At 37.9% G+C, this 144,179-nt stretch overlaps 1 non-coding gene and 1 pseudogene across 1 annotated transcript; one reads left to right on the top strand and one right to left on the bottom strand.

The window, feature by feature from the left end:
- The first annotated feature begins 25,082 nt into the window (after positions 1-25,082).
- LOC140803227 (anaphase-promoting complex subunit 8-like) lies at positions 25,083-136,466 on the top strand (annotated as a pseudogene).
- On the bottom strand, positions 73,345-73,455 carry LOC140804109 (small nucleolar RNA R71). Its single transcript, XR_012112068.1, has one exon. It is a non-coding gene; the product is annotated as a small nucleolar RNA R71 (small nucleolar RNA).
- Positions 136,467-144,179: the final 7,713 nt, after the last annotated feature.

The following is a 144,179-nucleotide window of genomic DNA, read 5'->3' as shown; positions in this document are numbered from 1 at the left end:
CCAGTATCTCGAATGGACCAATAAATCTCGGAGACAGCTTACCCTTGAGACCAAATCTCAAAATCCTGCGAAAAGGCGAAACTCGGAGAAACACCTTCTCACCTGGCTGAAAATGAAGAGGTCGACGCTTTGTGTTCGCATAACTAGCCTGTCGATCCTGAGCAGTCTTAATCCGCTTCTTGATTACTGCAACCTTATCTATAGCCTGCTGGACTAACTCCGGTCCCTCTACCTGTCGTTCCCCGACTTCATCCCAGAATAATGGAGTACGACAACGTCGCCCGTACAACGCCTCAAATGGTGCCATACCAATACTACGATGATAGCTGTTGTTGTACGCGAACTCAATCAAAGGCAAATGATCCTGCCAAGCGGGTCCGAAATCCATAACACAGGCTCGCAACATATCCTCAAGCGTACGGATAGTCCTCTCTGATTGACCGTCAGTCTCCGGATGATAAGCAGTACTCAGACTCAGTGTAGTACCCAAAGCTGACTGGAAACTACCCCAAAACCGTGAGGTAAAACGAGGATCTCTGTCACTAACAATACTGACAGGCACTCCATGCAAACGTACAATCTCCTGAATGTACAATCGAGCCATACGATCGAAAGTGAAATCACGATTATACGGCAGAAAATGAGCAGACTTGGTGAGTCGATCCACCACTACCCAGATAGCATCGCTGTTCCTCGAAGATAATGGCAAGTGAGTAATGAAATCCATCGTAATATGCTCCCACTTCCATTCTGGAATAGGTAAGTTCAACAACAATCCTCCCGGTCGACGGTGCTCTGTCTTAACCTGCTGGCAAACTAGACACTTGGAGACAAACTGATACACGCTGCGCTTCATCCCTTTCCACCAAAACCGCATCCTCAAGTCTCTATACATCTTGTTGCTTCCTGGATGAACACTTAACTTGCTTCGATGCGCCTGAGACAATATCTCGTCCCTCAAAGTGTCATCCTCTGGTACTACAACCCGATTAGATAAGCACAGAAGACCATTGGACTGATAATGGAAATTGCTATTACCACCAACTAACCGAGCTAATCTCTGAGTCTTGAGATCAGACATCTGAGCTTCTCGAATCCGAGTGAACAAATTGGGCTCAGATAAAATGGTAGCAACACGAATGCTCTCCATACCTTTCCGATGCTTGAAGTTAAACCCCAACGAGCAACTATCCTGGATGGCACTAGTCATAGCACAAGTCTGAAGTGCAGAGGCTCTCACCTTGCGACTAAGCGCATCAGCTGTGAGATTCGCAGAACCTGGATGGTACTTGATCTCGCAATCATAATCCTTCAGCAAATCCATCCAACGACGTTGCCTCATGTTCAACTCAGCCTGAGTGAACAGATATTTCAGACTCTTATGATCAGTAAAGATTTCAAACTGAACACCGTACAAATAATGACGCCAAATCTTCAGCGCAAACACAATAGCTGCCAATTCCAGATCATGAGTGGGATACTTCTCCTCGTGAGATTTCAGCTGTCTAGAAGCATAAGCAATCACATGACCGTTTTGCGTCAACACACACCCTAAGCCTTGAGTGGAGGCATCGGTGTAAACACTGAAACCATCAGATCCTGACGGTAACGCCAAAACAGGTGCGGAAGTCAGAAGTCGACGAAGCTCTCTGAAACTATCTTCGCACTCGGATGACCACTCAAATGGAACATCCCTCCGAGTAAGTTGCGTCAATGGTCTGGCTATCTGAGAGAAATTCACGATGAAGCGACGATAATACCCTGCCAGACCTAGAAAACTACGGATCTCAGCCACCGTCGTCGGACGTGACCAATTCAGCACTGCTTCAATCTTGCTGGGATCCACAGAAACTCCTTCCTTGGAAATCACATGACCAAGGAATACCACACGATCAATCCAGAACTCGCACTTACTCAGCTTAGCATACAATTGCTTCTCGCGAAGAATCTGCAACACAATCCTCAAGTGTTGGGCATGCTCTTCCACACTGTGGGAATAGATCAAGATATCGTCAATGAAAACCACCACAAACTGATCCAGAAAATCTCGGAAGACTCGGTTCATCAGATCCATGAACACCGCTGGCGCATTCGTCAATCCGAATGGCATAACTAGAAACTCGTAATGACCATAACGAGTACGAAATGCAGTCTTGGAAATATCATCATCTCTGACTCTCATCTGATGATAACCCGATCGCAAGTCGATCTTGGAGTAAACAGAAGTACCCTGAAGCTGATCGAACAAGTCATCAATACGGGGTAAAGGGTACTTGTTTTTGATCGTCACCCGATTCAGCTGGCGATAATCAATGCACAACCGCATCGATCCATCCTTCTTCTTGACAAACAAGACTGGAGCTCCCCAAGGCGAAACACTCGGGCGAATATAACCCTTATCAAGAAGATCCTGCAATTGCTGCTTCAGCTCTCTCATCTCTGACGGAGCAAGACGATAGGGGGCACGAGAAATCGGTGCAGTCCCTGGCATTAAATCTATGCCAAATTCCACCTCTCTAACCGGAGGAAAACCAGGAATCTCATCTGGGAAAACATCAGGAAATTCACAAACCACTGGAATATCCTCTAGACCAACACTACCTGTGGATGAATCAATCGCATAGATGAGGTAGCCTTCCCCGCCCGACTCTAAAGCACGACAGGCTTTCAGAGCAGATACCACTGGCATCGGAGGTCGCGCTCCCTCACCATAGAAAAACCAACTAGAGCTTTCAGTCGTACGAAACTGAACAAGCTTCTGGTAACAATCCACAGTAGCTCGGTAGGTAGTCAATAAGTCTATACCCAAGATACAATCAAAATCTTCCATCTCTAGGATCATAAGATTCGCAGTCAACTCGTTACCCTCAAAATCTAAGGGACAACCCATCACTAGACGCTTCGCTAACACCGAATGACCCATCGGAGTAGAAACAGAAAGAATGACGTCTAGAGAAACATAGGGTAACCTATGACGCTTAACAAATCGTGCAGAAATGAAGGAATGAGAGGCTCCTGTATCAATAAGAACAAAAGCAGGAATACCGCATAAATGAAAAGTACCTGCTATGACTCTCTCCGTCTCATCTGCAGCCTGATCCTGGTTCAGCGCAAAAACCTGACCTTGGGCACGAGGTCGAAGATTCGAACTACCCACTGCCTGACCCTGCCTCCTCTGCTGAACAGTCGTCTGAGATCCAGAACCGGATCCTGCTCCACCTCGCAACTGAGGACAATTCTTCTTAATATGCCCCATCTCTCCGCACTGATAACAAGCTCCTGCGGCTACTCGGCATTGCTCCGATGGATGGTTCTTCCCACAATGCGCACAAGACTCTTTCTTCTTACCAAAGCGGAAAACACCACTAGATCGAGATCCAGATCCAGAAGAAGATGAACCAGATTTCTTGAATGACTGAGATCGAGGCCTCAAAGTATTCGGAGGTCTAGAAGAAGAAAGAATAGCCCTACCACGCTGGAGACTGATCTCTGCCTGGCGACACCGGTTCACTAACCCATCATAAGAAGTAGGATTATCACAGACAGTGACTCGATCAAAGATCTCCTGATTAAGGCCCTGGAGGAAATGATCATACTTGGCCTCAGAACTGCCACTGATATGAGGAGCGAAGGGTAACAACTCAAAGAATTTCTGCTGATACTCATCAACAGACATACTCCCCTGCTTAAGGTTCAGGAGCTCAATCGTCTTGGCCTGGCGAAGGGCTGGAGGAAAGTACAGCTGCATGAACGCTGCACGGAAATCGACCCAAGTCGCTCTACCCTGCGACTGAACTATCGGCGCAGAAGTCGATCGCCACCACCTGCGAGCACGGCCCTCGAGAAGAAAACTAAGGGTCTCCATCTTCTGCTCATCGGTGCACTGGAATGCGCGGAAACAACTCTCCATGCGCTCTAACCAATCCTCCGCATCATCGGGAGTCTCACCGCCAACTAAAGGCTTAGGCCCCATCTGCATGAAACGATGCATATCGAAACGCCTAGGACCATCCCGACGATGACGATGCTCACGATGACGTCTATGATCGTCCTGGTCACCCCATCGACCTACACTCCCCTGACTACTCCCGTCATCAAAATGGTCAGCCATCGCTACAAGATAGAATAGGGAAAATGGTAAAATGGTCAACGGAAATCCCAAAACAGAATCTATATCCCAAAATCATACGCATGCTCTGATACCATAAATGTAGTGACCCGTTCCAGAATCACCTACTAATCAAAAACTAAGCATGCAATTAACCTAATTAATTATAATCAGAGATAACAGCGGAAATATGGCCAACAACAATAGTTATACAACCCAATCGAAATCGAAGTCTAGACTAACTCAAAATGAAATATCCAGTACAACCATATCGAATCAAATGGAAAACACTGAAAACTAAACCAACCAGCTACTCAACGTCCTCCTCCTGCTCCTCCTGAGCCATCCAACCTGAGGCCTGCCCCGTGGGAATGGGGTGTCCAAGAATAAACAAAACCGAGGACGTGAGCGATAAGAACGCCCAGTACAAAAGTATGAGTATACAAACCTATATGAAATGCACATGCTATGATATGATACCAGGGTAGTCAAGAAACAGGAATCACAAAGGATCTCAAAATGCTCAGTCTAGAGGCGCCAAGTGGATAGTGCCGCGCGGTCCAACCTCTGGGTCACTGCATCCACTACAAGACAGACGTGGACCTAAAATGTCCCGGACCACCGAAGCCCTCCCGACCCGTCGGCCACTGTGTACTCTCGGTGTCCATGCGTCCACAAGACAGGGCTGAGCGGCCCCAAGATATAGCTTATCTCGAAAGAGATACAGCTCAACAGTAAAGGCTATCTCGAAGGAGATACGGCTCAACATGATATGCAATATGCATCATAACTCGTGACATAATAGCATGCATCATATGACATATAACAATGCAGCAAATACTCATGCAACACATATATGAATGTATACTCAACCAGGATATCTCGGATAGTACTTTCGTACCTCTATCACAGCAAGCCTAGCCTTACGCAACACCGCTAATCAGGTCTAGAACAAGCCTACGCATCAAAAGCATACTCAATCAATACTACCATGCTCGACTAGCAAAACCAGTACTCCCTAGTACTACCAAAGGTTTAGGGTTTACCTTCGTCCGTCGACAGCCCTTTGATGTCGATTGCCTTGAAACTCAGGCGCCGCTACGCTACTACTCCTGGCAGCTCTTGGCTATCGCTCGACCAACAAATAACCCTAGAAACCTTCCAAATCCTCTCAACTATGAGGCAAAATCATGAATTGGCAAGTCACAAATGAGAAATCCGAGCACTATTTATAGGCCATGTTCGGATCCTCCGAACAACACTTCGGAACGTCCGAACGCTACGTGTCCATTGGCTCTTGACAGCTCATGATCAGATCTTCCGATCATACACTTCGGACCGTCCGAACATGCATGGAAAAATGACGTGTCGATCAACACTTGACACCTATGATCGGATTCACCGAACTACACTTCGGATCGTCCGAACTCTTCGGTGCTTCCGAACCCTCTTCGGTCCGTCCGATCATGACCATAGCCAAAATTACACCTTAAACCTTCTTAATCACCATTACTCCGTTAATTACCCAATTTGGAATTCGGGCTACTACACAAATGAAACATCTTTCCGAGTGAGCTGAGTGAGTGGCTTAGCAATCTGAGAGAAGTTGGCAATGAAACGGCGATAATACCCAGCCAACCCCAGAAAACTGCGGATCTCGGCTACTGTCATCGGACGCGACCAGTTCAATACCGCTTCCACCTTGCTCGGGTCAACTGAAACTCCCTCGCTAGAAATGACATGACCAAGGAATACAACCCTGTCAATCCAAAACTCACATTTACTTAGCTTCGCATAAAGCTGATTCTCGCGAAGTGTCTGTAAAATAATCCTCAAGTGTTGTGCGTGTTCTTGCTGATCATGCGAATAGATTAAGATATCATCTATAAACACCACAACAAACTTATCCAAGAAATCCCGAAATACCCGATTCATCAGATCCATAAAAACTGCTGGTGAATTCGTCACCCCAAAAGGCATAACCAGAAACTCATAATGCCCATACCGGGTCCTGAATGCAGTCTTCGATATATCTCCCTGATGAACTCGAAGCTGATGATAACCAGACCTTAAATCAATCTTGGAATACACAGAGGTACCTTGCAGTTGATCAAATAAATCATCAATCCGTGGCAACGGATACTTATTCTTTATCGTCGCACGATTCAACTGCCGATAATCTATGCAGAGCCGCATAGAACCATCCTTCTTTTTGACAAAAAGAACTGGTGCTCCCCACGGGGACACACTGGGTCGAATATACCCCTTGTCAAGAAGATCCTGCAACTGCTGTTTCAATTCTTGCATCTCCGATGGAGCTAAACGATAAGGAGCTCTAGAGATTGGTGCCGTGCCTGGCACTAAATCAATGCCGAAATCTACTTCCCGAACAGGAGGAAAACCAGGAATCTCCTCGGGAAAAACATCCGGAAAATCGCAAACCACTGGAATGTCACCGACACCGATACTACCTGCGGACGAATCAATAGCATAGATAAGGTAGCCTTCCCCGCCCGACTCTAAAGCACGACAGGCTTTCAGAGCAGAAACCACAGGCATCGGGGGTCGCGCTCCCTCTCCATAGAAAAACCAACTGTCGCCCTCAACTGGACGAAACTGCACAAACTTCTGATAACAGTCCACAGTAGCTCTAAACACAGTCAGCACATCTATTCCCAGAATGCAATCAAAATCCTCCATCGCAAGAATCATCAAATTAGCAGTTAAAACATTACCCTCAAACTCTAGAGGACAACCCAAAACTAGACGTTTAGCTAGCACCGAATGACCCATCGGTGTGGAAACAGATACCACAACGTCCAAAGAAGTGAAAGGTAACGCATGACGCTTAGCAAATCTCGCCGATATGAATGAATGCGATGCACCAGTATCAATGAGAACGTAAGCAGGTAATCCACATAATAAAAACACACCTGCGATAACTCTCTCGTTCTCCTCAGCCGCCTGATCCTGGTTAAGAGCAAAGACCTGCCCTTGAGTACGCGGTCGGAGGTTAGAACCCTGAGTAGACTGTCCCTGCTGTGGCCTCTGATGAACTGAAGCCTGAGAACCAGATCCTGATCCTCCGCCCGTCTGTGGACAATCTCTCTTCATGTGGCCCATCTTACCGCACTTGTAACAAGCACCCGCAACCCTGCGACAACGCTCCGTCGGGTGATCCTTCCCGCAGTGCTGACACGGGCCCCTCTTCTTCCCAAAATGGTGAACTCCTCCAGATCCAGAGGAAGAAGAAGTAGATCCAGCCTTCTTAAATGCTTGGGCGCGGGGACCCAAAGAACTAGTAGGACGAGCAGACTGCATGGCTCGACCTCTCAACAAACTGCCCTCAGCCTGGCGACAACGATTTACAAGGCCCTCATACGATGTCGGATCATCGCAGACAACAACCCGATCATAAATCTCCTGATTGAGGCCCTGAAGAAAATGGTTATACTTGGCCATAGCATTGTCACTGACATGCGGAACATATGGAAGCAACTCAAAGAACTTCTGCTGATACTCATCAACAGACAAACTTCCCTGCTTCAGATTGATCAACTCAATCGCCTTGGTCTGCAGAAGAGCTGGCGGAAAGTAAAGCAACATGAAAGCGGCTCGGAAATCGGCCCAAAGAACTCGACCCTGTCGCTGAACTATCGGTGCAGAGGTAGACCTCCACCACTTGCGCGCACCACCCTCCAGCAAGAAATCAAGGGTATCAATCTGCTGCTCCGCCGAGCACTGAAAAGTCTTGAAGCAGCTCTCCATCCTCTCAAGCCAGTTCTCCGCAACATCCGGAGTCTCACCGCCCGAAAGAGGTTTCGGCCCCATCTGCAAGAACCGATGCATACTAAAACTCCGAGGCTCATCACGACGGTGTTGACGACGTTCTCGATGCTCTCGACAACGTTCCCGATCGTCGCGGTCTCCCCAGCGTCCAACGCTGCCATGACTACTAGCATCGTCGTCAAAACCAGACATCTCTTAGCTACAAAAGTTACCAGAGATTAAACCCAAAAGAACAGTTCTAAATCCCAAAATCTTAATGCATGCTCTGATACCATAAATGTAGTGACCCGTTCCAGAATCACCTACTAATCAGAACTTAAGCATGCAAAATTAACATTTAAAACTGAATCAGGTAAACAGCGGAAAAACAATAATACAACCCAATCGAATCTGTAAGTACAAAATACTTAAACAACCAGATCGAAATAAATTCCAAGAACAAATACCAACAACTACAGGTCAACCTCTGCCAGCTCCTTGTCCACTCCCTCCTGGACCGTCTAACCTGAGACCTGCCCCATCGAATAGGGTGCCCAAAACAGAGATAAACCGAGGACGTGAGCATAAAACGCTCAGTACCGAAAGCATGAGTATACAAGACTATGACATGCATGTATGCAAAATGTACTGGATACCAGGATCTGGGTATAACGAAATACTGCTCAGACAAATGACGTCAAGGTATGTAGCACTCTGCGCCGTCGCACCAGGAGGTGGCTCCCATACCAAATGAACCTGTGGATATACCGGTGACCTGACCACCGTCGGCCAACGGGGTCCAACCATCCACAACAAATGAGGGCTGAGCACCCTCTCAACAGGCTATCTCAAAGATAATCAGGCTCAACATGATTATGCAAATGCCGCATAATAAACCATGCATCATATGACAGATAATAATGCAACATATAAACATGCAACACATAGTAAAGCATACTCAATCCTGCTATCTCGGATAGTACTTTCGTACCTCAAACCAGTAGATCCTAGCAGTCAGCCCTAGAATCAAGCCTACAATCCAAGTGATACCATATCACTAAACCACATCTAAAAGCCTTAACTAGACTAATAGATACTCCCAAATCTCAAAGGGAACCCAAAACTATACCTGCGTCCGTAGTCAGCCCACTGATGCCGCTAGCCCCCAACTAGAGCACAGCTCCGCTACAAAACCAGTAGCTCCCCGCTAGTGCCCGAACCTCGGGAAAAGACTAGAAACCCATCAGAAACGACTAAAACGCTCTGGAACTCTCGGAATTGGCGAGTGAAAAGTGAAGCCTCGCGCTTCTATTTATAGACAACGATCGGACGATCCGATCCACTTCGGACGCTCCGATCCGGTACACTTCGGACGATCCGATCCACTTCGGACGATCCGAACATTGCATGTCTTCCACGTGTCCAGCCACCTGTCTTCGGACGATCCGAACCCTGATCGGACGATCTGAACTCTGACATGACATGACTCGTCTGACTCCGAACAGAACGGTCCATCCGAACCCACTTCGGACGATCCGAACCAACTTCGGACGATCCGAACCCGGTTCGGTCCTTCCGATCCCACCGAAATACAATTAATCCAATAATTAACTCAAATTAGGCATCGGGATACTACAGTGATCGAGCCTACAGATTAGCCCTACCGCCAGATCTTGACAGAGTTCACAATGTGTTTCATGTTTCGATGCTCAGGAAGTATATTGCTAATCCTTCCCATGTTCTTCACCACGAGCCATTGGACTTGACTCCGAATTTGACTTATCAAGAGATTCCGATTCAGATTCTGGATCGCAGAGTTAGAGTTTTGAGAAACAAAGAGATCGACATTGTTAAAGTCCTTTGGAGGAACCATTTGTTCGAAGAGGCTACGTGGGAACCAGAGGATGAGATGAGAGAGAAGTATCCTGAGTTGTTCGTGCAGTGACGTCAATTTCGCGGACGAAATTCCTCTAAGGAGAAGAGATTGTAATAGCCGAGCCCGGTGTACGGTACGGTTTAAGTTTCGTATTTATTTGGGTTATGTGATTAGATGTTTAGAGTTGTGTTTTGGGCCATAGTATTATTGGTTATTATTGTTCTTGAGGTGTTAGTTGTTGTTGGTTGTTCGTTTCAGAGTTTCGGATCGATTTTGGTTGGTTGAATTTTGATCATTGCCGTGACAAGAGTGCACCCGCGCTCTTAGAGGAGTGCCCCCGCGGTGTACTATTCATGATTTTGGAGTTGGGAAGTCGTAGCAGGACCGCACCCGCGGTAGTGCAAGGACCGCACCCGCGGTGATGACCGCACGCGCGGTGGTTGCAGCGCCGCACCCGCGGTGTTTGTTTTCCAGAATTATTGTGTTGTGCCGTGAGCTAGGCGCACCCGCGGTGCTTGTAGCAGCGCACCCACGGTCTAGGTATGGGCGAGAAATTTAGTTACTTTTTGGAGTTGTTGGCCATACCTTATCCTTTTCCTTCCTTCTCATTTCCGATTTTCTCTCCATTTGCAAGGGTTTTCTTCCATTTCATTTGCTTCCTATCTTCGATTCGTGGATTTAGTTCGATTTTCGACTTGAGATCGAGGTTCTCCTTGGTGCTACGAAGCTAAGGTAAGTTTTTGGTTGAGTTCTATCATGGTTTTGGAAGATGAGATGTTATAGGTGGATGTTTTGTTGGTTTAATGGATTATTTGACTTGAGTTTTTGGATATAGAGTTGATGTTGGTGTTATTTATGGATTATTGTTGTAGGTGGTGTACCAAGAGTTATATCAAGGTGTTATTGTGGTTTGTAAGTGGAAATTTCATCCTTTGTGCTCACATGATGTTATATGTATTGTGTTTCAAAGGTTTTAATGTGTTATTCCCTTCATTTGATTCATGTTTATGTATAGATTTCATTGATATGTATATTGGAGGCATTTTATGTCTCATTATTGTTCAAAGGGAATAAAAGAGAAAAGAAAGAGTTTCAAAGTGATTGTTAAAGCCAAGAGAGAGTTTAAATGTTTTTATTGGATTGATAGATACATAGTCAGAGATTGCATGCAATTAGTTGATCAACGACCATAGGCTTATATCCCTCAGAGTTATCGGTTTATATCGATTTGGGATACGAGCACCCCAGAGCAGAGATACTATTGATATCAATCCAACCAGAGTAAAGAGAAATACCATCTTATTGCTATGTTATTGCTATGCTATTGCTATAGTATTCATGATTCAGAGTTGATGGTATTTATGATTTCAAAGCTATGTTTTACAGAGTATATGTTCATTGCTATGTAAGAGTTCCACTTGCTGAGATTTATTCTCATTTCAGTTATTTCATGTGATGCAGATCAGAGTGGTGGCCCGGGACGTTGACTGTGGACAGGGGGTCATATGCATACACCGTTGGAAGGAAGATTTTGGCATGATCATAGGAATGATGTTTTGTATTTTGTTATGTCATTCGAATGATCATGTATTGTTATTGTAAAGATTTTTAAAGAATTGTATTTTGAAACTCCTTCCATATTTTAAAGAAAATTTTAATTTCCGCTGTGTATTTTATTTAAAGAGGTCAGAGGTGTCACATGAAGAATTTTCAAGTTGTTCATCTTTGGTAATTACCGAAATAGAACCTTTTTCTTTTATATTTATTTTTTGTAATCGGTCTATTAGACCTTCCATAAAATCTTCTTCTTTTTTAGAGCTTAAAAGAAATTTTTCTTGCTTAAGATTAGTGGGAGGTTTTATCATCAAGGATTTCGAACTTTCTCCTCTAGATATTTCTTGTTTAGGTTTAGAAAGAATGTCTTCTATTCTAGTGGTTTGATTTCTTAAAGAATGTAAAGTGAGATTAGTAAAATTATTTTGCTGAATTATATGGTCAAAATTACCATGTCCTATTTCAGATTTTATGGGAGTAGCATAAATCTCTTTATTTCTCTTTTTAATTTGTAAAGTAGTAAAAGGGGGATGAATCTCACAAGATTCTTCTCCAGTTTCATGAACATATAATTTATATGTTGATTCAAGAGTATTTATAAAAGACTTATCGGTAAAATTGGGAAATATTTTATTTCTTGCTGGAAAATATAAATTTTCTAACCATTTGAAAAAATCTAAATTTAATTTAGTTTCTTCCACGCATTCTTTATATCTTAAAGAATATAAATCTTGTTGCTTTGGGTTTAAACAACTTAAAAACCATTTTTTTCTTATCTAAATTTTTAACCTTTTCTAAACTTTTTTGAAAATAGGATTATTATAATTAATAACCATAACATTATAACCCATATCAGAAAAAGTAGGAGAATCTGATTTTCTATTATTAACAGAATAACTTCTTTGAAAACGAGAAGTGCTAGATTCAGGAAGATCAACCTTATATTCCGGTTGAGATATATTAACCTTAGTTTTTTGAAGCCCAGATATACTGATTTTTTCAAAATCAGATATAGAAGAAGTAGAATTTCTACTTTCTTCTAGGAGTTTGATTCTTAAATGTCTTTGAGATGAGAATTTTATTTCAACATCACCATCTACATATTGAACTATACTTTCTAGTTTTCTAGATTCTTCTTTAATAGTAGGAGCAATATTCTCCATCTTCCAGATTTTTGGTAAAGTAACTTGATTCCAATTTATTGTTTTGGGAATCATAATATTACTTTTATTAATATCGGTAATAAAGAGAGTAGTTTCACCTCTTTTAGAACTAATTTGATTAGTATTAATTCTAAAATTAGAGACTGTAGAATTCATAACTTTATAACAAATTCTATATAATAGAACAACATTTTCTGTATCATCTATCATATCGAAGCATTCAGTTTTTATATTTATTGTGAGGGCTTTCATGATATTTGGATCAGAAAGAGAAATTAGGAAATTAGGAAAACAACTAAAATGTATTGGTCCTTCACTTAATGAGGACTCTATTATTCCTAATTGCGAATCTTCAAATTTGTTATGCCTTTGATCTCGTACTAAAATTAAGGCAGAAGTATTTGAACCTAATCTGGTAAGAGGTTTTAAACCTACTTGAATCATGCCCGGATGCATAAATTTATAAGATTTCATATGAATATTTATAAGATTTTGAGATAATAAACTGAAAGAATCATATCCTCCTTTAAGGGGAACATCTTCTTCTATAGTTTTAATAATATAGTCAGATTTAAAATTAAATCCTTTAGATCTATATATCTTCGTATTAGAAGATACTGGTAATTTCCAGTTTTGAATATTTTTTTCGAAATTTTCGGAAATAATTAATTCTTTATTTTTAGTATTACTACTTGAAGATTTATTCTTGTTAAAAGAACGTATTATTTTATCCATTCAAGAATTTAGTAGATACGGTTAAGGATTTATTCCTACCTTACCCTTCGGCTTTACAGGATTTATGGTACCCGACTTGTAGAAAATAAAACTTGTGCATCATATTCCTCATGCAAACATAATCAAATATACAAAATATGGTGTGAAAGATGTTTGAAAGAAAGTTAAGGTGTGTCTTTGCGTTTATTACGTACGAAAACGTTTTGGCGATTCGTGGGACATCGGCGGAGAGGATCTTGCTGAATTTTCCTCAGGCTTTTCGTGAGTTGTTTTCTTCAAAATCTCGTGTGTGCGTGTGCAGGGGGAGGGGAAAGTCCTAGTATACTCATGGGGTGAGGGGACGTGAGTTATGAGGGCTTGGGGGAGGGTTTTTGGCTTTAAATATCAATTATGAAACATGGTGTAAGTTTAGGCCTGTTAACATAGTATATTAGTCTCATCAAGCCTATTAGATAATAATTAAAATATTTTATTTAGGAAAGTTTGTGAAATATATAGCCAAGTTCTCAAAAAGTCTCTATTTTTTTCGAAAATTGAGTATCGTTTAAAAATATTTTCCCTAATAAGGCCCCCGGTCTCTGTTCCTCGATCGCATCTCGAATAACCTTTAAAACACAGTTTTATCCACTCTAGTTGAAAATTATATATTTAAATGTAAACAAGCCTACCAAATTTACTACATGTGATTAAAATAAATTAATTAAAATACATAAGAAATTTGATAACTTGCATGGATGTGGTTCACGTGGAGCTTCAAATTTTCGGGACGTTGCAGTAACAATATACGTGGGCAAATGACTTGAAATATGATGTTCGCAAAAATATTTTACCAATAATAATTTCAAGAATATACAATTATTAAAAATAGTTTGTTCAATTTATTATCAAATGCCTCGAATTAACAATGAAACCACTGATTCTCAAAATAATGTGTCATATTATGGGGATGTGATATGTTTCCTACAACAAATATTGTAGATATATATTATGTCAACTAATAATGGTTGATTTTTGGCTTGAGCCAAATTTTATTGTAAAAGTATGGTTGTGGGAAAAATGCATTATATCGAATCTCTGGAAAATATTGAAAATATGTTGGAAATTATATGAAATATCTTGAATAAATAAAGATGAGATTTTTATGAAGCAATTTCTCAATCAATGTTTTCTAACATTGAGGGGAATGAATGTAGAATATAAAAGTATATCAACGAGAATGTATTTTTTCGATCAAACCCTGTGAAATATGAATTGAACCCGAAGTTCAAAGTTTAGTTTTCAAATACATTTTTGATATAATATGTAAATATATGAGATATATTATTTAGCTCGTATATTTGTCCAGTTGAACAATTTCTGTTTTCTCGTCTAAATCGATATAATCTAATTGGTTTTAAATATAAAAACTAATATCCCATTCAAAAGATATTATAAAATAATTATATATCAAAATTAAGGAGGCTAATCGTCATCAAGAGATCATGACATAAATAATAGTAAAACCCCGTAAGAGGTTCAACTATCTGAAAATTATTAAATAAATCGATGTCCAGCAGAACCATCTCTTATTTACTTGCATGTAAATCTAAAATACGTCAGAAATGTGATAGACTAATAAATTCAAAATAAAAGCTATTTTAGATGGTACTATAAAAGGGATTGATAAATCCCCCTCCTCCTAAACACTTCAATCGATCTTATCAGAGCATTACCGATATCAAATTTTGAGAAAATATCATGCAAGATCGGTCAATGACTCAAAGATTTCGAGCAATGCTTGCAACATGGGGAGTGATTCAGACTATAGTTTTTATGACTTGTTTATGAATATTCTCAAGTGGTTTTTCATAACAAGGTTTTAGTGAGACAGTTAGACGAAGGTAAGACATGTCATACTCTTTTTCTTTCACTGAGTTTTTGTCTCATTAGAATTTTTCTAGTAAGTTTTTAACGAGACACATCCATCGTCACGAGAACATACAAGGAGAAGTATATGTTATTGTATTATTTTTCCTTCGCTCAAGTTTTTCTACTGAATTTTATTGTCAATGTTTTAACGAGGCTACACCTGACTCTTCGTGCAGTTTTCAAGCAATCATCTTGCCAAATGAAAAATTCAACAAAGTAGTTGTTATCTATGTTGGATCCCGGTTTTCTACACACCCAAACGCAGCGGAAGTTTAAAAATTTTATTTTATTTTGACAATCAAAATATGTTTGGACGCTCGTATGATTTTCATAATCAAACATACATAGGATGTTAAAGATTATATCTTTGTGAATTAAATCACTTGGTTCCAACTATTCCGGGGTTAGCGGAGATAGCTCTTCGTGAATCCATACGAACGTTCTTCGATCTACTTCGAATTAGGTCCACGACTAGATGGTTTATTCCTCTTCCAATTTGCACTAGAAAATTGGAAGATATTTTACGTTCAGATAAAAAATGAGAGACGGCTCAAACTTTTCTTCAAAAGAAAGTGGCCGAAATTCTTTGATAGGAGAGGGGAGAGCTTTCGAAAATCCTTAGGAGATGGAGGCTAGGGTTTTCAAAAATTATGAATGAATTAAATTAAACTCTAAGCCTAATATACATATATATAAGCTTAGGGCCCATTAACTTAATTAAATACTTAATGGGCTTAATCAATTAATTATTCTAGTCCAACTAGTTTAATTAATTAATTAATCTTTTAAAGTCCAATTAAGATCCTTAATAATATTTATGTTGATCTTGTACTCCTACAAGCTCATTATACATATACCCATTACATTTAATTTAATTCCTTTATAAATTCAACATTTGAATTTAATATTTAAATTATAAATTCAACTCCTTGAATTTATCACCTCCAAAATTTAATATTTAATAAAATCAACTTTTGAGCTTAATAAATTAAATCCTCAAATTTTATAAATTCAACTCCTTGAATTTATTCTCTCCAAATTTCATAAATTCAACTTCTTGAATTTACTATCTTATAAATTCAACTCCTTGAATTTATTTTCTCAAAATTTAATAATCATAAATTCAACTCCTTGAATTTACTATATCATAATATAAATTCAACTCCTTGAATTTATTCTCTCAACGGAAATAAACGATTCAGTGCTTGTGTGACCCTCAATGGTTCAGGGATACAGCTAGCCGTGGGTTCACAACTCTTTGTGATTTAGGACATAATCCTTTATTCGGGCTTACTCTAGTTAGCCCCATTCTTTTCATCAACACCTTGATTAAGAATGTCAGAACTCATTTCTGATTGCACCCATCGGATCATGGTAAGAGCGTCTAGTAGCATCGCCCCATGATCCCCTAGGTATCACTGATAGTGCCTGCAAGAACCAATCGATTATGATTAACGTACAGTACGGTCCCTTCATCTCATATATCCCGATCGAATCTGCAACCATTGGTTCATCGAGGGTTGCATATTAATTCGATAACTATGTGATAACTATAATAGTGGCATCGCGTGTACTATTTGGAGAACTCCTTCTCCAACGTACATCTCGTACTCTGGCCAGAGATTCCATGCACTATTATTTCATTAGATCACATAGGATATCCACACCCGTAGGTGAGCGGTGAATCCCCGACTACAATGCACTGGCTCCTATATGTGTCGCAACTGTACCCAACCTCGCCACCTGATGACTCTCCTGGAGCCGGTAAACTAGTCAAAGCACAGCCCTAGCATATAGAGCCTCAGTGTTGTCCCGGATCGTAAGGACTAATGGTGTACAATCATAACCACGAACTTATCCTCTCGATGAATGATAACCACTTGGAAAGTCCGAGGGAGGGTTGTTCGGTATAATCATCATATGACTACCCATCTGTATGTTTGGACATCTCTATGCCCTTACCAAGAAACGCAGTACACAACATCACAGATGCTAGTCTCGAGCTCAAGCGACCTTTATCCATGTTTTAGGCGGCTGAATTGACTAGGAACGAATTTAGAATATGCAGTGTTTACAAATGAGTTTCAACATCGAATTACGATTCATTTGTATTAAAGCATAATCAAGGACTTTATCTATGCTGCTTGCATGGGTATACAGATAAAGTATAACGAAACCATTAAAAGTTAAATTATATTAAAATAAAGATTGTTTATTTCACTTGAGTCAATAAATTTCCTAGCCAACCGTTGGCTTGCAGGGCATCTACTCTAACAATATCCCACTTGCCCTAGAGCCAACTACCCTTAACTTTAATCTCATTGTTTCGCGATGCTTCTGAAACAATGGTCCTGGCAAGGGCTATGTAAGTGGATCAGCAACATTATCTGCAGAGGGGACTCTTTCGACTGATATGTCTTCTCTTCCCACAATCTCTCGTATGATGTGGAACATCCTCAGTACATGTTTGGATCGCTGATGAGACCTTGGTTCCTTTGCTTGCGCAATGGCACCAGTGTTGTCGAAGTACGACGGGACTGGATCAACTTCATTAGGAATAACGCCCAACACTTGGAAAAAATTCCCCATCCAAACTACCTCTTTGACTGCATCAGATGCAACAATATATTCAGCTTCAATGGTGGAATCCGCAACGGTGTCTTACTTGGAACTTTTCCAAGAGACAGCCGCACCATTAAGCATGAATACAAATTCAGAGGTCGATTTCGAATCATCTACGTCACATTGGAAGCTAGAATCCGTGTAGCCTTCTCATTTCAATTCTTCACCCCATAGACCATAAACAAGTTCTTAGTCCTTCTCAAGTACTTAAGAATATCTTTCACGGCTTTCCAATTTATTGGACCAGGGTTCGCCTGATATCTGCTTGTAACACTCAAAGCGTAAGCAACATCAGGACGTGTCGATATCATACCATATATGATACTACCAATAGCTGACGCATATGGAATACGTGTCATCATCTCTATCTCTTCATCAGTTTTGGGACACATAGCTTTAGATAGATTAATACCATGACACATTGGTAAGTATCCTCTCTTGGACTCTTCCATAGAGAATCTATTTAGAATGATATCGATATAAATCGCTTGGGTTACCCCTAGCATCCTTTTGATCTATCTCTATAGATTTGTATTCTCAATACATAGGATGCTTCACCCATGTCTTTCATGGAGAATTTACTTGCTAACCATACTTTAGTTGATTGCAGTAATCCTACATCATTCCCAATGAGCAGGATATCATCAACATAAAGTACTAGGAATGTCACTGCACTCCCACTAACTTTCTTGTACACACACGGTTCCTTAGGATTCTTAGCAAAACCAAACTCTTTGATAGTGCTATCAAATCTGAGGTTCCACCTCCTTGATGCCTGCTTGAGACCATATATTGATCTCTGAAGTTTGCATACATTATGCTCACTTCCTACTGATGTGTGTCCCTCAGGTTGAGACATATAAATTTCCTCTTTGATGTCTCCATTGAGGAATGCAGTCTTTACTTCCATTTGTCATATCTCATAGTCATACCATGATGCTATGGCTAGTAGTAATCTAATGGACTTAAACATAGCAACTGGTGAAAAAGTTTTCTCATAGACAACTCCTTGCCTTTGGGTATAACTCTTTGTAACCGGTTTTGCTTTGAAGGTCATTACCTTCCCATTCGTCCCAAGTTTTCTTTTGTAGATCCATTTGCACCCTATAGGAACGATTCCCTCAGGTTGATCCACCAATGTCCAGACTCGGTTTGAATATATAGAGTCCATTTCTGACTGCATGGCTTCAAGCCATTTGGTTGAATCAGTATCAGATATTGCTTCCTTAAAGTTCATTAGATCATATCCAACAAAAGACTCATCATGGTCTTATTCATGAAGAAGCGTATATCTAGCAGGTGGTCTAATAACCCTATCAGACCTCCTATGAGCTTGTACTTCAACTACTGGTTGTTGGAGATTAGGTTCAACTACTATAGTTGAGGGAGTATCTTGAATTTCTTCAAGTTCTATCATTTTGCCTTTTTCTATCTAATAGAAATTCTTTTTCCAAAAAGGTGGCATTTCTTGAAACAAACATTTTGCTTCATTGGGATGATAGAAATAATATCCAACAGAATTCTTTGGATATCCTACAAAGTAGCACAAAGTGGATCTACTATCCAATTTGTCTCCCACTGTCTGCTTCACGTAAGCAGGACATCCCCATATTCTTATGTAAGAATATTTGGGAGGTTTTTCATCCATATCTCATATGGTGTTTTATCCACTGCCTTAGTATAAACATTATTCTACAACATTGCCGCAGTTTCAAGCGCAAAGCCCCAAAACAATGTAGGCAATTCAGTGAATCTCATCATTGATCGAACCATGTCCAACAAGGTTCGCTTACAATGTTCAGAAACACCATTCAATTGTGGTATTGCTGGTGGAGTCCACTGTGAGAATCACATTCTCTTTTAGATAACCAAAAAATTCAGCACTCAAGTATTCTCCACTTCGATCAGATCGAAATGCCTTAATACTTCTTTCTAGCTGGTTTTCTACTTCAGATATGAATTCTTTGAACCTTTCAAATGTTTCAGATTTGTGTTTCATCATATAAACATACCAATACCTCGAATGGTCATCAGTAAAGGTAATGAAGTAGGATTGCCCATATTTTGTGCTAACACTTAGCGGGCCACAAATGTCTGTGTGGATCAAATCCAATAGACCATGCGCACGTTCCACGTTTCTATCAAATGGAGTCTTGGTCATTTTTCTTTTCAGACAGGACTCACGGGTAAGTATAGAATTTATGTCTGACAAGTCAAACATGCATTCTCCCACTAGCTTGTGCATCCTTCTTTGAGAAATGTGACCTAGTCTAGCGTGCCATATTTGTGCGGGATTTGGATCATCTAACTTTCTTTTGTTTGTTGTTGAAATCCTTTTTACTTGGACATTCATTCATCATTTCCAGAACATTTCTGGCGCATATAACTTCTTATCTCCGAACTTCTTGCAGTGAAATATGTTCTGACTTATCGGGCTTTGTAGGCCTTTTAAGTGTCTTTCGGAGTTTTCCTCTTATTGGGTTTTTCTTGTGAGGGGCAGAACATTTCTTTCCCTTACATTGCGGACCACTTTTGTTCATGTCAACAAGCCCAACTAGGAAACAACATTTTCCTATTTTATGATGACTTCATAAGTCATAAGCATGTTAAATAGCTCTTCAAGACTATCATCAATTTTATTCAAATTGAAGTTCAACATAAACCCGTCAAATGAGAAAGAGAATGACAACAAATTGATTGTCATGAAGTAACTTGTTAGGAATCACATATTCCAGGCCCACCACTTTCTCATTAAACCCAATCATATATACACCACGCTCATGGACCAAAGCCCCATCTTGCATTCGTGTAGTCATGAGCTTTTAAAAGTGGTGTGCATCACTGTACGAGTTTCATGCACTATGCAACTATTGCATGTGTATTCGAATGTCAGCAGCATTAAACATTTTCTCAAACTGTCCCTACAGTTCATTTGACATAGAAGCGAGCCCATCACACTTTAGCTTGCACAATATGGTCCCACCATCTTGCATGCATTGTCAGTTCAACAAGACTGACATTAGTGTGTATGTCATTTTCTCCGAATTCAGAACAATTTTCCCAACCAGTCTTGAAAATTAGATTCGGTTAGCTTGTTAATAACAAAATTGGATTATGTGACGAAATCGAAAAATATACTGATATGGAAACAGAATAATTGTTGCTGATTATTTTAAAATAATTTTAAGATATAAAATATGGATTTTTATTTTATAAATTACCCTCCCACTATTTTGACATTTCCACCACCCTCTGATGAAAAAGGGAAATCGTATTTCCTTAGTAGGCACGTAGAGTCCAATTAGCCAATTATAATCCCGAATAATATCAGCCAATTATAATTTCTAAAAGGTAGAGTCCAATTGCATCCATATGCAACCTCCGCGTGTTTTGCCTCACGTTTAATAAGGACCCAATAATATGACGCCGTTTATTTTTGCGTGTCAAACCGACCCATCAATATTGAATTGTAGTAGACGGTCGCCATGAGTTCCCCCAATAATATGAGCCGAAGTCATGGGAGTTCCACTCAATTCACATCATATGTCCGGTGGAAGTCACAGCTTTCCGACGTACATGCCTCCCCAATAATATGAGCCAGACAATGTTCGCGGGTAGCGATCAACATGCAACCATGGTTGATGGAAGGCAAGAAAAATTAAAATCTTTTAATTTTTACTTTTCCGGTTGGATATAAATTTTGAATCATATTCAAAATGAGGGATTTTAATTTAAAAATTGTCTCATCATTTTAATTTAAAAATTGCGTGCCACGAGTTTGTATGTTTGCCGGATTCATGCAACTATATTATCTAATAATATACATACATGCATACTACTATATATCACGTATATCATAATATGACATTCAACAATAAATAAGGATGATCGATCGCCAACACTATTAGATCCATGTGAGCCAAACATGGATCCAGGTCCAAAACCTAGGTGAATGCAGGGATGCAAATACAACTTATTACAAAAGCTTCCAATATTTTACATGTCTTCATCTTCATCATCGGGCCCACCATCTTCCAGTCTTGATCTCCCACTATTTTAATAATTACATTTAAATAGCCATGGCACATAAGGGATACATCTTATGGGGGTGGGAACGGGCCATAAACCAGGCCCACTTTAATAATATCAAATATTAAAAATGAATAAAACAGTAAAATATCCTAACATACACCTAACACATTGGTCAAGGCTCTCGATCATCCTTCATGCATTTAATATCAAATATTAACATCAATTTAATTAATTGATAAACCATATATCTAATAATTTATCACTAACCACCACAATTATTAAAGGATTTAATAAATTAAATAAACTCTTTTATTTAATTTCTAATTAAATCAATAATAATTGATTTCTTGTAAAAACTCATTTTTACCATAAATAATTAAAATCATATTCTAATTATTTATTTTACAAGAAAATTATAAATTTTCAAAAAATTAATTTTCCAAAATAAAAATTGAACCCATTTTCAAAAATATCAATTTTACCCAAAATTTTGAAAAATAAGAAAATTGCACTCTAGGCCCAAACAATTCAAGCCCATTATTCAGCGCGCTTCACGAGACGCTCCCGGGCAGCCGCCCGCCCGCTGCCCGAACGTTTCGGGAAGCGGCGGCGGCCCTGTGCGCGCAGAACGCGCACAGGCGCGTCGACGCCGAGCGCCTGCGCTAGCACGGTGCGCGCAGGCGTCCGGCGCCTGCGCGCACGCTGCGCGCTGCCGTGCGCGGCCTTGCGCGCACGGACTGCCCGGAACAGTTCCGGGCAGATTTAATTTTTTTTTTGTTTTCTGGAAAAATAAAATTTTCTTGGTGCTAAATTTTCTGAAAAATTTTCTTGTGTGGTTAGAAATAAATTATTCTTTATGATTTAAAATCATACGATATAGAGAACCTGGCTCTGATACCACTGTTGGATCCCGGTTTTCTACACGCCCAAACGCAGCGGAAGTTTAAAAATTTTATTTTATTTTGACAATCAAAATATGTTTGGACGCTCGTATGATTTTCATAATCAAACATACATAGGATGTTAAAGATTATACCTTTGTGAATTAAATCACTTGGCTTCAACTATTCCGGGGTTAGCGGAGATAGCTCTTCGTGAATCCATACGAACGTTCTTCGATCTACTTCGAATTAGGTCCACGACTAGATGGTTTATTCCTCTTCCAATTTGCACTAGAAAATTGGAAGATATTTTACGTTGAGATAAAAACGAGAGACGGCTCAAACTTTTCTTCAAAAGAAAGTGGCAGAAATTCTTTGATAGGAGAGGGGAGAGTTTTCGAAAATCCTTAGGAGATGGAGGCTAGGGTTTTCAAAAATTATGAATGAATTAAATTAAACTCTAAGCCTAATATACATATATATAAGCTTAGGGCCCATTAACTTAATTAAATACTTAATGGGCTTAATCAATTAATTATTCTAGTCCAACTAGTTTAATTAATTAATTAATCTTTTAAAGTCCAATTAAGATCCTTAATAATATGTATGTTGATCTTGTACTCCTACAAGCTCATTATACATATACCCATTACATTTAATTTAATTCCTTTATAAATTCAACATTTGAATTTAATATTTAAATTATAAATTCAACTCCTTGAATTTATCACCTCCAAAATTTAATATTTAATAAATTCAACTTTTGAGCTTAATAAATTAAATCCTCAAATTTCATAAATTCAACTCCTTGAATTTATTCTCTCCAAATTTCACAAATTCAACTTCTCGAATTTACTATCTTATAAATTCAACTCCTTGAATTTATTTTCTCAAAATTTAATTATCATAAATTCAACTCCTTGAATTTACTATATCATAATATAAATTCAAATCCTTGAATTTATTCTCTCAACGGAAATAAACGATCCAGTGCTTGTGTGACCCTCAATGGTTCAGGGATACAGCTAGTCGTGGGTTCACAACTCTTTGTGATTCAGGACATAATCTTTATTCGGGCTTACCCAAGTTAGCCCCATTCTTTTCATCAACACCTTGACTAAGAATGTCAGAACTCATTTCTGATTGCACCCATCGGATCATGGTAAGAGCGTCTAGTAGCATCGCCCCATGATCTCCTAGGTATCACTGATAGTGCCTGCAAGAACCAGTCGATTATGATTAACGTACAGTACGGTCCCTTCGTCTCATATATCCCGATCGAATCTGCAACCATTGGTTCATCGAGGGTTGCATATTAATTCGATAACTATGTGATAACTATAATAGTGGCATCGCGTGTACTATTTGGAGAACTCCTTCTCCAACGTACATCTCGTACTCTGGCCAGAGATTCCATGCACTATTATTTCATTAGATCACATAGGATATCCACACCCGTAGGTGAGCGGTGAATCCCCGACTACAATGCACTGGCTCCTATATGTGTCGCAACTGTACCCAACCTCGCCACCTGATGACTCTCCTGGAGCCGGTAAACGAGTCAAAGCACAGCCCTAGCATATAGAGCCTCAGTGTTGTCCCGGGTCGTAAGGACTAATGGTGTACAATCATAACCACGAACTTATCCTCTCGATTAATGATAACCACTTGGAAAGTCCGAGGGAGGGTTGTTTGGTATAATCATCATATGACTATCCATCTGTATGTTTGGACATCTCTATGCCCTTACCAAGAAACGCAGTACACAACATCACAGATGCTAGTCTCGAGCTCAAGCGACCTTTATCCATGTTTTAGGCGGCTGAATTGACTAGGAACGAATTTAGAATATGCAGTGTTTACAAATGAATTTCAACATCGAATTACGATTCATTTGTATTAAAGCATAATCAAGGACTTTATCTATGCTGCTTGCATGGGTATACAGATAAAGTATAACGAAACCATTAAAAGTTAAATTATATTAAAATAAAGATTGTTTATTTCACTTGAGTCAATAAATTCCCTAGCCAACCGTTGGCTTGCAGGGCATCTACTCTAACAATCTAGGTTATCATGTAGATATATTTTCTATTAAGATAGATATCTCAATTTTTCTTTCTACATATTTGTATTATATAATTGTATCTTATAAATTTTGATTCTCATTTATGAATAATATAATTCAAAGCCATTATCTGAACTCACTTTTCTCTCATAATTTTTTTGATTGCTTTTATAATATGCACAATTTTGTACATTTGTTCTTATTTGATATTCCTTTTTTTAGCTTTAATTTTTTACTAATTAAAATTTTCGTATTGTTCTTATTTGATATTCATTTTTTAGCTTTATTTTTTTACTAATTGAAATTTTCATATTTGTAAGAGGGTATACACAATTACATTTTAAGTCCTCGTTTGCAAAATAAAGAAAAAAAGAAAAAAGAAAAAATCTAAATTCAATTTACTATTTGAGCTTAAACCACTGCACAAGGCGGCGGCGCCGCGCCGTCGACAGATTCCAACCCATCCCTCCTCCTTTGCGTTCCCTCTCGAGTTCAAATTTCACCATATGAGCTTCACCTTTGAAACCCAGCAACCTTTTATTCGCACGAAAATCCCTCCGAACACACGCAACGAGTGAGAGAGAGATTTGAAGAATTAACAGGACGGGAAGCAAAATCCTCCTGAACAATGTCCTCTAAAGAAACTTGTCGTACCGAGCTTCGCGCCGCCGTCCGCCACCTCAGTGATTGTGGCCTATACACAACTTCCAAATGGTAAATCTAAATAATTTTGTTTTAGGCGCTCGTATGATTTTAACAAAACATACATAGGATGTTAGAATCATTATACCTTTGGTGAATTAATCACTGAACACCAACCGATCCGATATTACAGATCTGGCTCTTGATGAATCTCTACGAACATTCTTCAAGAGACTCCTTTCGTTTCGTCTAATCAGGTCTACGACTGAATTGTATGTTCCTCTTCCAATTTGCAATAGAAAATATGGAAGATATATGCGTATGAGAGAAAATAATTGAGAGACGGCTCAAAAAAAAAACTTTTCCAAAGGAGGTGGCTGTTTTTCTTCTTTTTGGGAGTGGAGGCTCACGTAAATTGTGAGGTGGTGGTGTGTAGGGTTTGACTTTTAATGTGTATTTATAATTAAATGAAACCCTAATTACATAATTAACATTAATGGGCTTAATTTAATTAATTGAGCTAGTCCAACTAGTTTAATTAATTTAATCAAAGTCCATGAAAACTTTAATTATTTAATACGTTGAACATGTACCCCTATAAGCCCATTAAACATATTATCCATCATATTTAATTTATTAATTAATCAACTCAACTTCTGAGCTTAATAAATTAAATACATTATAAATTCAACATTTGAATTTATTATTTAAATTATAAATTCAACTCCTTGAATTTTTATCACCTCCAAAATTTAATATTTATTAAACCCAACTTTTGAGTTTAATAAATTAAATTATCAAATTTTATAAATTCAACTACTTAAATTTATTCTCTCAAAATTTAATTATAATAATTCAACTCCTTGAATTTACTATATTATATAAATTCAACTTCTTGAATTTATTCTCTCAACGGGAACAAACGATCCAGTACTTGTGTGACCCTCAATTGTTCAGGGATACAGCTAGCCGTGGGTTCACAACTCCTTGTGATTCAGAATAACATTTATTCTTATTCGGGCTTACCCTAGTTAGCCCCATTCTTTTTATCAACATTTTGATCAAGAATGTCAGAACACATTTCTGATTGCACCCATCGAATCATGGTAAGAGCGTGTAGTAGCATCGCCCCATGATCCCCTAGGTATCACTGATAGTGCCTGCAAGAACCAGTGGATTATGATTAGCGTACAGTACGATCCCTTCATCTCATATATCTCGATCGAATCTGCAACCATTGGTTCATCGAGGGTTGCATATTAATTCGATAACTATGTGATAACTATAATAGTGGCATCACGTGTACTATTTGGAGAACTCCTTCTCCAACGTACATCTCGTACTCTGGCCAGAGATTCCATGCACTATTATTTCATTAGATCACATAGGATATCCACACCCGTAGGTGAGCGGTGAATCCCCGACTACAATGCACTGGCTCCTATATGTGTCGCAACTGTACCCAACCTCGCCACCTGATGACTCTCCTGGAGCCGGTAAACGAGTCAAAGCACAGCCCTAGCATATAGAGCCTCAGTGTTGTCCCGGGTCGTAAAGGACTAATGGTGTACAATCATAACCACAGACTTATACTTTCGATGAATGATGACCACTTGGAAAGTCCAAGGGAGGGTTGTTCGGTATAATCATCATATGACTACCCATCTGCATGTTTGGACATCTCTATGCCCTTACTAAGAAACGCAGTACACAACATCACAGATGCTAGTCTCGAGCTCAAGCGACCTTTATCCATGTTTTAGGCGGCTGAATCGACTAGGAACGAATTTAGATCATACAATATTTACAAACGAGTTTCAACATCGAATTACGATTCATTTTTATTAAAGTACAATCAAGGTCTTTATCTATGTTTGATAACATGGGTATACGGACAAAGAAATAACAAACCATGAAATAACGAATTATATTAAAATAAAGATTGTTTATTACACTTGAGTCAATAAAATCCCTAGCCAACAGATGGCTTGCAGGACATCTACTCTAACAATCTCCCACTTGCCCTAGAGCCAACTACCCATAAACTTTAATCCCATTGATTCGCGATGCGTCTCAAACAATGGTCCTGGCAAGGGCTTCGTAAGTGGATCGGCAACGTAATCTGCAGAAGGGACTCTTTCGACTGATATGTCTCCCCTTCCCACAATCTCCCGGATGATGTGGAATTTCCTCAGTACATGTTTGGATCGCTGATGAGACCTCGGTTCCTTTGCTTGCGCAATGACACCAGTGTTGTCGCAGTACACCGGGACTTGATCAACTCCATTAGGAATAACGTCCAACTCTTGGACAAAATTCCTCATCCAGACTGCCTCTTTGGCTGCAGCTGATGCAGCAATGTACTCAGCTTCAGTGGTGGAATCCGCAACGGTGTCTTGCTTGGAACCTTTCCAAGAGACAGCAGTACCATTAAATATGAATACAAAACCAGAGGTCGATTTCAAATCATCTACATCACATTGGAAGCTAGAATCAGTGTAGCCTTCCAATTTTAAATCTCCACCCCCATAGACCATGAACAAGTTCTTAGTCCTTCTCAAGTACTTAAGAATGTCTTTCATGGCCTTCCAATGCATTGGACCAGGGTTCACCTGATATCTGCTTGTAACACTCAAAGCATAAGCAATGTCAGGACGTGTCGATATCATACCATACATGATACTACCAATGGCTGACGCATATGGAATTCGTGTCATCATCTCTATCTCTTCATCAGTTTTGGGACACATAGCTTTAGATAGAGTAATACCATGACACATTGGTAAGTATCCTCTCTTGGACTCTTACATAGATAATCGTTTTATAATGGTATCGATATATGTGGCTTGGGTGAGCCCCAACATCTTTTTTGATCTATCTCTATAGATCTGTATTCCCAATACATAGGATGCTTCACCCATGTCCTTCATGGAGAATTTACTGGCTAACCATACTTTAGTTGATTGCAGTAATCCTACATCATTCCCAATGAGCAGGATATCATCAACATAAAGTACTAGGAATGTCACTGCACTCCCACTAACTTTCTTGTACACACACGGTTCCTCATGATTCTTAGCAAAACCAAACTCTTTGATAGTGCTATCAAATCTGAGGTTCCAACTCCTTGATGCCTGCTTGAGACCATATATTGATCTCTGAAGTTTTCATACCTTATGCTCACTTTTTTCTGATGTGTATCCCTCGGGTTGAGACATATAAATTTCTTCTTTGATGTCTCCATTGAGGAAAGCAGTCTTTACATCCATTTGCCATATCTCATAGTCATACCATGCTGCTATGGCTAGTAGTATTCTAATGGACTTAAACATAGCAACTGGTCAAAAAGTTTCCTCATAGTCAACTCTTGCCTTTGAGTATAACCTTTTGCAACTAGTCTTGCTTTGAAGGTCACTACCTTCCCATCCGCCCCAAGCTTTCTTTTGTAGATCTATTTGCATCCTGTGGGAATGATTCCCTCAGGTGGATCCACTAATGTCCAGACTTGGTTTGAATACATAGAGTCCATTTCTGACTGCATGGCTTCAAGCCATTTGGTTGAATCAGTATCAGATAATGCTTCTTTGAAATTCATTGGATCACATCCAACACAAGACTCATCATGGCCTTGTTCATGAAGAAACGTATATCTTGCAGGTGGTCTAATAACCCTATCAGACCTTCTAGAAGATTGTACTTCAACTACTGATTCTTGGGAAATGGGTTCAACTTCTATAGTTGACGGAGTATCTTGAATTTCTTCAAGTTCTATCATCTTGCTTTTTCTATCTAATAGAAATTCTTTTTCCAAAAAGGTGGCATTTCTTGAAACAAACACTTTTGCTTCATTTGGATGATAGAAATAATATCCAACAGAATTCTTTGGATATCCTACAAAGTAGCACAAAGTGGATCTACTATCCAATTTGTCTCCCACGGTCTGCTTCACGTAAGCAGGACATCCCCATATTCTCATGTATGAATATTTGGGAGTTTTTCCCATCCATATCTCATATGGTGTTTTATCCACTGCTTTTGTATGGACATTATTCAACAACATTGCCGCAGTTTCAAGCGGAAAGCCCCAAAACGATATAGGCAATTCAGTGAATCACATCATAGATCGAACCATGTCCATCAAGGTTCGATTTCGACGTTCAGAAACACCATTCAATTGTGGTGTTGCTGGTGGAGTCCACTGTGAGAGAATCCCATTCTCTTTTAGATAACCCAAAAATTCAGCACTTAAGTATTCTCCACTTCGATCAGATTGAAGTGCCTTAATACTTCTTTCTAGCTGATTTTCTACTTCAGATCTGAATTTTTTGAACTTTTCAAATGCTTCAGATTTGTGTTTCATCAAACAAACTTACCCATACCTCGAATGGTTATCAGTAAAGGTAATGAAGTAGGAATGCCCAAATTTTGTGCTAACACTTAGCGGGCCACAAACGTCCGTGTGGATCAAATCCAGTAGACCATGCGTACGTTCCACGTTTCCATTGAATGGAGTTTTAGTCATTTTTCCTTTTATACAGGACTCACAAGTTGGTAGAGAATTTATGTCTGACAAGTCAAACATGCCTTCTCCCACTAGCTTGTGCATCCTTCTTTGACAAATATGACCTAGTCTAGCGTGCCATATTTGTGCGGGATTTGGATCTTCTATTTTTCTTTTGTTTGTTGTTCTTTTTGTATGCGCTTGGACATTGTTTAACGGAATATCTTTCAATTTTAAGTTATAGAAATCGTTTGTTAATTCTCCAGTTCCAATCAAACATTCATTCTTGTATAAATTGCAAACACCTTTAGCAAAAACACAAGAATAACCATCCCTATCAAGCATAGAAATAGAAATAATGTTTTTAACCAATTCAGGAACAAATAAGACTTCTCTCAAAAACAACTTAAAATTATTGTCCAAAATTAAAGTAACATCTCCAATGGCAGTGGCAGCAACTCTTGCTCCATTTCCTAGTCTTAGAAAGGTCTCACCATCTCTAAGCATCCTGCTTCTTCCCATCACCTGCAAATCATTGCATAGATGAGAACCACATCCGGTATCCAATACCCAAGAAGAGGAATTAATAGAAACATTAAATTCAATATAAAACATACCATTGCCAGAACGCTTCTGGGCAAGATACTCCTCGCAATTACGCCTCCAATGTCCAGGCTTTTTGCAGTGGAAACAGACATGCTCTGACTTGTCAGGCTTTGTAGGCCCCGGATTTGCTTTCTTGTATGGCTTTTTTTTGGGCTTGTTCTTCTTTGGAGGGGCAGAACGCTTCTTGCCTTTATTTGGGGCTCCCTTTTTCGTACCATACGAAGAACCCACTAGAAGAACATGCTTTTCCTTTTTAATTGTGGTCTCATAATTAGTAAGCATATTGACCAATTCTTCAAGGGTGGCCTCAAGCTTGTTCATATTAAAATTAACCACAAATCCATCGAACGAGGCAGGCAAAGACAGTAAGAGAATATCAGTCGAGAGCTCACTAGGAATAACCAAGTCGAGTCCCACCAACTTCTCAATGAGCCCAATCATCCTAACACCATGCTCATGGACCAAAGTCCCCTCTCGCAAGCGTGTAGTCATGAGTTCTTTAACAGTCGCATGTCTTTCTGAACGAGTTTGTACATCATACAATTCTTTCAGATGAAGGTGAATGTCAGCAGCATTCACCGCCTCCTCGAACCTCCTCTGAAGTTCATTCGACATAGAAGCCAACATATAGCTCTTAGCTTGGAGATCATGATCCCAATGTTTCTCAAGCTTAGCTAATTCAGTCCTACTGATATCAGGAGCCGCCTCCTTAAGTGGCTTCTTATCAAGCACATATGCAATCCTTTCGGAGTTCAGAACAATCTTTAAGTTTCGAAGCCAGTCATGATAGTTAGGGCCAGTAAATTTGTTTTGATCGAGAATGATTGAAAGCGGGTTACGAGTAGACATCGTAAATATACTGAAAATGAAAACAAATAAAGGTTACTGATAATTTTAAAATAATTCTAAAATATATAATATGGATTTCATTTTATAAATTACCCTCCCACTATTTTGACATTTTCACCACCCTCTGATGAAAAAGGAAAATCGTATTTCCTTAGTAGACACGTAGAGTCCAATTAGCCAATTATAATCCCGAATAATATCAGCCAATTATAATTTCTAAAAGGTAGAGTCCAATTGCATCCCTATGCAACCTCCACGTGTTTTGCCTCACGTTTAATAAGGACCCAATAATATGACGTCGTTTATTTTCACGTGTCAAACCAACCCATCAATTTTGAATTATAGTGGACGGTCGTCATGAGTTCCCCCAATAATATGAGCCGAAGTCATGAGAGTTCCACTCAATTCACATCATATGTCCGATGGAAGTCACAGCTTTCCCGCGTACATGCCTCCCCAATAATATGAGCCAGACATTGTCCGCGGGTAGCGATCAACATGCAACCATGGTTGATGGAAGGCAAGGAAAAATTAAACTCTTTTAATTTTTACTTTTTCGATTTGATATAAATTTTGAATCATATTCAAAATGAGGGATTTTAATTTTAATATTGTCTAATCATTTTAATTTAAAAATCGCGTGCCACGAGTTTGTATGTTTGCCGGATTCATGCAACTATATTATATAATAATATACATACATGCATACTACTATATATCACATATATCATAATATGACATTCAACAATAAATAAGGATGATCGATCGCCAACACTATTAGATCCATGTGAGCCATACATGGATCCTGGTCCAAAACATAGGTGAATGCAGGGATGCAAATGCAACTATTACAAGAGCTTCCGATATTTTAAATGTCTTCGTCTTGATCATCGGGCCAACCATCTTCCAGTCTTGATCTCCCACTATTTCTAATATTACATTTAAATAGCCATGGCACATAAGGGATACATCTCATGGGGCGGGAACGGGCCATAAACCAGGCCCACTTTAATAATATCAAATATTAAAAAAACGAATAAAATAGTAAAATATCCTAACATACACCTAATACATTAGTCAAGGCTCTCGATCATCCTTCATGCATTTAATATCCAATATTAACATCAATTTAATTAAACAATTTAATTAATTGATAAATCATATATCTAATAATTTATCACTAACCACCACAATTATTAAAGGATTTAATAAATTAAATAAACTCTTTTATTTAATTTCCTATTAAATCAATAATAATTGATTTCTTGTAAAAACTCATTTTTACCATAAATAATTAAAATCATATTCTAATTATTTATTTTACAAGAAAATTATAAATTTTCCAAAAATTAATTTTCCAAAATAAAAATCGAACCAATTTTCAAAAATATCAATTTTACCCAAAATTTTGAAAAATCAGAAAATTGCAACATGGGCCCAAACAATTCAAGACCACCAATCAGAACGCTTCCCGAGACGATCCCGGGCAGTCGCCCCCACTGCCCGCCCGCTGCCCGAACGTTTCGGGCAGTGGCGGTATTCCTGCGCGCAGGCGCGCGCGGCGCCGCGCGCGGTGCGTCCGCGGCGCTGCGTAGCGCGCGGCGTGCGGAGCACATCGTGCGCGCCGCCGCGCGCTGGACGCTGCCCTGTGCGCACTTCCCCGTGCGCAGGTCTGCTCGGAACAGTTCCGGGCAGATGCGAATTTTTTTTTTGTTTTTCAAAAAAAAATAATTCTATGGTGAATCAATTTTTCTGAAAATTTTCTTGTGTGGTTAGAAATAAATTATTCAATATAATTTAAATCATACGATTCAAAAAACCTGGCTCTGATACCACTGTTGGATCTGGTTTTCTATACGCCGAAACGCAGCGGAAGTTTTAAAATTTTTATTTTATTTTGAAAAACAAAATAATTTTGCTTTAGGCGCTCGTATGATTTTAACAAAACATACATAGGATATTAGAATCGTTATACCTTTGGTGAATTAGTCACTGGACACCAACCGATCCGATATTACAGATCTGGCTCTTGATGAATCCCTACGAACTTTGTTCAAAAGACTCCTTTCGTTTCGTCTAATCAGGTCCACGACTGAATTGTATGTTCCTCTGCAAATTTGCACTAGAAAATATGGAAGATATTTGCTTAGGAGAGAAAATAATTGAGAGACGGCTCAAAAAAAAAACTTTTCCAAAGGAGGTGGCCGTTTTTCTTCTTTTTGGGAGTGGAGGCTCACGTAAATTGTGAGGTGGTGGTGTGTAGGGTTTGACTTTTAATGTGTATTTATAATTAAATTAAACTCTAATTACATAATTAACATTAATGGGCTTGATTTAATTAATTGAGCTAGTCCAACTAGTTTAATTAATTTAATCAAAGTTCATTAAATCTTTAATTATTTAATATGTTGGACTTGTACCCCTACAAGCTCATTAAACATATTATCCACCATATTTAATTTATTAATTAATCAACTCAACTTTTGAGCTTAATAAATTAAATACATTATAAATTCAACATTTGAATTTATTATTTAAATTATAAATTCAACTCCTTAAATTTTTATCACCTCCAAAATTTAATATTTAATAAACCCAACATTTGAGTTTAATAAATTAAATTCTCAAATTTTATAAATTCAACTACTTGAATTTGTTCTCTCAAAATTTAATTATCATAAATTCAACTCCTTGAATTTACTATATTATATAAATTCAACTTCTTGAATTTATTCTCTCAACGGGAACAAACGATCCAGTATTTGTGTGACCCTCAATGATTCAGGGATACAGCTAGCCGTTGGTTCACAACTCCTTGTGATTCAGAATAACATTTATTCTTATTCAGGCTTACCCTAGTTAGCCCCATTCTTTTTGTCAACGCATTGATCAAGAATGTCAGAACACATTTCTAATTGCACCCATCGAATCATGTAAGAGCGTCTAGTAGCATCGCCCCATGATCCCCTAGGTATCACTGATAGTGCCTGCAAGAACCAGTCGATTATGATTAGCGTACAGTACGGTCCCTCCATCTCATATATCCCGATCGAATCTGCAACCATTGGTTCATCAAGGGTTGCATATTAATTCGATAACTATGTGATAACTATAATAGTGGCATCCCGTGTACTATTTGGAGAACTCCTTCTCCAACGTACATCTCGTACTCTGGCCAGAGATTCCATGCACTATTATTTCATTAGATCACATAGGATAACCACACCCGTAGGTGAGCGGTGAATCCCCGACTACAATGCATTGGATCCTATATGTGTCGTAAATGTACCCAACCTCGCCACCTGATGAATCTCCTGGAGCCGGTAAACGATTCAAAGCACAGCCCTTGCATATAGAGCCTCAGTGTTGTCCCGGGTCGTAAGGACTAATGGTGTACAATCATAACCACGAACTTATCCTCTCGATGAATGATAACCACTTGGAAAGTCCGATGGACGGTTGTTCGGTATAATCATCATATGACTACCCATCTGCATGTTTGGACATCTCCATGCCCTTACCAAGAAACGCAGTACACAACATCACAGATGCTAGTCTCGAGCTCAAACGACCTTTATCCATGTTTTAGGCGGCTGAATCGACTAGGAACGAATTTAGATCATACAGTATTTACAAACGAGTTTCAACATCGAATTACGATTCATTTGTATTAAAGTATAATCAAGGTCTTTATCTATGTTTGATAACATGGTTATACAGATAAAGAAATAACAAACCATGAAATAACGAATTATATTAAAATAAAGATTGTTTATTACACTTGAGTCAATAAAATCCCTAGCCAACAGTTGGCTTGCAGGGCATCTACTCTAACATTAACCACTTCAGAAACTCATCTTTTTACAGTTCAAGGATTTTCCGATCAGTTACAAGACCCTGCATTTTCTTTCTGGTTTTCATGATTCTCGATTCTTCAGGGCAGTAGAGCAATTGATGGGAATAGAACAAGACCCTTTAAAGCACAACCCGTCACATACCAGATTCCAGCGTGGTAGCTCCAGCAACTGTCGTCGGTTCCAGAGCACTAATGCCGGAGATTCCTCGGTCACCCCTTCTGCGGGGTTGCCATATGTTTCCACGCCGACAAAGATGGGGATGGAAGAATTTGATTGTGATCCGATTGACGTTGATATCTATCTGCTGGCAAAATATTATTTTGACTGCAGGGAGTATAGGAGGGCTGCTCATGTGCTACGGGATCAGACTGGGAAGAAAGCAGCATTCTTGCGCTGCTACTCTCTGTATTTGGTTGGTTCCCACACTTACATGTGGGCTGAATTTGTATTTCGATTGTTGGTTTACTTCTTGGCTGATTGAACTTTGGCTGTTGCTGGAAGTAATGGTTCAAAACTTTTGGAAAAATGAGAATTTAAATTCTCCATTATACAATTTGTAAGGTCCAAAATTAAGACGACGTAATCCAACTGCACGCGAATCTAGGAAATAATGAAAAATGAGTAATTAATTGATTTTAATTCCTAATTAATTATGTGACGTACGTGTTTATATGTTAAGTGAGATTTTTATTGTCATCATGCATAAAATTGTATTTTTAAGGAATATTCAAGTGACGATCGAAGAACGGGAACCGAAAGGTATTTGTTGTTTTTAGTATTTTTGAAAACAACGGGTTTTGAGGTGATTTTATACGTCGGGTCGTAAATTTTATCGGTTTTGTCTTTTCAACTAAAATGCGAACTTTTTGGCAACCCGGCTATTTAATTAATAAACTTTTTACCAAAACTTTACTAATATATTTTATTTAATTCTAATTAAAAGACTAATGGGCTTAATTGTGGCTTGATAGGCCGAAAGCCTAGTTAGTAACTTAATTAGAGTTTATATGATATTAAAACACCTAAAACCATAAACCTTGCACACAAAAAAATCGGCCACTTTTATTTTCTGAAAAATATTCTCTCCCAACTCCACCTATCTCATGGCACACACACAACACACTTGGAGGAAATTTTTTTAAAGGATTCAAGGAGTGAGTAGCAAAAATTTATCCCGTTCTTCGTCGTCAACGATTATTCGAGCGTATTATACGCAAAGACACGCCTTAATCTTCCCTTTCTCATCCATCATGCCATATATATATTTTTAAAATTAATTCGTATGAAGCATGAAGCACAGAAACTTTGCTGTTCACGTTTATTTCCATATGCATGATCTCTATATGCTAACTTGTTTGATGCTATGACTCTCGCCTTTACACTAAGGGACTGCCATGATTAGGGGAAGATCGTGTAGGGTTTTTAACATGTTTTTGAGTCCCAAGCACCACCCAACAATCAACTAAAACCAGGAAGAACAACAAGCAAACCGAGTCCAGAAAGTTGCTGTCATGGTTAGGGCGATCGAGTTGCTTGTCCTAAGGGGAGGCTTTTCCTTGGCTGGGGCCAGGGCTCGGCTAGAGTCTCGCATGAGTCAGGGGGAGGGTCCTAGCCAAGCTAGGACTCACAGTCAGGGCTGGGGAGAGTCCTAGCCACCCGAGAGCACAGCCCAACGCTGTGCAGGCTTCGCACCGCTTCAGGGGTCAGGGGCTCGATGCAAAGGGCACAGGCTGGTCTAGGGTGGTTTTCTAGGGTCCTAAGGTGGTGCGCAACACGCTGGTTTGAGGCTAGGGTCGTTGGCTAGGTCCCTAACACAACAAACGAAGAGTCCACACACTTTGAAAGTCTCGGCCAGCATGGGGTCACTTAGGGGGTTGTCGTTTTTGGCTTTGGGTGAGGTTTCCGTGAGTTTCCTAGGTCCAGTAGGGTACTCCAACATGCTTGGCAAGTTCTGGTTCGTTATGGTCCGAGGGTAACTCGATAAAATCAAAAGTTGGATCGGGGTCGAAGTGTAGGTGTCAAATAGTTTTTTTAAAATAAAGAAAAATTGGAAAACGGCTCACGGGGGTCGAGTCGTGGTCCATAAGGGCTAAAATAATATAAAATACTAAATTTAGAATTTAGAAATTTTATATTAAAGTTTGGGATTTTTCGGGATTAAAACACCGTCAAAACAGTTAATTAAAGATAAATGAAAAAGTCTAATATTTAAGCTAAATAAAATTACGGAAAAATTCATGTAAGCTTAAATAATTATTTGGGAGATGTTAGAGTCATGAAATCAAGAAAAAAAGGTCGAAAACGTAAAATGTCCAGTCTAGGGTTAAAACAGTCTTTTTACGCCGGGAAATTAGTAGTGGTAATGGCAGAGCCCTAAATGTTGTTTTTATGGAATTATGATTATTTTTAAATGTTTATGAATTGTTCATGATTAAATTATGATTTTTAAATGTCTAAGGGATTTTTATGATTTAAGAAGACATTTAAAATACATGTTGCATGCTTTGTTTCAAAAATGGAAATGTAAATATTACTCATGATTTTTCTAAGTGATGTGAATGTAAAATGTTGAAGGATGTGAAGTGATTGTGACTAATTCGTTAATGCTGGCGACGTCGTGAGGGTGATGGTCCCAGTGGGAGCCCGACGATCGTGTTTCCATCATTACGAATATGTGGTAACGGTGATAATGGGAATATCGTGAGGTGAAAAGGCCCAGAAAGAACCCATTTATGGGAAAAGGCCCCCGAGGGAACCTCGACGATCGTATTTCTATTCAATCATGATAGGCCAGGGCCCAGTTGACCCGTGAGAGTGTTGCTGGTGTCCCCCGCCGCCCAGTACTGCGATTTCACGTAGATGGATCCATCGATTTTCCTGTCATGTCATGTTAGGAAAGTCACAATTAACGATCTGAATTCAACAAAGGGAAAAAAATGTTCATGATCATGTTTAAGGTTTTATGTCATGTCATGTTGAGGAAAAAGGGAATTCATGTTTGCATTTCATGAAAAGTTATTTTTACTAACAAGTATTTTCACTGTTGTATGTGGTTTTATATATATTATTTGATATAAAGATGATGGCGTGTGTTGAGTCTTTAGACTCACTAGGTGTGATTGATCCAGGTGGTATTGAGGGAGGAGTTGATGAATGATTTGACTGGACTGAAGGCACACACAACCCAAGGACCAGCGCTACTATTTTCTGCATTACGTTTTATGATTACTGATTTAAGTTAAAGATTTTTAAGATTATGTATTTATGCATTTGAGAGATTTTTCGAGACGTTTAGTATGGGCTATTCTTTTCAAATTATTGCTTTTTAGGTTTGGTAAACAGCAGACGATTTCAGTTTTATGACTATTTCACTTGATTTTTAAATACTAGTTGGGTGTTGTTTTATTTTAAAAAGGGAAAAATATTTTATAAAAATATTTTCATGAGTTATATGTCATGGTCGAAAATCGAGTGTTTATAAAAAAAAATTTAGTACTTTTAAAGCAATAAAAAAGACAGGACGTTTCAGTTGGTATCAGAGCAAAGGTCCTGTAAAGGGTTGTGCCACCATCAGCGCCGGGAAGATCAGTCGTCAAGCCTCAATTTGTAAGTTTACATGTTTTATATGATTTAGTAAAATGTTACCTGCATGATGATATGAATATTATGTTTATGATGCATTTTTATTAGCATTTTGAGTATTTATGCTTTGCATGCTTAAATTGATAAAATGAATTAGGACATGTCGTATATTAGGAAACTTAGATTTAATTGCATGTTGGTTACGTTAGAATTTGGAAAACATTCAGATAAAATGCCTCCTAGACGTGTACCCGTTATCGAGAATCAGGAAGAGAACAGTGTTAATCGCCGAGGGAATAGTCAAAGAAATGCACCACCCCCACCACCTCCTCTTTTGGAAACTAAATTCTGGAGTTTGACAAAAACATAAATCAATCGATTAAATCATCTAATACGCGAAAGCAAATTCGGCAGCTGGACTTATCAACTGAAATCAGTTAACACAAACTGATCAGTTGAGAACTGATCAGTTAAAACATTCAGCCGAAAATATTAAAATCTCTCAACTGAAGTTACCTCGGGAAAGATCATATCAGCAACTGAATATGGAAAGTCGCACCTCGATCACTACAACATAGAACAATGTGTTTCGGCTATTGCATTTAAGACGCCGTATCACAATCAATGAAGAGAACATTGCCCAAAGGAATATTGAAGAAGCAATCAACGGATATATAAATTCAAAATTACCGTTGAAAGACAAGTCTATAAATATGACAAAAGAGCAGTTGAAGAACAACAACGATCTATCAATTTCAAACTTGCTATTACTCTGTCAAAATCTCAGTTCACTCTTATTAGACTTATTCGTAGCAATCAAGGCTACAAGTTGAGCAAACTAGCACTCTGTAATATTGATAATTCAACAAGTGCTAAAGTTCAGTTACTTACAGAGATCATTGTATTATACTAAGAGTTTCAGTTTAGGCAATAGATAAGTCCTAATTGAAGTGGGTCTGTACAAGTGTTGTACTCGATCAAAGTCTTTTAGTGAATATCCTATCCTTGAGATAGAAGGGGTGACGTAGGAGTTATTCAAATCTCCGAACATCCAGAAACATATTGTGTTGTCTTTACTGCAGCCTTTCATTTTCAGTTAGATATTCTATCTTTCAATCAGTTTATTTTCCGCAACTGCTTATTCAGTTTAACTGATTGTTATTGACCGACGGGATATTTAGTTCAGTTTGTAATAAAACTGAACTATCTTTTTTCAAAGAACTTTTATATTAATAGAAGTGTTTATTCAATCCCCCCTTCTAAACACTCCTTAGTCAATAACCGATCCTATCAAGTGGTATCAGAGCAAGGCATATCCTATCAAAGACTATCTATACTCAATCTGATCACTATGCCCTCATTCAATAAGATTCCTATGTTCTCCAGAGAAGATTTCGATGATTGGAAAATAAGAATGCAGGCTCATCTAGCTGCACAAGACGATGACATGTGGTACGTTATAACCGACGGACCCATGAAGATTTTGAAAGCAAACACAGCTGTTGCTATTACTGAAGGGGCACCTCACCGAATTGAAAAGCCCAGAGATGAGTGGACTACTGAGGACAAGAGAAAGGCAAATCTAGACAATGTTGCAAAAGACATATTGTATAAGACACTGGACAAAGTAACGTTCAGTAAAATCAAAATGTGCAAAACCGCCAAAGAAATTTGGGAGAAGTTAATTCAACTTTGCGAAGGCAATGAACAAACCAAGGAAAACAAACTTTCAGTTGCTGTGCAGAAGTTCGACAACATCAGAATGAAGATTGGAGAAACAATGCACGAATATGATGAAAGAACCAGCTGTATCATCAACGAACTGAATGCACTTGGAAAAGTGTATATAAATAAAGAAGTAGCGTTGAAAGTAATCAGAGGACTTCCCAAAGAATGGGATGTCAAAACTATGGCAATGAGGGAATCAAAAGATCTGAACAAAGTTGAACTTCATGATTTATTTGCTGACCTCAAAGCATATGAGTTTGAACTTCAAACTCGAGAAGGGGAACCATCTACCCCAGCAGCAACTACTACCTTGACTGCTGTTAGAAGTGAACCAACTGGTTCAGTTGAGAAAGCTGCTGATCAACTGAGCAATGATGCTATGTCACTATTCATTAAGAAATTTGGAAGATTCATGAGGAAAAATCAAGGAAATTTTCAGAAGAATTATCAAATAAACAACTCTAGAGAAGAGTCTAATGTATGTTACAATTGTGGCAAATCTGGTCACTTTATTGCTAACTGTCTCCAGCCGAAAAAGGATAATCAAGTCTCAACTGAAAGAAAGAAGAAAGTGTATGAGCATAAGAAAAGATCTAAGGACGACAAGAAGCCTTACAGAAAGAAACATGAAGTACTCCTAGCTGAAGATAGCAAAGCCAAATGGGCAGAAACTGACAGCGAAGAGTCAGAACCAGAAAGTTCTTACAGTTCTAGTGAGGATGAAGAAGAAGTAAAATGTCTGATGGCTGATAACATAGAAGATCAATCAAACTATCAGCAGGTATTTGATTTTAGTTCAACTGATTTTACAAGAGAAGAACTCATATCAACTCTTCATGACATGGTCAGTGAGTATCAAAAGCTTGCCTTATCATTTGAAAAAATCAGAGCAAAGCAAGATGATCCCAAAGACAATAAGACAAAAACTGATGAATCAGTTGATATGTTGAGTCTGAAAAGGGAGATTGCTGAACTCAGAAATGAAAGAAGCAGGGATCAATTAATGATTCAAAAATTGTTGCTTGAAAATTCAAAGCACAATGAGATTATTCAGGCTTGGAACAAATCATCTAAAGTTTTAACTAATATACAGAATTCTCAGAAATCAGTTGAAGATAAAACTGGTTTAGGATTCTGTAGTAAAGATGATTCGTCTTCCCAAGATACTCAACCAAAACTGAATATGAACAAAGGGAAATATATTCACTTTGTAAAATCAGTTATGGTACAAGAACAAGCAGAGTCGAGTAAACTGATTGTACAGCCATCTCAGAATATGAATAAAGGAAATAGATGTGGGATGGGTATAATCCAAAAAGTAAGACTGACTCATGGAGTCAGCAACTAAAAACTCTTAGCAGAAAATATTCAAATGGCTACTCAAACTACTACAACAGTAAGCCAGTTCAGAAAAGATATCGGTTGAACAATCAGTTGAAAAAGGGCAAAATACATGTTGTATCATCCACACACCATACACCAAGCACAAACAGACAAGGAAGGATCATATGGAATACAGCAACAGGACGGTCAGTTAGACTGATTCAAGTCTGGATTCCTAAAGGACTAATCAACTTGGGACCCAAATAAAAAAAAAAGGGTACCAAAATCTTATTTTGTGTTTAATTGCAGAAAATAGGTACAAGCATTGGATCAATATGGTATTTGGACAGTGGATGTTCACGACATATGACAGGAGATTCAAATTTATTATCTCAACTGGTCAAATACACTGGTCCAAACATCAGTTTTGGGGATAACTCCAAAGGTAAAACTGTGGGTAAGGGTAAGCTTATCCATGGTAACTTCACCATTAATGATGTTTTATTAGTCGAGAATCTCAAGTATAATCTGATAAGTATTAGTCAGTTATGCGATAATGGATTCTCAGTTCAGTTTGACAAACACTCCTGTTCAGTCAAAAACTCAACTGAAGAGATTATTCTAACTGGCAAAAGGTGTGGAAACACTTACAAAGTCAGCTGGAATGATCAACCTTATACACCAGTATGCTTTATTGCATCTAAATCATCTCAAAACTGGTTGTGGCATAAAAGGTTAAATCATTTAAATTTTAAATCCCTTTCCTATCTGAGTAAGCATGAACTTGTAACTGGTTTGCCCAAAATAAATTTTTCAAAAGAAAAACTTTGCTCAGCATGTCAGTATGGAAAACAAGTACGATCTTCTTTCAAAAACAAAGGCTGTAAATCTTCATCCCGATGCTTAGAATTATTGCACATGGATCTCTTTGGTCCAATACCAGTCATGAGCTTAGGGGGAATGAAATACACCTTGGTGGTCGTAGATGACTTTTCAAGATTTACTTGGGTTATATTTCTCAAATCCAAAGACCATATGACTGCACAACTGATTAAACTCTTCAAAAGACTTTTAAATGAAAAATCAGTTGGAATTGATCGAATCAGATCTGATCGAGGAACTGAATTCATCAATCAAACACTTTCAAGCTTTTTAGAAAATACTGTAATCAAGCATGAGCTCTCAGCAGCAAGAACACCTCAGCAAAACGGTGTAGCTGAGAGAAGAAATCGGACTCTTAAAGAAGCTGCTAGAACAATGCTTGCTGATTCTGGTATTTCTCAAAGATTTTGGGCAGAAGCAGTAAACACTGCATGCTATACTCAGAACAGATCGATGATTAATAAGAACCACATGAAAACACCATATGAGATCTGGCATGGAAGAAAAAGCATAATCACTTACTTCGAAATATTTGGCTGTAAATGCTTCATTCATGATAATGGTAAAAATTATTTAAAGGCTTTTGATGCAAGATCTGCAGAAGGAATTTTCCTTGGATATTCATCAGTTAGCATAGCTTACAGAGTATTTAATAAGAAAACCTTAAATGTTGAAGAATCTGCACATGTTGATTTTGATGAAACAACACTAATTGATAAGCCAACTGATCAAGTTGAGCTAGCTGATCAATTTACAGATATCAGTCTGGAAGATGATGACTCAGACGAAAGTCGTAATAATCAAAATATCCTTCATACATCTGAACCTGAGATATTGGATCAACCAGCTGAATTAGAAGCAAATCTTGACAATCATTTAGTGGAGCAAACTAATGTGAATCAGTTAACAACTGAATTAGCTCCAACTGAAACTGAGAACATTCAGTTACCTAACGAAGAATTTGCTGACAGTGTAGCAACAAATGCTGAACTTAGATGGAAGAAATCATACCCTCCAGAACTGGTAATAGGTAACCCATCTGATCCAGTAAGAACAAGAAATCAGATGCTCAATCTATTTACTCATTCTACTTTTGTATCTCAATTAGAACCAACAAAAACTGACGAAGCTTTTGCTGATCCAAATTGGATTAATGCAATGCAAGAAGAGCTAAATCAGTTCGTTCATAACAATGTCTGGAACTTAGTTCCAAGACCAGCTTTTAAAACTGTTATAGGAACAAAATGGGTGTACAGAAACAAACTGAATGAAGATGGTTCAGTTGTGCGCAACAAAGCAAGGCTAGTGGCACAAGGATATAGACAAGAAGAAGGAATTGATTATGATGAAACATATGCACCAGTTGCAAGACTGGAGGCAATCAGAATATTTCTTGCCTATGCATCCTTCAAGAACTTTAAAGTCTATCAAATGGATGTGAAAAGTGCATTCCTAAATGGCCAATTGCAGGAAGAAGTCTACGTTGAACAACCTCCAGGTTTTGTCGATCATAACTATCCTGATCATGTCTATTATTTGAACAAAGCGTTATATGGTCTCAAACAAGCTCCAAGAGCTTGGTATGAAACCCTTTCAAAATTCCTAACTGATCGTGATTTTTCTGTTGGATCAGTTGATAAGACTTTGTTTAAATTTTTGAAAAATGATCATATCTTACTTGTTCAAATTTACGTTGATGACATTATTTTTGGGTCAACTAACCCCAAATTGTGCAAGAAATTTTCCAAGTTGATGCAGGATAAGTTCGAGATGAGCATGATGGGTGAGCTGACATTCTTTCTTGGTTTACAAGTGAAGCAACTGGATTCAGGAACATTTATCAGTCAAACCAAATACCAAGGAAATGCTGAAGAAATTTGGCATGGAATCTTGTTCAGCAGCAAGCACTCCAATGAGCTCATCAGTTAAATTAGACACTGATCAAGGGGGAATATCAGTTGAGACGACACTATACAGAGGTTTAATAGGTTCATTATTGTACCTAACTGCTAGTCGCCCTGATATTATGTTTGCTGTATGCATATGTGCAAGATTTCAAGCTAATCCTAAGCAATCACACTTTTCTGCTGCCAAACGTATCTTGAAATATCTTAAAGGCACGGAAAATGTTGGATTATGGTACTCTAAAGACTCATCTTTCAATTTAGTTGGCTATTCAGATGCAGATTAAGCAGGATGCAAGCTTGATCGGAAAAGTACAAGTGGATCATGTCAGTTTTTTGGAGACAGACTGATCTCTTGGTTTAGTAAAAAGCAAACATCCATAGCAACTTCCACAACTGAAGCAGAATATCTTGCTGCTGGAAGCTGCTGTGCCCAATTACTTTGGATTCAGCAACAATTGAAAGATTATGGTGTTGATGCAAAGGAATCACCAATATTCTGTGACAACACGAGTACAATTGCTATTACATACAATCCAGTTCTTCACTCCAGGACTAAGCATATAGATGTCAGACATCATTTCATCAGAGATCATGCACTGAAGAAGAACATCAGATTAGAATACATCTCAATGGAACAACAAGCAGCAGACATCTTCACAAAACCATTACCAGAGGCTAAGTTTTCTTATTTCCGAAATATTCTTGGTTTAATTGATCTATCTTAAGATATTATTAGTAATATAATTTCACTAACAAAATTAAGTGCAAAAAAAAAAAAAAATAAGAACACAACAAATTGAAAATAATATTTCACTAAGAATACCAACGTTCCCAATGTACAGAAGAAATCATAGATCCAACTGTATCTAGCCATGTCCTAACCCAATCATTTAACTCATAAATTCGAACTCCAGCAAATGCCCTTGACTTTGAGATCTTATCAACAACATGCCACTCCTTCCATAGCATTGCTTCTAAAAGACATTTGTCTTCAACCAAATCATTAACATGCCTAACCTCAAAACGAGCAAGGTATTTCAATGCTCTTGCCTCCTGAGCACGAGTAGGAATGACACCACTATCACTCACCATCTTCAATTCATAAATCTTTTCCCAGGTTGTCAATACCTTTTGAAAAACATATCTTTCCATTTTTCTTTTGATCTCAGTTAAGCGAGGGGCTGACTGATCAGTCACATGAACGTGAGTGCTACTTCATGCATCAGAATCAGACATGTTGAAATACTTTTGAACTAATGTGGAATCACATTTTTATCACTTTCATCTCATTTATAAGAAAAAGGTGTTGAAGAAGTTGAAGAATCACAAGTCAATTAAAGCATCTCTCACATTTACCGAGGACATTTAAGATATCAGTTGATCATTGTCAACTGATAACAGTTTGAATTTTATTAGTTGTTTCATTATCAACTTATGAAAATAAGTTTTTTCAGTTCATTTGTTTACTTATCAAAACTGATGACTGTTAGCATTTCATTAGATCATATAACAAATAATTGTGTGAAGAAATAAAACAAAACGATGCAATAAATATTTTATTCATCCATAAATATTTGAAAGGATTACATTATCATAAGTTTCCTTCACACTAGCTATCCACATATTCATCCAAACAGCTAGTGCTGAGGACGAAGTTTTGCAGAAACTATGTGAAGAAGCAATGCTGTTAAGAGTCTCCAACTCCTTGCGCAGCATCAGCTCATAGAGATGGCCTTTCTTGAAGGCATCCACCTCTGCAGAAATCTTTAAGTGCTCTCGCACTTCTCTCAGTTGGGCCATCCGCCTGAACGAAGTAACCCTTCCTGAGTTATACAGGAGCTCGAGCTCCAGTAATTCTTCCCAGTAGGGAAGACTAGCATAGAAAACTTTGTCTTCCATAGCAGCTTTATGTGCTTCCAGCGAAAAAGGATCAACGTTTGAACTACTTGCTCCTGCCATCTTTGAGTATTTTCTGCTGATGCTTGTGACTAACTTCTCTACTCTTATTTATAGGCCAGGTCAAAGAAGATGAAAGGACACTCCTTTAAAAGACGATTAAAAGCCTTGGGATTTCCTTAATCAAGATTATTTTATTTAATGCATCTATTTATGGGGAATGAAGGTTTAAGAAGTTAACTGAGAAGACAGTTGTTAGTGAATTCTCAACTGAAAGGAATCAGTTTTCCCTAACTGGTCGTTCAGTTGATTATTCAACTAATCTTCTCATCAAAGTTAAATAATTAAACCTATTATATTCCACATCAAATGACATGACTGTCTGCTAATTCATGATGAATTTCCGTTTATAACGTGTACACATTTTTAACCGCTCATTATTTGTAAGGCTCGAGAATTATCGATACTATTGATGTTGGAATTGTATAGATTAGAATGCACAATTATGAGATTTTGAGCAGCAGGGCCGAAGCCACACCGCTCCCGCGGTGCTAAGACTACCGCCCCCGCGGTGTAGTTGACAGAAATTGGTGAATTTGTGCGAACAGACACCGCACCCGCGGTATTAGTGCAACCGCACCCGCGGTGTGAGACCGCACCCGCGGTCATGTAAGGACCGCACCCGCGGTCATTGAATTTCAGGAGATAAAATGTCGCCGTGAGCATAGCGCACCCGCGCTCTTGAGACACCGCACCCGCGGTCTGCATGCGAGATTGCCACCTTTGATTTTCGTAGTGACACATGGCATGGGATATATATACTTTGGATTGACACTTCATTTGCATGTTTTCAGAGTGAGAGAACCGAGAGCTTGCAAGGGGAGTTTCCATTTCCTTCAACCTAGAACTTGTGGTTTTGAATGAGTTTATGCTCCGATTTTAATTCCGAGTAGAGATTATTGTTTCTTACCCCAAGAGCTATCAAAGGATGTAAGTTTCTTACATTTTCAGCATGATTCAGATTTGAGATGTTGGAGAAATTATGATTTGTGTTGTAGATATGTGTTCTTAGTATACCGAGCATCGTATATTTGTTATCAGAATGATTTTCGGATATCGTATGCTTTTGTTCGAAATTCCAACATGTGTTATGTGAAGATTTTACAGATTCTAGCTGATGGATTGATGTTTAGATGAGATTATGAGTTATTGGGATTGATTATGATATTGTTATGTTGAGATTGAGTTACCGGTATCAAAGACATACGCCGTTATGCCGTCAATTGTTACCGAGATGGAGTATTGACTTGTACAAGATTTTGGTATAAGTTATATCTTGATAGAATGCATTGTTATATTGTCATTTCAGATTAGTTTTGACAGAGTGACATTCCGACTTCGAGACTTCGACCGACGATTCGACAAGAAAGGTATAATTCATGTGGTCACGGGATTGCACAACTCGATTCAGATTTGATACGAGTTTCCCTAAATCACATACTAGATTGTTATTACATTGATTATGTAATGCCTTGTTTATTGATTTATATTCGAGTCCTGAGATAGGAGAGATTGGCAGACTTGCCAAAACTGGACGTTTCGGTGTATCGACGCATAGGAGCAGATTTGCTATATGTGTAGACCCTCGATACAGAGTTGACCGAAGTCTAGGAATAAGACGTACCGTTGCCCCGAGTGGCTGGGTAGGTGACAGACCGTCTTATTCACACCGGGATCCCTAGATTAGAAAAGAGTCGAGTCAAGATTTGAATTGTCGAATACAGATTTGTATTCTACTACATGTTTAGATGTATATTCATGTTACTTGATTTATGTTATGCATTTGTACATGATTTATGACATTGCATGCATCCATGTTTTATACTGGGATATGTTCTCACCGGAGTTATCCGGCTGTTGTCGTGTCTGTATGTGTGCATGGCAACAGGTGGGGCAGGATCGGGGTCACGAGCTAGATGAGAGATGATGATAGCATGGAGATCTCGGGCATTGCAGATTACTAGTGTTTTCTTATGAAACTTGTACTACCTATGTTTGTAGTTGTCATTTGAACACTAGTGTATGTTTGTACGAACAGACTAGTATGTACATTACGTTGTTTAATTTCTATCGAGATATGTTATGCTTTAGTTAATACATTTGAATTAAAGTTAAAAGCAAAAATTTTGACCCACATTTTCGAACAAAGATCCAATTAAATCCCAAAAGAATAGAGTTAGAGCCCGGGTCCCCACAACAGGTGGTATCAGAGCAGTAGGTTCTGTAGACTGAGATAGAATAGAATGAGCGGGGTAGATCGAGTCATCTTCCTTGCTTTTGAGATGCTAGCATGCTTTATTGCTTTCCCTATTATATGTTGTGTTGTATTATCTGAATTGATTTACAGCATTTCAAGCCTGAATCAGAACCGATTCTTGATCAGAGGTATATGATCAGAGGAGGGCTGAGACAGATGATATGGATTATGTACTAATCAGTTTGATAATCAGATTTATGCCGCCTAGACGAGTGCCACAGCCAGAGCAGGGTAGCACATCAGGTGCACAGATGGACGTCACCGCGACACCGATGGAGACTTTATTGAAGAGATTCCAGTCTTTCCATCCGCCTACCCTGAAGGGCACCGAGAGTGCAATAGAGTGCGAGAGCTAGCTGGATGATATCGAGATGTTGTTTGAGTCTTTGGCATATACTGATGAGCGACGTGTGAAACTGATAGGGCATCAGATGCAGGAGGTTGCCAAGAGTTGGTGGTTGACTACGAAGAGAGCCTTGGAGCACCGAGGCATTGACATCACGTGGAAAGTCTTCAAAGATGAGTTCTATCAGCGCTTCTTTCCCGTTTCGTACCGGAAAGACAAGGGAGCTGAATTCGCGAATCTGAGGCAGGGGCAGTGGAACATCGAGGAGTATGTTGCTAAATTTTCTGCATTGCTACGATTTGCACCGCATGTGGCCGGAAACGACGAGGCAGTGGCCGATCAGTTCATCAACGGGCTGAATCCCGATGTCTTTACTTTGGTGAACACGGGCCGGCCTAGTACTTTTTCGGAGGCACTGAACCGAGCAAAGGGAGCAGAGGCTGGCTTGATCAGGCAGCGAGGAGCTTCCTACGGTGTTCAGGGGCAGAGACCGCCACAGTCCACGACCGTACAGTTTCCACCACCTCCTCCTCGTTTTGACAGTGGAGTTAGTGGTAGTGGCAAGAAGGATTTTCTGAAGGCTAAAGGCAAACAGTTTAAGAAATCTGGGAGTAGTTCATCGAGTTCGAGTGGATCTCGACAGAGAGGTCAGGGGTCAGAGTATAGTGGCGCATACTGTGGTTCGTGCGGAGGGCGACATGCGACGGAGCAGTGTCAAGGAGTTCTGGGACGCTGCAACATCTGTAGGCAACAGGGACACTTCGCCAGAGTTTGTCCCCAGAGAGGTGCACAACGATTCCAGAGCACAGGATCATCAGCACCAGCGCCACAGATGGAGAGACAGGCATCCTCTGTGCACTCCTTTCATCCACCCTCCACACAGACTCAACAAAGACCAGGAGGTAGTCAGACTGTGAGTCAGCCTCCCAGACAGCAGGCACGTGTCTTTGCCCTGACAGAGGAGCAGGCGCAGGAGGCGCCAGATGACGTCATTGCAGGTAATTGTTTTCTTTGCGGGTATCCTGCATATGTGTTGATTGACACAGGGGCATCTCATACATTCATATCTGAACATTTTGCATTGAGACATTCATTGCCTGTTGAGTCGTTGTCGACAGTAGTATCTATAACTTCTCCGTTGGGGAGTGGTTTGATATCTGTGACTACTGTTAGACACTGTATGCTTCAGTTTGAGGGGCATGAGATTGATCTTGATTGTGTAGTACTTGGTTTAGCTGATTTTGACTGTATAGTTGGTATAGACATGTTAACCAGGTACAGGGCCACGGTAGATTGTTTCCACAAGATTGTCAGATTCAGACCCGAGATGACAGACGAGTGGAAATTCTACGGCAAGGGTTCCAGATCTCGGATTCCCTTAGTATCTGCTCTGACTATGAGTAGATTGCTTCAGAGAGGAGCAGAGGGCTTTCTCGTATATTCCGTAGACCTACTGAAGTCGAGCCCAGCATTGGCAGATCTGCCAGTGGTTTGCGAGTTTGCAGATGTTTTCCCCGATGAGATTCCAGGGTTGCCTCCAGTTCGAGAGGTTGATTTCAGCATTGATCTTGTGCCAGGCAGTGTTCCTATCTCGAGAGCTCCGTATAGGATGGCACCGATAGAGCTGAAAGAGTTGAAAGCACAGTTGGAGGATCTTTTGTCCAAGGGATATATCAGACCCAGTGTATCTCCTTGGGGTGCTCCGGTGCTTTTTGTCAGAAAGAAAGATGGTTCGATGCGACTGTGTATTGATTATAGGCAGCTGAATAAGGCAACAGTGAAGAACAAGTATCCTTTGCCTCGCATCGACGATTTATTTGACCAGTTACAGGGATCTTCGGTATATTCGAAGATTGATTTGAGATCAGGGTATCATCAGCTCCGAGTTAGAGACGTTGATATTCCGAAGACTGCATTCCGAACCAGTGTATTCGAAGAGTTTGACTGAGCATGCAGATCATCTGAGGATCGTATTGAAGACTTTAAAAAAAGAGCAGTTGTATGCCAAACTGTCCAAGTGTGAATTCTGGCTGAGACAGGTTGTCTTCTTGGGGCACATTATATCGGGAGATGGTATTGCGGTAGATCCGAGTAAAGTTGAGGCTGTGATCAGTTGGCCGAGACCGACTTCTGTGCCTGAGATACGCAGTTTCATGGGTCTAGCCGGGTATTATCGTCGTTTTATTCGAGATTTCTCCAGTATAGCGAAGCCTATCACCCAGTTGACACAGAAGAATATGCCATTTGTGTGGTCCGAAGATTGTGAAGCCAGTTTTGTAGAGCTGAAGAAGAGGCTGACTAGTGCGCCTGTCTTGACGATTCCTGCAGGTACAGGTGAGTTCGTTGTATACTGTGACGCATCTCACAGAGGGTTAGGATGTGTTCTTATGCAGCGAGGGCACGTGATAGCATACGCCTCTAGACAGCTGAAGCCACACGAGACTCGTTATCCGATTCATGACCTTGAATTGGCGGCGATTGTGTTTGCACTTAAGATCTGGCGTCATTATCTGTATGGCGAGAAATTCGAGATTTATTCCGATCATAAGAGCTTGAAGTATCTCTTTTCTCAGTCAGAATTGAACATGAGACAGCGACGATGGATTGATCTGTTGAAAGATTTTGATTGCGAGATCAAGTACCATCCAGGAAAGTCGAATGCAGCGGCAGACGCCTTGAGTTGAAAGGTATGTTCTTTGTCCTTGTCGACTATAGGTGTATCGAGTTTAGTAGAAGATTGCTGCTTGTCTGGATTGACATTTGATACAGAGAGTAGACCGTTGCGACTTGCTGCGATTCAGATTGAGCCAGATCTGATTTCGAGGATCAAAGAAGCACAAAGAACTGATCCGAGCGTGCAGAGATCGATTGATATGGTCAGAGCTGGTCATATATCAGAATATCAGGTCAGAGATTATGTTCTGTATGTGAATAACCGCTTAGTAGTGCCAGAGATTTCAGATTTGAAACGACAGATCATGTCGGAGGCACACTGTAGTCGGTTCAGCATTAATCCTGGTGGCAGGAAGATGTATAACGATTTGAAGACACAATTTTGGTGGAAACAGATGAAGACAGACATTGCAGAATTCGTGTCTAGATGCCTGAATTGCCAGCAGGTGAAGGCAGAGAGAAAGAAACCCGGAGGTTTACTTCAGAGTTTGTCTGTTCCTGAATGGAAATGGGACCACATTTCCATGGATTTCGTGACAAAGTTACCTCGATCTTCGCGAGGCTGTGACGCGATTTGGGTTGTGATAGACAGACTGACCAAATCAGCGTGCTTTATTCCATACAGGATGACCTATCGACATGATCAGATGGCAGAATTGTATGTCAAAGAGGTCGTCAGATTGCATGGTGTGCCGAAGTCGATCGTATCAGATCGTGATCCACGATTCACTTCTCACTTTTGGCACAGCTTGCAGCAGACTTTGGGTACGACTTTACACCTGAGCATTGCTTATCATCCCCAGACGGACGGACAGTCAGAGCGGACTATCCAGACTTTAGAGGATATGTTGAGAGCTGTAGTACTAGATTTTGGTACTAGTTGGCAAGATTCATTGCCATTGTGTGAGTTTTCATACAACAACAGCTATCAGACGAGCATAGAGATGGCACCGTTCGAAGCTTTATACGGAAAGAAGTGCAGATCTCCGTTGTACTGGGATGATATTTCTGAGGTACCAGAGTTAGGGCCTGATATGATTCGTGAGATGACAGAAAAAGTGAAGATCATTCAGAAACGAATGAAGACGGCACAGGATAGGCAAGCGAAGTACGCCAATATTAGACGTAGACCGTTAGTATTCGAACAGGGAGACAGAGTATTTTTGAAGATTTCACCTTTCAGAGGCGTTGTCAGATTTGGCAAGCGAGGAAAGTTGTCTCCTAGATACGTCGGTCCGTATGAGATTCTTGAAAAGATTGGCGATCGAGCTTACAGACTTGCTCTTCCTCCTTCACTGTCCGGTATACATGATGTTTTTCATGTATCGATGTTGCGCAGATACATGCCGGATGATTCTCATGTCATTCAACCTGAAGAAGCCGAGTTAGATCAGACTTTGAGCTATGTTGAGCGACCGATTCAAATTCTTGATCGGAAAGAGAAACAGCTCAGAACAAAGACTATTCCGCTTGTGAAGATCCAGTGGAATCGTCATGGAATCGAGGAAGCAACTTGGGAGACAGAGTCTGAGATGAGACAGAGGCATCCCGAGCTATTCCATTGATGTGAGTCTTTCTTCCCGTTTTGCTTTTACAATTTTGTATATAACTGCATGAATAATTGCTTGTGAGTTCGAGGACGAACTCTTGTCTAAGAGGGGGAGAAATGTAAGGCTCGAGAATTATCGATACTATTGATGTTGGAATTGTATAGATTAGAATGCACAATTATGAGATTTTGAGCAGCAGGGCCGAAGCCACACCGCTCCCGCGGTGCTAAGACTACCGCCCCCGCGGTGTAGTTGACAGAAATTGGTGAATTTGTGCGAACAGACACCGCACCCGCGGTATTAGTGCAACCGCACCCGCGGTGTGAGACCGCACCCGCGGTCATTGAATTTCAGGAAATAAAATGTCGCCGTGAGCATAGCGCACCCGCGCTCTTGAGACACCGCACCCGCGGTCTGCATGCGAGATTGCCACCTTTGATTTTCGTAGTGACACATGGCATGGGATATATATACTTTGGATTGACACTTCATTTGCATGTTTTCAGAGTGAGAGAACCGAGAGCTTGCAAGGGGAGTTTCCATTTCCTTCAACCTAGAACTTGTGGTTTTGAATGAGTTTATGCTCCGATTTTAATTCCGAGTAGAGATTATTGTTTCTTACCCCAAGAGCTATCAAAGGATGTAAGTTTCTTACATTTTCAGCATGATTCAGATTTGAGATGTTGGAGAAATTATGATTTGTGTTGTAGATATGTGTTCTTAGTATACCGAGCATCGTATATTTGTTATCAGAATGATTTTCGGATATCGTATGCTTTTGTTTGAAATTCCAACATGTGTTATGTGAAGATTTTACAGATTCTAGCTGATGGATTGATGTTTAGATGAGATTATGAGTTATTGGGATTGATTATGATATTGTTATGTTGAGATTGAGTTACCGGTATCAAAGACATACGCCGTTATGCCGTCAATTGTTACCGAGATGGAGTATTGACTTGTACAAGATTTTGGTATAAGTTATATCTTGATAGAATGCATTGTAATATTGTCATTTCAGATTAGTTTTGACAGAGTGACATTCCGACTTCGAGACTTCGACCGACGATTCGACAAGAAAGGTATAATTCATGTGGTCACGGGATTGCACAACTCGATTCAGATTTGATACGAGTTTCCCTAAATCACATACTAGATTGTTATTACATTGATTATGTAATGCCTTGTTTATTGATTTATATTCGAGTCCTGAGATAGGAGAGATTGGCAGACTTGCCAAAACTGGACGTTTCGGTGTATCGACGCATAGGAGCAGATTTGCTATATGTGTAGACCCTCGATACAGAGTTGACCGAAGTCTAGGAATAAGACGTACCGTTGCCCCGAGTGGCTGGGTAGGTGACAGACCGTCTTATTCACACCGGGATCCCTAGATTAGAAAAGAGTCGAGTCAAGATTTGAATTGTCGAATACAGATTTGTATTCTACTACATGTTTAGATGTATATTCATGTTACTTGATTTATGTTATGCATTTGTACATGATTTATGACATTGCATGCATCCATGTTTTATACTGGGATATGTTCTCACCGGAGTTATCCGGCTGTTGTCGTGTCTGTATGTGTGCATGGCAACAGGTGGGGCAGGATCGGGGTCACGAGCTAGATGAGAGATGATGATAGCGTGGAGATCTCGGGCATTGCAGATTACTAGTGTTTTCTTATGAAACTTGTACTACCTATGTTTGTAGTTGTCATTTGAACACTAGTGTATGTTTGTACGAACAGACTAGTATGTACATTACGTTGTTTAATTTCTATCGAGATATGTTATGCTTTAGTTAATACATTTGAATTAAAGTTAAAAGCAAAAATTTTGACCCACATTTTCGAACAAAGATCCAATTAAATCCCAAAAGAATAGAGTTAGAGCCCGGGTCCCCACATTATTTTACACACAAAATTACAGTACACGTACACATATTTTTACTCAACATTTTACTGGACTGACACGTGTCCGAGAATTCAAACAGTCATAAACATTAGTACTATTTCCCGCTTCATCTCAGTTTTCCTTTACGAGAATTTTATCTTTCTAAAGAACTCTCACTTCTCCTAATTTTTATCTTGAGAAATATCAGAATTTCTAACACTTTCAAATGGCAAACCAGATTCCAGCACATCTTTTGAACGCCATGGCTATCAACTTCAACTCAATTATGACCATTACAGACGCTGATGTAAAGAAAGTATTTCAGCAACTGGAATCAGCAGGCTTAAAACCCTTTCTGGGTCTCTACGCTCAGGAAATTTATCCCAAAGAGCTTCACGACTTCTATTCAACAGGATTCATCAATTCTGATGAAAATATTGCTGCTACCATCAATAACAAACTAATGATCATCTCTGAAGATTATTTTGGAAATTTGATTTCACTGCCTTCTGATGGGCTAGCACAAATTTCTGAGATCCAGGCATCGGAAATCGAAGAGATGCAAACTTTACTCTCTGCACTTTACTCTCTGCAGATGGAAGGAAAATCAAAGTTTCCGATCCAAAGAAGGAGTTAAAGCACGAAGTGCAACTGCTGGCAGACATTGTAGCCAAAGGGCTTTTGGCGAAGGCTGGGTCGTTTGCTGCTCTGACTCTGGAAAAGTTTCAACTCATCACCGTAATCATGACTGGACGACGAATCAACTGGAAGCATCTTCTATTCACTATTTTGAAGAACATGTTCTCTTCTGCTAAGCAATCCAAAGGTTTTGCTGTCCAGCTCAGTTATCTGCTGAAAAACCAAGGGTTAATTGCTGATGATTCTGACAGATTAATAAGATTCAAGGTATTCAATGCTAAAAACATTCTACCATCCAAAACCAAATTAGATCTTTCCTCTGAGAAATTCATCAAGATCAAAAAGGAAATTGGGATGGAGCAGGCTGCTCCCAAATCAGTCAAAGTTGCCAAGAACTTGACAAAGAAGAAAGAGTCAAAATGCAAACTGACTCTTAGTGATTCTGATAGTCAGAAGACTCTACCTCTTCAAATTGTCAAGAAACCAAGGACACTGAAGACCAAATCAATTGATCATGTTAAACCCACATCCACTGATCAGGTAATGGATACAGGAACTCAACAGCCAATCCAGGATGTTTTCTCAAAGGAAGTTTCAGTTGCATCCTTAACTGAGGATCAGTTACCGTTATCCTCATTACTGCCAAACATCACTGCATCCAGCAAATCATCAAAACTTCCAGGGGTCAAAGCACCACTGATTAGTATCTCACCTTACTCTTCTTTACCATTTGCCAGACCCACCGGAATAATACTCAGAGAAAATATTGACGCAACTACATCAGGATTAACTATTCCACACATTTTAAGTGACTCTAAGGGCAAGAGTAAACTTCAAGAAGAACCCAGGCCCTCAAATGCAATTCAGATCATATTGACCTTATCTGGCAAGAAGTCAATATATTTGCAGCAGAGAAGCACCAAGTTTTTGAGAAATGGGTCAATTTCAGAGTTAATGTTTTTGCTAAGGAACTGCGCAATAAATCAAAGTTGAAAAGATTTATTGATCTAGAACGATTAGTGCTCAAAACAGTTAAGGCCTCCTCTATTCAGCAAGCTTTGCAAAGGAAGAAATATTTCTTTAACTTACATCGGGAACAAAAGTTGCAGCAAATAGTTGCTGAACTCAGGCAAAACTTTAATCCCCTTAGTCCAACTGCATTCAACGACAAAGCAGTCTATGCTCAATTGGAAACAGATCTGATAACACTACAAGCAGAAATTAAAGACTGGGAAATGGGTCAAGAGCTGATCATCCCAGAGATGTCTCAAAAAATTGCTGAAGAAGCTCCAGCTGATCATTCAGTTGGAAACCTAGTCACGGATCTTGCTGATTCTTCATCTCAACCAAAAGGTATTTCATCAATTGCTCCATCTTCATCCGACACAGCACCTACAACTAATATTCCTAAGATGTATTCTGAGGCTGAGCTGAAATTGGGAAACATTTATGAAGTTATTCAGTCAGTTGTTCAGGAATTTTCCACAGTTGATCACTCTGCTGATCAAATCAATCCGGAGGTCACTATTGAATCCGTACAACCTGATCTATCTACTGATCCGGTTCACCCCACTAATGAGCCAGACACTTTAATCAATCATCCTGAAGAGGCACCAACTTCAGTGCTTTTATCATCTGCTGAACAGAACCCTTCTTCATCACCTCAGGTTTTAGATGAAATCACTGCTGATGATATTCCAGTTCAAGGAGAAATAACTGAAACTGATATTTCAGTTCAAAATGTTATTGAATCAGTCTCAACTGATCAAACTTTGGTCATTTTTGAGCACATCTCTAAAGAACCAGGAACATCTTATCAGTCTCCTCCTTCATCTTCTTCAGATGTTGCACTTATCTTGGAAGAAGTTCAGCACCTACAGAATAATATGGAGCAAATGATCTCTACCATCTCCAAAATTCAGAACACACAACTATCTCACACTCTAAAGCTGGACCATTCACATGCATCCAACTTAGAGAAAATGAATAAACTTCAAGCCAATATGGACTCTCTTATCCAAACTGTAACAGATATGAAGAAGGGACTCATCAACTCTTTCTCTACAAATCAGGATGTAAACAGTCAAAGAATTGGGCGACTGGAAACCTCTGTTTCAAAGAAGATAGAATTACTGCAGACTTCTTTCACCACTATGGCCACAAGTATCTCCTCAGATGTAAAACTTCTATCCATCGATGTTAGAAAGCTCTCAGACAGAATGGAGGTATTTGACAAAAAGGGGGAAAGCAGCTGAAGCAACTGATATCATTTGTCCAGTTATTTTATGATTCAGTTGTGCTGAAGAATTAGTTGAAGAATTAATCAGATTATTATTATCAACTGATATCATTTTCTCAGACTTTATATTATCTACAAGGAACTCAGCTATTCTATGATTCAGTTGCGTAATCTATTATCAACAAAGAGCTGAGTTAAATCTCTTGGTTTTGTCAAACACCATAAAGGGGGAAATTGTTGGAAACTAAATTCTGGAGTTTGACAAAAACATAAATCAATCGATTAAATCATCTAATACGCGAAAGCAAATTCAGCAGCTAATTCGGCAGCTGGACTTATCAATTGAAATCAGTTAACACAAACTGATCAGTTGAGAACTGATCAGTTAAAACATTCAGCCGAAAATATTAAAATCTCTCAACTGAAGATACCTCGGGAAAGATCATATCAGCAACTGAATATGGAAAGTCGCACCTCGATCACTACAACATAGAACAATGTGTTTCGGCTATTGCATTTAAGACGCCGTATCACAATCAATGAAGAGAACATTGCCCAAAGGAATATTGAAGAAGCAATCAACGGATATATAAATTCAAAGTTACCGTTGAAAGACAAGTCTATAAATATGACAAAAGAGCAGTTGAAGAACAACAACGATCTATCAATTTCAAACTTACTATTACTCTGTCAAAATCTCAGTTCACTCTTATTAGACTTATTCCTAGCAATCAAGGCTACAAGTTGAGCAAACTAGCACTCTGTAATATTGATAATTCAACAAGTGCTAAAGTTCAGTTACTTACAGAGATCATTGTATTATACTAAGAGTTTCAGTTTAGGCAATAGATAAGTCCTAACTGAAGTGGGTCTGTACAAGTGTTGTACTCGATCAAAGTCTTTTAGTGAATATCCTATCCTTGAGATAGAAGGGGTGACGTAGGAGTTATTCAAATCTCCGAACATCCAGAAACATATTCTGTTGTCTTTACTGCAGCCTTTCATTTTCAGTTAGATATTCTATCTTTCAATCAGTTTATTTTCCGCAACTGCTTATTCAGTTTAACTGATTGTTATTGACCGACGGGATATTTAGTTCAGTTTGTAATAAAACTGAACTATCTTTTTTCAAAGAACTTTTATATTCATAGAAGTGTTTATTCAACCCCCCCTTCTAAACACTCCTTAGTCAATAACTGATAAGTGCAATTTATTGTACTTTTATTACTTGTTTTTAACTTGGAATTTTGTGATTCTTGAGCAGGTTTTATTTGATATGTTGTTGTTTTTGTTATCGTAGTTTGGAAGCTTAGAAATGAGAGTTTGGAATGATATAGTGATGAATTAGAAGGTGCAAAGGACAATGAGACACGAAGCAACAGTGCACCCGCGCTGCATACACCGCCGCACCCACGCTGTTCGCCGAGGCATGACCGCGGGCCGCGCTGCATACACCGCCGCACCCGCGCTGTTCGCCGAGGCATGACCGCGGCAAGCGCCGCACCCGCGGTTCCACTTGCTGAGCAGGAGAGTTTTTGACGAAATTTCACCGCACCCGCGGTCCTTAGACTACCGCACCCGCGGTCATGCACAAACATCCCTCCGGAAATTGTGAAACTTTGTGGACTTTGAAGAAAAGAAGGGGAAAATGGTGTGCTACGTGGGATATCTTGTCTAGACTATAAAAGGGTCTCTTTTTCATCATCTAGGGTATAGAGAGAAGCTAGGAAAAGGGTGGATGCTACAAGGAAAAGAGTTGAAGATCAAGATCATCATCTTCAACAAGTTCTTGCACATCTTGGAACAAAAACTTCATACACTCCAAAACTCTTGTTCTAAGTTCTTTCTTTCTTTATTTCTACTTTTATTTTGATATGTCTTGTTTAAGATTCATGTGTTGTTGTTTTATTTTCATTATTATGAACTAAATCTTAATTCTAGAGGGATGATGGAACAAAACTAGAAACCATGTGTTGAGATTCATGATTTATGCTATATAAATTATCTTTATTGTTCATTTGTGTTTTTCTAATCTTAATGCTTTCATTTTACTGGCCATATCTTGAATGATTTGTATGTTATAAATTATCACTTGAAAAAGGAAATTTATAATCAAGAAAGGGAAAAATACATCGATGATATTTATATAGTTCGAGAGGACATATATTGCTATGGAAGCCATTAAAAGAATTTAGTGCTTGTTGTGTTATTTAATTGTTGATTGTTGACGGAGACGTTGCAATCTTTTGTTAGATAATTAGTATCTACTTAGCACTCGAGAGAGGGAGTAGATAATTATAGAATTCTTGGCTAATGAATAAGAAGGACAATTATAATATAGCTACACAAACATATCACATGGTGGATAGTTGCGTGAAGTCAAACCTCTAGATCTTTTATTCCATTGTTCAACTCTGTTTGGTATTAAAATTAAATTTATTTTCAATTCAGTTATTGGTACGAACAAATCTGTTATTTGATCACTCTAATTAAAATAGAGACTATTCTAATTACAAGCATTAGTATAAATTTAGAAATTACATTCCTCGTGGGATCGATACTTGTACTTAAAATTACATTTTACTATAACTTGACGCCGTGCGCTTGCGAGCATTAAAGAAAACACACAACAATAACCGATCCTATCATCCTCCTCCAGGGGATCCTGCTACTCGTGCTTTAGAGGGTATGGCTCGTCTCTTCAAGCAACAATTACAGCAGCAGCAGTTACAACAATAGCAGCTACAGCTGCAGTTACAGCAGATGCAGCTACAGCAGCCACCTAGGCCACAGCAAGATATTTATGAGCAGTTCCGGAGGCTAGGGCCGAAGGAATTTTCTGGCACCACCGATCCATTTGCTGCTGAGAGTTGGATCCGTTCACTCGAGGTACATTTTCTCTATCTAGACATGGGAGACGCCGACCGCGTGAGGTGCACTACTTATCTGCTTAGGGACGACGCTTCTTTATGGTGGGAAGGAGCCAAGCATGGTGTTGACCTTGCTACACTCACTTGGGCAGAGTTGAAGACGAAATTCTATGAGAAATACTTTACTGCTGATGTCAGAAGCCGGATAAAGAGGGAATTTATGACTCTCCGTCAGGGAGACATATCTGTTGCTGATTTTGTGAAGAAGTTTGATAGGGGTTGCCACTTTGTACCCCTTATTGCTGGAGATGCGGAGGAAAAGCTTAGGCATTTCATGGATGGCCTACGACCTACTATTCGGGATAAAGTTATGATGATGCATCCGGTGAATTATGCAATGGAAGTTACTTATGCATATCAGGCTGAGCAGTCCTTGAAGGACATTGACTTTGAGATTCAGCGCAAGAGGCAGCACTATCAGAATAAAAATCAGCCAAATAAGAAGCCGAGTACTGGTCCTCCTAGACCTCAAGGGCCTCAAAAGCCCCATGGTCAAGTCAAGAAGCCAGCGCCACCAAAGCCACAAAATCCTGGAGCACCAAAGCCTGCTGAGAGGCAACCATGCAAACAGTGCAACTGTACACATCTTGGCAAATGTGAATGGAGACCATTTAAATGTTTTTACTGCAAGGAGGATGGACACAAAGCTATCGAGTGTCCAAAGAAGAAAGCAGCTACCACTGCCCGAGCTTATGTTATGAATGCCGAGGAAGCTGAGGAAGAGGCAGACACTACACACATCACGGGTAACCTAGTCATTTAACATTTTTATATTGCTTATTGTTGCATGAAGTGTTAAATTGGTTATTAGAATTGATTTGGGATCAAGTTTCGACCTAGAATAAATTAGGTTGCATGTTCTACCTAGTTGAATTTAAGTGATAATTTTAGAAACCATAGAAAATGATTTGAATTTTGTGCCTTGTTTTATGTGAAGGATGAAATGATTCCAAATAAAAAGTTTTAGGGCCAAAATTAAAGAAAATCATAATTAAGGGGGATTTCGAATTCTGGGGGTTAACTATGCAATTTTCGAAACTTTGAGGGCTAATTTACAATTTTCGACAAATAAGGGACCTAAATGCAATTTTTGGAATCTTAAGGATCAAAATGCAATTCTCGAAACATGAAGGGCTAAATCAAAATTTCGAATAATATAAGGACTTAATTGCAATAATTCAAAATTTTGGGGTCATTAATACAAATTTCTAAAGTTGAGGGACTAAAGTGCAATTTTTCCCAAGAAATGTTTAAGTTCGACACGAAATCTTCATATAACTTTGGGAATTAATGATAGTAAATTCTTAAGCTTCAACTCGAAAAGACTTAAAAGACATGTTCACCGCAGGGAGGATCATCATTCTAGGTGTAGCTACCTATGCTTTGCTAGATTCAGGAGCTACACATTCTTTCATATCATAAACCTTCATCAAAAGACTGAATATTACTCCTCAAGACATGGGTTTGGGTTTCAAAGTTACTATTCCTTCCGGTGATCAAATGCTCACGTCTAAGATTGTTAAGAATCTGGAGCTTCGGTTATTCAGAGATATTGTTCGGGCAGATCTTATTGTGCTTCCTATGACCGAATTTGATATTATACTTGGGATGGATTGGCTATCAGCAAATGGAGCATCGATTGATTTTTGACAACGATCAGTATCTATTAGGCCACCTAGTGGTAAATCTTTTGTCTTTGAGGCGGCAAGAAACAAGCAAATGCCGCACATTATCTCTTGTCTATGTGCGAGGAAGCTTATTAAGCATGGATGTCAAGCTTATCTAGCATGTGTCACTACTACACATGAATCCATCAGTCAGAAGTTAGAAGATGTTGATATTGTGAGAGATTTTCCTAGCGTCTTTCCTGACGACGTTTCTGGCATTCCACCCGATTGTTAAGTGAAGTTCTCTATTAATCTTATGCCGGGCACTGTTCCTATATCAAAAGCACCATATCATCTAGCACCTGCAGAAATGAAAGAATTGAAGGATCAAATTCAAGAATTGCTAGACACGGGTTTCATTCGCCCTAGTTACTCTCCATGGGGCGCTCCGGTATTGTTTGTGAAAAATAAAAATGGCAGCATGCGTCTTTGCATTGATTATCGAGAGCTTAATCGGGTCACTATCAAAAATAAGTATCCACTGCCAAGAATTGAAGATTTATTTGATCAGTTGCAAGGAGTATCGATATTTTCTAAGATTAATCTGCGATCTGGATACCGTCAGTTGAAAGTCAAAGAGTCTGACTTTCACAAGACAGCGTTTCGCACGAGATATGGACAGTATGAGTTTATGGTCATGCCATTCGGGTTGACCAATGCGCCAGCAATCTTCATGGATCTCATGAATCGCGTATTTCAGCCATATCTGGATCAGTTTATTATTGTCTTCATTGATGACATATCGATCTATTCCAAGAGCAGAGAGGAGCATAGCCGTCATTTGAGGATCGTACTGCAAGTATTACAAGACAGAAAGCTATATGCAAAGTTCAGCAAGTGCGAGTTTTGGCTTGACAAAGTGGCGTTCTTAGGCCACATCATTTCAAGTGATGGCGTGGAAGTTGATCGAGTAAAGTTGAAGCAGTAAAAGAGTTGCCAGTACCGAAGAGTGTCACCGAGATTCGCAGTTTCTTGGGACTAGCTGACTATTATCGCAAATTCATCAAGGGGTTCTCATCTATTGCAGTGCCTTTGACAGCTTTGACGAAGAAAAATGCTAAGTTTATTTGGGGATCCGAGTGTCAAGACAGTTTTGACAAGTTGAAGCAAGCCTTGATATCCGCACCAGTGTTATCTATGCCATCGGGGCAAGGGGAGTATGTTCTATATACCGACGCTTCTAAACTTGGTTTGGGCACAGTTCTGATGCAAAACGACCGAGTTATCGCCTATGCGTCAAGATAGTTGAAAATTCATGAAAAGAACTACCCTACTCATGATCTTGAGCTTGCAGCAGTAGTCTTTGCACTAAAAATTTGGAGACACTACCTTTATGGGGAGAAGTGAAAGATATTCACCGATCATAAAAGTTTGAAATACTTCTTCACCCAAAAAGAGTTGAATATGAGACAGCGCAAATGGCTTGAATTGGTAAAGGACTATGATTGTGACATTAGCTACCATCCGGGGAAACCTAATGTAGTGGCAGACGCATTGAGTAGAAAAGCAGCAGTTATCACTCATTTATCACTCCAAAGACCGTTGCAGTCCGAGATACAGCAGTTTGAGCTTACAGTGTACGCTAGGACTAATCTTGCCACATTAACAGTACAGTCGACTTTGAGAGACAGAATTCGTGATGGGCAGTCTACTGATAAGCAGTTGCAAAAGTGGAGAGCTAGAGATGAAGCCAAGGGCCGGAATTTATATTCTGTAGTGGATGTCTTGGTCCGTTATCGAGACAGTCTATGGGTTCCTAGTGACGATTCCTTGAGAAACCTTATTATGAAGGAAGCCCATGACACACCATATTCCATTCATCCGGGCAGAACAAAAATGTATAGAGATCTGCAGTTGTTATATTGGTGGCCAGGCATGAAGAGGGACATTCTGAGATATGTATCCGAGTGTTTGACTTGTCAGCAAGTCAAAGCAGAGCATCAAAGACCAGCGGGAAAATTAAAACCACTCCCTATTCCCGAGTGGAAATGGGAGAACATCACTATGGACTTTGTTGTGGGATTGACAAAGACAGTTAAAGGATTCAATGCCATTTGGTGATAGTGGATCATCTTACAAAATCAGCGTATTTTCTACCTATTAAGACGACATTCACCATGGTTCAGTATGCTGAATTGTAAATTCGGGAGATAGTACGGCTGCATGGGATTCCTGTATCCATCGTTTCTGACAAGGATATGAGGTTCACCTCGTCTTTTTGGAAAAGTTTGCATGGAGCGATGGGGACCAAGTTATTGTTTAGTACAACGTTCCACCCTCAAACCGATTGTCAGTCAAAAAAAGTTATATAGATTTTGGAAGATCTACTGCGAGCATGTGTTACTGATTTCCAAGGCAGTTGGGAACCAAAATTACCTCTAGTGGAGTTCACTTACAATAACAGCTATCAATCATCAATAGGAATGGCTCCTTTTGAGGCACTCTATGGAAGGAAGTTTAGATCTCCTATTCATTGGGACGAGTTGGGGAAAGAAGAGATATTGGTCCAGATGTGATTGAAGAGACAGGTGAGATTGTAGTCAAAATTCGTGATAGAATGAAGACTGCACAAAGCCGACAGAAGAGTTATGCAGATAAAAGACGAAGGGACTTGGAGTTTGCAGTAGGCGACCATGTGTTTTTGAAGATAGCTCCCATGAAGGGTGTTATGCACTTTGGCAAGAAAGGCAAGCTTAGTCCCAAATTTATAGGTCCGTTCGAGATTTGGAAAGGATTGGGACACTAGCTTATAGACTGGCATTGCCACCAGCGCTTGCAGGAGTTCACAATGTGTTCCACATTTCGATGCTGCGGAAGTACATGTCGAATCCGTCACATGTGCTTAATTATGAGCCTCTTCAACTAACTCCAAATATGACTTATGAGGAAAGATGTAGTAGCCCGAATTCCAAATTGGGTAATTAACGGATTAATGGTGATTAAGAAGGTTTAATGTGTAATTTTGACCGTGGTCATGATCGGACGGACCAAAGATGGTTCGGTAGCACCGAAGAGTTCGGACGATCCGAAGTGAGTTCGGTGGATCCGATCATGAGGTGTCAAGAGCCGATGGACACGTGGGAGTTCGGACGTTCCGAAGTGTAGGTTCGGTGGATCCGATCATGAGGTGTCAAGAGCTGATGGACACGTAGGAGTTCGGACGTTCCGAAGTGGGTTCGGTGGATCCGAACATAGCCTATAAATAGTGCTCGGAATTCCTCATTTTGGATGGCAAGTTCTTGAAGTTGTGTCTCATTTTGAGAGGTTTGGAAGGTTTCTAGGGTTAGTTGTCGGTCGAGCGATAGCCAAGAGCTGCCAGGATTGGTAGTGTAGCGACGCCTGAGTTACGAGGCAATCGACATCAAAGGGCTGTCGACGGACGAAGGTAAACCCTAAACCTTTGGTAGTACTGGTTTTGCTAGTTGAGCATGGTAGTATTGTTCATTGGGTATGCTTTTGATGCGTAGGCTTGTTCTAGACCTGATTAGCGGTGTTGCGTAAGGCTAGGCTTGCTGTGATAGAGGTACGAAAGTACTATCCGAGATATCCTGGTCGAGTATACATTCTTATATGTGTTGCATGATTATGTGGTGCATTGATATATGTCATATGATGCATGCTATTATGTCACGTTTTATGATGCATGTTGCATTTCATGTTGAGCCGTATCTCCTTTGAGATAGCCTTTACTGTTGAGCTGTATCTCTTTCGAGATAAGCTATATCTTGTGGGGCCGCTCAGCCCTGTCTTGTCTTGTGGACGCATGGACACCGAGAGTACACAGTGGCCGACGGGTCGGGAGGGCTTCGGTGATCCGGGACATTTTAGGTCCACGTCTGTTCTTGTAGTGGATGCAGTGACCCAGAGGAGTACCGCGCGGCACTATCCACTTGGCGCCTCTAGACTGAGCATTTTGAGATCCTTTGTTACTCCTGTTTCTTGACTACCCTGGTATCATATCATAGCATGTGCATTTCATATAGGTTTGTATACTCATGCTTTTGTACTGGGCGTTCTTATCGCTCACGTCCTCGGTTTTGTTTATCTTGGACACCCCATTCCCACGGGGCAGGCCTCAGGTTGGACAGCTCAGGAAGAGCAGGAGGAGGACAGTGAGTAGCTGGTTGAGTTAGTTCTTCAGTACTGTTTTGTTTCGATTTGGTTGTACCGCATATTTTCATTTTTTAGTTCGAGTTGTTCTGGATTTCGATTGGGTTGTATAACTACCGTTTGTTGGCCTTTTCCGCAATTATCTCTGATTATTATTAATTAAGTTAAGTGCATGCTTAGTTCTTCATTAGTAGGTGATTCTGGAACGGGTCACTACATTTATGGTATCAGAGCATGCTTACGATTTTGGGATATAGATTCTGTTTTGGGATTTTTCGTGGACCATTTTACCATTTTTCCCTATTCTATCTTGTAGCGATGGCTGACCACTTTGGTGATGAGAGTAGTCAGGGAAGTGTAGGTCGTTGGGGTGACCAGGACGATCGTAAGCGTCATAAGTTACCGTATGTTTCTCTAGACGTCATTCTTTCTGTTTCTACCCCGATGGGTCATTCGGTGTTAGCAAAGCGTCTAGTGATGGGTTGTCCCTTAGATTTTGAGGGTAACGAATTGACTGCAAATCTTATGATCCTAGAGATGGAAGATTTTGATTGTATTTTGGGTATAGATCTATTGACTACCTACCAGCTACCGTGGATTGTTACCAGAAGCTTGTTCAGTTTCGTACGACTGAGAGCTCTAGTTGGTTTTTCTATGGTGAGGGAGCGCGACCTCCGATGCCAGTGGTATCTGCTCTGAAAGCCTGTCGTGCTTTAGAGGCGGGCGGGGAAGGCTACCTCATCTATGCGATTGATTCATCCACAGGTAGTGTTGGTATAGAGGATATTCCAGTGGTTTGTGAGTTTCCTGATGTTTTTCCAGATGAGATTCCTGGTTTTCCTCCGATTAGAGAGGTGGAATTTGGCATCGAGTTAATGCCAGGGACTACACCGATTTCTCGTGCCCCCTATCGTCTTGCTCCATCAGAGATGAGAGAATTGAAACAGCAATTGCAGGATCTTCTTGATAAAGGTTATATTCGCCCGAGTGTTTCACCTTGGGGAGCCCCAGTCTTGTTTGTCAAGAAGAAAGATGGATCTATGCGATTGTGCATTGATTATCGCCAGCTGAATCGTGTGACGATCAAAAACAAGTATCCATTACCTCGTATCGATGATTTGGTCGATCAGCTTCAGGGTATCTCTGTTTACTCCAAGATTGACTTGCGATCGGGTTATCATCAGATGAGAGTTAGGGATGATGATATTTCCAAGACTGCATTTCGTACTCGATATGGGCATTACGAGTTTCTAGTTATGCCATTTGGATTGACGAATGCGCCAGCAGTGTTCATGGATCTGATGAATCGAGTCTTTCGGGATTTTCTAGATCAGTTGTGTTCAACAACAATTGAGATGTAATAACGATGTTGTTATTTCGTTTTGTTCATCCTCTAAGCCTGATTTCGAGGACGAAATCTTTTTAAGGGGGGGAGAATGTAGTAGCCCGAATTCCAAATTGGGTAATTAACGGATTAATGGTGATTAAGAAGGTTTAATGTGTAATTTTGACCGTGGTCATGATCGGACGGACCGAAGATGGTTCGGTAGCACCGAAGAGTTCGGACGATCCGAAGTGAGTTCGGTGGATCCGATCATGAGGTGTCAAGAGCCGATGGACACGTGGGAGTTCGGACGTTCCGAAGTGTAGGTTCGGTGGATCCGATCATGAGGTGTCAAGAGCTGATGGACACGTAGGAGTTCGGACGTTCCGAAGTGGGTTCGGTGGATCCGAACATAGCCTATAAATAGTGCTCGGAATTCCTCATTTTGGATGGCAAGTTCTTGAAGTTGTGTCTCATTTTGAGAGGTTTGGAAGGTTTCTAGGGTTAGTTGTCGGTCGAGCGATAGCCAAGAGCTGCCAGGATTGGTAGTGTAGCGACGCCTGAGTTACGAGGCAATCGACATCAAAGGGCTGTCGACGGACGAAGGTAAACCCTAAACCTTTGGTAGTACTGGTTTTGCTAGTTGAGCATGGTAGTATTGTTCATTGGATATGCTTTTGATGCGTAGGCTTGTTCTAGACCTGATTAGCGGTGTTGCGTAAGGCTAGGCTTGCTGTGATAGAGGTACGAAAGTACTATCCGAGATATCCTGGTCGAGTATACATTCTTATATGTGTTGCATGATTATGTGGTGCATTGATATATGTCATATGATGCATGCTATTATGTCACGTTTTATGATGCATGTTGCATTTCATGTTGAGCCGTATCTCCTTTGAGATAACCTTTACTGTTGAGCTGTATCTCTTTCGAGATAAGCTATATCTTGTGGGGCCGCTCAGCCCTGTCTTGTCTTGTGGACGCATGGACACCGAGAGTACACAGTGGCCGACGGGTCGGGAGGGCTTCGGTGATCCGGGACATTTTAGGTCCACGTCTGTTCTTGTAGTGGATGCAGTGACCCAGAGGAGTACCGCGCGGCACTATCCACTTGGCGCCTCTAGACTGAGCATTTTGAGATCCTTTGTTACTCCTGTTTCTTGACTACCCTGGTATCATATCATAGCATGTGCATTTCATATAGGTTTGTATACTCATGCTTTTGTACTGGGCGTTCTTATCGCTCACGTCCTCGGTTTTGTTTATCTTGGACACCCCATTCCCACGGGGCAGGCCTCAGGTTGGACAGCTCAGGAAGAGCAGGAGGAGGACAGTGAGTAGCTGGTTGAGTTAGTTCTTCAGTACTGTTTTGTTTCGATTTGGTTGTACCGCATATTTTCATTTTTTAGTTCGAGTTGTTCTGGATTTCGATTGGGTTGTATAACTACCGTTTGTTGGCCTTTTCCGCAATTATCTCTGATTATTATTAATTAAGTTAAGTGCATGCTTAGTTCTTCATTAGTAGGTGATTCTGGAACGGGTCACTACAAAAGACCTGTCCAGATTTTGGCAAGACAAGATAGACGATTGCGTAACAAAGTCATTCCAATGGTCAAGGTCAAGTGGCTGAATCACTCGGAAGAGGAAGCTACTTGAGAAACCGAGATAGACTTGAAGAGTCGCTATCCAGATCTATTCAGTGAGTTCTAATTTCGAGGACGGAATTTTATTTAAGGGAGGGAGGAATTGTAAGGTCAGAAATTAAGACGACGTAATCCAACTGCATGCGAATCTAGGAAATAATGAGAAATGAGTAATTAATTGATTTTAATTGTTAATTAATTATGTGACATACTTGTTTATATGTTAAGTGAGATTTTTATTGTCATCATGCATAAAATTGTATTTTTAAGGAATATTCAAGTGACGATCGAGGAACGGGAACCGAGGGTTGAAAATGTAAAATGTTTTTATCAAATGATTATTTTTAATTATTTTAAAGGTGGTTGTTGTTTTTAGTATTTTTGAAAACAAAGGGTTTTGAGGTGATTTTATACGCCGGGGCGTAAATTTTATCGGTGTTGGCTTCTCAACTAAAATGCGAACTTTTTGGCAACCCGGATATTTAATTCATAAACTTTTTACCAAAACTTTACTAATATATTTTATTTAATTCTAATTAAAAGACTAATGGGCTTAATTGTGGCTTGATAGGCCTAAAGCCTAGTTAGTAACTTAATTAGAGTTTATATGAGATTAAAACACCTAAACCCCAAAACCTTGCACACAAAACAATCGGCCACTTTTATTTTCTGAAAAATATTCTCTCCCAACTCCACCTATCTCACGGCACACACACAACACACGTGGAGGAAGGATTTTCGAAGGATTCAAGGAGTAAGTAGCCAAAGTTTCTCCCGTTCTTCGTCGTCAACGATTATTCGAGCGTATTATACGCAAAGGCATGCATTAATCTTCCCTTTCTCATCCATCATGTCATATATATATTTTTAAAATTAATTCGTATGAAGCATGAAGCACAGAAACTTTGTTGTTCACGTTTATTTCCATATGCATGATCTCTATGCTAACTTGTTTGATGCTATGACTCTCGCCTTTACACGAAGGGACTGACATGATTAGGGGAAGATCGTGTAGGGTTTTTAACGTATTTTTGAGTCCCAAGCACTACCCAACAATCAACTAAAACCAGGAAGAACAACAAGCAAACCGAGTCCAGAAAGTTGCTGTCATGGTTGGGGCGATCGGGTTGCTTGTCCTAGGGGGAGGCTTGGCCTTGGTTGGGGCCAGGGCTCAGCTAGAGTCTCGCATGAGTCAGGGGGAGGGTCCAAGCCAAGCTAGGTGTGGAGACCCGGTGATGAAACTTAAAATTAATAATTTATTATATGTTAAAACCTGTATTTTAAAATTTTAAGTTTCATTAAAATTATAAATTATGTTATTTTAGTATTGTTTGTTTATATTTAAATGTCTTACTAAATTTGTTTTATTTTCAGGTTTTTTACGTGTTGGTAAAATAATGATAACTCAAGCTAGAAAATTCAAATGGAGGTGACTCAAACATGGTTGGAATCCTTGAGAAGTTATTTACAACTTTGCAGAAGACATGATTGCCTAAAAAGCTCATTAAGATGATCAAATTGTGCAAAGATCAAAAGGAGGACACATTTACTTTTACTATGACCATCATTTAGTAAAAAATTCATAACTATTTCAATATTTATCCAAATGAGGTGAATCAAGTGGCCAAACTCATCTACACAAAATTCCCCACATGTTTGTGGCCTTAATCAGAGTCAAAGTGGTGAGAAAAGTCGTGGAACAAGGCATTGAAAGAAGGGACATGGAATTGGAGTTGAGGAGACAAAGAATACTATTACAACTACATGGCATTAATAGAATTTTTGACTCTTTCTCTCATTTGGCCTATAAATAGAGGCCTTGTGCTAGCTTGAGAATCATTCTATCTCATTGTAAAATATAGTGTGAGTGTGTATCAAAGTTCTAAGTTTAAATATATTTTCTTTCATTTTCTCAACTATGAGTGATATTTTAGTGTTGATCAAAAGTAAGTTCATGGCAAGCTAAATCTATTATGTCAAGGTGAAGAGGATGCATTCTTGGTGAAGTAAGATTGTTTATATTTTGTATATTGTTTCTTTATCTCTTTTCATTTAGCTAACTTATTTTTATTGTAGGTATAAAAATGAATTATTTGTTGTTATCAATTTACATCAAATGCTTGATACCATTAAAGTGGTTATCTTGATTTGTTGTTTAATTTTGATACAATAAATATTTCATCACTTATTATTATATATATATAGATATATATATATATGTATATTTATATAATAATATCATAATATTTCATTTAGGCGATAGCGTGGCTCTGCCGGTTGTTCTAAATGAAATATTATGACTTAATACTAACATCTAACAAACTAACTTTTATTTTTCGCATCTAACATTTACTTTCTTGCAACTAACTTTTACTTTTTCGCAACTAACATTTACTTTATTGCAACTAACTTTTACTTTACCGCAACTAACTTATTAAATCAATATATTTCATTTAGGCAATAGCGTGACTCTGCCGGTTGTTCTAAATGAAATATAATGATTTAATTTAACATTTAATTTATGCAATTATTTATTTATATAGTTATAATTATAATCATAGGTACCATATATAAAATATCGGTTAATTCGGTATTTTCTATAGTGGAAACTATATTAGATTATGTGTGTGTTTAATTTTCTTGGAACCATTATTTATGGTAGTTTCTTTTGTTTCACTTTTAGTTAAACAATATTACATAAACCAAGAATAAATCCTCAAGCCTTGACAATATTTATAATTTGTAAACTTCAGTCTTGCATTTGGTAATCTATAAATTAATAAATTTAAACTCAAAATAACCTCTCTGTGGATCGATCTCGTACTTACGAAATATATTACTTGCAGACAACCTACACTTGGGTGAATTATTATTTAAGTAGTAACAAGTTTTTGGCGCCGTTGCCGGGGAGGTATAAATTAAGTTTATATTTGTTATTTATGTTTTATTTATAAGTATTGTGTGTTTTTACTTGTATGAGTGTTTGGAGTCGAAAAAAAAGTGGTAGACTTATTCGAGTATCTGAAAATAATTTAAACATGGATGATAATTCAAATAATCAAGATAATGATGATAATAATAATAATAATAATAATAATAATAATAATAATAATAATAATAATAATAATAATAATAATAATAATAATAATAATAATCAAGAACATGATCAATTAAGAACACTTAGGCACCATATGAACCCTATTAGAACTAGTGCCCCATCTTGTTTAGTTTTTCCTCCTGACGCATCAAATTTCAACTTTAAACCTCAAATTATTCAACTTTTACCAAATTTTCATGGCTTAGATTCTGAAAATCCATATTTGCATCTAAGAGAATTTGAGGAAGTTTGTAACACTTATAATGATCAAAATTGTAGCATGGATATAGTTCGATTAAAGCTTTTCCCTTTTTCTTTAAAAGATAAAGCTAAAACATGGCTACAAAATTTAAGATCAAGTTCAATAAGATCATGGGAAGAAATGCAACAACAATTTCTCAAAAAGTTTTTCCCTTCCCATAGAACAAACTCTTTTAAAAGACAAATTACAACTTTTTCTCAAAAACAAGGAGAAACATTTTATCAATGTTGGGATAGATATAAAGAATTACTTAATACATGCCCACATCATGGTTTTGAAACATGGAGAATAGTTTCTCACTTTTATGAAGGTCTTATACCTAAAGATAGGCAAATGATAGAATTCATGTGTAATGGAACTTTTGAAGATAAAAACCCAAATGAAGCTATGGAATATTTGGATTCATTAGCAGAAAATGCTCAAAATTGGGATAATATAGGTACAATAGAACCACCAACAACTAAAAACAATAATTCAACAAATGGGGGTGGTATCTATAATCTCAAAGATGATGTAGATATTCAAGCTAAACTTGCATCTTTAGCAAGAAAAATTGAGTCATTAGAAATGAAAAAGAGTGGTCAATTAAAAAGTATTCAAGAAATTGTTTGTCATATATGTGATACACATGATCATGCTACAAAAGATTGTCCAACATTACCTTCATTTAAAGAATGTCTCCATGAACAAGCAAATTATGTTAACAATTATAAAAAACCAATACTAGATCCTTTTTCACAATCATATAATCCGGGATGGAAAAATCATCCTAATTTTAGTTGGAGGAATGATAATAATTGTAGTGACCCGTTCCAGAATCACCTACTAGTTGAGAACTAAGCATGCAATTAACTTAATTAATAACAATCAGAGATAACAGCGGAAAATACCAACAAATGATAGTTATACAACCCAATCGAAATCAGAACAACTCAAAATATATTCGGTACAACCATATCGAAATAGAATAGTACTGAAAACTAAACCAACCAGATACTCACTGTCCTCCTCCTGCTCTTCCCGAGCTGTCCAACCTGAGGCCTGCCCCGTGGAAATGGGGTGTCCAAGATAAACAAAACCGAGGACGTGAGCGATAAGAACGCCCAGTACAAAAGCATGAGTATACAAACCTATATGAAATGCACATGCTATGATATGATACCAGGGTAGTCAAGAAACAGGAGTAACAAAGGATCTCAAAATGCTCAGTCTAGAGGCGCCAAGTGGATAGTGCCGCGCGGTCCTACCTCTGGGTCACTGCATCCACTGCAAGAACTGATGTGGAACTAAAATGTCCCGGACCACCGAAGCCCTCCCGACCCGTCGGCCACTGTTTACTCTCGGTGTCCATGCGTCCACAAGACAAGACAGGGCTGAGCGGCCCCACAAGATATAGCTTATCTCGAAAGAGATACAGCTCAAAAGTAAAGGCTATCTCGAAGGAGATACGGCTCAACATGAAATGCAACGTGCAGTAATAAACGTGACATAATAGCATGCATCATATGACATATATCAATGCACCACATAATCATGCAACACATATAAGAATGTATACTCAACCAGGATATCTCGGATAGTACTTTCGTACCTCTATCACAGCAAGCCTAGCCTTACGCAACACCGCTAATCAGGTCTAGAACAAGCCTATGCATCAAAAGCATACCCAATGAACAATACTACCATGCTAGACTAGCAAAACCAGTACTACCAAAGGTTTAGGGTTTACCTTCGTCCGTCGACAGCCCTTTGATGTCGATTGCCTCGTAACTCAGGCGTCGCTACACTACCAATCCTGGCAGCTCTTGGCTATCGCTCGACCGGCAACTAACACTAGAAACCTTCCAAATCTCTCAAATATGAGACACAACTCAAGGATTGTCCATACAAAATGAGGAAATCCGAGCACTATTTATAGGCTATGTTCGGATCCACCGAACCCACTTCGGAACGTCCGAACTCCTACGTGTCCATCAGCTCTTGACACCTCACGATCGGATCCACCGAACCTACACTTCGGAACGTCCGAACTCCCACGTGTCCATCGGCTCTTGACACCTCATGATCGGATCCACCGAACCTACACTTCGGAACGTCCGAACTCCCACGTGTCCATCGGCTCTTGACACCTCATGATCGGATCCACCGAACCTACACTTCGGAACGTCCGAACTCCCACGTGTCCATCGGCTCTTGACACCTCATGATCGGATCCACCGAACTCACTTCGGATCGTCCGAACTCTTCGGTGCTACCGAACCATCTTCGGTCTGTCCGATCATGACCACGGTCAAAATTACACATTAAACCTTCTTAATCACCATTAATCCGTTAATTACCCAATTTTGAAATTCGGGCTACTACATTCTCCCCCCCTTAAAACGATTTCGTCCTCGAAATCAAGTTTAGAGGATGAACAAAACGAAATAACAACATCGTTATTACATCTCAATATCTAAGGGACAACCCATCACTAGACGCTTAGCTAACACCGAATGACCCATCGGAGTAGAAACGGAAAGAATGACGTCTAGAGAAACATACGGTAACTTATGACGCTTAACAAAATCGTGCAGAAATGAATGAATGAGATGCTCCGTAATCTATAAGAACAAAAGCAGGAATACCGCATAAACGAAAAGTACCTGCTATGACTCTCTCAGTCATCTGCAGCCTGATCCTGGTTCAGCGCAAATACCTGACCTTGGGCACGAGGTCGAAGATTCGAACTACCCACTGCCTGACCCTTCTTCCTCTGCTGAACAGTCGTCTGCGATCCGAAACCAGATCCTGCTCCACCTCGCAACTGAGGACAAAACTTCTTAATATGCCCCATCTCTCCGCACTGAAAACAAGCTCCCGCGACTGATCGGCATTGCTCCGAGGGATGGTTCTTCCCACAATGCACACAAGCATCCTTCTTATCACCAAAGCGGAAAACACCGCTAGACCGTGATCCAGATCCAGAAGAAGAAGAACCAGATTTCTTGAAAGACTGAGACCTAGGGCTCAAAGTACTCGGAGGTCTAGAAGAAAGAATAGCCCTACCACGCTGGAGACTGATCTCTGCCTGGCGACACCAGTTCACTAACCCATCGTAAGAAGTAGGATTATCACAGACAGTGACTCGATCAAAGATCTCCTGGTTAAGGCCCTGAAGGAAATGATCATACTTGGCCTCAGAACTGCCACTGATATGAGGGGCAAAGGGTAACAACTCGAAGAATTTCTGCTGATACTCATCAACAGACATACTCCCCTGCTTAAGGTTCAGGAGCTCAATCGTCTTTGCCTGGCGAAGGGCTGGAGGAAAATACAGCTGCATAAAAGCCGCACGGAAATCGGCCCAAGTCACCCTACCCTGGGACTGGACTATCGGCGCAGAAGTCGATCGCCACCACTTGCGCGCACGGCCCTCGAGAAGAAAACTAAGGGTCTCTATCTTCTGCTCCTCGGTGCACTGAAATGCACGGAAACAACTCTCCATGCGCTCTAACCAATCCTCAGCATCATCGGGAGTCTCACCACCAACTAAAGGCTTAGGCCCCATCTGAATAAAACGATGCAAATCAAAACGCCTAGGACCATCCCGACGATGACGATGTTCACGGTGACGCCTACGATCGTCCTGATTACCCCAACGACCTACACTCCCCTGACTACTCTTATCACCAAAGTGGTCAGCCATCGCTACAAGATAGAATGGGGAAAATGGTAAAATGGTCCACGAAAAATCCCAAAACAGAATCTATATCCCAAAATCGTAAGCATGCTCTGATACCATAAATGTAGTGACCCGTTCCAGAATCACCTACTAGTTGAGAACTAAGCATGCAATTAACTTAATTAATAACAATCAGAGATAACAGCGGAAAATACCAACAAATGATAGTTATACAACCCAATCGAAATCAGAACAACTCAAAATATATTCGGTACAACCATATCGAAATAGAATAGTACTGAAAACTAAACCAACCAGATACTCACTGTCCTCCTCCTGCTCTTCCCGAGCTGTCCAACCTGAGGCCTGCCCCGTGGAAATGGGGTGTCCAAGATAAACAAAACCGAGGACGTGAGCGATAAGAACGCCCAGTACAAAAGCATGAGTATACAAACCTATATGAAATGCACATGCTATGATATGATACCAGGGTAGTCAAGAAACAGGAGTAACAAAGGATCTCAAAATGCTCAGTCTAGAGGCGCCAAGTGGATAGTGCCGCGCGGTCCTACCTCTGGGTCACTGCATCCACTGCAAGAACAGACGTGGACCTAAAATGTCCCGGACCACCGAAGCCCTCCCGACCCGTCGGCCACTGTGTACTCTCGGTGTCCATGCGTCCACAAGACAAGACAGGGCTGAGCGGCCCCACAAGATATAGCTTATCTCGAAAAAGATACAGCTCAACAGTAAAGGCTATCTCGAAGGAGATACGGCTCAACATGAAATGCAACGTGCAGTAATAAACGTGACATAATAGCATGCATCATATGACATATATCAATGCACCACATAATCATGCAACACATATAAGAATGTATACTCAACCAGGATATCTCGGATAGTACTTTCGTACCTCTATCACAGCAAGCCTAGCCTTACGCAACACCGCTAATCAGGTCTAGAACAAGCCTATGCATCAAAAGCATACCCAATGAACAATACTACCATGCTAGACTAGCAAAACCAGTACTACCAAAGGTTTAGGATTTACCTTCGTCCGTCGACAGCCCTTTGATGTCGATTGCCTCGTAACTCAGGCGTCGCTACACTACCAATCCTGGCAGCTCTTGGCTATCGCTCGACCGGCAACTAACACTAGAAACCTTCCAAATCTCTCAAATATGAGACACAACTCAAGGATTGTCCATACAAAATGAGGAAATCCGAGCACTATTTATAGGCTATGTTCGGATCCACCGAACCCACTTCGGAACGTCCGAACTCCTACGTGTCCATCAGCTCTTGACACCTCACGATCGGATCCACCGAACCTACACTTCGGAACGTCCGAACTCCCACGTGTCCATCGGCTCTTGACACCTCATGATCGGATCCACCGAACCTACACTTCGGAACGTCCGAACTCCCACGTGTCCATCGGCTCTTGACACCTCATGATCGGATCCACCGAACCTACACTTCGGAACGTCCGAACTCCCACGTGTCCATCGGCTCTTGACACCTCATGATCGGATCCACCGAACTCACTTCGGATCGTCCGAACTCTTCGGTGCTACCGAACCATCTTCGGTCCGTCCGATCATGACCACGGTCAAAATTACACATTAAACCTTCTTAATCACCATTAATCCGTTAATTACCCAATTTTGAAATTCGGGCTACTACAATAATGCACAACCGTCACAACAATATTTTCAAAATAACCAAAATCATCAAGGTTATATTCCTTATGTTACACCTCCAAGAAAAAACTTTGAAGATGTAATTCATGCATTTATCCAAAAGCAAGAGTCTATCAATATTCAAAACAGTCAATCTATGAATGATTTGAAAGAAACTCTTGCGAAATTTGCATCTGCACTTAATATTCATGAAAAAGGAAAATTTCCATCTCAACCTCAACCTAATCCTAAAAATCAAAATCAAGAATTAAAAAATGAAAAAATTGATCAAATAAAATCTGTTATTAGCCTTAGAAGTGGTAAAATAGTTAATGATCCATATATTAATGAAAACAATGATCATTTAAAATCAAAGAGTAAGGATGATAATCTTGATACTTTTGAGAATGATGATACCTTAAATTCTAAGAATAATATGGTGAATGATAAATCATCTAAAATAGTAAATGACTCAAATAAACCTCCACCATTTCCTCATGCATTAACAATTTATAAAAAACAAAAAAGTGATTCTGATATCTATGAAGTTTTTAAACAAGTAAAGATAAATATTCCATTATTAGATGCTATTAAACAAGTACCTTCCTATGCAAAATTTTTAAAAGACTTATGTACTGTGAAGAGAAAATTGCATGTGAAGAAGAAAGCATTCTTGGCTGAACAAGTAAGTTCTATTCTTCAAAACAATTCTAGTTTAAAATATAAAGATCCTGGTTGTCCAACAATTTCATGTATTATTGGAAAAAATAAAATTAAAAAAGCTTTGTTGGATTTGGGAGCAAGTGTGAATTTACTTCCTTATTCATTTTATGAAAAACTTAATTTAGGGGAATTAAAACCCACTTCTGTTACTCTTTTACTGGCGGATAGGTCAATCAAAATACCTAGAGGTATTGTAGAAGATGTGTTGGTTCAAGTTGATAAATTCATATATCCAGTAGATTTTATTGTTTTGGATACACAACCAATAGAAGTACATAATGAAATTCCAGTAATATTGGGACGACCATTTCTAGCAACTTCAAATGCTTTAATTAATTGTCGAAATGGAATAATGAAATTGTCTTTTGGAAATATGACTCTAGAACTTAATGTGTTTAATTTATGTAAACAACCAAGTATTAATGAAAATGAAAATGAAGATGATAATGAAATTCAAACAATTGTGGAAGAAAATATACAAGAAGAAAACTTAAATCAACAATGTGAAGTTTTTTCAGTAGAAAGTTTGGAGTCTGAAAATAATTTTAAAGAAGATGATAATATAAAACTTGAATTAAAAGCTTTACCATTAGAATTGAAATATGTATTTCTTGGTCAAAATAAAACATTTCCTGTTGTAATTTTTTCCACTCTTCTACCAAATCAAGAAGAAGATTTAATTCAATTACTTAAAAAATATAAAAATGCAATTGGATGGACTTTGAAAGATATAAAAGGTATGAATCCTTTAATTTGTACACATAAAATTCACTTGGAAGAAAATGCTAAAACGTATCAACAACCGCAAAGAAGGTTAAATCCACATATGAAAGAAGTTGTTAAGAATGAAGTATTAAAACTATTAGACGCTGGAATTATCTATCCAATCTCAGATAGTAAATGGGTAAGTCCAACACAAGTAGTACCTAAAAAGTCAGGCATCACTGTTATAAAAAATGAAAAAGGAGAGTTATTACAAACTAGGATTCCATCTATTTGGCGTATGTGTATTGATTATAGAAAATTAAATGATGCAACTAGAAAAGATCATTTCCCACTACCATTTTTAGATCAAATTTTAGAAAAAGTAGCAGGAAATTCTTATTACTGTTTTCTTGATGGGTATTCGGGGTATTATCAAATACCTATATCATTAGAAGATCAAGAAAAAACTACTTTTACTTGTCCTTTCGGAACTTTTGCATTTAAAAGAATGCCATTTGGTTTATGCAATGCTCCGGCTACTTTTCAAAGATGCATGTTAAGTATTTTCAGTGATATGATTGAAGAATATGTAGAAGTTTTTATGGATGATATAACTGTTTTTGGAAACTCATTTGAAAATTGTCTTAAAAATCTAGAAAAAGTATTAAAAAGATGTGAAGAAAAAAATCTTGTTTTAAATTGGGAAAAATGTCATTTTATGGTTAAATCTGGGATTGTCTTAGGACATGTGATATCTGAAAAAGGAATTGAAGTTGATAATGCCAAAGTTGATGTTATTTCTAATTTAACATCACCAAAAACGGTCAAAGAAGTTCGATCATTCTTGGGTCATGCAGGATTTTATAGAAGGTTTATAAAAAATTTCAGCATAATATCTAAACCAATTTCAAATCTTTTAACAAAAGATACACAATTCGAATGGACTCAAAAATGTGAAAATTCTTTTAAAAAAATAATTAATCTTTTAATTACATCACCTATTTTACAACCTCCAGATTGGTCTTTACCATTTGAATTAATGTGTGATGCAAGTGATTATGCTATAGGAGCTGTGTTAGGACAAAGAAAAGAAGGAAAACCTTATGCAATCTATTATGCTAGTAGAACCTTAAATAGTGCCCAAATAAATTATTCAACTACTGAAAAAGAATTACTTTCAGTAGTATTTGCATTAGATAAGTTTCGATCTTATTTAATTGGTTCTACTACTATTGTTTACACCGATCATTCTGCCATAAAATATTTATCAAATAAACAAGATGCTAAGCCAAGATTAATACGGTGGATTTTATTGTTACAAGAATTTGATATTATAATTAAAGATAAAAAAGGAAAAGAAAATGTTGTAGCCGATCATTTATCTAGAATAATGACTGAATCATCTCATAATGAAATACCAATAAATGAAAATTTTTCAGATGATCAGTTGTTTTATGCTACTATTATGCCATGGTTTGCTAATATTGTAAATTTTCTTGTGACAAATAAAATGCCTTCTCATTGGAATTCACAAGATAAGAATAAATTCTTGATAGAAGTTAAAAAATTTTATTGGGATGATCCTTACTTATTTAAGTATTGTCCTGACCAAATTTTTCGACGATGCATACCCGACAATGAAATAAGTAATGTTATTAAATTTTGTCATTCTGAAGCATGTGGAGGTCATTTTTCATCCAATAAAACAGCTACAAAAATCTTACAATGTGGATTTTATTGGCCGTCTTTATTCAAAGATACGCATTTATTTTGCAAATCTTGTGAAAATTGTCAGAAGATGGGATCAATTTCAAAACGAAACATGATGCCTTTAAATCCAATCATAATTATTGAAATATTTGATAGTTGGGGGATAGATTTTATGGGTCCATTTCCATTATCTTTTGGATATAAGTACATTTTAGTCGCTGTTGATTATGTTTCAAAATGGATTGAAGCGATTGCATGTAGAACTAATGATCATAAAGTTGTTATAAAATTTTTAAAAGAAAATATTTTTAGTCGATTTGGAATACCTAGAGCAATAATTAGTGATGGGGGAAGTCATTTTATAAATAAATCATTTTCTTCTTTGTTAAGAAAATATGGCATTACACATAAAGTTTCTACCCCATATCATCCTCAAAGTAATGGTCAAGTTGAACTAGCAAATAGAGAAATAAAACAAATTTTAGAAAAAACAGTTAATCCAAATCGAAAAGATTGGTCTTTAAGATTAACTGATGCATTATGGGCATATAGAACTGCATTTAAAACATCATTAGGGATGTCACCATATAGGTTAGTTTTTGGTAAGCATTGTCATTTACCGGTTGAACTAGAACATAAAGCTTATTGGGCAATTAAAGCATTTAATACTAATTTAGATGATGCATCTAAATTAAGAAAATTGCAAATAAATGAACTTGAAGAATTAAGAAATGATGCATATGAAAATTCAAAGATTTATAAAGATAAAACTAAAGCCTTTCATGATAAAAATATTATGAGAAAGTCATTTCAAATTGGACAAAAAGTTTTGCTTTATAATTCTCGTTTGCATTTATTTCCAGGTAAACTAAGATCGAGGTGGTCAGGACCATTTATAGTCAAATTTGTTTATCCTCATGGTGCTGTTGATATTGAAAATCCTAAAAATAATGACGTGTTTAAAGTTAATGGGCAAAGACTTAAGCCTTTTATAGAAAATGAAATTCTTAATGATGAGTTTATGCCTTTATATGATCCACAATAGCTGTTTGATATTTTCATTTTGTTTTGCAGATTCTAGTTCATTTCCCGGTTAAATGGCGGATAACGGTACTCCGTGACTGTTTAAGTCGGTTTCTTCAGTTTTCCCAAAATAATTGAAATATATATAATAATAATAATATGGATGTGTGTATTATGAATCTTCGTAAATATTTTGCTTGTTTACCTGATAATGCGTTGAAAAAAATTTATAAAGCTAGATGTGAGCGGCTAAGGTTGATGATGTTATATGGCATACCGGATGATATCCGTTTGATAATTGAAGCAAAAGTCCGATTGGTTGGGGAAGCAAGTGAATTAATAATAAGACATATGCCAGGATTTGGTAAAAGCACATATGCCAAAAAGCGAAGAGCTAAACGTATAGGTGGATGTCATAAATGTGCAAGGTGGACTTGTAAAGAAAATTGCAAAAATGTTGGAATGACATCAATGAATAGAGAAGATAAAATTTTATTCATTAAGAATGGTCTGAGTAAAGAGCCTTTGGATAATTTTCTAGAGGTTCTTGATACGCATTCTAGTGGGTACGTGCAAAATGAACTTCTTAAACTATGGTGGCAATTTCAACAGGAGGAATATCAATATGGACGGTGGAATCAGCCTTACAAAGATCCTACTGTAGTAACGCATATCTATTTAGATAAGTAAAAATATACACAATTTCGTCTTGGGAATCTGACGTTAAAAGACCCTGTTTGCCAATTTATAAGAAAATTGGATGGGAAGCATATCCTCGACTCATAGAAGGCGTTGAAGCCGTTACTGAACGTAAAATCAGAGGAAGATGTGAGCCACAATCACAACTACGCTGTATATATTTGTTTTAATTTTGTCATTTTTATTTTCTTTTTATAATAATAATTTCCTGTTCAAATATTGACTTTTGGCATGTTACGTTTATAAATTCATATGTTGTGATCTAACAATTACAGAAAACATATTTCTAAACATGTCAACGTCCACGGTAAGTAAAATCAAAAATATTTGTGTATTTTGTGGATCTAGTGCAGGAAAATATTCAATTTATGAAGATGTAGCAGAAAAGCTTGGAATAACACTTGCTAAAAGAAAGATTCATTTGGTATATGGTGGTGGTGAAGTTGGCCTCATGGGAAAAGTTGCAAAAGCTGCGCATGCAGGTGGAAGTGAAGTCTTATGCATTATTCCGATTACTTTAGCCAATCTTACAGGACCAACAATAGGAGAAGAAATGCAAGTGGACAACATGTATGAACGAATTACTCAAATGATTGAACATTCAGATGCTTTCATTGCTCTGCCAGGAGGTTTCGGTACTTTGGAAGAAATATTTCATACTGTTTGTTGGGCACAATTAAATATCCACAATAAGCCAATTGGTTTGTTAAATGTTAACAATTATTATGATAAACTGTTATCGTTTCTTGATGATGTTGTGGAACAGGGATTTATTTCATTAGCTTCGCGAAGGATGTTAGTTTCTGCTACAAGTGAAGGTGAACTTATTGATTTACTGCAAGGATTTAGTCATGAACCAGATCCATTCTTATCTCAACTTAATTGGCCAACATCCAAGAGTAAGAAAAGAAAATTCATGTGATGCTAAACTTACGATTCAACGGTATGTTTTTAATGTTTTTTTTTTTAAGGTATGAATAATTTCTTCTTCTTCTTCTTCTTCTTCTTCTTCTCTTCTTAGTTTTTTTTTATTATATAAAAAATAAAAATATGTAGTAATAATAATAATACTTTTTAGTTCAATGTCGAGTAAGGTGTCAGTAAAATGCACCTGAGACACATTAGTTAATAATTATCGGAAAATCGCAATACACTAGATTTTAATATTCATTATATTCAAATTACAGACTACAAGAAAAATTAGTTTTCATATGTACCAATTTATATACATATATATTTTGATCAATTAATATAAAATATATAATAGATGTGTTTATTTATTTACATATATGTATATAATTGTGTGTGTTTTCAAATAAAATAATTTCTAAAATTTTTATGAGAATATAGTTAAAAGATATGGTTTGTATGGTTGTTAACATGTATAATTGAAAGAATTCTTTTGTAAAAATATAATATATACTCACACATCTTTTGTGAGTGAGTGGTGAGAAATGAGAAAACAATTAATAAACTTTTATTGATTATTAAAAAATGGTTTATTACAAGAATATAAATCCCCTAAAAAAAAATATTTATTGAAAAAAAAAAAGTAAATAAATAACGGACTGCAAAATACTTTATTCAGTGTAAATTTTTTTTAGATTTGATTGATGTACTATCAATGTGTTCTAAAAACATCAATCAATGTTCTCAAAAAAAAAAAAAAAAAAAAAAAAGAAGAAGATTTGTTTGTGCTAGATAAGTTCCAAAGGAAATCGGATGTATCCGTTATATAAATGTTTATATATATACATATATATATATATTTATGGTAGAATGTTTGGATAGAAAATTTTATGTTATTGTAAAATTTTGCAGTCACGTTATTTAAAAAAAAAAAAAAAACAATAACAAAAAAAGAAAAAAAGAAAAAAGAAAAAAGAAAAAAAGGGGATTTTATTCTTTGTAAATTTTCCTATTTTGTTTTCAATATTAGTTTAATTAATTGTCTGCTTTAATACTTGGCCTTTTTCGATGAGAGTTAATATTCATTCCAACTCCATGAGTGAAAACTAACTATTCCGTAAACATTTTGACCTGAAAGATTATATGGAGTTGAGGCTTTTACAATAATATTCTTGATATTATACATGTTATGGTGGGTGGTGTGAATTATCTTTTTGACTATATTATTATAAATTTTTTTTAGAAATTTAAAAATTATATATATATATTGTTACTTTATATATTATGTGAAAATAAGAATAAAAACACATCTAATTATATATTATTATATTAAACGAATATATATATATATAAATCGGTATATAATTTTGTTTTTAATGAATATGTTTGTATTTGAATATATAAAAGGAATAAAGAATCTAGGTTGTGACTTTCCGATAAATTTTATTACTAAGGGACTAGTAATAAGATAGTGTGGGGGTGTGATGAAACTTAAAATTAATAATTTATTATATGTTAAAACCTGTATTTTAAAATTTTAAGTTTCATTAAAATTATAAATTATGTTATTTTAGTATTGTTTGTTTATATTTAAATGTCTTACTAAATTTGTTTTATTTTCAGGTTTTTTACGTGTTGGTAAAATAATGATAACTCAAGCTAGAAAATTCAAATGGAGGTGACTCAAACATGGTTGGAATCCTTGAGAAGTTATTTACAACTTTGCAGAAGACATGATTGCCTAAAAAGCTCATTAAGATGATCAAATTGTGCAAAGATCAAAAGGAGGACACATTTACTTTTACTATGACCATCATTTAGTAAAAAATTCATAACTATTTCAATATTTATCCAAATGAGGTGAATCAAGTGGCCAAACTCATCTACACAAAATTCCCCACATGTTTGTGGCCTTAATCAGAGTCAAAGTGGTGAGAAAAGTCGTGGAACAAGGCATTGAAAGAAGGGACATGGAATTGGAGTTGAGGAGACAAAGAATACTATTACAACTACATGGCATTAATAGAATTTTTGACTCTTTCTCTCATTTGGCCTATAAATAGAGGCCTTGTGCTAGCTTGAGAATCATTCTATCTCATTGTAAAATATAGTGTGAGTGTGTATCAAAGTTCTAAGTTTAAATATATTTTCTTTCATTTTCTCAACTATGAGTGATATTTTAGTGTTGATCAAAAGTAAGTTCATGGCAAGCTAAATCTATTATGTCAAGGTGAAGAGGATGCATTCTTGGTGAAGTAAGATTGTTTATATTTTGTATATTGTTTCTTTATCTCTTTTCATTTAGCTAACTTATTTTTATTGTAGGTATAAAAATGAATTATTTGTTGTTATCAATTTACATCAAATGCTTGATACCATTAAAGTGGTTATCTTGATTTGTTGTTTAATTTTGATACAATAAATATTTCATCACTTATTATTATATATATATAGATATATATATATGTATATTTATATAATAATATCATAATATTTCATTTAGGCGATAGCGTGGCTCTGCCGGTTGTTCTAAATGAAATATTATGACTTAATACTAACATCTAACAAACTAACTTTTATTTTTCGCATCTAACATTTACTTTCTTGCAACTAACTTTTACTTTTCCGCAACTAACATTTACTTTATTGCAACTAACTTTTACTTTACCGCAACTAACTTATTAAATCAATATATTTCATTTAGGCAATAGCGTGGCTCTGCCGGTTGTTCTAAATGAAATATAATGATTTAATTTAACATTTAATTTATGCAATTATTTATTTATATAGTTATAATTATAATCATAGGTACCATATATAAAATATCGGTTAATTCGGTATTTTCTATAGTGGGAACTATATTAGATTATGTGTGTGTTTAATTTTCTTGGAACCATTATTTATGGTAGTTTCTTTTGTTTCACTTTTAGTTAAACAATATTACATAAACCAAGAATAAATCCTCAAGCCTTGACAATATTTATAATTTGAAAACTCCAGTCTTGCATTTGGTAATCTATAAATTAATAAATTTAAACTCAAAATAACCTCTCTGTGGATCGATCTCGTACTTACGAAATATATTACTTGCAGACAACCTACACTTGGGTGAATTATTATTTAAGTAGTAACAAGTGCGCCAAAAATTTGTTACTACTTAAATAATAATTCACCCAAGTGTAGGTTGTCTGCAAGTAATATATTTCGTAAGTACGAGATCGATCCACAGAGAGGTTATTTTGAGTTTAAATTTATTAATTTATAGATTACACAATGCAAGACTGAAGTTTACAAATTATAAATATTGTCAAGGCTTGAGGATTTATTCTTGGTTTATGTAATATTGTTTAACTAAAAGTGAAACAAAAGAAACTACCATAAATAATGGTTCCAAGAAAATTAAACACACACATAATCTAATATAGTTCCCACTATAGAAAATACCGAATTAACCGATATTTTATATATGGTACCTATGATTATAATTATAACTATATAAATAAATAATTGCATAAATTAAATGTTAAATTAAATCATTATATTTCATTTAGAACAACCGGCAGAGCCACGCTATTGCCTAAATGAAATATATTGATTTAATAAGTTAGTTGCGGTAAAGTAAAAGTTAGTTGCAATAAAGTAAATGTTAGTTGCGGAAAAGTAAAAGTTAGTTGCAAGAAAGTAAATGTTAGATGCGAAAAATAAAAGTTAGTTTGTTAGATGTTAGTATTAAGTCATAATATTTCATTTAGAACAACCGGCAGAGCCACGCTATCGCCTAAATGAAACATCACTTATTATTATATAACGCTAATTCATGTTTTAATCATTATTAACGTCAAATAACAATTAAGAAAAAGTGGGACTAAAATTTTTCTTTTTAAATTATAAATGCGGAAACGTAATGTAATCTATCTAATATACATGTCAGTATAAGAGTACAACAAATGTACTATAGGTATCTATCTCAACTAGATTCAGCATCTATACATCAAGTGCTGAGATCCTACGCTGCTTATGGGCCCGGATCTCCACGCTAACTATAATCTCTCATCCTCTTCCTGATCCTGTCCCACCTGTTGTCAAGCACACGTACAAACAAGACAACAGCCGGATAACTCCGGTGAGAATTACATTCTCAGTACAAATCATGTATACATGCATTTCATATAAACAGATATAAAAGTATAAACAGATATTTATAACATGTATCAAATCAGAAACATAAATCGATATAAACACATTCATAACATGTATCAAAATCAAAAACATGAATCAATATAAACTCTGAATCACACTCAGTGACTCATGGACTCTGACTCGACTCGTCCTAAACTAGGGATCCCGATCGGAATAAGAACATACACCCACATACACTCCCGATCAGGGTGTGAAGGGGATCGGTTTTAGGGTGTTCAAATGCGCAATGGAAGCAACAAAAATGTTTTCAAGCAAGAAAATCGAAAATTTTATAAGAAAAATTGAACACCTAAATGTATTAGGATGTAGCATATACAAAAACACCAAAATGACATGCATAGAGTGTTAAGAAATTATATCTATCAACCTCTTGAGGTTGATGATGGCTCCAACCAAGTTGTAAACAACTTGGCTCTTCAAAGGCAAGACAATCTACAAGCTTCCTTCCTTCAAAATTAGGACCACCACCAACTAGGTAGATCCCCTCATATTTTGCACTAGAAAAATAGGAGGATTTTTCTTTGAGAATTGATTTCTTTCCTCAACTCTTGAAGAAGAAAAATGAGAGAAAAATAGAGAGAATGGAATCCCAAAATTTTGGCCATTGAGAGTGTAATGGGAGAGTGAAAGACTTGTCATTGTGTGTGAAAAAGTAGTGTCCAACTTTTGCATGCCATGCCTTGGTTAAACAAAAATTTGTCTCCCAACTCTTCACCTCCCATGCATGCATTTTTATTTGATTTTTAACAATTAAAAATCCATGGACATAATTTAATTATCTCAAACAAATTTGAGACTAATTAAACATTACTTGAATTTACTCAAGTCACTAGTTGAATAATTATTTTACTAGTGGGCTCTACAAGACCCAATATGATTTAATTAATTCAACACTTGAATTAATTTAATTATTTGGACTCTACTAGGCCCACTAGTGTTTAATTAATTCAACACTTGAATTAATTTAATTTAGTCCATAATAATGTTTATGAAAATCACAATTTTGAAATACATTATTTATTTGGCCAACTTTTAACTTAGAAACACATTCATAAATTAAAAGTCACATTTCTCTCATAGAAGTCATACTTCTATTTTGATTTACGCTTATAAACTCATTTATAAGTCTTTCAACACATTGAACTATTTTACTTCTCAACGGGATCTAGAAAGCTAGTACTTGTGTGGCCCTCAATGGTTCATTGATATAACTAGCCGTGGGTTCACATCTCCATGTAATTCGGACTAAACATGTCCTTATATGAGCATACCCCAATTGCTCCATTCTTACTTATCAACTCTTTGATAACAAGAACGTCAGAACTCAAGTCTGATAGTACCCAACCAATCATGTTAAACGCCTAGCAGCATCGCTTACATGATTCCCTAGGTATCAAATGATAGTGCCTCCAAGAACCATTCAATTATGGTTAGCGTACAGTACGGTCCCTTCAACTCATATATCCCAACCCATTCGACAATCATTGGTATATCGAGCGTTGTCAATGAATCGATACTATGTGTCATGTCGTAGTTGCATCGATGGTGTAATCTATGAAACCCCTTTCATAATTACCACCATACTTTGATCAGAGATTTCAACCTACATACACATGAGAACACATAGGATATCCATACCCGAAGGTAAGCGGTGAATCCCCGACTACAATGAATCGACTCCTATATGTTTCCACAGAACACCCAACCTTGCCACCTGATGACCACATGAGAGTCGGTAAACAAGTCAAAGTGTAATTCTAGCACATAGAGTCTCAATGTTGTGCCGGGTCATAAGGACTAATGATGTACAACCATAAACTGGGACTTTTCCACTCGATAAGTGAGAACCACTTGGAAAGTCCTTTATGGAGGGTTGTTCAGCAGGAGCACCTATCTGCATGCTCGGACATCACAATGTCCCCTACCAATGAAACATGGTACTCATATCGCAGATACTAGTCTCGAAATCGAGCGGCCTATATCCTTCTTAGCGGCGGCTGAATCGACCAGTAACTGTTTAGAATACAGTATTCCAAATATGAGTTTCATGATACTCATCATATGAGCATCTCATATTATTTCTACTAATTGTATATTCAAGGACTTTATCTATGCAACTAGCATGGGTATACAGATAAAGATGTGTCAAAATTAATAATTTCAAATATTATTAAAATAAAGATCGTTTATACATAGAGTTTCATTGTGAACACTCGGCCAACACTTGGCTCAACGGGCACCTACCCTAACAATCTCCCACTTGCACTAGAGCCAACTACCCATATGCCTCAAACCCATTGATTCGCGATGCATCTCGAATAATGGTCCGGGTAAAGGCTTAGTTAGTGGATCTGCAACATTATCCGCGGAGCCGACTTTGTCAATCGAGACTTCTCCTCTTTCCACAATCTCTCGGAGGATGTGGTACTTTCTCAATACATGTTTGAACTTCTGATGAGACCTTGGCTCTTTTGCTTGACCTATAGCTCCCGTGTTGTCACACAACACCGGGACAAGAGCAACTCCATTAGGAATGATGCCCAACTCTTGGATGAAATTCCTTATCCAAACAGCCTCCTTTTCTGCATCTGATGCAGCAATGTATTCGGCCTCAGTGGTGGAATCCGCAGTACTGTCTTGCTTGGAACTCTTCCAAAAGACAACAGCACCATTGAGCATGAATACGAACCCAGAGGTTGACTTCGAGTCATCGATATCGCTTTGGAAGCTAGAGTCGGTATAGCCTTCCAATTTCAGTTCTCCACCCCATAGACCAAGAACAACTTATTGGTCCTTCTCAAATACTTGAGGATGTCTTTCACAGCTTTCCAATGTGAAAGACCAGGGTTTGATTGATATCTACTCACTACACTTAGTGCGAAAGCCACTTCAGGACATGCAGATATCATCCCATACATGATGCCGCCAATCGCAGATGCATAAGGAATGCTTGTCATCGCCGCTATCTCTGCATCAGTCTTGGGAGACATAGAATTAGATAGGGACACACCATGACACATTGGTAGATGTCCTCTCTTGGACTCATCCATCGAGAATCGCTTCACGATGGTATCAATGTATGTGGACTGGGTGAGACCAAGCAATCTTTTCGATCTATCTCTATAGATCTGTATTCTCAATACAAAAGATGCTTCACCCAAATCCTGCATCAAGAACTTACTCGCTAACCATATTTTAATTGATTGCAGCATTCCTACATCATTCCCAATGAGTAGAATGTCATCAACAAACAACACCAAGAATGACACAGCACTCCCAGTGATCTTCTTATACACACAGGGTTCCTCATGATTCTTAGTAAAACCAAACTCTTTGATTGTACTATCGACTCTAAGGTTCCAACTCCTAGATGCCTGCTTTAGACCATAAATAGATCTCTGAAGTTTACATACCATATGCTCATTACCGACAGATGTAAACCATTCGGGTCGAGACATGTAAATCTCTTTCTTAATATCCCCATTAAGAAAGGTTGTCTTGACATCCATCTGCCATATCTCATAGTCATACCATGCAGCTATGGCTAGCAATATCCTTATAGACTATAACATTGCAACTGGAAAAAAGGTTTCCTCAAAGTCCACTCCTTGTCTTTGAGTATATCCTTTTGCCACCAATCGCGTCTTGAAGGTCAATACATTCCCATCCGCCCCAAGTTTCCTCTTGTAAATCCATTTACACCCTATGGGAAAAATTCCCTCAGGTGGATCCACGAGATTCCACACTTGGTTCGAATGCATGGAATTCATCTTAGATTCCATTGCTTCAAGCCACTTGGATGAATCGACATCAGATAATGCTTCTTTGAAGGTCCTTGGATCACATCCATGGTTAGGCTCATCATGGCCCTCTTCAAGAAGCAGACCATACCTCATAGGTGGTCTCGAGACTCTCTCGGATCTTCTAGGAGCTTGTATCTACTCTCTTGGCTCTTCGGGTCTGGGTTCTATAATAGTGGGTGTCTCTCGAACCTCTTCGTGTTCTATCATATCCCCTTTTCTATCCAATAGAAATTCCTTTTCCAAAAAAGGTTGCCTTCCTAGAAACAAACACCTTTGTTTCTTGGAGATGATAGAAGTAATATCCAACAGAATTCTTTGGATATCCCACAAAGTAACATAAAATGGATCGACTATCCAATTTATCTCCCACTACCTGCTTCACATCAGCAGGGCACCCCCATATTCTAAGATAAGAATATTTGGGTGGCTTACCCATCCATATCTCATATGGTGTCTTGTCAACTGCCTTTGAATGGACATTGTTCAACAACAGTGCCGCTGTCTCAAGCGCATATCCCCAAAAGGATGGCGGCAACTCCGTGAACCCCATCATAGACTGAACCATTTCCATCAAAGTCCGGTTACGACGCTCCGAAACACCATTCAACTGCGGTGTAGCGGGCGGAGTCCACTGCGAGAGAATCTCATTCTCCCTAAGATACTCTTGGAACTCAGCACTCAAGTACTCACCACCTCGATCCGATCGAAGTGTCTTGATGCTTCATCCCAACTGTTTTTCTACTTCACTTCTGAATTCTTTGAACCTTTCAAAGGCTTAAAACTTGTATTTTATCAAATACACATACCCATACCTCGAAAAGTCATCGGTGAAGGTGATGAAGTAGGCATGTCCATGCTTAGTGGTGATGCTAAGCGGACCGCACACATCGGTATGGATCAAATCCAATAACCCTTTGGTTCGCTCCACATGGCCCTTAAAGGGAATCTTGATCATCTTTCCTTTTAGACAGGATTCACAAGTCGTGAGAGCATTAATATCAGACATATCAAACATGCCCACTCCCACTAGCTTGTTAATCCTTCTTAGGGAAATATTTCCTAATCGAGCATGTCATAATTGTGCCGAATTTAGAGTATCTTGTTTTCGCTTGTTTGTTGTTATTGCTTGGACATTGTTCAGTGGAGTATCTTTCAATTTTAAGTTATAGAGATCGTTTTCAAGTTCTCCAGTACCAATTAAACATTCATTCTTGTAAATGTTGCAAGAATTTTTGCTAAATAAACAAGAATATCCATTTTTATCAAGTATAGAAATGGAAATAATGTTTTTCACCAAATCAGGTACAAAAAAAACATCTCTGAAAATAACTTAAAATCATTGTTCAACAATAAGTAATCATTTCCTTTGGCCTTGGCAGCAACTTTTGCTCCATTTTCCATCCTCAAGAAGGTCTCACCTTCCCTCAGCCTTCTACTTCTTCCCATCACCTGTAACTCATTATAGAGATGTGAGTCACAACCGGTATCCAATACCCAAGAAGTAGAGTTAATTGAAATGTTTACTTCAATTTAGAACATACCTTTTCCAGAACTCTTATGGGCAAGATATTCCCTGCAATTACGCCTCCAATGTCCAAGCTTCTTGCAGTGATGACATACATCGGTAGTCTTGTCAGCCTTCACTGGTATGGCTGCCACAACGGGACTCGGAGATTGCCTCTTCAAGGGAACGTTCTTCTTGGGACGCTGGAAAGAACACTTCTTTCCCTTCCCAGGTGGACCATTCTTCATACCAGATGAAGTGTCCACATAAAGAACCGACTTCTCATCATTCATAGAAGCCTGCATATAACACTTGGCTTTCAAGTCATGGTCACACCATTCCTTGTAAGTCTGCAATTCATCGGGAGTGCAGTCAGTCGGAGCCTCAACAGGGGGCGACTTAGTAAGTGTATATGCTATCCTTTTCGAATTCAAGACGATTCCACATTTCGTAGCCAATTGAGGTAATTAGGTTTGGTTAATACATGTTTGTCGAGTATTACATATAGCGAATTGCGAATCGAAGACATTGTCAAAAAGTATTGAAAAGTAAAACAGATAAATGTTAATGACTATTTTAAAATATTTAATAAGATATAAAGTATGGACTTTTACATTATAAATGTTTACTCCCACTGTTTTGACATATTTCACTACCCTCTAGTGAAAACGGGAAACTCCTTTCCTCAGTAGGTACGTAAGGTCCAATTAGCGAATTATGATCCCGAATAATATCAACCAATCACAATTCCTAAAAGATAGTTTCCAATTGCATCTCCATGCAACCCTCTACGTAAACTTTTGTCTCACGTTTGATTAGGACCCAATAATATGACGTCGTTCATCTTCACATGTCAAGCCTTACCCATCGATGTTAAACCTTAACGGACGGTCGCCATGAGTTCCCCCAATAATATGAGCCGAAATCATGGGAGTTCCATGTAGTTCACATCACCATGTCAATGGATGTCACAGCTTTCCGGCATCCAGGGCCCCCCCAATAATATGAGCCGTGCCCCGAGCACGGGTAGCGTTCATCATGCACCCATTGTCGATGGAAGACATGGAAATTATAAACAAATTTATAATTCTCCTTTTCGGGCTTGATATTAATTTTGAATCTTATTCAAAATGGGGGTTTTTTAATTTTGAAAGGTCTCATCATTAATTTTATTTAAAAGCTCTCCATGTTTGATCGTATGTTTGTCGGATTCATGTAACTTTGTTATTATCATAATAATAACGCACATACTCATTATTTATAACATATCATGCATATATTATAAACAGTAAACAAAACAAGGATGATCAATCGCCCCAATACTAATGGCTCGTGTGAGCTAAACACGGGCCTAGGTCCAATCCTAGGAAAATGAATGGGATGCAAATGCAACTATTACATCAGCTTCCAATATTTACATGTCTTCGATCTTCATAATCATCATGGCCACCATCTTCCAATCTTGATCTTCCATTATACTAATATTTACAAATAAATATCCATGGCGAATAGGGATACATCTCATGGGGGTGGGAACGGGCCATAAACCAAGACCAATTTATAAATTGATAATTATTACAATCATTCAACACAAAATATTCTAGCATACACATAGCAAATTGGGCTTGGGCTTTTGATCATCTTTCATGCATAATATCATATATCATACACCATCAATTAATTATCACAAAAATTAATTAATCCAATATTATATATCTTGAACCAATCACTAACCGCCACGATTATAAACTAAATTAACAAAGTATACAAATACCTTTGTCTACTTTCCAATTAATTTATTTATAACCGAATTTCTTGTAAATCACAATTTACTATAAATAATTAAAGTTCAACTTCAATTATTTATTTTATGATAAAAATTTACAACTTTTGTAAATTTAAACTTAAGAGCCCAAAAAAACATTTTTCACCAAAAACATTTTGGCTCATTTAAATTTAACAAATATGTTAGCCATCCAATGGCCCAACAACTGAAGGCCCATGACACTTTGATATTTCAAAACATCTTTTGAAAACCCTAGTCGTCATCGCCGTCGCCGGAGCTCCGTCGCCGAATTACGGCCAACTTACCAAATTTTTTTTATTTAAAATGAAGGGGCTGTTCGGGCAGCCCGAGGGGCTGCCCTTGCTGCCCCAAAATCCCCAAAAGCCGGCCTTGATTTTGTTGCAAAAATTCTTCTCATGCGGTTAGAAATCGACCTCAATACAATATTATGTATATGCTACAAAAACTAGTACCCTTATCTCTGATACCACTTGAAGGGGATCGGTTTTAGGGTGTTCAAATGCGCAACGGAAGCAACGAAAATGTTTTCAAGCAAGAAAACCGAAAATTTTATAAGAAAAATTGAACACCACATGTACTAGGATGTAGCATATACAAAAACACCAAAATGACATGCATAGGGTGTTAAGAAATTATACCTATCAACCTCTTGAGGTTGATGATGGCTCCAACCAAGTTGTAAACAACTTGTCTCTTCAAAGGCAAGACAATCTACAAGCTTCCTTCCTTCAAAATTAGGCTCAACACCAACTAGGTAGATCCCCTCATATTTTGTACTAGAAAAATAGGAGGATTTTTCTTTGAGAAGTGATTTCTTTCCTCAACTCTTGAAGAAGAAAAATGAGAGAAAAATTGAGAGAATGGAATCCCAAAATTTCGGCCATTGAGAGTGTAATGGGAGAGTGGAAGACTTTTCTTGGTGTGTGAAAAAGTAGTGTCCAACTTTTGCATGCCATGCCTTGGGTAAACAAAAAGTTGTCTTCCAACTCTTCACCTCCCATGAATGCATTTTTATTTGATTTTTAACAATTAAAAATCCATGGACTTAATTTCATTATCTCAAACAAATTTGAGACTAATTAAACATTATTTGAATTTACTCAAGTCACTAGTTGAATAATTATTTTACTATTGGGCTCTACAAGACCCAATATGATTTAATTAATTCAACACATGAATTAATTTAATTATTTGGACTCTACTAGGTCCACTAGTGTTTAATTAATTCAAAACTTGAATTAATTTAATTTAGTCCATAATAATGTTTATGAAAATCACAATTTTCAAATACATTATTTATTTGGCTAACTCTTAATTAAGGAACACTTCCTAAAATTAAAAGTTACATTCCCCTTACAGAAGTCATACTTCTATTTTTTCTTACGCTTATAAACTCCTTTATAAGCAGTTCAACACATTGAACTATTTTACTTCTCAACGGGATCTAGAAAGCTGGTACTTGTGTGGCCCTCAATGGTTCATTGATACAACTAGTCGTGAGTTAACATCTCCATGTGATTCGGGATAAACATGTCCTTATATGAGCATACCTCAATTGCTCCATTCTTACTTATCAACTCCTTGATAACAAGAATATCAGAACTCAAGTCTGATAGTACCCAAAAAATCATGTTAAACGCCTAGCAGCATCGTTTACATGATTCCCTAGGTATCAAATGATAGTGCCTGCAAGAACCATTCAATTATGGTTAGCGTACAGTACGGTCCTTTCAACTCATATATCCCGACCGATTCGACAACCATTGGTATATCGAGAGTTGTCAATGAATCGATACTATGTGTCATGTCGTAGTTGCATCGATGGTGTAATCTATGAAACCCCTTTCATAATTACCACCATATTATGATCAGATATTTCAACCTACATACACATGATAACACATAGGATATCCATACCCGAGGGTAAGCGGTGAATCCCCGACTACAATACATCGACTCCTATATGTTTCGACAGAACACCCAACCTTGCCATTTGATGACCCCATGAGAGTCAGTAAACAAGTCAAAGTGTAATTCTAGCACATAGAGTCTCAATGTTGTGCCGGGTCATAAGGACTAATGGTGTACAACCATTAACTTGGACTTTTCCACTCGATAAGTGAGAACCACTTGGAAAGTCCTTTATGGAGGGTTGTTCAGTGCACTCTACCAGGAGCACCTATCTGCATGCTCGGACATCACAATGTCCCCTACCAATGAAACATGCTACTCACATCGTAGATACTAGTCTCGAACTCGAGCGGCTTATATCCTTCTTAGCGGCGGCTGAATCAACTAGTAACTGTTTAGAATATACAGTATTCCAAATATGAGTTTCATGATACTCATCATATGAGCATCTCATATTCTTTCTACTATTTGTATATTCAAGAGCTTTATCTATGCAACTAGCATGGGTATACAGATAAAGATGTGCCAAAATTAATAATTTCAAATATTATTAAAATAAAGATCGTTTATGCATAGAGTTTCATTGTGAACACTCGGCCAACACTTGGCTCGACGGGCACCTACTCTAACAGGGTGGTGGTATGTTCTTATTCATGGATTTTGGCTCTTTCCATATCGAACACTAGTAATAGATGAAACTCTAATTCTATCCACTCGGATATAGCCAAACGTCCGGTGTCTTGGCGAATCAGCCACAGACTGGGCCTATCGACCCTGGTGTCTATATCGAACATCAATAATAGAAGAAACTCCAATTCTATCCACTTCGATATAGCCAAACCTCGGTGACAATGTGCAACGGGCCAGTGACGATTCCATCACAATCAGGCACCTATGTCACGAGATCAAATGTATACGACTAGGCACATCCGCCTATGACTCAATACATACATTGTCTATAAATCCATAGACCAAAGTTATCAATCACATTCAATTGCAAATAACAATGCAATAACATAAAGTATGTGGTTTTGGGAAACTCGAGTCAATCGGACTCGAGTTGTGCAATCCCGCATCAACATCAATTTATACTTTTGTCTTCTTGCTCTGACGAAATTGAAGTCTCGAAGTCAAATCTGTCCATATCAATCTGAAATACTATATCGCATAGGCACAATCTCAATATGCAACTCAATTCCAAATCAAGTCTGATAAATACTCAAATCAAACATAATCTGATCAATATCGAATCAAGATACAATCTAATCCATATCGACAATTGTTAGAGTAGGTGCACGTCGAGCCAAGTGTTGGCCGTGTGTTCACAATGAAACTCTATGTATAAACGATCTTTATTTTAATAATATTTGAATTTATCGTTTTGGCACTTCTTTATCTGTATACCCATGCTAGTTGCATAGATAAAGCCCTTGAATATACAAATAGTAGATAGAATATGAGATGCTCATATGATGAGTATCATGAAACTCATATTTGTAATACTGTATATTCTAAACGGTTCCTAGTCGATTTAGCCGCCACTAAGAAGGATATAGGCCGCTAGAGCTCGAGACTGGTATCTGCGATGTGAGTACTATGTTTCATTGGTAGGGGACATTGTGATGTCCGAGCATGCAGATAGGTGCTCCTGGTAGAGTGCACTGAACAACCCTCTATAAAGGACTTTCCAAGTGGTTCTCACTTATCGAGTGGAAAAGTCCTAGTTTATGGTTGTACACCATTAGTCCTTATGACCCGGGACAACATTGAGACTCTATGTGCTAGAATTACACTTTGACTTGTTTACCAACTCTCATGGGGTCATCAGGTGGCAAGGTTGGGTGTTCTGTCGAAACATATAGGAGTCGATGCATTGTAGTCAGGGATTCACCGCTTACCTTCGGGTATGGATATCCTATGTGTTATTATGTGTATGTAGGTTGAAATCTCTGATCAGAGTATGGTGGTAATTATGAAAGGGGTTTCATAGATTACACCATCGATGCAACTACGACATGACACATAGTATCGATTCATTGACAACTCTCGATAAACCAATGGTTGTCGAATCGGTCGGGATATATGAGTTGAAGGGACCGTACTGTACGCTAACCATAATTGAATGGTTCTTGCAAGTACTATCATTTGATACCTAGGGAATCATGTAAGCGATGCTGCTAGGCATTTAACATGATTGGTTGGGTACTATCAGACTTGAGTTCTGACGTTCTTGTTATCAAGGAGTTGATAAGTGAGAATGGAGCAATTGGGGTATGCTCATATAAGGACATGTTTAGTCCGAATCACATGGAGATGTGAACCCACGTCTAGTTGTATCAATGAACCATTGAGGGTCACACAAGTACTGGCTTTCTAGATCCCGTTGAGAAGTAAAAATAGTTCACTGTGTTGAACGGCTTATAAATGAGTTTGTAAGCGTAAAGAAAAAAATAGAAGTATAACTTCTATGAGAGAAATGTAACTTTTAATTTATGAATGTGTTTCTAAATTAAAAGTAGGCCAAGTGAATAATGTATTTGAAAATTGTGATTTTCATAAACATTATTATGGACTAAATTAAATTAATTCAAGTGTTGAATTAATTTAACACTAGTGGGCCTAGTAGAGTCCAAATAATTAAATTAATTCAAGTGTTGAATTAATTAATTAAACACCATTAGACCTTGTAGAGCCCAATTGGAAATAATTATTTAACTAGTGGGCTTGAGTAAAATCAAGTAAACTATAAATGGGCTCAAATATGTTTGAGACAATTTAAATAGTCCATGAGCTTTGTAAATGTTACAAGCCCTCTAGGTTTTGCATGCTTGAGAGGTGCAAGGGTGTTGATTACTTTTGATTAAAATATTGCATGGCATGCAAGACAACTTTTTTCACTTTTCCCACAACCAAGGCAACTCTCGCCCTCTCTCATTCTAGTGTGTTGGCCGAAATTTGGGGAGCAATTTTCTCTCAAAATTTTCTCTCATTTTGTGTTCTTCAATAGTTGAAAAACACTCTCTCTTCTCTTTGAAAAAACCTTACATTTTCTAGTGCAAGTGTGAGGTGGATCTACAAAGTTGGTGGTGGGCCTAATTCTTGAAGGAAAGGAGGAAAGCTTGTAGATTTTTCTTGCCATACAAGAGCTAAAGTGTTTACACTTTAGTTGGTGCCATCATCAACCTCAAGAGGTTGATAGGTAACGATTTCCTCAACACCATATGTATGAAAGTTGAGATTTTTGTATTTGCTACACATACATTCATGGTAGCCGAAAATATTCATGAAATATTCGTTTTTAAACTTCGTTGCGCTTCCGGTCACCGTAACCGATCCCCTTTCAACAATATCACGATATAATCGAATTCACTACTGAATCTGATCAATATCAACCCACTGATGTTTCGACGGCATAATAATACAGTCTCAGTAATCCTGTCAGTTTCAATATTCCAGATATAATATCAGACTCATAATCAATATCATTACAATCATAATCTCAGCAATAACAGATCATAATCTTAAATCGGTACAATCTCAGTCATATCGCTTCAAAAAATCATAACAATTGCATACGCAGCCTGTTCTTCAATCATACTTCAATTATACGATGCCTATTACCTCAAGAACGCTATATATGAATTCTATCAGATTTCTTCAATAGCATAATTGCAAACAATATCAGAACGTAGTAAAACTTACGTCTAGTTGTAGCCTGCGTCGATAGAAACTCAGTACTGAAGTCGGATTCAAAGTCAGACGGGCGGATTTCCCGAAAACCACAATTCTATGTACGGAACTTGAAGCTTTTCCTTTCTTCCTCGTTTCTCTCTTTTCCTTTCTGATAATTGTATTGCTAGTAAAATATATATATATATATATATATATATATATATATATATATATATATACACGTAGCACGGTTATGGCAAGTGGCTTCCTTTCGTTTTGCATGACTCGCCCATATGCGCCGAGAGTTCTGTCCAATATTTATCAGATCGCGCATATGCGCGTCCTATACTCGCGCATATGCGCGAGACCTACTGTCTCGGTATATAGCTTCCTCGGCTGCTCGCGCATATGTGCGACATCCCTCCGCGCATATGTGCGAGGCTCTCGGGTAAGGACACTCGTTTCTCCGCACCACTCGCGCATATGCGCGCCCACTCCTCGCGCATATGCGCGAGGACTTCTGCCCATCTCGCGCATATGCGCACATCCGTGTCGCGCATATGCGCAAGGTGTATTTTCCTCGCACATATTTCGTGTTTCCTTCCGTCTTTCCCTGTCTAATCCATTCCGTTTATAAATACATCTCAATTTCCAATAGATCATAATAATTATCGCCAAATCATTTCAGATTACGGTAATCAAATTCTCGGGCCTTACATTTCTCCCCCCTAAGATATGATTTCGTCCCCGAAATCACAAGCAATCAAATCAGATAAGGAAAGAAATGTATAACAGGGTAAACCAGAAAATTCTTCTCAAGAAATCATTCTGAAATTCTAATCTTAGAATACTGGCTATACCATATCCGTATATACTAATCAAAAGCTCTTACTCAAATCATAACATCATCTGCTACTAAATCTGTCAATCCCTATCCAGGTTATATTCAATCTTCTATCTCTAATATTAACCGTCATCATCCGGCGTTGACATTTTTCGTCTATATATTCTGAGCTGTCTTTATTTTCTTCTGAATCAGCTTCAATTTCTGGGTCATATTTGATCCTTATCAGATCAAATCTCAGGTATCTTCGAGATATTATCCCCATATGAAGAAAATCTGCAGTTCTCACTGTATAATTCTTCGAATGATGCTATCTCGATACTTATCTGATAACTATCGTTATACGATAATTTACAAGTGACAATAAATCATGTCAACTAGTGCTAAAATCCAGCACTACAGTTCCTGGATATTCTTCGGTATCAAGATAGTGTTAGAGTATGTGCCCGTCGAGCCAAGTGTTGGCCGAGTGTTCACAATGAAACTCTATGTATAAGCAATCTTTATTTTAATAATATTTGAAATTATTATTATGGCACATCTTTATCTGTATACCCATGCTAGTTGCATAGATAAAGCCCTTGAATATACAAATAGTAGAAAGAATATGAGATGCTCATATGATGAGTATAATGAAACTCATATTTGTAATACTGTATATTCTAAACAATTCCTAGTCGATTCAGCCGCCACTAAGAAGGATATAGGCCGCTCGAGTTAGAGACTAGTATCTGCGATGTGAGTACCATGTTTTATTGGTAGGGGACATTGTGATGTCCGAACATGCAGATAGGTGCTCCTTGTAGAGTGCACTGAACAACCCTCCATAAAAGGACTTTCCAAGTGGTTCTCACTTATCGAGTGGAAATGTCCTAGTTTATGGTTGTACAGAATTAGTCCTTATGACCCGGGACAACATTGAGACTCTATGTGCTAGAATTACACTTTGACTTGTTTACCGACTCTCATGGGGTCATCAGGTGGCAAGGTTGGGTGTCATGTCGAAACATATAGGAGTCGGTGCATTGTAGTCGGGGATTCACCGCTTACCTTCGGGTATGGATATCCTATGTGTTATCATGTGTATGTAGGTTGAAATCTCTGGCCAGAGTTTGGTTGTAATTATGAAAGGGGTTTCATAGATTACACCATCGATGCAACTACGACATGACACATAGTATCGATTCATTGACAACTCTCGATAAACCAATGGTTGTCGAATCGGACGGGATATATGAGTTGAAGGGACCGTACTGTACGCTAACCATAATAGAATGGTTCTTGCAGGCACTATCATTTGATACCTAGGGAATCATGTAAGCGATGCTGCTAGGTGTTTAACATGATTGGTTGGGTACTATCAGACTTGAGTTCTGACGTTCTTGTTATCAAGGAGTTGATAAGTAAGAATGGAGCAATTGGGGTATGCTCATATAAGGACATGTTTAGTCCGAATCACATGGAGATGTGAACCCACGGCTAGTTGTATCAATGAACCATTGAGGGCCAAACAAGTACTAGCTTTCTAGATCCCGTTGAGAAGTAAAATAGTTCAATGTGTTGAACGGCTTATAAAAGGGTTTATAAGCGTAAAGAAAATTAGAAGTATGACTTCTATAAAGGAGAAAATGGTTCAATGTGTTGAACGACTTATAAATGAGTTTATAAGCGTAAAGGAAAAATAGAAGTATGACTTCTATGAGAGAAATGTAAATTTTAATTTATGGAAGTGTTTCTAAATTAAAATTTGGCCAAGTGAATAATGTATTTGAAAATTGTGATTTTCATAAATATTATTATGGACTAAATTAAATTAATTCAAGTGTTGAATTAATTAAACACTAGTGGACCTAGTAGAGTCCAAATAATTAAATTAATTCAAGTGTTGAATTAATTAAATTATATTGAGTCTTGTAGAGCTCAATTTAAATTAATTATTTAACTAGTGGGACTTGGGTAAATTCAAGTAATGTTTAATTAGTCTCAAATATGTTTGAGATAATTAAATTTAGTCCATGGTTTTTAATTTGTTAAAAACCATATAATATGCATGCATGGGAGGTGAAAGGTTGGGAGACTACTTTTTGAGTTTTCAAGGCATGGCATGCAACTTTTTGGAACAACTTTTCCCACAACCAAGTCTAGTCTTCCTTCTCTCCTCCCACACTCCTCATGGCCGAAGCTTGACAATCTTTCTCCTCCATTTTTCTCTCATTTTTGTTCTTCAATTTGTTGAGGAACACCACACTTCTCTTTGAAAAATCCTCATATTTTTCTAGTGCAAAATATGAGGGGATCTACCTAGTTGGTGGTGGGCCTAATTTGAAGGAAAGATTCAAGGTAGGAGGAAGCTTGTAGATTTCTTCATGCCATACAAGAGCTAAGGTGTTTACACCTTAGTTGGAGCCATCATCAACCTCAAGAGGTTGATAGGTAACGATTTTCTTACACCCTATGTATGACAATAGTTGTGTTTTTGTATTTGTTGCACAAAACTTATGGTGGCCGAAAATTTTATGTAAAAATCGAAAATTTTTAAACTTCCGTTGCGCTTCCGGTCACCGTAACCGATCCCCTTTCAAGTGGTATCCGAGCTATGGTTACGATTTTGTGTAGCAAATACAAGATATTATATTGAGGTCGATTTCTAACCGCATGAGAATTAAATTTTGCAACAAAATTCAAGGTTTGATGGGGATTTTTTCGGGCAGCATGTTGCTGCCCGTGTCGGGCAGCTCGGGCTGCCCGAGGGGCTGCCCGTTTCGGGCAGCAAGGGCAGCCCAAGGGGCTGCCCGAACAGCCCCTAGTTTTTATAAAAAAAAAAAAAAAAAATTTGTTGCCGGAATCCGGCGACGGAGCTCCGGCGATGGCGATGACGGCTAGGGTTTCCAAAAGTGTTTTGGAATATCAAAGTGTCATGGGCCTTGAGTTGTTGGGCCATTGGATGGCTAACATGTTTGTAATTTTAAATGGGCCAAAATGTTTTTAGTGAAAAATAAGTTTTTGGGCCCTTAAGTTTAAAATTACAAAAGTTGCAAATATTTTCTCATGAAATAAATAATTTAAGTTGGAATTTAATTATTTATAGTAAATGGTGATTTACAAGAAATTCGGTTATAAATAAATTAATTATAAAGTATACAAAGGTGTTTGTATACTTTGTTAATCTAGTTTATAATCGTGGCGGTTAGTGATTGGATCAAGATATATAATATTGGATCAATTAATTATTGTGATAATTAATTGATGGTGTATGATATGTGATATTATGCATGAAGGATGATCAAAAGCCCAAGCCCAATTTGCTAGGTGTATGCTAGGATATTTTGTGTTGAATGATTGTAATAATTATCAATTTATAAAGTGGGCTTGGTTTATGGCCCGTTCTCACCCCATGAGATGTATCCCTATTTGCCATGGATATTTATTTGTAAATATTAGTATAGTGGATGATCAAATTTGGAAGATGGTGGCCATGATGATTATGAAGATCGAAGACATGTAAATATTGGAAGCTTATGTAATAGTTGCATTTGCATCCCGTGCATTTCCCTAGGATTGGACCTAGGCCCGTGTTTAGCTCACACGGTCCATTAGTATTGGGGCGATTGATCATCCTTGTTTTGTTTACTGTTTATAATATATGCATGATATGTTATAAATAATGAGTATGTGCGTTATTATTATGATAATAACAAAGTTGCATGAATCCGGCAAACATACGATCAAACATGGCGAGCTTTTAAAATAAAATTAATGATGAGACCTTTCAAAATTAAAAACCCTCATTTTGAATAAGATTCAAAATTAATATCAAGCCCGAAAAGGGGAATTATAAATTTGTTTATAATTTCCTTGTCCTCCATCGACAATGGGTGCATGATGAACGCTACCCGTACTCGGGGCTCGGCTCATATTATTGGGGGAGCTTTGGGAACCGGAAAGCTGTGACATCCATTGACATGGTGATGTGAACTACGTGGAACTCCAATGATTTCGGCTCATATTATTGAGGAACTCATGGCGACCGTCCATTAAGGTTCAACATCGATGGGTAAGGCTTGACACGTGAAGATGAACGACGTCATATTATTGGGTCCTAATCAAACGTGAGACAAAAGTTTACGTAGAGGGTTGCATTGTGATGCAATTGGAAACTACCTTTTAGGAATTGTGATTGGCTGATATTATTTGGGATCACAATTCGCTAATTGGACCTTACGTACCTACTGAGGAAAGGAGTTTCCCGTTTTCACTAGAGGGTAGTGAAAGATGTCAAAACAGTGGGAGCAAATATTTATGAAGTAAAAGTCCAAACTTCATATCTTACTAAATATTTTAAAATAATCACCAACAGTTATCTGTTTTTACTTTTTCAGTACAAATTGACAATTTCATCGATTCGCAATCCGATATCCGTAATACTCGACAAACACATATTAACTGGACCTAATTACCTCACTTGGCTAAGAAACCTAAAAATCGTCTTGAATTCGGATAGGGTAGCATATACACTGATTGAGTCGTCCCTGTTGAGGCTCTGACTAACTGCAATCCTGTGGAATTGCAGGCTTACAAGGAATGGTGTGACCATGACTTGATAGCCAAGTGTTATATGCTGACTTCTATGAATGATGAGCTGCAGAGGCGTTTTGAGGGTGCAAAGAATGCTGCTGACATTCATAAGCACCTCAAGGAGCTCTTTGGTGAGCAGACTCGGCCTCTTAGGCATGCTACCGTCAAGGAGCTGATCACTTTGCGCATGCGAGATGGGGCCTCGGTCCATGAGCATGGCCTAAAGGTTATCGGGCTCGTGGACAAGCTCGTTGGCATGGCTATGATCTTGCCTTCGGAGTTGGCCACCGACGTGTTGCTGTTATCATTGCCTAGCTCATTTGATCCTTTTGTGGTGAACTTCAACATGAACAAGATGGAGCCGACCCTTGAGGAGTTGGTGAATATGCTTGTTACGTTTGAATCAACCATCAAGAAAGAGAAGTTGGTTCTTTGTGTGGGTTCTTCATCTGGTACGAAGATTGATCCACATGGGAAGGGAAAGAAGAGTTCTTTCCAACGTCCCAAGAAGAAAGTGCCCTTGTTGAGGCAATCTCCGAATCCCGTTGTGGCAGCCACACCAATTAGGGCTGACAAGACTAGTGATGTTTGTCATCACTGCAAGAAGCCTGGACATTGGAGGCGTAATTGCAAAGAATATCTTGCCCAGAAAAGTTCTGGAAATGGTATGTTCTACATTGAAGTAAACATTTCAGTTAACTCTACTTCTTGGGTATTGGATACCAAATGTTGATCACATCTCTGTAATGAGTTACAGGTGATGGGAAGAAGTAGAAAGCTTAAGGAAGGTGTGACCTTCTAGAGGATGGGCAATGGAGCAAGAGTTGCTGCCAAGGCTGTTGAAGATGTTTACTTATTGATGAGCAATGATTTTAAGTTAATTTTAAGAGATGTTTTGTTTGTACCGGATTTGGTGAAAAAACATTATTTCCATTTCTATTGTGATAAAGATGGATATTCTTGTCTATTTAGCAAAGGTGTTTGCAACATTTACAAGAATGAATGTTTAATTGGTACTTGAGAACTTGAAAACGATCTCTATAACTTAAAATTGAAAGATATTCCATTAAATGTCCATTCAAAGGCAAACACCATATGAGATATGGATGGGTAAGCCTCCCAAGTATTCTTATCTTAGAATATGGGGGTGCCCTGCTTATGAAGCAGGTAGTGGGAGATAAATTGGATAGTTGATCCATTTTATGTTACTTTGTGAGATATCCAAGGAATTAAGTTGGATATCAATTCTATCATCCCCAAGAAACAAAGGTGTTTGTTTCTAGGAATGCAACCTTTTTGGAAAAGGATTTTCTATTGGATAGAAAAAAGGGAGATGATAGAACTCGAAGAGGTTCGAGAGACACCCACAATTATAGAACCCACACCCGAAGAGCCAAGTGAGGAGATACAAGCTCCTAGAAAATCCGAGAGAGTCTCGAGACCACTTATGAGGTATGGTCAGCTTCTTGAAGAGGGCCATGATGAGCCTAACCATGGATGTGATCCAAGGACCTTCAAGGAAGCATTATCTGATGCCGATTCATCAAAGTGGCTTGAAGCAATGGAATCTGAGTTGAATTCCATGCATTCGAACCAAGTGTGGGATCTTATAGATCCACCTGAGGGAACGGTTCTCATAGGGACTTGGGGCGGATGGGAAGGTATTGACCTTCAAGGCGCGATTGGTGGCAAAAGGATGTACTCAAAGACAAGGAGTTGACTTTGAGGAAACCTTTTCCGAGTCACAATGTTCAAGTCCATAAGGATTTTGCTAGCCATAGCTGCATGGTATGACTATGAGATATGGCAGATGGATGTTAAGACAGTCTTTCTTAATGGGGATTTTAAGAAAGTGATTTACATGTCTCAACCTGAAGGGTTTACATCTATCGGAAGTGAGCATATGGTATGCAAACTTCAGAGATCTATTTATGGTCTAAAGCAAGCATCTAGGAGTTGGAACCTTAGATTCGATAGTACAATCAAAGAGTTGATTTACTAAGAATCCTGAGAAACCCTGTGTATAAGAAGGTCAGTGGGAGTGTTGTGACATTCCTGGTGCTTTATGTTGATGACATTCTACTCATTGGGAATGATGTAGGAATGTTGCAATCAACTAAGATATGGTTAGCGAGTAAGTTCTCGATGCAGGACTTGGGTGAAGCATCTTTTGTATTGGGATACAGATCTATAGAGATAGATCGAAAAGATTGCTTGGTCTCACCCAGTCCACATACATTGATACCATCGTGAAGCGGTTCTCGATGGATAAGTCCAAGAGAGGACATCTACCAATGTGTCATGGCGTGTCCCTATCCAAGTCTGTCTTTCAAGACTGATGCAGAGATAGCGGCGATGACAAGCATTCCTTATGCATATGCGATTGGTAGCATCATGTATGAGATGATATCTACGCGTCCTGACGTGGCTTTCGCACTAACTGTAGTGAGTAGATATCAATCGAACCCTGGTCTTCCACACTGAAAGCTGTGAAAGACATCCTCAAGTAGTTGAGAAGGACCAATAAATTGTTCTTGGTCTATGGGTGGAGAACTAAAATTGGAAGGCTATACCGACTCTAGCTTCCAAAGCGATATTGATGACTCGAAGTCAACCTCTAGGTTTGTATTCATGCTCTATGGTGCTGCTGTCTCTTGGAAGAGTTCCAAGCAAGACAATACTGCGGATTCCAGCACAGAGGCCGAATACATTGCTGCATCAGATGCAGCAAGGCAGGCTGTTTGGATAAGGAATTTCGTCTAAGAGTTGGACGTCATTCCTAATGGAGTTGCTCCTGTCCCGGTGTTGTGTGACAACACGGGAGCTTTAGCTCAAGCAAAGGAGCCAAGGTCTCATCAGAAGTCCAAACATGTATTAAGTAAGTACCACATCCTCGGAGAGATTGTGGAAAGAGGAAGAAGTGTCTATTGACATAGTCGGCTCCGCAGACAATGTTGTTGATCCACTAGCTAAGCCTTTACCTGGACCATTATTCGACAAGCATCGCGAATCAATGGGTTTAAAGCATATGGGTAGTTGGCTCTAGTGCAAGTGGGAGATTGTTAGAGTAGGTGCCCGTCGAGCCAAGTGTTGGCCGAGTGTTCACAATGAAACTCTATGTATAAGCAATCTTTATTTTAATAATATTTGAAATTATTATTATGGCACATCTTTATCTGTATACCCATGCTAGTTGCATAGATAAAGCCCTTGAATATACAAATAGTAGAAAGAATATGAGATGCTCATATGATGAGTATCATGAAACTCATATTTGTAATACTGTATATTCTAAACAGTTCCTAGTCGATTCAGCCGCCACTAAGAAGGATATAGGCCGCTCGAGTTAGAGACTAGTATCTGCGATGTGAGTACCATGTTTCATTGGTAGGGGACATTGTGATGTCCGAACATGCAGATAGGTGCTCCTTGTAGAGTGCACTGAACAACCCTCCATAAAAGGACTTTCCAAGTGGTTCTCACTTATCGAGTCGAAATATCCTAGTTTATGGTTGTACAGAATTAGTCCTTATGACCCGGGACAACATTGAGACTCTATGTGCTAGAATTACACTTTGACTTGTTTACCGACTCTCATGGGGTCATCAGGTGGCAAGGTTGGGTGTCATGTCGAAACATATAGGAGTCGATGCATTGTAGTCGGGGATTCACCGCTTACCTTCGGGTATGGATATCTTATGTGTTATCATGTGTATGTAGGTTGAAATCTCTGGCCAGAGTTTGGTTGTAATTATGAAAGGGGTTTCATAGATTACACCATCGATGCAACTACGACATGACACATATTATCGATTCATTGACAACTCTCGATAAACCAATGGTTGTCGAATCGGTCGGGATATATGAGTTGAAGGGACCGTACTGTACGCTTACCATAATAGAATGGTTCTTGCAGGCACTATCATTTGATACCTAGGGAATCATGTAAGCGATGCTGCTAGGCGTTTAACATGATTGGTTGGGTACTATCAGACTTGAGTTCTGACGTTCTTGTTATCAAGGAGTTGATAAGTAAGAATGGAGCAATTGAGGTATGCTCATATAAGGACATGTTTAGTCCGAATCACATGGAGATGTGAACCCACGGCTAGTTGTATCAATGAACCATTGAGGGATACACAAGTACTAGCTTTCTAGATCCCGTTGAGAAGTAAAATAGTTCAATGTGTTGAACGGCTTATAAAGGGGTTTATAAGCGTAAAGAAAATTAGAAGTATGACTTCTATAAAGGAGAAAATGGTTCAATGTGTTGAACGGCTTATAAATGAGTTTATAAGCGTAAAGGAAAAATAGAAGTATGACTTCTATGAGAGAAATTTAAATTTTAATTTACGGAAGTGTTCCTAAATTAAAATTTGGCCAAGTGAATAATGTATTTGAAAATTGTGATTTTCATAAATATTATTATGGACTAAATTAAATTAATTCAAGTGTTGAATTAATTAAACACTAGTGGACCTAGTAGAGTCCAAATAATTAAATTAATTCAAGTGTTGAATTAATTAAATTATATTGAGTCTTGTAGAGCTCAATTTAAATTAATTATTTAACTAGTGGGACTTGGGTAAATTCAAGTAATGTTTAATTAGTCTCAAATATGTTTGAGATAATTAAATTTAGTCCATGGTTTTTAATTTGTTAAAAACCATATAATATGCATGCATGGGAGGTGAAAGGTTGGGAGACTACTTTTTGAGTTTTCAAGGCATGGCATGCAACTTTTTGGAACAACTTTTCCCACAACCAAGTCTAGTCTTCCTTCTCTCCTCCCACACTCCTCATGGCCGAAACTTGACAATCTTTCTCCTCCATTTTTCTCTCATTTTTGTTCTTCAATTTGTTGAGGAACACCACACTTCTCTTTGAAAAATCCTCATATTTTTCTAGTGCAAAATATGAGGGGATCTACCTAGTTGGTGGTGGGCCTAATTTGAAGGAAAGATTCAAGGTAGGAGGAAGCTTGTAGATTTCTTCATGCCATACAAGAGCTAAGGTGTTTACACCTTAGTTGGAGCCATCATCAACCTCAAGAGGTTGATAGGTAACGATTTTCTTACACCCTATGTATGACAATAGTTGTGTTTTTGTATTTGTTGCACAAAACTTATGGTGGCCGAAAATTTTATGTAAAAATCGAAAATTTTTAAACTTCCGTTGCGCTTCCGGTCACCGTAACCGATTCCCTTTCAGATAGTTCGCTCCGACTATCCGTTAATCTATAAACGATAAGTGAAAGATCTTATTGTATATTCAGCCAAAAGTACAAAATCAACCGAAAATCGTGGTATGATAAAATCCATTTTGGCATTCAGTGCAATTTGTCCACTTTTCTAACATACAAATCAGTCATCTGATCATGTCTGTACATCTTCCTATATAAAATAACATATACAAATTCGAGCAATCTGTCAATCACAATCATATCACATCACAATCTTGAAAATATTGCAATAGTTCCATCACAAAATTCATAGAAATGTACTCCCATTTCTATTCAGGAATCAATAATTTATATAACCAATCCCCTGGTTTCTATCTTTCTGTCTTCATCTGTTGGCAATTCAGACATTTCAGTACAAATTATATCACCCGGATAAATACTGAATCGACTACTGTGCGCTTCTGACCATATCTGTCATTTTTAGATTCAAAATATTCGGCACAAACAAGTCGGTTATTCACATACATTACAATATCACCTACATGATATTCTGATTGACACCCTGTTCTAATCATCGAAATTAAGTTCTGAACATTCTGATCAAACTTCTGAACTGCTTTAATTCGCGAGTTTAACTCTGATTCGGCTTGAACTGTGTCTAATTTCAACGATTCACAATTTGTATCAAATATTGCTGCAGCAAATAATCATTCTCAAACAATTCAGAATAACAATCGGATATAGTAGCCTGCTAACTCATGCAACTAAAATTTCTGACACTGATGTCGCTCTCAGTCAACTAATCGCAAATTTTACTGTACTAGAAACAACAGATATATCATCTTCAGATATAACAAACCCTGAATACAATCTGTCTAAATCAAGATGCACATTTCAACAGTTTTTGTACACCATAATCTCAGTTCTCAGAATATTCAATACAAAATATTCGATTCAGTCAGTCATATGCTATAAAAATCAAAATATCATAAATATACCAAGCATAAAATCATCAAAATACCTCTGAACACCGGATTCATCCACCCATAACTGAACTGATAAACAGAACTGAAGTATTTTACAGAGAAACACACAATCAGATGTAACTCTAACTCTCAGGCAGTAAATCTTCTAACTGATATTTCAATTCTTCAGATACAATCACATCATTCTGTATTAAATTCTGATAAAGATAAAAAATTGTATATTAATTAAATGTTTTATAATATAAATATATAGTTTTTGTTTTATTAAATGTTTAAATATTATATGTTTTATAATAAATTGTATAAAATATAAGTTGTTGTTTAATTATAAATTTTATTATTTTTTACAGGTTCGATAAAACAAGAATAACCTTTGTGTTGCAAATGTGATTAAGATGATTCTTGGACCTGTAGAAAGTTGATTATAATAATTACAATATTTTTGACAAGCATGAGATAAAAATCCTCTCACAATTGGGATCAAATTAAGCAACAAATAAAGTTACCAAAGGAGTGGCAGTTTTACCATGCTCTAGTATTTTGACCATATCTCTCAAATTACTTGGTCAAATGGTCTGAAAAAATATCACAACTAGACAACTTAATTATCCACATGTTTCTTTTTATGTGAAGAAGCAAATTCGGAGAAGAAGATTTTCAAAAGTGATGTTTAATATAATATAATATCTTGGAACACAAATGAAGACTTATGTGTAAAAAAATGATATTTTATTTGTGGTTGTCTCCCCAAATTTGTCTATAAATAGGGGTGCATTGTAATGTATTGAGATATCCCTCATTCTATGAACAAAGCTTTGAGGTCATAATATTTCTCTCTATATTTTTCTTTTATTTTTTCATTTAAATATAATTAGCATGTTAATTTCATATTCAAAGTTTTACACTTTGAATAATGAATAGATAACTTCCTAAAGTTGAGATGAAAAGGTGAAACTCTTGGCATGATAATAAGGTTACTAAAAGGTAAGAATCTATGTTTTATATTATTTAATCATTATTTATTGTTTATGTTATATTTATTTCTTTAAGCATTTTTATACCCTACTTATAAATGAGAGTTTTGATTTATTGTTGCTATATGTTACACTAAATTCTTGGAACCATTTAAATGTTAGTTTAGTATTACCAACCATTTAAAGTGGATGCCTTGATTTGTTATATATGAATATATTATAATATTAAATTACTTGGAACCATTTAAATGTTTGTTTGGTTTTACTAACCATTTAAAGTGGGAACCTTGATTTACTATATATAAATATATCATAATATTAATTTCTTGGTACCATTTAAATGTTAGTTTGGTTTTACCAACCATTTAAATTGAGAATCTTGATTTAGTGTTTACAAATATATATAAAGCACAATAAATACTTGACAACATTTATAAGTTTTGGTATATATTATATACTTATAAGATAATAATATATAACATAATATAAATATGATTATTTAATATATTGAAACCATTTTATTAAGTGGATTTCAATATTGTTCGTTAATGTTAACTTTATTAAAATACCAAGAATGGATCCTTTAATCTCAACTACTTAAATTAAAATTTGAACAATTAAAAATTACCAATTAAAGATTCAAACCATTAGAAGAAAAAACATACAAAAACAAAAACAAAAAGACATTGTAGTGGACTTGTAATTACCTTAGCTTCCCTGTGGATACGATATTCGGACTCACCGAATTATACTACTTGTGGACAACCTGCTCTTGGGAGTGCAACAATCAAAGTCGCAAAGTTTTTGGCGCCGTTGACGGGGAAGTATAATTTAATTTCAAGTCTATTTAATTTTGTTTATAGTTTATTTTTCTTTATTTGAATTTTTATTGCTTTTGTGTGTTTTTATTCATTTGCATTTGCATTTGCATGAGCATTTGGTCACGTACACTTAGTGGTCGACTCATTCAAAATAACCCTTTATTTTTACAAAACATGGCGGAAGAACCCATCCAAGAAAATGAAGATGAAATTCAATCTCAACATGATCATGATAGACGAAGAACACTTAGAGATCACATGAATCCTACACGTACTAGTGCAACTTCATGTCTAGTTTTTCCCCCTGATGCATCTCATTTCAATTTTAAGCCTGGTATTATCCAACTTTTACCCAACTTTCATGGCTTAGATTCTGAAAATCCATACATGCATTTACGAGAGTTTGAAGAAGTGTGCAACACATATAATGATCTAAATTGTAGCATGAATACCATTCGACTTAAGCTTTTTCCTTTTTCTTTAAAAGATAAAGCTAAAACTTGGCTACAAAATCTTAGATCGGGATCCATTCAAACTTGGGATGAATTGCAACAACAATTTTTGAAAAAGTTTTTTCCATCTCATAGAACAAATTCTTTCAAAAGGCAAATCATCACTTTCACTCAAAAACAAGGAGAAACTTTTTATCAGTGTTGGGATAGATATAAAGAATTGCTTAATCTTTGTCCTCATCATGGTTTTGAAATTTGGAGAGTTGTTTCTCAATTTTATGAAGGCTTAACACCTAAAGATAGGCAAATTGTTGAATTTATGTGTAATGGAACATTTGAAGATAAAGATCCAAACGAGGCAATTGAGTATCTCGATTCATTAGCTGAAAATTCTCAAAATTGGGACACGATAGGTACAATTGAACCATCAAACAAGATTCAATCTCCCACATCTGGTGGAGGTATGTACACTATCAAGGATGAACATAATCTCCAAGCTAGATTTACCTCTTTGGCAAGAAAAGTTGAGGCACTTGAATTGAAAAAGAATGGTCAATTAAAATCTGTTCAATAAATTGCATGTCACATCTGTGATACAAGTGATCATTCTACAAATGATTGTCCCACTTTGCCCTCTTTTAAAGAATGTCTCCATGAACAAGCCAATGTTTTGAACAATTTCAAAAGGCCAAATTTTGAACCATTTTCTCAAAATTACAATCCAGGTTGGCGAAATCATCCAACTTTTAGTTGGAGGAATGATAATCATGCACAATTTTCACAACCACATTTCCAAAATCAACAAAATTTTCAAAATTATGCACCTTACGTTACTCCACCTAAAAGAAATTTGGAAGATACATTGAATTCTTTCATTGCAAAGCAAGAGTATATCAATACTCAAACTGCTCAAACCATGACAGATTTGAAAGATACTCTTGCTAAATTTACATATGCACTTAATGTTAATGAAAAAGGTAAATTTCCTTCACAACCACAGCCTAATCCCAAGGATCATCATTCACAAACTGGAACTTCTGGAACTCAACCGATGGATCAGGTAAAATCTGTTATTACCCTTCACAATGGTAAGGTTGTGGAAAAATCCATTCTTGAACCTTGTGAAGATGATGATTAATCAAATCCAAAGGGTAAGGAAATGGAACCCATAACTTGCAAAGAGGAGGTTCAACAGACAGTGTCACCACCATTCCCTCATGCATTGAAAAATACAAAAAAATCAAATTTGAATTCTGATATATATGATATTTTTAAACAATTAAAAGTTAATATTCCTTTATTAGATGCAATAAAGCGGGTACCATCACATGCCAATTTTTTGAAAGACTTGTGCGTTGTGAAAAGAAAATTGAATGTGAAAAAGAAAGCATTTTTATCCGTACAAGTAAGTGCAATCATTCAAAATAATAATACTTTGAAATACAAAGACCCTGGTTGTCCTACTATTTCATGTACTATTGGAGAACGAAAGATTAAAAAAGCATTGCTTGATCTTGGAGCTAGTGTGAATTTACTTCCATATTCAGTTTATCAAGAACTCAATCTAGGCGAGTTAAAATCTACTTCGGTAACACTTTTACTTGCCGATAGATCTGTTAAAGTACCAAGAGGTATGGTAGAAGAAGTAATGGTCCAAGTTGATAACTTTGTATATCCTGTCGATTTCATAGTTTTAGATACACAACCTATCGAAGCTTGTAATGCAATTCCTGTAATTATGGGTCGCCCATTTTTAGCAACTTCTAATGCCCTTATAAATTGCAGGAATGGAATAATGAAGTTGTCATTTGGTAACATGACCTTGGAGCTTAATGAGTTTAATCTTTGTAAGCAACCACATGACAAAGGAGATGAAAGTGAAGATGAAAATCTTATTGAAACTCTTGTGGAAGAAAACATTCAAGAAGGGAGTACTTGTGATCAATTAGATATTTGTTCAATTGAAACTGTTAAAGAAAATATTGAAATTGATCTTGATGATTTTATCAGGTATCACTCGTTACTAGGATCAGAGAAAGAATTTGATGCAAAATATGAGAACAAAGACGAACCACCCATATTGGAGTTAAAACCCTTGCCAGAAGAATTGAAGTATACATTTCTTGGAGAAGATGAAACATATCCGGTGGTAATTTCTTCCAAACTAGAAAGTGATCAAGAAGGTAAATTAGTTGATATTCTTAGAAGACATAAAAATGCAATTGGTTCGACACTAAAAGATCTCAAGGGCATTAATCCACTAATTTGCACTCACAAAATTCACTTAGAAGAAAATACAAAAACATCTCAACAACCACAAAAGAGATTAAATCCACACATGAAAGATGTTGTGAAAACTGAAGTCCTCAAACTACTCTATGTTGGGATTATCTACCCTATTTCTGATAGTAAGTGGGTAAGCCCAACACAGGTAGTTCCAAAAAAATCTGGCATCACAGTGATAAAAAAATGAAAAAGGTGAATTGTTAACAAGTCGAGTCCCATCTAGTTGGCGGATGTGTATTGATTATAGAAAATTAAATGACGCCACTAGAAGAGATCATTTTCCATTACCATTTTTGGATCAAATTTTAGAAAGAGTAGCAGGTCATCCATACTACTGTTTTCTTGATGGATATTCAGGTTATTATCAAATTACCATTGCACTCGAAGATCAATAAAACTACATTCACATGTCCTTTTGGAACATTTGCATTTAGAAGGATGTCATTTGGATTATGCAATGCTCCAGCAACATTTCAAAGATGTGTGCTAAGCATTTTTTGCGACATGGTTGAAAACTGTTTGGAGATTTTCATGGATGATTTAACTGTTTTTGAGAGTACATTTGATAATTGTCTTGAAAATTTTGAAAAAATTTTAAAAAGAAGTGAGGAAAAAGGTCTTATTTTAAATTGGGAAAAATGTCATGTAGTATCCCGATGCCTAATTTGAGTTAATTATTGGATTAATTGTATTTCGGTGGGATCGGAAGGACCGAACCGGGTTCGGATCGTCCGAAGTTGGTTCGGATCGTCCGAAGTGGGTTCGGATGGACCGTTCTGTTCGGAGTCAGACGAGTCATGTCATGTCAGAGTTCGGATCGTCCGATCAGGGTTCGGATCGTCCGAAGACAGGTGGCTGGACACGTGGAAGACATGCAGAGTTCGGATCTTCCGAAGTGGATCGGATCTTCCGAAGTGCACCGGATCGGATCTTCCGAAGTGGATCGGATCTTCCGATCGTTGTCTATAAATAGAAGCGCGAGGCTTCACTTTTCACTCGCCAATTCCGAGAGTTCCAGAGCGTTTTAGTCGTTTCTGATGGGTTTCTAGTCTTTTCCCGAGGTTCGGGCACTAGCGGGGAGCTACTGGTTTTGTAGCGGAGCTGTGCTCTAGTTGGGGGCTAGCGGCATCAGTGGGCTGACTACGGACGCAGGTATAGTTCTGGGTTCCCTTTGAGATTTGGGAGTATCTATTAGTCTAGTTAAGGCTTTTAGATGTGGTTTAGTGATATGGTATCACTTGGATTGTAGGCTTGATTCTAGGGCTGATTGCTAGGATCTACTGGTTTGAGGTACGAAAGTACTATCCGAGATAGCAGGATTGAGTATGCTTTACTATGTGTTGCATGTTTATATGTTGCATTATTATCTGTCATATGATGCATGGTTTATTATGCGGCATTTGCATAATCATGTTGAGCCTGATTATCTTTGAAATAGCCTGTTGAGAGGGTGCTCAGCCCTCGTTTGTTGTGGATGGTTGGACCCCGTTGGCCGACGGTGGTCAGGTCACCGGTATATCCACAGGTTTATTTTGGTATGGGAGCCACCTCCTGGTGCGACGGCGCAGAGTGCTACATACCTTGACGTCATTTACCTGAGCAGTATTTCGATATACCCAGATCCTGGTATCCAGTACATTTTGCATACATGCATGTCATAGTCTTGTATACTCATGCTTTCGGTGCTGAGCGTTTTATGCTCACGTCCTCGGTTTATCTCTGTTTTGGACACCCTATTCGATGGGGCAGGTCTCAGGTTGGACGGTCCAGGAGGGAGTGGACAGGGAGCTGGCAGAGGTTGACCTGTAGTTGTTGGTATTTGTTCTTGGTATTTAGTTCGATCTGGTTGTTTAAGTATTTTGTACTTACAGATTCGATTGGGTTGTATTACTGTTTTTCCGCTGTTTACCTGATTCAGTTTTAAATGTTAATTTTGCATGCTTAAGTTCTGATTAGTAGGTGATTCTGGAACGGGTCACTACATTTATGGTATCAGAGCATGCATTAAGATTTTGGGATTTAGAACTGTTCTTTTGGGTTTAATCTCCGGTAACTTTTGTAGCTAAAAGATGTCTGGTTTTGACGACGATGCTAGTAGTCATGGCAGCGTTGGACGCTGGGGAGACCGCGACGATCGGGAGCGTCGTCAAGAGCATCGAGAACGTCGTCAACACCGTCGTGATGAGCCTCGGAGTTTTAGTATGCATCGGTTCTTGCAGATGGGGCCGAAACCTCTTTCAGGCGGTGAGACCCCGGATGTTGCGGAGAACTGGCTTGAGAGGATGGAGAGCTGCTTCAAGACTTTTCAGTGCTCGGCGGAGCAGCAGATTGATACCCTTGATTTCTTGCTGGAGGGTGGTGCGCGCAAGTGGTGGAGGTCTACCTCTGCACCGATAGTTCAGCGACAGGGTCGAGTTCTTTGGGCCGATTTCCGAGCCGCTTTCATGTTGCTTTACTTTCCGCCAGCTCTTCTGCAGACCAAGGCGATTGAGTTGATCAATCTGAAGCAGGGAAGTTTGTCTGTTGATGAGTATCAGCAGAAGTTCTTTGAGTTGCTTCCATATGTTCCGCATGTCAGTGACAATGCTATGGCCAAGTATAACCATTTTCTTCAGGGCCTCAATCAGGAGATTTATGATCGGGTTGTTGTCTGCGATGATCCGACATCGTATGAGGGCCTTGTAAATCGTTGTCGCCAGGCTGAGGGCAGTTTGTTGAGAGGTCGAGCCATGCAGTCTGCTCGTCCTACTAGTTCTTTGGGTCCCCGCGCCCAAGCATTTAAGAAGACTGGATCTACTTCTTCTTCCTCTGGATCTGGAGGAGTTCACCATTTTGGGAAGAAGAGGGGCCCGTGTCAGCACTGCAGGAAGGATCATCCGACGGAGCGTTGTCGCAAGGTTGCGGGTGCTTGTTACAAGTGCGGTGAGATGGGCCACATGAAGAGAGATTGTCCACAGACGGGCGGAGGATCAGGATCTGGTTCTCAGGCTTCAGTTCATCAGAGGCCACAGCAGGGACAGTCTACTCAGGGTTCTAACCTCCGACCGCGTACTCAAGGGCAGGTCTTTGCTCTTAACCAGGATCAGGCGGCTGAGGAGAACGAGAGAGTTATCGCAGGTGTGTTTTTATTATGTGGATTACCTGCTTACGTTCTCATTGATACTGATGCATCGCATTCATTCATATCTGCGAGGTTTGCTAAGCGTCATAAGTTACCTTTCACTTCTTTGGACGTTGTGGTATCTGTTTCCACACCGATGGGTCATTCGGTGCTAGCTAGACGTCTAGTTTTAGGTTGTCCTCTAGAATTTGAGGGTAATATTTTAACTGCTAATTTGATGATTCTTGCGATGGAGGATTTTGATTGCATTCTGGGAATAGATGTGCTGACTGTGTTTAGAGCTACTGTGGACTGTTATCAGAAGTTTGTGCAGTTTCGTCCAGTTGAGGGCGACAGTTGGTTTTTCTATGGAGAGGGAGCGCGACCCCCGATGCCTGTGGTTTCTGCTCTGAAAGCCTGTCGTGCTTTAGAGTCGGGCGGGGAAGGCTACCTTATCTATGCTATTGATTCGTCCGCAGTTAGTGTCGGTATCAGTGACATTCCAGTGGTTTGCGATTTTCCGGATGTTTTTCCCGAGGAGATTCCTGGTTTTCCTCCCGTTCGGGAAGTGGATTTCGACATTGATTTAGTGCCAGGCACGGCACCAATCTCTAGAGCTCCTTATCGTTTAGCTCCATCGGAGATGCAAGAATTGAAACAGCAGTTGCAGGATCTTCTTGACAAGGGGTATATTCGACCCAGTGTGTCCCCGTGGGGAGCACCAGTTCTTTTGTCAAAAAGAAGGATGGTTCTATGCGGCTCTGCATAGATTATCGGCAGTTGAATCGTGCTACGATAAAGAATAAGTATCCGTTGCCACGGATTGATGATTTATTTGATCAACTGCAAGGTACCTCTGTATATTCCAAGATTGATTTAAGGTCTGGTTATCATCAGCTTCGAGTTCATCAGGGAGACATATCGAAGACTGCATTCAGGACCCGGTATGGGCATTATGAGTTTCTGGTTATGCCTTTTGGGGTGACGAATGCACCAGCAGTTTTTATGGATCTGATGAATCGGGTATTTCGGGATTTCTTGGATAAGTTTGTTGTGGTGTTTATAGATGATATCTTAATCTATTCGCATGATCAGCAAGAACACGCACAACACTTAAGGATTATTTTACAGACACTTCGCGAGAATCAGCTTTATGCGAAGTTGAGTAAATGTGAGTTTTGGATTGACAGGGTTGTATTCCTTGGTCATGTCATTTCTAGCAAGGGAGTTTCAGTTGACCCAAGTAAGGTGGAAGCGGTGTTGAACTGGTCGCGTCCGACGACAGTAGCCGAGATCCGCAGTTTTCTGGGATTGGCTGGGTATTATCGCCGTTTCATTGTCAACTTCTCTCAGATTGCTAAGTCACTCACTCAGCTCACTCGGAAAGATGTTTCATTTGAGTAGACATCAGAGTGCGAAGAGAGTTTCTTGGAACTTCGCAGACGTTTGACATCTGCGCCTGTTTTGGCTTTACCGTCTGGATCTGGTGGTTTCAGTGTTTACACCGATGCCTCTTTACAGGGACTAGGGTTTGTTCTGATGCAGAATGAGCATGTGATTGCTTATGCGTCGAGACAGTTAAAGCCTCATGAGGAAAACTATCCTGTTCATGATCTGGAATTAGCAGCGATCGTTTTTGCTTTGAAAATCTGGCGCCATTATCTGTATGGTGAGCGATTTGAGATCTTCACTGATCATAAGAGTTTGAAGTATCTGTTCACTCAGGCTGAGTTGAACATGCGTCAGCGTCGTTGGATGGATCTACTCAAGGATTACGATTGTGTGATCAAGTATCATCCAGGATCTGCGAATCTCACGGCCGATGCTCTTAGTCGCAAGGTGAGGTTATCTGCTCTTCAGACTTGTGCTGTATCTGGGATTATTCAGGATTTCTGTTCGATGGGATTCAATTGTAAGCATCGGAAGGGAACAGAGAGTATCCGTATAGCTACTATTTTGTCCGAGCCAGTTTTGTATTCTCGGATTAGAGATGCTCAGATGTCTGATTCTAAGGTTCAGAAATTAGCTCGGTTGGCTGATGGAGATAATACTTCTGGATTCCACTATCAGTCCGAGGGTCTTTTGTGCTTATCTGGTCGTGTTGTTGTACCGGAAGATGACACTTTGAGGGAGGAGATTTTGTCCCAGGCTCATCGTAGCAAGTTGAGTGTTCATCCAGGGAGCAACAAGATGTATAAGGATTTGAGGACTCGATTTTGGTGGAAAGGTATGAAACGTAATGTTTATCAGTATGTCTCCAAGTGCCTAGTCTGTCAGCAGGTGAAGGCTGAGTATCGACGACCTGGAGGTTTGTTGCAGAATCTTCCTATTCCGGAGTGGAAGTGGGAGCATATCACGATGGACTTCGTGACTCACTTGCCTATGTCTGTGGGGAATAGAGATGTTATCTGGGTGGTAGTGGATCGGCTTACTAAGTCTGCCCATTTTCTTCCATATAACAGAGATTTCACTTTCGATCGGATGGCACGGTTGTACATTCAGGAGATTGTACGGTTTCATGGTGTGCCCGTGAGTATCGTTAGTGACAGAGATCCTCGATTTACATCTAGATTTTGGGGCAGCTTTCAGCAAGCTTTGGGCACTACCTTGAGTTTGAGTACTGCATATCACCCAGAGACTGACGGTCAGTCAGAGAGGACTATTCGTACTCTTGAGGATATGTTGAGATCTTGTGTGATGGATTTCGGGCCAGCTTGGCAGGATCATCTGCCACTGATAGAGTTTGCATACAACAACAGTTTTCATAGGAGTATTGGTATGTCTCCGTTTGAAGCATTGTATGGTCGACGTTGTCGTACTCCCCTGTTCTGGGAAGAAGTCGGAGAACGACAGGTCGAGGGTCCGGAATTGATTCAGCAGGCCATGGACAAAGTTCTTGTGATCAAACAGCGGATTAAGACTGCTCAGGATCGACAAGCAAGTTATGCGAACTCCAAGCGCAGACCTCTTCATTTTGATGCAGGCGAGAAAGTGTTTCTCAAGGTATCACCTTTTCGGAGGATTCTGAGATTTGGACTCAAGGGTAAGCTATCTCCGAGATTCATTGGTCCTTTTGAGATCTTAGAATGTGTGGGAGACTTGGCCTACAGATTAGCTTTGCCACCGTATCTGTCTAGTGTTCACAATGTGTTTCATGTGTCCTTGTTGAGACGATACGTAGCGGATGAGTCTCATGTTTTGCATCCAACAGAAGTTCAGCTGAATCCGGATTTGTCTTTTGTAGAAAGACCGGTTTCGATCTTAGACCGGAAGGATAAGGTACTGCGGAATAAGACTATTCCTCTTGTCTTAGTGCAGTGGCAGCGCCGAGGTACTGAAGAAGCTACTTGGGAACTAGAGAGTCGCATGCGGTCAGAGCATCCAGAGTTGTTCTAGTTGTAGTATTTTCAGTTATGATTGTAATTTCAGTTGTACTTTCAGTTGTAATTCATTCTTAAGTTGAATGTATTGTTGTTCAGAATTGTCATTCTTCAGACTCGATTTCGCGGACGAAATCCTTTTTAGAGGGGGAGAATGTAGTATCCCGATGCCTAATTTGAGTTAATTATTGGATTAATTGTATTTCGGTGGGATCGGAAGGACTGAACCGGGTTCGGATCGTCCGAAGTTGGTTCGGATCGTCCGAAGTGGGTTCGGATGGACCGTTCTGTTCGGAGTCAGACGAGTCATGTCATGTCAGAGTTCGGATCGTCCGATCAGGGTTCGGATCGTCCGAAGACAGGTGGCTGGACACGTGGAAGACATGCAGAATTCGGATCTTCCGAAGTGGATCGGATCTTCCGAAGTGCACCGGATCGGATCTTCCGAAGTGGATCGGATCTTCCGATCGTTGTCTATAAATAGAAGCGCGAGGCTTCACTTTTCACTCGCCAATTCCGAGAGTTCCAGAGCGTTTTAGTCGTTTCTGATGGGTTTCTAGTCTTTTCCCAAGGTTCGGGCACTAGCGGGGAGCTACTGGTTTTGTAGCGGAGCTGTGCTCTAGTTGGGGGCTAGCGGCATCAGTGGGCTGACTACGGACGCAGCTATAGTTCTGGGTTCCCTTTGAGATTTGGGAGTATCTATTAGTCTAGTTAAGGCTTTTAGATGTGGTTTAGTGATATGGTATCACTTGGATTGTAGGCTTGATTCTAGGGCTGATTGCTAGGATCTACTGGTTTGAGGTACGAAAGTACTATCCGAGATAGCAGGATTGAGTATGCTTTACTATGTGTTGCATGTTTATATGTTGCATTATTATCTGTCATATGATGCATGGTTTATTATGCGGCATTTGCATAATCATGTTGAGCCTGATTATCTTTGAAATAGCCTGTTGAGAGGGTGCTCAGCCCTCGTTTGTTGTGGATGGTTGGACCCCGTTGGCCGACGGTGGTCAGGTCACCGGTATATCCACAGGTTTATTTTGGTATGGGAGCCACCTCCTGGTGCGACGGCGCAGAGTGCTACATACCTTGACGTCATTTACCTGAGCAGTATTTCGATATACCCAGATCCTGGTATCCAGTACATTTTGCATACATGCATGTCATAGTCTTGTATACTCATGCTTTCGGTGCTGAGCGTTTTATGCTCACGTCCTCGGTTTATCTCTGTTTTGGACACCCTATTCGATGGGGCAGGTCTCAGGTTGGACGGTCCAGGAGGGAGTGGACAGGGAGCTGGCAGAGGTTGACCTGTAGTTGTTGGTATTTGTTCTTGGTATTTAGTTCGATCTGGTTGTTTAAGTATTTTGTACTTACAGATTCGATTGGGTTGTATTACTGTTTTTCCGCTGTTTACCTGATTCAGTTTTAAATGTTAATTTTGCATGCTTAAGTTCTGATTAGTAGGTGATTCTGGAACGGGTCACTACATGTCATTACATGATTACTTCTGGAATTGTTTTGGGACATGTCGTGTCATCTCATGGAATTGAAGTTGATAAAGCAAAGTTGATGTCATTGCCAATTTCCCCCCTCCAAAAACCATTAAAGAAATTCGCTCATTTTTGGGACATGCTGGATTTTATAGGAGGTTTATAAAAGATTTTAGTTTAATCTCTAAACCCATTTGTAACCTCTTAACAAAAGACACTGCATTTGAGTGGACTCAAGAATGTCAAAATTCTTTTGATAAAATCATTCGACATTTAACATCAGCTCCTATCATGCAACCTCCTGATTGGTCTTTACCATTTGAAATCATGTGCGATGCGAGTGATTATGCAGTCGGTGCAGTATTGGGTCAAAGAAGAAACGGTAAGCCTTATGTGATATATTATGCAAGTAGAACTTTAAACAATGCTCAAATGAATTACTCCACAACTGAAAAAGAACTACTTGTTGTAATATTTGCATTAGATAAATTTCGTTCTTATTTGATTGGATCAACGACTACTGTTTTTACTGATCATTCTGCTATTAGATATTTGTTGACCAAACATGATGCAAAGCCACGACTGATATGATGGATTTTGTTGCTCCAAGAATTTGACATTGTGATCAAAGATAAAAAAGGAACCGAGAATGTCGTAGCCGATCATTTATCGAGACTAGTAACAGGATCATCTTGTGAAATGACACCAATTAACGATAATTTTCCTGATGAACATCTATTTGAAGTTACTACTACACTTTGGTTTGCTAACATAGTAAATTTTCTTGTGACAGGAAAAATGCCACCGCAATGGAGTTCTCAAGATAAAAGAAAATTTTTGATTGAGGTAAAAAACTTTTATTGGGATGATCCGTATCTGTTCAAGTATTGTCCGGATCAAATTTTTCGACGTTGCATACCCGACAATGAGGTAAGTAGTGTCATTAAATTTTGTCATTCAGAAGCATGCGGAGGACATTTTTCTTCAAAGAAAACATTTGCAAAAATCTTGCAGTGTGGATTTTATTGTCCCACTTTGTTTAAAGACACCCACGAAATCTGCAAGATCTGTGAAAATTGTCAAAAATTGGGTGCGATTTCAAAAAGAAACATGATGCCTTTGAATCCTATTATTGAAATTGAAATCTTTGATTGTTGGGGAATAGATTTTATGGGACCTTTTCCACCGTCGTTTGGATACTTGTATATTTTAGTTACAGTTGATTATGTTTCCAAATGGATAGATGCAATTCCATATCAAACAAATGATCATAAAATCGTCATCAAATTTTTAAAAGAAAATATTTTTAGTAGATTTGGAATTCCCCGAGCCATGATAAGTGATAGGGGAACTCACTTTGTTAATAAACCATTTGCTTCATTAATGAAATAATATGGTATTACTCATAAAGTAACTACCCTTTATCATCATCAAACAAATGAACAAGTTGAATTAGCTAATAGGGAGATAAAGCAAATTTTGAAAAAAACTGTTAACTCAAATAGAAAAAATTGGTCTCTGCGACTTAATGATGCACTTTGGGCATATCGAACAGCTTTTAAAACATCATTGAATATGTCTCCCTATAGGTTAGTTTGTGGAAAACATTGTCATTTGCCTGTGGAATTGGAATATAAAGCTTATTGGGCAATCAAAACTTTAAATTCAAGCATGGATGATGCCAACAAATTGCGTAAATTGCAATTTAATGAACTTGATGAACTCAGAAATGACGCGTATGAGAATTCAAGGATTTATAAAGCAAAAATCAAATCATTTCATGATAAAAAAATTCTTAGAAAATCTTTTGAGATTAGTAAAAAAGTTTTGCTTTATAATTCTAGACTTCAAATTTTCCCAGGAAATTACGATCAAGATGGACAGGCCCATATGTTGTAAAGCATGTGTATCCTTATGGAGCTGTGGATATTGAAAATCCTAAAAATGGTGATGTTTTTAAAGTGAATGGACAAAGGCTTAAACCATTTTTGGAAAATGAAATATTTCAAGAAGAGTTTATTTCCCTTTCTGATCCTTAAATTTTTATGTTGCATTTAAATTTGTTTGTTTTTATTTCAGGTTTCCTTAATCTTTTTATTTTCCCGGTTAAATGGCGGATAACAATACTCCGTGACTCTCATAGTCGGTTAAATCAGTTTCCCACAATTGCTGATATAAAATAAAAAAAAATCATTTTTTTTCTTTTCAAAATGGATGAAATTCTCTCAACAATTTGTAAATATTTTCCCTTTGTTTCTGAAAATGTTCTAAGAAAAATTTATGCAGGAAGGTGTGAAAGACCCTGTTTGCCAATTTATAAGAAAATTGGATGGGAAGCATATCCTCGACTCATAGAAGGCGTTGAAGCCGTTTCTGGACGTAAAACCAGAGGAAAATTGTGAGCCACAATCACACTACTGTTTATATGCATGTGTATCATTATTGTTTTTACTATTTATTCTGTTTACAGCTGTGACCCATAATTTTGTCATGATAACATATTACCTCTATAAAATCTCTCATATTTCTCTCTATTTTCGCAGACAAAAAAAAAAAAGAAAGTAAAAACATGGCTGGATCCTCTACACAAACATTGAAAAATATTTGTGTATTTTGTGGGTCGAGTCCTGGAAAAAATGAAGTGTTTGTAGAAGCAGCGAATAATCTTGGGAAGATATTGGCTAAGAGAGAAAAATTCACTTGGTATATGGGGGAGGTAATATTGGGTTAATGGGATCTGTTTCAACATCTGCTCATCTTGGAGGTAGTCAGGTTTTGGGTATTATTCCTACAGCTTTAGCTGAAGGAAATATTACAGGTGTTACGATTGGAGAAGAATTAAAAGTTTCTTCTATGTATGAAAAAATCACTCAAATGATTGAAAAATCTGATGCTTTTATCACACTACAAGGTGGTTTTGGTACATTAGAAGAAATTTTTCACATTGTTTCTTGGGCACAACTTAATATCCATAATAAACCTATGGGCTTGTTGAATATCAATAATTATTATGACAGTTTGTTGACATTTCTTGATAAAGCTGTGGGACAGAATTTCATTTCAGAAAATTCACGACGGATGCTCATCTGTGCTTCGACTGCCGACCAATTAATTGATGATTTGGAAGCTTTTGTTCATAAGCCTGATCCGATGATAACAAAGATCAATTGGTCGCAATCAAGAAGTAAGAAAAGGAAGTTGGATCGTTGATTCAAAAGTCGTGGATTGGTTTGCGTTTGTTTCAGTTTGTTATCTTCAATAAAATTCCAGATGATATCTCTTTCATTATGTACTCTTTATTAATAGTTATTTTGACATTAAAGACAATGTCAAATTCTGATTGGGGGGAGAAAAAATGAAAAAAAAATTATATATATTATAATAAAATCATGTTTATTGCTTGTATCTTTGTAAATTTTGCAAAAATATCATACATTACATATTTCAAAGGTTTAAATTAGAAAATGTATTAATCTATCTAAGGATGTTTAATCTTTATTTGGGAAAAAAAAATCAATTTTAATATTTTGATCACTATAAAAATATGATTTATGAAATCTTTTTGAATGATTAACCATTGTGATAAAATCAGTTATTAAAGTATATGGCCCAAGATATACCTGATAAAAGTGCCTAAAATTTTAAAACTCACACATATTTTGTGATTGAGAAAACAGATTGCGAGCCTTTATCGATCATCAGAGAAGCTATCTATTGTTTAGATCTTGTGTTCTTATTTTGAAAAAAAAAATTATATTTCCTGAAAAAAAAAAGAAAAAAGAAAGATGTTGAAGATCTATGTAATTTTTAAGTTACATGCTGCGACCCATTTATCTCTCATAAAAATAGAAATTGAAAAAAAAAAAAAAGAAAAAAAAGAGAGAAATACATTGTACAAATTAAATAAATATGTGGTCAAAAAACATAAACTTAGTCTGATTCCATGATGTAAAAAAAATATTCAGGAAAAAAATATATACTAAGAACAATTGGATTTTAAATCAATGGTTTCCTATCTTTTGATAATTTGGCTCGTTTGTCTGTCTGCATTTTGTAAACCATTTTCCTGAGCATTTATCTGTATTCCAACTCCATGAGAGAAATCATTCCCATAAATTAAAACACTTATTAACCTGTGAGAATATGGAGTTGAGACTCTTATTTGGAATTTCTGAAGGCCATGTACATTTAACTACCTGAAAATAAGCTTTGAATTGATCAGTTCAGATTATTTCATAAATTATAATTATAATGATCTTGATATAATTTTGACAGATTTCAAATTTAATTTAAACTCTTGGATAGTTCTGATTACATTTCTATTTAAATTAATCAATATGTTTTGTGTTGCTATTAATGCTTAAATTGCTAGGGACTAGCAATAAGCTGGTTGGGAGGTGTGATAAACATAAAAATTGTACATTAATTAAATGTTTTATAATATAAATTTATAGGTTTTATTAAATGTTTAAATATTATATGTTTTATCATAAATTGTATAAAAAAAGTTGTTTAATTATAAGTTTTTACTATTTTTACAGGTTCGATAAAATAAGAATAACCTTGGCGTTGAAAATGGGATTAAGATGATTCTTGCACCTGTAGAAATTATCTACAATATTGTTGATAAGCATGAGATAAAAATCCTCTCACAATTGGGATCAAATTAAGCAACAAATAAAGTTACCAAAGGAGTGGCAGTTTTACCATGCTCTAGTATTTTGACCATATCTCTCAAATTAGTTGGTCAAATGATCTGAAAAAAATACCACAACTAGACAACTCAATTATCCACATGTTTCTTTTTATGTGAAAAAGCAAATTCAGAGAAGAAGATTTTCAAAAGTGATGTGTAATATAATATAATATCTTGGAACACCAATGAAGACTTATGTGTAAAAAAAATAATATTTTATTTGTAGTTGTCTCCCCAAATTTGGCTATAAATAGGGGTGCATTGTAATGTATTGAGATATCTCTTATTCTATGAACAAACCTTTGAGTTCATAAAATTTCTCTCTATATTTTTCCTTTATTTTTTCATTTAAATATAATTAGCATGTTAATTTCATTTTCAAAGATTTACACTTTGAATAATGAATAGCTAACTTCCTAAAGTTGAGATGAAAATGTGAAACTCTTGGCATGATAATAAGGTTACTAAAAGGTAAGAATCTATGTTTTATATTATTTAATCATTATTTATTGTTTATGTTATATTTATTTCTTTAAGCATTTATATACCCTACTTATAAGTGGGAGTTTTGATTTATTGTTGTTATATGTTACACTAAATTCTTGGAGCCATTTAAATGTTAGTTTGGTATTACATTTAAAGTGGATGCCTTGATTTATTATATATGAATATATTATAATATTAAATTATTGGTACCATTTAAATGTTTGTTTGGTTTTACCAACCATTTAAAGTGAGAACCTTAATTTACTATATATAAATATAACATAATATTAATTTCTTGGTACCATTTAAATGTTAGTTTGGTTTTACCAACCATTTAAAGTGGGAACCTTGATTTAGTGTTTACAAATATATATATAGCACAATAAATACTTGACAAAATTTATAAGTTTTGTTATATATATTATATACTTATAAGATAATAATATATAACATAATATAAATATGATTATTTAATATATTGGAACCATTTTATTAAGTGGATTTCAATATTGTTCGTTAATGTTAACTTTATTAAAATACCAAGAGTGGATTCTTTAATATCAACTACTTAAATTAAAATTTGAACTATTAAAAATTACCAATTAAAGATTCAAACAAATAAAAGAAAAAATAAATAAAAATACATTGTATTGGACTTGTAATTACCTTAGCTTCCCTGTGGATATGATATCGGAACTCACCGAATTATACTACTTGTGGACAACCTGCTCTTGGGAGTGAAACAATCAAAGTCGCAACAAATTCTAACAATAGGAACAGTACCTGATATCAAATCAAGGCTGAAATCACTCTCCCTGATATAAGGCAAACCCGGAATCTTATCTAGGAAGTCTTTAGCAATTCTCCTACTACTGGCAATTCAGTACATGATACGCTCAGTTTCAGTAATCCACTGAATACATAAGAAATTACTCCATTCCTTTCGATAATCATCGAGTCATAAATAATACGGATATCAAAGGAATTTTAAATCGAAAATCCTTAATGTATATTATTCATTATTCGGCCATTTCAGGTCCGAATCTTACCATCTCCTGGCAAGAGTCTATAATAGTTCGGTACTTGTCAACACATCAATATCAATAATGCAGTCAGAATCAGAAAACACAAGTACAACATAGTATAACTCCATCTCATTCTCATTTTACTGCAATATACGATATTTACAGAATTCACTGATATCAATCCTTCCCTCAAAAGATAAATAAATCAATGCTACAGTACATACAGACCCAACAGATAAAGTATATATCAATGCAATTCATACAAAATCATGTCTAGGATGTACAACAGTCTCCCAATACATATGGAATAAAATCACAAAAGAACAGATATCTGTCACTATGTTACACCTTAAACGCATACAAATCTCGAGGATGAGATTAATGTTTTTAATGCTGTAACATATCCCAAAGTTTTTGTTTTGATGATACCAAAACTTGGCTAAAAATGTACTAATGTTTTATATTGAGGCATGCAGGAAATTAAGATCAAGGTTACGTTCGGAAGCTCCGAAATTTGGTTCGGACGTTCCGAAATTGTGCCAATCAGAAGCAAAATAGAAGCTGTTCGGAAGCTGCGAGGAGCAAGTTCGGACGTTCCGAAGCATGGATCGGACGTTCCGAACACAAGCAATCAAATCGCTTCAATCCAGAGATAATTTGATCTGACTGTTGATTGAGTAGATTTCGGACGCTACGATGGACATGATCGGAAGCTACGAAGTGTTGAAGATTTCAAATCTCCGGAACGCGGGAATGTTCGGACGATACGAACTGGAGTTCGGACCTTCCGAAGTTGTTCATACACTGTCTGAAAGAATTTTTCGGAAGAAACGAAGTTTGATCGGTCCCTCCGAAGCATATGTTCGGACCCTACGAAGTCAAGAACGGAAGATCCGAAGTCATTCCAGAAATTACGCAAATTGATCGGAAGTTCCGAAGCATAAACAGAAGATCCGAACCTTGGCGTCCAAGACTAGTATAAATAGGCCTTTGAGGATGCATTCTCAATCATCCCACTCCATTCTCTCTTGTCTCTTACAAAGCCTTCTACTATCTCTTGTGTGCGTTGATTAAAAGAGTTGTAATATCAAAAGAGTTGTAGAAAAAGAGTGAAAGTAATACTCTCGAGTGGGTTGTAAAGTTCGTGGCTATCCTTGGAGCCCTTCAAGGCCAAGTAGACGCATCGAGGCGTGGTTGTAAAAGCTAGCTTGGAGCTCCTAAAGCCAAGTCGTTATAGTGATACCTCGATCCTCATCGAGAAGGGGAGACGTAGACGATTCTTCGTCGAACTTCCATAAACATCTCTATCCTTCTTTACTTTACGCATTTACTTTATTGCATTTAAATTACGCATTTATTTTACGCACTTACTTTACGCATTCATTTATCGTACTTATTTGTGATTGTCCTTCAAGTCTTCCGCTTGCAATTTTTGCAAACTCGTTTTAAAAACGCTAAAGGGCCTTAAAGAACCTATTCACCCCCCCCCCCCCCCCCCTTAGGTTCTTCAAGTGGTATCAGAGCCAAGTTTTTCAAAATCTTTTAAAAATGGCCAATCTAGCAAGCGAGTATGCCCAAGGACAATCCACAAATCGTCCCCCTCTTTTCAATGGTACTAATTACGGATATTGGAAGAATAGAATATCTCTATACATCCAATCCGTCGATTACGACCTTTGGAAAATAACGGTGAAAGGTCCCTATATCCCCATGAAAACGGTGGATGATAAGGAAATTCCTAAGGGAATGGATGACCTCACCAAGGACGATATGAAACTTATCTCTCAAAATGCTAAAGCTATGAATATTCTTCATTGTTCCCTAGATATGAATGAATACAACCGAATCTCGGCTTGCACCTCCGCCAAAGAGATTTGGGACAAATTGAAGATTTGCCACGAGGGAACCAATCAAGTCAAAGAAACGAAGATAGATCTTCTCCAACTCAAGTACGAGACCTTTGAGATGGAACCCAAGGAGGATATCGACACCATGTTCCGGCGGCTCACCCAAATCATCAATGAGCTTGCCCAACTTGGTGAGAACTACCCAACTAAACAAGTGTGGAGGAGAGCCCTTCGAGCACTACCGACGGAATGGGATGCAAAGCGCACGGCTATCATTGAATCCAACAAGGGAGATGTGGCATCCTACGACCTTGATCAACTTCATGGGACACTAAAGACCCATGAACTTGAGGTATCTACCCGGAAGGAGACAAAGAAAGATGACGACAAAGTAAAGGCGAAAGGGATCGCCTTGACCAGTCAACTTGAAGATAGCGACGATGAAGAAATGGCACTCCTCACTAGTTGGATTCATAAAGAAATGGCCATTTCCGCACTTTTCAAATGAAGTAGACGTTTCATAAACAGCAGTGGCATGATTTTTTTTTCCCGGATTAAAGTGGTGGAATGATTTTGATTGCATGCAACAGGGAGAAGAAGCATACAAAATGTTGATTGCTGTTATGAGGTTTTGGCTGTGTATCTTGTATCTATTTCATTAACAGAAACAATTTGGAGCAAGCATACGGGCATTTGGCGTTAGGTCTATTTCTCTTATGTGATTCTAACAGCATAATTATGTTGCCAATTTCCATATGTTTGTGGTACTGGGGCATTGAATACATGTGATCCTCTTTTTCTCATTATTGAATGTGCATTGTGGTTGCTTTGGCTGTATCATCTTGCAAAAAGTTCCGCATATTTTATCTTCCGCAAAGACATAATTAAATTTTATTCACCTCCTTTCTTAATGAAGGCGGGAGAAAAACAAAAAGAGGAAGAGATGATAGAACTTGAGGGACCTTTGGGCAAGAGCGATGCTGTTTGAACCAAGAACTGATTTCTCTTGAGAAAGAACTGTCAACACTGCATAAAAATGGAAAAATCGACCCTTTTGGTCTCTATGTGTATGGACTTGTCCTCAAGGAGAAAGGCAGTGAGAATATCGCTAGGTCTGTGCTTGCTAAGTCTGCGAATAACTACCCTTGGAACTGGAGTGCTTGGTCTGAGCTACAAGTCTTGTGTACCACAAGTGAGGCATTAAATAGTCTTAATCTCAATAATCACTGGATGAAGGACTTTTTCCTTGCCAGCGCTTACCAAGAAATCCGGATGCTTAACGAACCCTTTGCAAAATATGAATATTTACAAGGGACATTCACTTGTAGCAATTACATCCAAGCCCAAATAGCTAAAGCTCAATATAATCTCAGGGAGTTTGAACAGTTGGAAATTATATTCGAAGAACTCTTAAGAAACGATCCTTATAGGATTGAAGATATGGATATATATTCCAATGTTCTCTATGCCAAGGAATGTTTCTCCGCATTGAGTTATCTAGCCCACCGTGTGTCCTTGACCGATAAAAATACCGACCTGAGTCATGTTGTATAATCGGGAACTATTACAGTTTGAAAGGGCAGCATGAAAAGTTGGTTGTGTATTTCCGTAGGGCTCTTAAACTGAATAAGAATTACTTATCAGCATGGACTCTTATGGGCCACGACTACGTGGAGATGAAGAACACCTCAGCTGCAATTGGTGCCTATCGAAGGGCATTAGATATAAATTGTTGTGACTTTAGAGCTTGGTATGGATTAGGCCAAGCATATGAAATGATGGGAATGCCCTTTTATGCACTTCATTATTTTAAAAAATCAGTGTTCTTGCAGCCAAATGATTTTCGGTTGTGGACTGCAATGGCTCAGTGCTATGAAACTGAGCAACTTCATATGCTCGAAGAAGCCATCAAATGTTATAAACGAGCAGCAAATTGTAATGACAGGGAAGCCATTGATGTACACCAGTTGGCAAAGCTTCACTGTGAACTTGGGCGAACCGAAGAGGCGGCATTTTATTACAAGAAGGATTTCGAGAGAATGGAGGTTGAAGAGAGGGAAGGACCGAATATGGTCGAAGCTTTGATGTTTCTTGCTTTACATTGTAAAAACCAGGATAAATTTGATGAAGCAGAACTTTATTGCACACGTCTTCGTGACTATACTGGGCCAGTAAGTTATATTAGATTGTGTGCTTTATGTTACGTGTGTATTGTGAATTGTGATTCTCACTGCATCATGGATTCTGTGTGCAGGGGAAAGAGACCGCGAAGAATATTCTTCGAGGAATAATACACTCGAGGGATGTCGAGCATTTCCCTCCTTAAATTAAGCGGTGAAGCTCCTTTGGATGGGAGGATTTGGAAATACTTGATCCCATATCATTGTTGGAGATCTACTGAACTTATTTTGATGATTGTCAAACCCATATGTTTGAAATTTCTTTCTACTATTTAATGTTATTTTTTCATTCATATCAACCTATTCCAAATCTTTATTAGATGGCATAACATCATATTCCCCCTCCCAACTCATATCAAATCCTTCGTTTCAAATCCTAAAGAATTTTGAGAATCTTGAATTGAGGATATGAATCTTACGAATTGCCAGATTGCTGGAATCACAATCAGAAAGCCAAGTACTTCAGAGACTTCATTCATCGGACAACAATGGCGTGTCTATCAAGTGTTGCCCTTTTGGGTCTAGATTTACTTTTGCTAGTTCTCTTTCCATAGTAGTTTACTCGTGATATCATTTTTGTAAGAAATCGTGTATAAACACTAAAAGATACTGCTTTTGGAGGCCAATGTTTTTGTCTGTCAAAGTTCTCCAACTCTCCCATGGAAATGTACCATAAACCTCAAAGTATCCTTGTGTACTTGCTGCCTATAATTCCGATCATTCTTTGAAAAATCTTGATTTTATTTACCCCCCTATTCTTAGATTTCTGTATCATTACAGTGCCGTTGAAATTTTCCAACTTTCATGCATAACTTGAAAAAAGATGTAGGCGCTCAAGATATATAAACATCTAGGAAAAAACACAGCAAAGATGGCACAATTGAACAAAGTTCCATACAAAATTTCACCTAGTTTTACTTTATTTCTAAAGTGCTCACAAATTCTTTTGATCCAGTACGACCAACATCCCAATAAAAAAGCGGAGGTCTGCCCCAAACTGTAATCCATATGAATTTATAATGCCATTGGGCCATGTCGGGCTTTGTAATCCATATTCCCTTACGTTTTTGGGCTTTTTCTAAAAAGTAAGGTATTGGGCTTATTGGGTGGGCTTTTGGTGCATCGTCGCAGCCGAGAGTAGTGCCACCGGTGGGTTAGGGTTCTGCGGCTATCAGCAGTGCGCAGCAACGCCCCATCGCGGGAAGGGTTCTGAGACTATTTTTTTTCGCCTTTGCAAACCCTAATTTCTTTTGTTATGGAAGGTATAGAGCCGTGGCTCTGATGTCATGTCGATTTGACTGGAGAAAACATGAGTAATAAACTATTATTCTCGTCATTCATCAGTTAAAGAAGGAGATATTTAAAAATATAAGCTCCATTTGTTTTTCACTTAGATATGTGACTTTATTTTTTTAATTAGGTGATTGTTACTTCTTTACCTTTTTCACATAAATCCAATAAAAGATATATGATTTTATTTTTTTAATTAAGTTATTGTTACTTTTTTACAATTTTCACATAAATGCAATAAGAAAATCATTTTGACATAAATCTAATAAGAAACGAATACTTCTTTTTAAAATTTGAAAAAATTACAAATGTCAGCAGATTTGTTTTGAAAAGAAACGGACTAGAATCACAAATTATGTTTTGTTCTTTTGTTTACGATATACCATACAAAACGTATAAGATAATTTTTCATTTTCAAGTTTTCATTTAAATTGAGAAAAACAAAATTTGGATGCAATGAAGTATTTGGTTGGCTTATTTAATAATTAGATGCCAAAAATACCAAAGAAATTGAAAAAAAATAACAACATCCAGCATGTAAGTTCTTCCCCATTAGCTCAAATGTCGAAGGAACATGTCATTGAAACAAAAGAAAAATATGAACGTGTCAGTTCCAAAATACCAACTTAACAATAATTAAAAAATTAAATACATATATTAAACTATTGATTTCGTCTTTCTACTTTTAAATTCACCAACGGAAGGAATCTTCTTTTTCTTTGTTCTCCATTTGTTAACTATAATATTAAGAGGTAGTACAATCAGAGAATCAATGCCAGCAGGTATGTTCCATTCTTCACAGGGGGAATAGGATAAATAGTTTCCGTATATGCCAAAGCCCATACATTCGTGGTATAATAATGTGAGCACAATTCATATATGTCTATACCATGGTGACTAGCAGCAGCAATAGCATGTGCACGCGGAAGTCTATCAATATCGAAAACTCGACAACGACATGTTCTTCTATTTAACTCTACGACTGCATCATGACCAACTCCAATGACGTGATATTCAAAAGTATTCATCTGAATAACTTTCATTTTCTGTGACTCAATAAATCTTGATCGCAAGGTCGTCTCAGCCCATGGAGTAAGATGTCGTGTTGAAGCAACGACAGCTTTGCGGTGATTATTAAATTACGATGAGATAAGACTTGAATTTCATCCAACAAAGCAATCATTGGTAGCTCTCGTGCAAACACGAACTTTCCATTGATTGATTCTGATCCATTTGTCGTCATAATATTGTACCGAAAACTAGGAAAGTATGCTCTTGCCCATTTTTCTCTATCAATACTGCCCTCGATGACTGGATAGCTGTTTTTCATCTCTTCATATAATTCATCAAACTCAACATGTTTATAAGCTTTAGCAGCTCGCATAAACAACGCAATTCCACCTACCTTGGACTTTGGCCCTAACTTGATGTTTTGTCCAAGATGCTAAATGCAATGCCCATGTCGTGCTTGCTTGTATACAGAGGCAAGACCATTTATGAGTCCTTTATGGCTGTCAAAAATAAATACTAACTCAACATCATTAGATATCAATTCATGCAACTTTTCAAAAAACCTAGTCCAAGATTCTTCACATTCTGAATCAAAAACTGCCTAAGCAATAGGATACTAGTGATGGTTTCCATCTTGTGTTGTGGCTATCAATAAAACACTTTTGTATTCCTGTCAAATACGTACCATCAACTGATATCACCTTCCTCATATATCTAAATTAAGCAATACAGGCACGGTAGGCCAAAATCATATATTTGAAGCTACCATCTTCGTTGACCTTCAAATGTATTCTTGACCCTGGATTCACTTGTTCAATCATGTACAATTATGTAGGAAGTAATTTGAAACTTTTGACAGGATCTCCCCTTAGTTGATTTATGGCAAGTTGCTTCCCGTTCCAAGCTTTAAAGTAGCTAATCTCGACGCCCTTATTTTGCATCATTGTTTGTATTCATTTCAAGGCAGTCATTTTTTGTTGTCCTCTGAAATTTTCCACCAACATATCTGATACTATAGTTGCACTTGCTTGTCGGTGCCTCCTTTTTCGATTAGTCAGATCACAAGTATGCTTATTGCAATAAGTTCGAACCGAAAACCGTGATAATCCCTTTTTTTGTGCTACACGCACCCTCCAGCTGCAATTATCATCTACACATCTTAATGAACACAAAGTCGTGGTGGATTTTAAAACTCGCATCTCAAATGAAGCTTTCACCGCAATATTATACAATTCTCTTTGAACATCTATTTTACTGTCGAACTCTTTACCAACTGAAAAATCAGACTCATCCGTAAAAATATATACCTGCTCACTACTAGAACCAACCAATATAAATTTTTGGCTATCATTGGCCATTTGTTCACCATTGTCAGACTCCAATTCAACACGTTGTGTTATTCTACAATTCATATTCTCGTTCATATTTTCCACATCATTAGTTTTTTATGTTCACTTCCACCATGACTTACTATAAAGACGCCATCAAAGTGTTCATCTCTATAAAGTTCTTAACCATTAGCATAATCATCGAGGTCATCACAAATATTACCACCACGGTCATCATCTCGACGTATACTGAATTCAGAATCAACAAAATCATCACGACAATTGTTATCGATGTATATATGAAATTTAGAACCACCAGAATCATCATAACCATGTGAATATTCATTATCAACATTATTGTCACAAATAACTTGAAATTTCTTCTCAATTTCCACTTGAAGTAAAGGCCTATGATGTGTATCATCAAGCAATAGAAAGGTCAACAGACACTTTTCACTTCTTAAATATATCAGACCAAGAATATGATCACAAATATGTGTTGAGTAACTGAATTTTAATTCAAGCTCACTTTTGTTCAAGCCACAATTCACGTATACTTGATCTTTCAGCATTGACATGGTTACTTCAGCGTCATCAAAATTTATGGCTCCATATCCACCATTCAACCCCGAGCACCATTCAGGTTCTTCTCGCTCATTATTTTTCCATTTTCCATCATATCGGAACAAAAAATGACTTGCGTCATTTACTTGTAGAGAAAAAGAAAGATGTATATTATTAAGTAAAAAAAAATGCATCACTCAAAATAAAAAAAAATTGAAAAGCAAATTTAAAATTATCTATGCATTTCATGTCTGAACTTTTTTTTCTAAAAAAAAAATTAATACAAAATATATTTTATTATTTGATAATTCTGAAAAAAATATCAAACACACTTTTTTTTCCTAAAAAAACACTAATACAAAATTTATCTTATTCTTTGGTGATTTTGAAGCAATATATAAAAACAACATATGTTAAAAATAATTAAGAATGTTCAGGAAGTTCTTTGGAAATTCTGAAGCAATAGGATATCAAAAGTTGACTTTCTTAGTTTTTTTTCTCTTTGTCTTATTCTTAAATCAATAGAATATTAAAATTCAAGAACCTTCATCACTATAACATCACTACTTGTCTTATTCTTTTAAAAAAATAAATAAATGTAAAAGCAATTCACATTCTTCTACTTTTTTTCCGTTTTTTAACATAGTTTGTAGATAAATGAACAGAAACAACATAAATGATCAAAAGTAAACAAATAACATAAATTATACATATAATCGTTACCCGAAATAAGCAAATGATATCGAATTGTTTTCTTTTTCGTTATGAAAGATACGTAGAGGAAAGCATAAGAAAGAAAATAATTTAGAATATGGGAAAAGAGATAATGATAGAGAATATTAGGGAAGGTGCCTAAAAAAAGATATGTAGATGAGGGAAAATGAATATTTTAGATTAGAGTAAATAAGTAATTAGGTTAGAATAATTATGTTTGAGCATGTAAGGGTAATTTTGACCAAATTCATATAAAAATTTTAAATGAAGGTTAGTTTACAAATTAAAATGTTAGAAGGTCAAAAATCTAAAAAATTATCGTATGAAGGTTATATTTCAAATTATCCCGTTAAAGAAGTGCAGTATAATTAGGATAAAAAAGAGTAATTGATGGAATGATTCGAGCGTAAATAATTTTGAGAGATTCTAATTTCACGAAATATGGGAATCCCTAAAGTATTGACATTCTCGGTGCCTTTTCAAGAGATGTAACTCTATTTGTAATTCCAATTTGATACTTGCACATGCTAAGTTTTATGGTCTTTCAACATCTTTTGGACAATCATCAAGTAGGCCATTTTGTCACAGCCAGCTATTGGCCAGGCTAGTAATGCAAGTGACATCCTTTTCCTCCTAAGCCCTTTGGAAGCACGAGCCCTTTTTCTTCGCAGATCGGAGGTTCCATCTTTGGGGGAATTGTTGGATCTCGTTTTCTACACGCCCAAACGCAGCGGAAGATTTAAAATTTTTTATTTTATTTTGAAAAACAAAATAATATTGCTTTAGGCGCTCGTATGATTTAACAAAACATTCATAGGATGTTAGAAATTATACCTTTGTGAATTAATCACGTGGCTCCAACTAATCCGATATAAACGGATTAGCTCTTGTTGATTCTCTACGAACTTTCTTCGATGAAATCCTTCTATCAAGTCCACGACTAGATAGTATGTCCCTCTTCTAATTTGCACTAGAAAAATACAGAAGATATTTCGCGTAGGAGAAGAAAAATTAAGAGACGGCACAATATTTCTTTTTTCAAAACCAAGTGGCCGAAAATCTCTTTCTTTTGGAGGTGGATGCTCACGTAAACTGTGTTGTGGTGGCTAGGTTTAGAGCTTTGCATATATTATTTATAATAAAATAATAACCTAATTACATAATTAACATTAATAGGCTTGATTTAATTAATTGGGCTAGTCCAAATAGTTTAATTAATTCAATCAAAGCCTATCACAACTTTAATTATTTATTATGTTGGACTTGTACTTCTACATGCTCATTAAACATACTATCCACCAATTTTTAATTAATTAATAAACTCAACTTTTGAGCTTACTAAATTAAATATATTATAAATTCAACACTTGAATTTATTATTTAAATTATAAATTCAACTCCTTGAATTTTTATCACATCCAAAATTTAATATTTAATAAACCCAACATTTGAGTTTAATAAATTAAATTATCAAATTTTATAAATTCAACTACTTGAATTTATTCTCTCAAAATTTAATTATCATAAATTCAACTCCTTGAATTTACTATATAATATAAATTCAACTTCTTGAATTTACTCTCTCGACGGGAACATACGATCCAGTAATTGTGTGACCCTCAATGGTTCAGGGATACAGCTAGCCGTGGGTTCACAAATCTTTGTGATTCAGAATAGCATTGATTCCTATTCGGGTTTACCCTAGCTAGCCTCATTCTTTTCATCAACACCTTGATCAAGAATGTCAGAACTCATTTCTGATTGCACCCATCGGATCATGGTAAGAGCGTCTAGTAGCATCGCCCCATGATCCCCTAGGTATCACTGATAGTGCCTGCAAGAACCAGTCGATTATGATTAGGGTACAGTACGGTCCCTTCATCTCATATATCCCGATCGAATCTGCAACCATTGGTTCATCGAGTGTTGCATAATAATTCGATAACTATGTGATAACTATAATAGTGGCATCACGTGTACTATTTGGAGAACTCCTTCTCCAACGTACATCTCGTACTCTGGCCAGAGATTCCATGTACTATTATTTCATTAGATCACATAGGATATCCACACCCGTAGGTGAGCGGTGAATCCCCGACTACAATGCACTGGCTCCTATATGTGTCGCAACTGTACCCAACCTCGCCACCTGATGACTCTCCTGGATCCGGTAAACGAGTCAAAGCACAACCCTAGCATATAGAGCCTCAGTGTTGTCCCGGGTCGTAAGGACTAATGGTGTACAATCATAACCACGGACTTATCCTCTCGATGAATGATAACCACTTGGAAAGTCCGAGGGAGAGTTGTTCGGTATAATCATCATATCACTACACATCTGCATGTTTGGACATCTCCATGCCCTTACCAAGAAACGCAGTACACAACATCACAGATGCTAGTCTCGAGCTCAAGCGATCTTTATCCATGTTTTAGGCGGCTGAATCGACTAGGAACGAATTTAGAATATGCAGTGTTTACAAATGAGTTTCAACATCGAATTACGATTCATTTGTATTAAAGAATAATCAAGGACTTTATCTATGTTAATTGCATGGGTATACAGATAAAGTATAACAAGACCATAAAAAGTTAAATTATATTAAAATAAAGATTGTTTATTTCACTTGAGTCAATAAATTCCCTAGCCAACCGTTGGCTTGTAAGGCATCTACTCTAACAATCTCCCACTTGCCCTAGAGCCAACTACCCTTAACTTTAATCACATTGCTTCGCGATGCTTCTGAAACAATGGTCCTGGCAAGGGCTATGTAAGTGGATCAGCAAAATTATCTGCAGAGGGGACTCTTTTGACTGGTATGTCTCCCCTTCCCACAATCTCCCGTATGATGTGGAACTTTCTCAGTACATATTTGGATCGCTGATGAGACCTTGGTTCCTTTGCTTGCGCAATGGCACCAGTGTTGTCGCAGTACAACGGGACTGGATCAACTCCATTAGGAATAGCGCCCAACTCTTGGACAAAATTCCTCATCCAAACTGCCTCTTTGGCTGCATCAGATGCAATAATGTATTCAGCTTCAGTGGTGGAATCCGTAACGGTGTCTTGCTTGGAACCTTTCCAAGAGACAGCCGCACCATATAGCATGAATACAAAACCAGAGGTCGATTTCGAATCATCTACGTCACATTTGAAGCTAGAATCCGTGTAGCCTTCCAATTTTAATTCTACACCCCCATAGACCATGAACAAGTTCTTAGTCCTTCTCAAGTACTTAAGAATATCTTTCACGATCTTCCAATCCATTGGACCAGGGTTCGCCTGATATCTGCTTGTAACACTCAGAGCCTAAGCAACATCAGGACGTGTCTATATCACACCATACATGATACTACCAATGGCTGACGCATATGGAATATGTGTCATCATCTCTATCTCTTCATCAGTTTTGGGACACAAAGCTTTAGATAAATTAATACCATGACACATTGGTAAGTATCCTCTCTTGGACTCTTCCATAGAGAATCGTTTTATAATGGATCGATATAGGTGGCTTGGGTGAGTCCGAGCATCCTCTTTGATCTATCTCTATAGATTTGTATTCCCAATACGTAGGATGCTTCACCCATGTCTTTCATGGAGAATTTACAGGCCAACCATACTTTAGTTGATTGCAATAATCCTACATCATTCCCAATGAGCAGGATATCATCAACATAAAGTATTAGGAATGTCACTACACTCCCACTAACCTTCTTGTTCACGCACGGTTTCTCAGGATTCTT

This window comes from Primulina eburnea, chromosome 10 (assembly GCF_022965805.1).
Source record: "Primulina eburnea isolate SZY01 chromosome 10, ASM2296580v1, whole genome shotgun sequence".
In the NCBI taxonomy this organism is placed as follows: domain Eukaryota; kingdom Viridiplantae; phylum Streptophyta; class Magnoliopsida; order Lamiales; family Gesneriaceae; genus Primulina; species Primulina eburnea.
Note: the sequence above shows the minus strand (reverse complement) of the source record. Positions and strands in the feature narration are given on the sequence as shown.